The following is a 144,179-nucleotide window of genomic DNA, read 5'->3' as shown; positions in this document are numbered from 1 at the left end:
TGTGGTTGGCCAAACTGAACCAGGATATCCAGGGCAAGAATCTTAACAACATTCATGTTTGTTCTTATTATTTCTGGTCAGTTAGGTGAAATATTAGGCTAATATCTTAAATAATACTGCTCGTACGCATCTTTACCAACTTTGTCAAAAAAATTGTGCCCTTTCCTGCTTCTCTATATGATTTAGCAGCTTCCTCATGTTTTTTTCCATGGTTTAGACAGCATTATTTAGCAGAACAATATATTCAGTAGTGCATTAACCATGCAATCTATGCTGTTGTTTACATCCGAGTATCGTCAATATAGCCGTGCATCCGTGAGGCAAATGCAAACCTGCCATTTTAAACAAAGGGTGACCATAGATTCTCTTTTTCCAGGCATTTCAGGCAACTTCCCATCCAGGACATGTCCAGGAAAAAGAGGATGCATGTTCTTCCTAACGTTCCCTATCTTTGGTATCAAATGCTCTATCAAAGCTTTATGAGCCATGTGAACATCTAAAAGGCTGGATCTCCATTTAAAGTAAATATTATTTTACTGCTGCTGTGACACAGCCAATGTGATAAGCAGATGAAGATGAAGTTTTGACAGTCTTTTCCCCTTAGGTGTGTGCACTAATATCAACAAACCCCTCGGGTGTGACGTCAGTCCAAGAGCGCCAGCTGCCGACGGTATAACACCGTTACAGCCCGGTTAAAACTACATTCAAATGTTCCCCAGACAGCAATTTGGATCACATAATAGCTTTTGAGTAAATGAGAAACTTACCAGGCGTTTGCTATAACGGGAACTCTCCTCTTCCATACTCTGAAAAATTAAGGGATAAATTAGTAGGTTTCTTGCAGATGCTTTTAATAAATTACATCAGGTGCAGCAAGTAAAACTGCATTAATGAATGAATAGATCTTAAATGTGACCCTGGACCACAAAACCAGTCTTAAGTAGCATGGGTATATTTGCAGCAATAGCCAAAAATACACTGTATTGGTTTAACATTACTAATATTCTTTTACTGCCAAAAATCATTAGGATTATGTTCCATGAATATATTTTGTTAATTTCCTACCATAAATATATCAAAATCTAATTTCTGATTAGTAATATGCATTGCTAAGAGCTTCATTTGGACAACTTTAAAGGGGATTTTCTCAATATTCAGATTTTTTTGATCTTAGCCAAATATTGTCCTATCCTAACAAACCATACCTGAATTGAAAGCTTATTTATTCAAATTATTATTTATTCATAAATCTCATAAATGTTCAGATTATGTATAAATCTCAATTTCAAAAAATTGACCCTTACGTGGTCTGGGTCACAATTTAAGCCAGAAATATCACTAAACAAATCACCAACCTTTATGAAACACAACTTAACTTTAAAGTACCAACTAATGACATAGCCTAAATATATCAAAACTTATTTTCTGATTAGTAATATGCATTGCTAAGAGCTTCATTTGGAAACCTTTATAGGCGCTTTTCTCAATATTTGGGTATTTTGCACCCTCAAATAGTTGTAGCTCAGCCTAATATTGCTCTATCCTAACAAACCATACCTGAATTGAAAGCTTATTTCATTATGTATGTATAAATCTCATTAATGTTCAGATTATGTATAAATCTCAATTTCAAAACATTGACCCTTATCACAATTTAAGCCAGAAATATCACTAAACAATTTATGAAACACAACTTAACGTTAAAGTACCAACTAATGACATACTTTACTTATTTTAACTGAAGATATAAATCAGGTGCAACCGGTTCATTCATTAACATGTCTACCTTACAGCGTTTGGGGCATTAACAGGGAGATAAATGCTGTCTAGCTAGTAAGCTCACTAGGCTTTGAAACACAATCATTATATAAACAAGCAATATGACCAGACCAGAGACTTAAATGCTCTTAAATGCCCTTAACTTCCCATTTCACAGACAATGAATCAGAACGAAACTTCACATTTGAAAGGTCAAGCAATCGAATATCATTCATCTGCTACCAATGGAGTAAATAAACAGCGAAGAGCTGTGACAGATAACTGACATTTATTGCAGTTAAAGCCACTCTAGTTCTGGAGCTGCTAGCTTGAGCGAACGCTCCACTACTTTTGACCGAGAAGCGGTAATGGAAATATAATTTTATTTAAAAAATGGGCTTGTTTTTAATCACAAGGCTCAGTTCTAACTGCCCCGTTACTGAAAAGCATACGGTGGGTTTAAAGTAGCAAAGTCAAGCCCCTGGCAGTGAAGGCTAACCTGCTAATCCACTAGCATTGCCATTGACAATCCGCGCTAGCCCGTTAGCCTGCTAGAAACAAAACAAAAAAGACCTTTAAACAATACCTAGCGTCCAACTTACGCTTTTCGCCGATAGTGTTCAGTCGCTCCGTGGAAATAGGACTAAAAATTCCCGCTGGACTGCAAATTCATCCTGTGTAACAGTGTCGTTCTTCACTTGATATTCTTATTTTTGTACGATAAAGTTAAATCAATCCGCTTTCATCCGCCATTTTCAGATTGTCATGATACACACACACACCACTACTATCTACTCATGCGACACGCCTCCTAACCAAACAGCCAATGAGAGAGCGGGAATGCAAATTAGACGAAAGATGATTGGGTCAGACTCACGTCAATCATAAGGGAGCTTTTGATTGTCAACGCCTCTTGTTCGTTCATTATATTTCGGGAGCCAATAAATGTTGGGATTGTTACTCATAACGGGCAGTTTATTGGCTGCGGAGTGAAAATCGGGTCATTATGGCAGCCTATTACTGGCAAGAATATTTTTGTTGAAATATAAACCTATCAACGGACGTGTATAATCTTCGAAAACCCCATTGGTTGAATTTTGGTCAAGAAGAGGATTAAAAACGAAGGCATTATAATAGTTATTGTCTTGTAAAACAGCCAAGTCAAAAGCCACCTGCCATCATTCAAAAACACCAAAGGGTGTCTATTCTCTGATTGGTCGCTGTTAGAGATTAAATCCACATCAAACAAAAGGTTTTAAAAAGCTTTCAAAAAATAAAACTTGACTATGACAACAAAAACAAGTTTTTTAAGTCTCTTTTTAACAGAACACATGAAATACAACCATCCTTTATTGAAATATTTATATTTAGGCATGTCGTTTACTACAGTTAAAAACAATCCTTATAAACAGCAACACCAAAACACACAATCAAACAATATATTGGAACATAAGACGAAATCGTATGTGACCCCGGGCCACAAAACCAGTCATAAGTGACAATATTTAGTCAAGATACGATCATTAGAATCTGAGGGTGCAAAAAATTCTAAATATTGAGAAAATCGCCTTTAAAGTTGTCCAAATGAAGCTCTTACCAATGCATATTACTAATAAGAAATTAAGTTTTGATATATTTATGGTAGGAGATTTACAAAATATATTCATGGAACATGATAATTAATATCCTAATGATTTTTGGCATTAAAGAAAAATTAAAATTTTGACCGATATCGAGACCGAATGTATTTTTGTCTATTGCTACAAATATAATCATGTTACTTAAGACTGGTTTTGTGGTCGTGGGTCACATATTAGACATATGACTGCGAGGAAAAAAAAGAAAAACGAGCCAGAGGAAACACCAAGAAATAAGAAAAGAAATCTTGGAGAAACCACAACACACTTGTGTCGGTGTGCAGCTGCTGTTGTGCGGCAGGGGGCGCTGGGCTTCAGTCACTCGTGTGCTCTCTCTGTGTGAAGGGTTTGTCTACACGACGAAGCACACTACACAGAACATGCATCTCCGAAACATGAATCTAACCGAGCAGAAACAAGGGGTGGGGATACAAGGGGAGCAGGCTAAGTTGTGGTCTTGAGGTCACTTCAGCCTGAAAGAGAGTAGTAAAAGTGAACACTGGCGTCAGTTTTTTAAAAATAAATTAATGAATGCTTCTATTCAGCAAATACAGGTGCTGGTCATATAATTAAAATATCTTCAAAAAGTTGATTTATTTCACTAATTCCATTTAAGAAGTGAAACTTGTATAATGTATACATTCATTCCACACAGACTGATACATTACAAGTGTTTATTTCTTTTAATTTTGATGATTATAACTAATGAAAACCCCAATTCAGTATCTCAGAAAATTAGAATATTGTGAAAAGGTTCAGTATTGAAGACACCTGGTGCCACACTCTAATCAGCTAGTTAACTCAAAACACCTGCAAAGGCCGTTAAATGGTTTCGCAGTCTAGTTCTGTAGGTTACACAATCATAGGGAAGACTGCTGATTTGACAGTTGTCCAAAAGACGACCATTGACACCTTGCACAAGGAGGGCAAGACACAAAAGATCATTGCAAAAGAGGCTGGCTGTTCACAGAGCTCCGTGTCCAAGCACATTAATAGAGAGGCGAAGGGAAGGAAAAGATGTGGTAGAAAAAAGTGTACAAGCAATAGGGATAACCGCACCCTGGAGAGAACTGAAACAAAACCCATTCAAAAATGTGGGGGAGATTCACAAAGAGTGGACTGCAGCTGGAGTCAGTGCTTCAAGAACCACTACGCACAGACGTATGCAAGACATGGGTTTCAGCTGTCGCATTCCTTGTGTCAAACCACTCTTGAACAACAGACAGCGTCAGAAGCGTCTCACCTGGGCTAAAGACGAAAAGGACTGGACTGCTGCTGAGTGGTCCAAAGTTATGTTCTCTGATGAAAGTAAATTTTGCATTTCCTTTGGAAATCAGGGACCCAGAGTCTGGAGGAAGAGAGGAGAGGCACAGAATCCATGTTGCTTGAGGTCCAGTGTAAAGTTTCCACGGTCAGTGATGGTTTGGGGTGACATGTCATCTGCTGGTGTTGATCCACTGTGTTTTCTGAGGTCCAAGGTCAACGCAGCTGTATACCAGGAGATTTTAGAGCACTTCATGCTTCCTGCTGCTGACCAACTTTATGGAGATGCAGATTTAATTTTCCAACAGGATTTGGCACCTGAACACTGTGCCAAAGCTACCAGTACCTGGTTTAAGGACCATGGTATCCCTGTACTTAATTGGCCAGCAAACTTGCCTGACTTTAACCCCATTGAAAATCTATGGGTGTTTATGGGTATTGTGAAGAGGAAGATGCGATATGCCAGACCCAACAATGCAGAAGAGCTGAAGGCCACTATCAGAGCAACCTGGTCTCTCATAACACCTGAGCAGTGCCACAGACTGATCGACTCCATGCCACGCCGCATTGCTGCAGTAATTCAGGCAAAAGGAGCCCCAACTAAGTATTGAGTGCTGTACATGCTCATACTTTTCATGTTCATACGTTTCAGTTGGCCAAGATTTCTAAAAATCCTTTTTTTTTGTATTTGTCTTAAGTAATATTCAAATTTTCTGAGATACTGAATTGGGGTTTTCATTAGTTATAATCATCAAAATTAACTTGAAAAATATCAGTCTGTGTGGAATGAATGTATACATTATACAAGTTTCACTTCTTGAATGGAATTAGTGAAATAAATCAACTTTTTGAAGATATTATATGACCAGCAGCTGTACACATTAAAATGATCCAAAGTGACAAAACTGCATTTTCACAGTTTCCATAAACATATTAAGCATCACAGCTGTTTTCAACATTGATAATAATCAGAAATCTTTCTTGAGCAACAAATATCAGAATGATTTCTGAAGGATCACGTGACACTGAAGACTTAAGTAATGATGCTGAAAATTCAGCTTTGCATCACAGAAGTAAATTACATTTTAAAATATATTAAAACACAAAATGGTTATTTGAAATTACAAAGGGAGCTTTCACAGTGATGCCAAAGAGGAACCATTTGGGTTCCCTAGTGAACAGTTCTTAAAAGAACCACTTTGTTCTTAGTTTGACAAACTTTTTTTTTATCCACTATAAAGAGCCTTTTGTGGAATGGAAAGTTTCTATGGACAAGAACAATTTTAAAAGTATTGATGAACACAAAAAATTTCTTGGTAGTAGATGAAGACAGCTTGCCCAAATGTGAAGCACACAATACTCTTATCTAGTGAACACAATTCACTTTTGTTATATAGTTGTGAATGCATGTCAGCGTGATTGTGTTTGTTTATCTAAAGGATTATGATTATAGTCTCATTCCATAGACTTTTAGATTTGAAGACAGAAATCAAATACACAATATTGCTGAAGATAAACACAGTTATATATAGTCAAGCCCAAAATTATTCATACCCCTGGCAAATTCTGACTTAAAGTTACTTTTATTCAACCAGCCAGGTTTTTTTTATTAGAAATGACACCGACGTCTCCCAGAAGAAAAGACGATGTACAAGAGGAATCATTGTGGAAAAAATTATTACTCATCTTTTATTTATATTTGAACAAAAAGTGGCATGTCCAAAATTATTCATACCCTTCTCAATAATCAATAGAAAAGCCTTTATTGGCTATTACAACAATCAAACACTTCCTATAATTGCTGATCAGGTTTTTGCATGTCTCCACTGGTATTTTTGCCCATTCATCTTTAGTGATGAGCTCTGACTCTTTCAGGTTGGAGGGTCTCCTTGCCATCACCCTGATCTTTAGCTCCCTCCACAGATTCTCAATGGATTTAAGTCAGGACTCTGGCTGGGCCACTGCAAAACGTTAATGTTTTTGTCTGCTAACCATTTCTTCACCACTTTTGCTGTGTGTTTTGGGTCGTTGTCGTGCTGAAATGTCCACTGGTGCCCAAGGCCAAGTCTCTGCAGACTGCCTGATGTTGTTGTTGAGAATTTTGACGTATTGCTTATTTTTCATGGTGCTGTTTAAAGGATTTAAGCAATTAAAGGAGTAGTTCACTTTCAGAACAAAAATTTACAGATAATGTACTCACCCCCTTGTCATCCAAGATGTTCATGTCTTTCTTTCTTCAGTCGTAAAGAAATAATGTTTTTGAGGAAAACATTTCAGGATTTCTCTTCATATAATGGACTTCTATGGTGCCCCTGAGTTTGAACTTCTAAAATGCAGCTTCAAAGGGCTCTGAACCATTACAGTCAAGGAAAAAAGGGTCTTATCTAGCAAAATGATGGGTTATTTTCTTTTTAAAAAATCCAATTTATATACTTTTTAACCTCAAATGCTCGTCTTGTCTAGCTCGGCAAGATGAGCGTTTGAGTTTAAAAAGTATTTAAGTTGTAAATGATTTTAGAAAATAACCGATTGTTTTGCTAAATAAGACCGTTCTTCCTCGGCTGTAATGGTTTAGAGCCCTTTGAAGCTGCATTTTGGAAGTTCAAACTCAGGGGCACCATAGAAGTCAATTAAATGAAGAGAAATCCTGAAATGTTTTCCTAAAAAACACCATTTCTTTACGACTGAAGAAAGAAAGACATGAACATCTTGGTTGACAAGGGGGTGAGTACATTATCAGTAAATTCTTGTTCTGAAAGTGAAGATATTAAAAAAAAATCTTTTACATTTTTTAAAAAAGTGAACTTCAAAAAATCTAAAAGATATTATTAAAAATAACAATTGAATAAAATGCAAAACTTATTTTAAAATCATTTTCATAAGTTGAAATATAGGGGTTAGGGATCAGGACAGACACCTTCTAATTGCAAGTACCCACTAATTGATGATTTAATATATATATTAAGCTTACTGATATTTTAAATAATATTGTGGGTTTCAATAGACAATACAAGGATTCAGTAAACATCTTATATTTGAATACTTAAAGGTTGTATCAGCGATTTCTAGCCTAAAACATAAAGTGTCAATTTCAGCTGACCTTTCTTCACTATCCGCTCGCTGCCTGCCCCATAAATTGTCTGTGAAAAAAACGCGTCTCTCTGGTCAGCCTAGGGTCCGAGATATGCCAAAAAAACAATCGGCACTACCAACCTTTCCACACATAAACAAACATTGTTCCAACCAATCAGCGTCAGGGGTTTGGTGTTGTGGACTTTCGCTCCGCCTCCCTCACATCCCTGCACCAGTAGGAAAGTCCACAACACCAAACCCCTGACGCTGATTGGTTGGAACACTGTTTGTTTTTCTGTGGAAAGGTTGGTAGCACCGATTGTTTTTTTGGCATATCTCGGACCCTAGGCTGACCAGAGAGACGCGGTTTTTTCACAGACAATTTATGGGGCAGGCAGCGAGCGGATCGTGAAGAAAGGTCAGCTGAAATTGACACTTTGTTTTTCAGCCTAGAAATCGCTGATACAACCATTAAATGCTTTTTAAAAGTGTTTTTTGGTTGTGGGACAGCAGTATACAGCAATTCTGTAGAATGGCCTACAGTAAATCGATACTATACTGCTATACAAGCTGCACATTGACTACTCTAAAATATATCTAAGTTTCATTTCTATAGTATTGTCCCTTGAGAAGATATACTAGAATTGTTAAAAAAAACAGACTGTAATGATCCTTATATTTACCATGAATGCTTACCATTAAGAAAAGAAGCTGTAAAGGTAAGAAAAGACAACAATCCCCAGAATCACACAGCAAAGCATGATCATCATTTTCTTCTGCAGAGAGAAAGATAAATATGTATGAGAAGCAAAAACACAAATAGAGAACAGAAGAAAGTTAGAAAAAGCACAAGGGAAAGAAATCATAGACAATTCTTTTACATTGACAAAAGGGAGAATAAAACACAGGAAAGGTTCAGGTTTAAAGTCTGTGTGTTTGTAGGCCTGTGTTTATGTGTTAGAAAGCGAGCACTCACTTACCATCAGGTGTAGAGCGCATTCATAATACAAACCAAACAAGAAGTTCTTCTGTGCTTCCTAATAACATGATTCTGCTTTTTGTGTGAAGAAAATACGTACAGATCACAAACCTGCTGAAATCAGCTCACTGTTTCATTTAAGCCTAAACCTGCCCAGCCAGCATGAGACAGGTGACTGAGGCCTTTTAACTTCCTGTGTCCGTCAGTATAGGAGAGTTCAAGGCCAAACAAAGTATGAATGCTTATACTGTCAACAATATAACAAGCTTACTGTCATTAAAAGACACCAAACAGCTTCCGTGTGTGAAATATTGCTGAGTACGGATACTAATATATCACATGACATCAATATAGCATATTAAATTATTGAGAATACATTACAGAAGAAAATGAGTATACAAACTGTCTCAATTCATCCTAGGTGTCCTTCGAATGCTACCTCAAAATGCAATCCTTGTTTTCCAGTCAATGAAGGATACAAATAATGATATTTGTAATATGGCCCAGACTATCCCATGATTCATTGTGCACTGACGATGACAAGATTTACTTTTTCGTTTTTTTGAAAGAGAAAATGCCAGATTACACTTTAAACTTAATCCAATATCTGATGTTAAATGGTGGAAAAAACCTTGGTTTAAATATTGACATATCTTTCTAAGATGCGATTTTATAAATAGTTTATACTTTTTATTATGTACATAAATGGACCAAGGTAAACACACTCAGACAAATTGGGAAGCATGCAATTTTCTAGGCAAGACCATCTCATTTAACAACTTCTGGTTCAACGTTTGTGGCCTTTGAAAGCATGGCCATGCAACCCATATTCTTTCACAATGTACTTTTGTTAGAAAATGCTGAATGTCCCTGCATTGCACTATTTCAACACTGTTAAACTAACATTCCCCCTCTTTTAAACATTCAAAATACATTTGTATAAAACAATCCTAAATTAAAAGATCTAGAGAACTCTTTCTGAAAATCTAACAAGGAAATGTAATGAGAACTGAGTTCATAAATCTTCTTCATAATTCATGGTTAAAAATCATAGTGATCCATTCTTTGACAGAAAAAAATCCCTTCTTGGCACAAAAATCGTTATTGGCGCATGAAGCACCAGTATACTCAGAAAGTGCTGTGGTGCAATGATATTTGCTAGATAAAGCCGCTGTTAAATATTTTTTGCACAGATCTTCAACCCTGTAACATTCAATCATAAAACAGGATTTACAAAATCATATATTTGTTTCATTTCTAATAATTTGTTACAAGGCACAATGAAGCTAAGTGATACAGTAAGCACATAAATTCTAAAATTACTGTGATGAGTTTAATATAATTTAGCACTTTAGGTTTGGTTTTTACGTTTTTAAAAGTAAATTAGTTTTTTGCAGGTCTATAACCACATGAATTGGAATAATAGTTTGCGTAATAGTATTACTATTGAACCCCTACTCACATACAGTTGAGGTCAAAAGTTAACATACACCTTGCAAAATCTTCAAAATGTTAATTATTTTAACAAAATAAGAGGGATCATACAAAATGCATGCTATTTTTTATTTAGTACTGACCTGAATAAGATATTTCACATAAAAGACATTTACATACAGTTTACAAGAGAAAATAATTGTTGAATTTATAAAAAATTACCCTGTTTTTTTGTTTAGTGATAGTTTTTGATGACAGTGAGCCCCTTGTTTGTCCTGAACAGTTAAACTGTCTGCTGTTCTTCAGAAAAATCCTACAGGTCCCACAAAATCTTTGGTTTTTCAGCATTTGTGTGTATTTGAACACTTTTCAACAATGACTGTATGGTTTTGGGATCCATCTTTTCACACTGAGGACAACTGAGGCACTCATATGCAACTATTACAGAAGGTTCAAACACTCACTGATGCTCCAGAAGGAAAACCTATAAGATAGGGGGTGAAAACTTTTGAATGTTATGAGGACATGTACAGTTTTTCTTATTTTGGCTTAATATCATATTTTTATTATGTAGTACAGAACCTACAGAAGATATCCAGAAGACAAAATAAGTTACACTTACCCTGATAATCAAATTCAAAAGTTTTCAACCCCAGAGCTTTATAAAGCATCTTTTTTCCTTCCTAAGCATCAGTGAGCGTTTTAACCTTCTGTAATAGTTGCATATGAGTCCCTCAGTTGTGCTCAGTGTGAAAAGATGGATCTCAAAATCATACAGTCATTGTTGGAAAGAGTTCAAATCCAAGAAAATGCTGAAAAACCAAAGAAGTTGTGGGACCTGGAGGATTTTTCTGAAGAACAGCAGGCGGTTTAACTTTTCAGGACAAACAAAGGGACTCATGAACAGCTATCAAAACACACAGACAGCTGTGGATAAGGTAAGACCACAGTATTAAAGGATAACTATTGCCAAAATGCAACCTGGGCTGTTTTTTTTACTGTAAACGAGACAAACTTATATCTAAAAGCATAATTACGACAAACGAGCCGTTTTTGAGATTGACCGTGATTTCGTTTTGTTGTCAATGGCAGTCAAGAAGTGTCGATCTCCGAATGTGAAAGAATGGACTCCATTGGACGAAATATTAGGCTTATATGAGGCTCTTTTTAACAACTAGAAGGTTAATATTGTTTTTCATTTGCGACAAAACAACGAATTAGCCGTGCATTTATATGGAAACATGCTTTAGGAGCTATCCATCCTCGCATTCGGAGATGGACACTTCTTGACTGGCAAGACGGCTGTGAGCGGAAACTCAAACAGTGAAAGTGAGTTGTTCAAAACCTTTCTTTTTAGTAAACTCTGTGTACACAAACAATGTTCTCAATGCTGGAGTTCATGTGTAGAGACCCAGGCGATACTTCGAGCAAAGATTCATGGTGTGTCGAGCCTTCTTAGTGTTGTAAAAATATAGATTTGATGCGCTCAAAGTTATGCCCCTAGTACTCCCATTCACCGGCCACTGACCACAAAACTAAATCACGATCAATCTCAAAAACGGCTCGTTTGTCGTAATTATGCTTTTAGATATAAGTTTGTCTCGTTTACAGTAAAAAAAACTGCCCAGGTTGCATTTTGGCAATAGTTGTCCTTTAAGTAAACTTTTGAATGGGGTAATTTTTATAAATTCAACGACTATATATAAATGTATTTTATGTGAAATATCTTATTTTGGTAAAGTAATTAACATTTTGTAGATTCTACAAGGTGTAAGTAAACTTTTGACCTCAACTGTATAAATTTGAAACCCATATTTGTTAAATGCTAAATATTAATTTATATATTATTTATAAACATATGACAGTTTTCTGACAATGATCTCTACGAATCCATCCATTCGTTTCTCAAATATTAACAAAATACTTAGAAAACATATAATGTAATTTATTCCTTGGGTTAATTCCCATACAGACGTTCATCACATTAAAAGTTTACACATGTGGGTTTCTTCCGTTTAGGTCGACCCATCAATGCTTAGCTTATTGTGTTCATTTCACAGGGATCCAAAATAGACGGTGAAATCATATGTGAGTCTCTGAGCCCTTTTGATCATGGATTTTTCAGTAGCTCATCCAGGAGACATAGCCATTGATGTGTCTTATGAACACACAATACAATAAAAAAATTAAGGCATGAAATAGAAATTTCCTTCCCTTGTCATAAGTCATAAAAATCCCTTATTTTGTGCTCATGGATTTAAAATGTGCTTCCTTCAAAAGGCCATTCCTGGCATGTAGTCGAAGTTCCTTAAACATTTCCCATCAAGTCCTTATAAAAAAAAAAAACAATCTGTTTCCTTGACCATCACTCGGGTTCCAGCAAAGCAGATTCCCTTTGGTTTGTGCTGAAGAAGGGAGGGGCCACAGGTGCAGGGGGCGGAGCATTTGTCTTCCAAGGAAAAACAGGGAGGAGGAAAAGGAGTGGAGGAAATGATCATCTAATAATGGAGAGTTCGTGAGCAGCCACAGAGGTTATCCTAGAACCTTTGTGAGGATGCTGATGAGGATGATGATGATGAGCACCACAACAACAATCACACCCACAATGATCATCTTCTACAAGAGACAAAACAAAACATGATCTATTAATCCAACAGTAAACATCTAATGTCATCAACCCTTCACCAGCATAACAGAACATGCAAATGAACTCCACAACCAAACAACTAAACCAAAGGATGCCCAGGAGATCCCAAAGCCCCAATAAAGCATGCTTATTAACAGTACATCCACAAGGAAGACTAGAGAAGATCAACTAAAACTCCAGTCAACAGCTCCACAAACACCCAACCCATTCCCAGTTCCCAAAGCATACACACGTTCCTCTGAAATTTACTCACCGTATAGACTTTATCTCAGACCTACAGATAAACCCACTATCAAAGCAATAATTGCCAAAACCACCAAAACCACAGACACTATAATGATTGTTTTCTGTGGAGAAACACACATATAAACACAAATGTTAGCAACTGTTTTAACATTTCAGCAACAAGTAAATATCTCAATTGTATAGAAAGATGCAACATCTAATCTGGTCCAATACATGATCTTTGATATGTCTAATTCAGCCTCAGAATGAATTGTACAAAAGCGGTGACTGAGTACTTTATATGAAAACTGCAAATATACCATTAAGGTACAATTTTGTCAAAAGTTTTTGAACAGTAAGTTTTTTAAGAGGTCTGTTCTGCTCACCAAGCCTGCATTTATTTGATCCAGAGTACAGCAAAAACAGTCAAATTTACAAATATTTGTACTATTTAAAATAACGGCTTTCTATTTGAATAGATTTTGAAATGTAATTTATTCCTGTGATTTCAAAGCTGAATTTTTAGCATCATTACTCCAGTCTTCAGCAGTGTTGGGGGTAACACATTACAAGTAATGCAAGTTATGTAATAATATTACTTTTTCCAAGTAACTAGTAAAGTAACGCATTACTTTTTAATTGACAAGAAAATACCTGAGTTACTTTTCCCCCCAATTTATTGATTAAAAGCTCTCCTGTCCCCATGTTGAGAGAAATTGTGAGTAAGATGTAACTTTAGTTCTATAATAGATGTGAACCTGCAAAAACAAATCTCACTCACTAAAACAGGTTCAGTATTCCTCAAAATGAATAATAACTAAAATTCAACGCAAACCTGCAATAATTAAATATGTTAATTAATACAAATATCCTTTATATTTTTAATCACATTTTATTAACCGATGTCTTTGCTGCCGACCGTCGATGATCCAATTCATTCATACTAATAAGCAAAAATTACTCAAGATAATCTAACATTTGCTTTGCTTTTTTTTATTGCTGAAGAGTTGACTTTTTTTTCTGTGGTCTACTATACAGACGTGAATTTACTTTTCTCTAAGCCTGAGACTTTTGATGTAAAAAGGCTTTTACATTTGCCAAAAATAGAACTTTTTATATCAAAAACAAACAAGCAAGCCCTGCCCAGATTTAGACTAACTCAATATTGTAATGCATTACTTTTAAAAATAACCCTTTCCCCAACACTGGTCTTCAGTGTCACATGATCCTTCAGAATTCATTGTAAAATGATGATTTGCTGCTCGAAAAGTAGATTTTTTTTTCAGGTTTCTTTGATGAATAGAAAGTTCAGAAGAACAGCATTTAGCTGAAATAGAAACCTTTTGTAACCAAAAGGCAAAGCTTTTTATTTGAGATAAATACTGATCTTTGGATATTTCTATTCATCAAAAAATCTTGAAAATGTGTTTAAAATATTGATAATAATAATAATAATAAATATTTCTTTGACAGCAAACCAGCATATCAGAATGATTTCTGAAGGATCATGTGACACTGAAGACTGGAGTAATGATGCTGAAAATGTAGCTTTAATCACAGGAATTAAACTACATTTTTAAATATATTTAAATAGATAGTGGTTATTTCAAATGGTACAACTATTTCAAAATTTTACTGTTTTGCTGTACGTTGGCTCAAATAAATGCAGGCCTGGTGAGCAGAAGAGACTTCTTTAAAAAAAAAAAAAAAAAACATTACTGTTTTTAAAAACATTTCTGATATAAAAATCTTACTGTTCAAAAACTTTTGACTGCTAGTATATATGCTAGGACTGCACGTTTATGACAAAAATCATCATTGTCGATTATTACCCTAAAATTGTAATTGCAACTATTAATTATGATCATCACAATCATGCTGAATGTTTTGAATAGCTTTATAATACAGTTTGAAGCAACTGCATGCCATCTTTTTACATGAAAACACTGAAAAACACTCTTCCTTAAAAACTTGTATTGCTTTTCTATAGCATCAAGCCTCATATTTTAACTATACATTGGTTTAGTTTCTTCTTTAAATAAAAAAAGTCAAAATATGCATGGTATTATAATGTTATACTAAAACGTTTAACATTACAGAAGAAAGAAAAAACACACAAACATCTTAAGCATGCACAATAATGGACGTGGATTATTTTTTTTAACAATGATGTAATTGTGGCATCCATAATTGTAATCACAAACAGAAATTTGATTAATTGTGCAGTCCTACTATTATGTACCTTTAAAGTACTTATAAGTATCTTTAGGGGTAAATAAGGTACAAAGGTAGCTTTTTCTGAGTGTTGAATAGTCCAAAAAATATTTAATAATAAACATTTACAGTCAAAAAGAGCCACAGAGAAAGAAAGAAAGAAAGAAAGAAAGAAAGAAAGAAAGAAAAAAAGAAAGAAAGAAAGAAAGAAAGAAAGAAAGAAAGAAAGAAAGAAAGAAAGAAAGAAAGAAAGCTTGTTCTTCACCATGGCATGCTCATCATTTACATCATTTGCAACCCAAATTACTTTCTTAATGTGACACAGGTCACCAAAAAAAATGGATTTTCTGTCATCATTAACTTTCTTTGTTTATCCTTCTTAAAAGATTTTTTTAATAGAATTGTAATTTTGCCCATACAATGGAAGTCAAAGGGATCCAGTTCTGTTCGCTTCCCAACATTCCTCAAAACATATTATACTGTGTTCCCCAGAAGAAAGGAAGTCCTACAGGTTTGTAACGACAAAAGGATGAGTGAATGATGACAGTTTCCATTTTTGGGTGGAGTGTTCCTTCCATTTTAATATGAAAATCTTGTACCTGAACAATGCCAATAAAGAGAAGTAGTTTCAGAGGTGGCGTTTTAGATACACATGCGCACACTGTGCTTTCACTGTGATTTTATCTATATAAATAAAAGTGGCAAAATAAATGGTAGTGACAGATAAAGCAACGAATGTTCTAGCTCACACCAAAAGAGTCTGGCTTGGTTAAAATGTGTCCTTCTCAGCTATGTTTGTAATGTGTCATAAGTTTTGTTGCTAATTTTGAAATGTGAACACGTCTGGCCTAACATTGTTTTTTCATTACCTGAAATACACTGAAATCCTATAATAGGAAGTTTCAGGGCGTATCAGGATTAGTAATAATCACTGGGTTTGTGTGTGCGTGTGACTGTGTGACGTCAGCGGGTTCAAACACAGTAAGGTGAGGCAGGGTGGGATTGAAAGGGTGGGGCTTGATATTCAACATGAACTCACACGTCGAGCCTCCTGCTGATATTTAGCGGCTTTTTTAGTGTCAGCAACCGCCCGCTCCACAAAACCCACTGACTGGTCCATGTTGCTCTCGATTCTGTCAATCATACCACCCTATAGTGGTATTTTGGGTGAAGAAGAAAGCAGGAAAAAGAAAGGAGCGAGAGAGAGAGAGGTAGGGGGAAAAAAACAGAAAAGAAAAGAAACGGCAGAAGCCATATTGACAGTTATAGTGAGGGTCGTACCTTCCGGGCTTTACTCTGATACCTGACTGCTTTCTTGGTTTCAACTTTTGCCGCTTCAACGTGATCGACTGCTTTACCTACATTCACCTCAATGTTATCAACCATGTTGCCCTGAAATATTAGAAAAACAAACAAACAATGAAAACACATACACAGTGTCTTTATCTCTATAAAAATACATATGTATCCAGGTGCATGCAGATTCATGCACACACAGATGGAGAGGCCAGGGCTAGTTGTCACACATGGAAGTTATTCTAAAATTGAAGTTCATGTGATAGGCCATCCCAGAATGAAAAAAAAATTTGTCATCATTTGTTCAACTTCAAGTGGTTTAAAACCTTTGTTTTTTTTAATAAGAATGTTTGTAGCCAAACTGTTAATGGTCCCCATTGTATGGCGACGTTTTAGTGCCACATTAATTTAAAGATTAAAAGATTAAAGTTGAAACATAAAGTCGAGAATAAAGTTGAAATTTCAAGAATAAAGTCGAAATTACGAGAATAAATTGAAATTATGAGAATAAAGTCGCAATACTGTGAGAATAAAGTAGAAATATTGCAAGAATAAAGTCAAAATTTCAAAAATAAAGTCAAAATATTATGAGAATAAAAGCGAAACATCTCAAAATTTTGAGAATAAAGTATTTCGAGAATAAAAATATTGCAAAAATAAAGCTGAAATATTTCTAGAATAAAGTTAAAAAATTTTACGAGAACAAAGTCGAAATACTGCAAGAACAAAGTAAAAATATTTTGAGAATAAAGTTAAAATTTTGAAAAACATTGAAATAATACAGGAATTAAGTCGGAATGTTTCGTGAATAAAGTCGGAATGTTTCAAGAATAAAGTCAGAATTTTTCGAGAATAAAGTCAAAATGTTTCGAGAATAAAGTTGGAATGTTTCGAGAATAAAGTTGGAATGTTTCGAGAATAATGTAATGTTTCGAGAATAAAGTCAAAATGTTTCGAGAATAAAGTAAAAATGTTCCGAGAATAAAGTCGGAATGTTTCGAGAATAAAGTCGGAATGTTTCGAGAATAAAGTCGGAATGTTTCGAGAATAAAATCTAAATGTTTCGAGAATAAAGTCGGAATGTTTTTGAGAATAAACTCGGAATGTTTTCGAGAATAAAGTCGGAATATTTCGAGAATAAATTTGGAATGTTTTGAGAATAAAGATGGAATGTTTCGAGAATAAAGTCGAAATGTTTTCGAGAATAAAGTCGGAATGTTTTTGAGAATAAACTCGGAATGTTTTCGAGAATAACGTCAGAATGTTTCGAGAATAAATTTGGAATGTTTTGAGAATAAAGATGGAATGTTTTGAGAATAAAGTTGAAATTTTGAAAAACGTCAAAATATTACGGGAATTAAAGTCGAAATATTTCAAGAATAAAGTCAGAATGTTTTGAGAATAAGTTGAAATGTTTTGAGAATAAAGATAAAATTTTTTGTAAATAAAGTCAGAATGTTTCGAGAATAAAGTTGGAATTTTTCGAGAATAAAGTCGGAATGTTTTGAGAATAAAGTTGAAATGTTTTGTAAATAAAGTCGGAATGTTTCGAGAATAAAGTTGGAATTTTTCGAGAATAAAGTCGGAATGTTTTGAGAATAAAGTTAAAATGTTTTGTAAATAAAGTCGGAATGTTTCGAGAATAAAGTTGGAATGTTTCGAGAATAAAGTTGGAATGTTTTCAAGAATAAAGTCGAAATGTTTTAAGAATAATGTTGAAATGTTTCAAGAATAAAGTGGGAATGTTTCGAGAATAAAGTCGGAATGTTTTTGAGAATAAACTCGGAATGTTTTCGAGAATAACGTCGGAATATTTCGAGAATAAATTTGGAATGTTTTGAGAATAAAGATGGAATGTTTTGAGAATAAAGTTTAAATTTTGAAAAACGCCAAAATATTACGGGAATTAAAGTCGAAATATTTCGAGAATAAAGTCAGAATGTTTTGAGAATAAGTTGAAATGTTTCGAGAATAAAGTTGGAATGTTTCAAGAATAAAGTCGGGATGTTTTGAGAATAAAGTTGGAATGTTTTGAGAATAAAGTTGAAATTTTTTGAGAATAAAGTTGGAATGTTTCGAGAATAAAGTCAGAATGTTTTGAGAATAAAGACATTCCGAATTTATTTTAGAAAAAATTTGGACTTTAATCTTAATTTTTAAACATAGCACTAAAACGCCGACGTACCATTGGCATCCATAGTAAGAAAAAAAATACCATGGAAGTGAATGAAGAAACTTCTTTCATGTTCAGCAGAAAAAAGTTATACAGGTTTGGAACAACTTGAGAGTGAGTAAATGACAAAATGTTTATTTTCGGATGAACTCTCATTTTAAGCAGTCATTGAAGAACTTTTTTTTCTCTAAAGAAATTGGCTTTTAAATCCAAACCCACCCTGATTCACTGGAATAAAATGTGTGAGAACTAGCCCTGGTCTGCCTTATTTAGTGTTGATGCTCAGTAGAACAGGCACTTGAATAAAATTAATTTATTAGAGAAATACCAAAACTTACCTTTCAGTTTTTCTCCATAGCAAGCAGTTAACAAGCAAAAATATTGGTGCATTGGTCAATAATTTATTACAGCTCTTTAGTGTTGAATTTCCTCTGATCCAACACCTAGTGAACTGCCTCACTGCTTAAAGCAACACTGAGTAACTTTTCCCTCATTGTCCATTACCGCTGTCGTAAATAATTTAGCCTACCGTCGCGTCACATGCACGTTATTTGCTTGGAGGCTATCCAGGACCGGCTTTGGAAATAACGATGTCCAGTGACAAGGTAGAGTAAGTTGTATGACTTTATGAAAGTCTGAAAACCTTTTGTGAAGCATGCGTAAAGCAAGTCGCATTTGTAGTCTCATTTGAACTACAAAAACCGCGACTCGACGACCCAAACTTACATAGTGCTGTTATGGCCGATAGAGGGTCGCAAAGCAATACGAAAGTGCCGTTTCACCTTGTTATGAGTTGATGAACCATTGACACGAGTTCGGAAACATTTTTTTAAGGTAAAAAAAGTTACTTAGTGTTGCTTTAAAGTCAACACAGACAGAAACCAAGCTGAAATTGAACTAATAAGTTATTGATCTGAAAAATAATAAATGTATACTTGTATTCACTTTATATTTATCAAAGATCATAATGCAGCACAACTGTTTTCAACATTGATAATAATGTTTCTTAAACAGGAAATCAGCATATTAGACTGATTTCTGAAGGTACACGTGACACTGAAGACTGGATTAATGATGCTATTTCAATCTTCATTTTTTTAATCTTCATTTTTTATTCAATCTTCAAAAGTCATTTTAAATAGTAATAATATTTTATACTACTGTTATACTACTACTGTTTTTGGTCAAATCGAGGTATCTTAAAAAGAAGCATATTTTTACTAAATTGTGTTCATTTTAAATTCCATTTATGTGGGCAGGTCACTAGGTTTTTGGAAAAGAGCAACTAACTTATTTCTATAGGGCTGTCAAACCGATTTATTTGCAATTAATCGCATCCAAAATAAGTTTGTGTGTAAATATGTGTGTACATTCATTTATATGTACAGTCGAGCCCGAAATTATTCATATCCCTGGCAAATTCTGACCCTTTAAGGCAAGTTATGTCACTCAGCGGCCATCTTTTAAACCGCTCTCGGGCATGCAAGTGCAGCTCCTATCTCTTTAAATGGGGAAACATCAAATTCTCCAAAACTGTTTACAAAGCTTACGATTAAATTTCATATTTTAAATCACCAAATAAATCAGACAAGAACTGACCCATAAATATGGTTCCTTGTGCTCCAATAGCGTTAAAAAAAACGCTTATTTTTCAGGCTAGATCAGCCAATGCGCATGCGCAGTACTGAGCTCACATCTTAGCGTGGCGATTGTTTCTATAGCAACCGGGACTTCTAACGGCAGCTGTAGTGACTTTACTAATTAACGATTCTATAGTCTTTGCTTAAAGTTACTTTTAAGTTTAAGTTTTTTTTTTTTTTTTATATTAGAAATGACAGAGATGTCTCCCAGAAGATAATAAGACAACGTACAAGAAAAATTATTAATCATCTTTTATCTACATTTGAACAAAAAGTGTCATGTCCAAAATTATTCACACCCTTCTCAATAATCAATAGAAAAGCCTTTATTGACTATTACAGCAATCAAACACTTCCTATAATTGCTGACCAGCTTTTAGCATGTCTCCACTGGTATTTTTGCCCATTCATCTTTAGCGATGAGCTCCAACTCTTTCAAGTTGGAGGGTCTCCCTGCCATCACCCTGATCTTTAACTCCCTCCAATGATTTCTTCACCACTTTTGCTGTGTGTTTTGGGTCGTTGTCATGCTGAAATGTCCACTGGTGCCCAAGGCCAAGTTTCTCTGCAGACTGCCTGATGTTGTTGTTGAGAATTTTGATGTATTGCTCCTTTTTCATGGTGCCATTTACTGTGATTAGGTTCCCTGGTCCACCGGCTGAAAACACCCCCAAAACATTAGGTTCCCACCACCATGTTTGACAGTGGGGATGGTGTTCTTAGGGTTGAAGGCTTCTCCTTTTTTATGCCTAATGAAAGCTACATCATTGTGGCCAAACACTTAAAATTGTGTTTCTTCTGACCATAAAACAGAAGACCAGAAATCTTCTTCTTTGTCCAAATGAGCATTTGCAAAGGCCAAGCAGGCTTTTGTGTGCCTTATCTGGAGAAGTGGTGTCCTCCTTGCTCTGCTTCAGTGGAATTATCGTCCTGGCCAGCACAGGTGTCACCTTTGGCTTCCGACCACGTCCTCTGAGATTTTTCACAGTGTGGAACATCTTGTATTTTTTAATATTACTATGCACTGTAGCCACTGGAACTTCAAAACATTTAGATATGGTCTTATAGCCCTTTCCTGACCAGTGAAAAGCCACAATGCGCAGCCGCAGGTCCTCAGTGAGCTCCTTTGTCTTAGCCATGACTGTCCACAAACCAACAGCAGAGCGCTTCTGTTTTTCACCTGTTGAGTTGATTAAAACAGCTGCTCCCAATGAATCAGGGTAATTAGGATGCTTTAGAACAGCTTGGACTATTTGGAATGGTATAGAACTTTGGATTTTCCCATAGACTGTGACAGTTTGCAAAGCATTTGAATAATTTTGGACATGCCACTTCTTGTTCAAATGTAAATAAAAGCTTTTTCCACAATGATGCCTCTTGTACATCGTCTTATTATCTATTGAGAGAGGCCAGTGTCATTTCCGGTAAAAAAAAAAAAAAAAACTCGCTGGTTGAATAAAAGTAACTTTAAGTGAGAATTTGCCAGGGGTATGAATAATTTCGGCTTGACTGTATGTAACAAAAATCTTTATTTTGGATGCGATTAATCACAATTTAATCGATCTGACAGCCCTAATTTCTTCTAAACAAGGCACAGATGTAATGGGTGTATAAAGTGATCACATAATGTAAATGAATGAAAGGAAAACAGACAGTAAGGGAAATAAAAAGGTCATGCGAACAAAGAGGACAGTTAGAGAGCACTCACATGTGAGAGAAGGGGCTGATGGGAAATCAGTCCGACCAGCTGCATACGGCTTAGCAACCAACAGAACGAGTTTGAACAAAGAGGTAGAGAGACAAAGATGCTACAGACAACAGTCAGAGAGAGAGACAGAAAGAGAGAAATAGAAGGAAGTGCATGACAATGAGGGGGAAGTCAGAAAACAGTGTGGAAAGATGAAGAAAATGATGGACAATCAGATGCGTGATGAAGAAAGGAGTGTACCTGGCTCTCCACTAGCATGGCGATGTCCACAAACATGTCATGCAGCTCCTTTATGCTGCTCTCCAGACGCACAATGTCTTTGTGACGTGCTTCAATCTCGCTCAGCGCTTGTTTGGAGATCCCTGAATCCACAATCTACAACACAAACGGCAGGTTTATCAGGGTGAGATTTTTTAAAAGTATGGGGAGTTTTGCTCAGTTCAGCACACTATAGCAATGTCCTGGTCTGAGTTTCAATATTGTTTAAAACAAAGGTCCACTAGCCAAGTGTCTGTCGTCGGTTAAAAAGTAACAACAAATACCTCAGAGGGAACATTATGTTAAAAGCAACATGTTACATTGTTACTTCTAATGACAATTTCTAATTATAAGTAACTATTTGCATTGCATTTGACCTCATATGAAAAGTAATGTGTTATTTGCATTATATTTGCATTATAAAGTGTGTAGGTGGGCTTCTTCTCGACTGTTGTGAAGTTGCCACAGAAGCTGCTTTGAAGTAGCATTTATGCTATGAGATAAGAGTGTGTTTACACAGCAACCACAATTACAGGAAACAATGAATCACTCAAATGTTGCATTCAATACAAAATATTGCTTGCTGTGCTGATTCATATGCCAGCCAGAGTCAATATATGTTCATACAGCTTATGTGTTCCATTCGAAATGGGAAATGTGACCAAAATCCTAACTTTGTGCCACTTTAAACCTGTAAATCAAGGTCAACAAGTTACTTCTAACTATAATTTGTGACTTTAATTATAAATATTATTACATTTAAAATATTACAATTTCAAGATTTCAGAAATTTTAAAAGCTGAATGTTTTCAGGCATCCCATTCTTGTACACAATAAATTTCAGGGATTTACTGGATATTTTTTACTCCCAATAAAATATTTTAAATTTTGGCATAATTTAAAACATGTATATTGGTTATAGGATTCTAAAATTCTGTTAATTTCCAACGTTAATCATAAATATGATTAAAATTAAAACTAAAAAATTAAAATGTCAGGATTCCAGACATTTTAAAAGCTGAATGTTATTCAGTAAAAAATATAAGAATGGGCCTTGTAAGCAATATTTTCAGCAACTTTTCAGTCATTTGTAATTTACTTGATATTTTTTACTAACAGTTTCTAACCAATGAAATGTTTTAAATTTTGCCAATATTAAAAAATGTATGTGTTATTTAAAAAAAAAATGATTCTGTCCTAAGATTCTAAGATTCTGTTTTAAAATCCTATTCATTTTTTACTTTAACTATAAATATTATTAAACTTAAAACAATAAAATTTCAGGATTCCAGAAATGTTAAAAGATGAAGATGAATGTTAAAAAAAATACATTTGTTATTTAAAAAATATCTCTGTTTTAAGATTTGATTGATTTTTTTTTCTCTTTAATTATAAATATTATTAAAATTAAATCTTAATTCTTAAAACTTAATAAAAAAAATTCAGAATGCCAGAAATTTTAAAAGCTGAATATTATTCAGAAATCCCAATTTCAGTAAATCTTTTAATCATTTGTGATGTACTGGATATTTTTACTACTTTTAAATCTTGGCATTACAAAAAATGTATATTTGTTATTTAAAACAATGATTCTATTGTAAGATTATATTAAATTTTTAACTGTAATTGTAATTATTATTAAAATTCATACTAAAACATTTCAAGATTTCTAGAAATTTTAAGAGGCAAATGTCATACGGGCATCCCTTTCTTGTACACAATACATTTATTGACTTTTCAGTCATTTGTGATTTACTAGATCTTTTTTACTAACAGTTTCCATACAATCAAATATTTTAAACTTGGCATAATTAAAAAAAAATACAATTGGTTTTTAAAAGATTATTCTGTTTTAAGATTGTATTCATGTTTTACTTTAATTATAAACATTATTAAATTAAAACAAAACAATTCATGATTCCAGAAAAAAGCTGAATGTTAGGTATACCAAAACATTTCCACAACTTTTCAGTCATTTGTGATTTACTGGATAGTTTTTACTAACAGTTTCTAACCAATAAAATGTTTTCAATTTTGCACATTTTGTTTTTTTTAAAGTATATTTGTTATTTTAAAAAAATCTGTTTTAAGATTCTATCAGTTTTTAACTTTAATTATAAAAAATATTAAAATTAAAACTTAAAAAAAGTATGTTTGTTACTTAAAAAAATGTTTAAAGATTATATTGGTATTGGTAAGACTCTATTTTTTTTTTTTTTTACTTTTAGAAATATTATTAAAATTTAAACAATAACATTTCACCATTCCAGAAATTTTAAAAGCTGAAATGTTATTCAGGCATCCCATTCTTGCAAACAAGAAATTTCAGCGACTTTTCAGTCATTTTATGATTTACTGCATATTTTTACTTACAGTTTCTACCCAATAAATATTTTTAATCTGGCCATAATTTTAAAAAAATGTATATTTGTCATTTTAAAAAACATTAATTCTGTTTTAGAAGTTCAAGAATCTCTTTTAAGACTTTCTTCAGGTCTAGAAATCCCACTTTCAAAATTAAGCTATAGCACATAATATATCTACGTTTTCCAAGACCTTGGGAACCCTGGTTCTTTAAAGAAAACAAACAGTTGCTGAGATGGTTAAATCAAATAAGAAATCTGTTCATTTGTAGTTGTTTTATCCAATTTTAAACCATTTTAAGTCATATTAAGGCTCCCTAGTTGAGAACCAATATCTAAGGTACAAAAGCTAAAATTAGTACCTTAGAGATACATATTACTTTTGAAGTACTTCAAAAGTGCATATTAGCACTTCTTGAAAGGCTGCCGCCACAGTATCATCTTTCTACCTTTTTCAGAGAGCATGGCTTTAGACTATGCATCTCGCACACTGCCTGTGTGAGCACATTATTAGGAAAGAAAAAGGTTTTGAAATGGTCTTGACTCCAGCTCCGCCACACACACGCATGCATTACCCCCGCTGTGAAAACGGCTGCGTTTCCTCCCTCCAGCATCTCCTCCAGCTCCTCATCAGTTGTGGCTTTACCAGCTAGAGCGATAAGCAGAACAAAAGCAGAGATAGAAAAGGGGAATAGCACAATGTCAGTTTGACACGCTTTAACCACAAGCTTGAGAAAGAAATGTGTTGTACATTGCACGCCGTCTAATAAGAGCTGCTGCTGTTTAGTGAGGAGTGAGTGACTTACTGATCTCTAATTGTCTCTGAATGCGACCTTTGCTTTTCTCTCTGAAGTCCACCTGAGCTTCATTGTATTTGGTCATCACATCAACAAACTTCCTGGAAAGTACGGCATGCTGGCGGGGCAACATAATGGCAGAGTTAATAGAGCGTGTGTGTGTGTGTTTGTGTGTGTGTTACGTGAGCGGGATGTTGACTCACCTGTGATTTGCGTATTCTTATGTCGGCCGATACTCTTTCTACTTCTTCCGCTTCGAGATTCCTTTCAATGGCTGTATGGACACACACAGTTAATTCAACTAAAATAACATATTTTATTTAACTGATGTACTAAAATGAATTAAAAGTGCATAAAAATCTATAAATAAGTAATAAATAAAATAAAGATGGCAAAAGTTAACATTATACAGTTTAAATAAATATAAAAATATTCTACACGAATAAATAAAACTATCTCAGTGAAACTAAAATAACATGGACAGAGGGTAAACACTGGTTTTCTAAAGGTGGATAAATGCCTCAGTTATTCTGGGTCAGAACTGTTTGCAAAGCCAAACCTAGTTCTTTGTGGCCTATTTCTTTTAGCTAATGAGAACAGCACAAGGCTTGCCTGTATTTGCGTAAAGACACTTACTCTTGAGTTTGTTACGGGCGTTGTTGGCCATTTTCTTGATATCATTAGTAAGCGCCTCCAAATCATCCTGCGTTTCTGTTCACAGAGAAGAAAACACGAGGTAAACTGATATATAAGAATAGAGAGGTGGAAAGAAGACTGATTGCGTGTTTCGCCATTGTTAAACACTTTCAGAGGAATATTTTATTTCTCGGAGGTAGGTCTTTCAAAGCTTAGGAGACTAAATGGAGTTAGGTTTCATGTACACAACCGTTCAAAAGTTTGGGCGCAGGAATTCGTCTAAAAGAAGTCTCTTATTAAAGAAACAGTACAGCTTACTCTAATGTTTCATAATGTTGTAATCAACATTAATAAAAACTGTTTTAAACAATATGTTCTATAACGTTTACCTCAGGAAAGTCAATCAACGTCCATAACTTGTTAGTCAACTAGAAAAAAAAACTCCGCTAAATATATGCACTATATTACATATTTATTATAGTTTACCTTTTTAACCTTTTAGCAACGTCTTATTTTATGTTTGAATAATTCTGCCATGAGTTTCATGTAAAATAGGTTTCATTAATTATCTTGAACCAACTAAAAAAATGTATTTAATTGTGCAATGCTAAAAAAAATCTAAAAATAACTGCTCATAATTTAACTCATGTTAACTCATACAGCTTGATGTTAAAAATGTATTAGCACATGTACAGTGTAAAAACATGATAACTCGGGGTATCAAGACAAGTAATGATGTCTCTTACTGAAATATGTGTCAGAAAACCCACACATTTATGTCATTTTATAAATTCACATTGTTTTATACATATTTTTGGACTATGATGGGAAGCCATTATTTTGATTAGGTAAAACGGTTGCACTCGATGAGCTACTGGCACTATCTGTTGTTATTTTTAACTAACACAACCCGGAAAATAAAAGAGTGATATGATGACCACAGCTACTCATAGGTGCTTATAGGTTGCGATGGATACAAGCGTAGGCTTAAACCAAATGCTGTACCATCGATTTTTCCCCAGGAGGAGTCTAAATGCCCCTGGATATCGTGTGAAATCCGTAAGAAACTCCTTTAGTGGCTGCGGATGACATCTAGTGTTTCTTTTCTCTGCCGTTTGTAAGCTTTCAGTAGCTGTGGTCTGCTAAAAGCCTCAAAGGCATCAGGGCTGAAGTGAAGAGAACAAAGACACTGGTCTTTAGGAAGTTTTATTCGTCCACAGGCATCTTCCCTTTCTTTTCTCCTCTTCTTTTTACTATGAAAGCAGTGAAGACTTACATTGCTTTTCCTGTTGCCCTTCAGCTGAAAATTATAACTAAATGCCGCACAATGTGGCAAAAAAAAAATGTTTTACGTAATCAAATTCATGGTGCCCCCATAGTCCAAAATATGTATGAAATGGTGTGGATTTTTTTAAATAACGTAAATCGTTCATGGCTTTTCTACTTTATGTTTCAATATAAGACATGATTTAAGTTCTTAAAAATGTACTTAAGAAAATGGTGACAGTGTTTCAGGTATTACTTGATGGCATAGTGGTGCCTGTGTATTTTACAATTAACATTAAGTCAAAAACAAAAAAAATAATCATTTATGATTATAATATGATTATTATGATATTTAAACAGCTTAAAACGCATCTTTATTTGACCCTCTAACATTGTCTATTTTAATTCCATTCTTTAAAAAAAACATGACCCTTTAAGACTTGCACTTCTATTACTATTTGTTTATATTTGTAAAAATGTCTTTTCCTATTCTATGTATTTATTTTCTTTTGATTAGTTATATATTTAACAAAAAGCAAAAATTCTCTATTCTTTTTCTATTCGGTCTTTTTTTAATTTTTGATTATATAATTAAAAAAAACCTGGCTACGTGTACTGCATCATTACTCTTTTGTTGTTTTTGATTGTTTTTATTGTATGTTTTATTTTATTGTTTTTATTGTGGTAACTTCTAGGTATGCCCTTTAGTAATTCATAGTTTTCTTTAAATTTGACAAAATCTGACATTTTGACCTTTAATTGTGTAAAATTGCATATATTTTTAATTTAATTTATTTGCATATATGTTAAACCAATTAGATTTTTTTTTTTTTTTTTTTTACCATATATGTGACCCTGGACCACAAAACCAGTCTTAAGTCGCTGGGGTATATTTGTAGCAATAGCCAAAAATACAAGGTATGGGTCAAAATTATAGATTTTTCTTTTATGCCAAAAATCATTAAGAAATTAAGTAAAGATCATGTTCCATGAAGATTTTTTGTAAAATTCCTACTATAAATATATCAAAATGTAAATTTTGATTAGTAATATGCATTGTTAAGAACCTAATTTGGACAACTTTAAAGGTGATTTTCTCAGTATTTTGATTTTTTTGCACCCTCAGATTCCAGATTTTCAAATAGATGTATCTCGGCCAAATATTGTCCTATCCTAACAAACCATATATCAATAAAAAGCTTATTTATTGAGCTTTCATATGATGTATACATCTCAGTTTTGTAAAATTTAACCTTATGACTGGTTTTGTGGTCCAGGGTCACATATGTTTAGGTAACTTACTGTTAAACTATTTAACAGTTTTTATTGTAACAGCTTTACAGTTGTTGTTGTTATTTTTTGATCAGAGATCAAATTAACATTATGAAAATTTTTACATTCATTTTAACAAATTAACATTTAACAAATGCAACCGCCATGTCATGAACTGCCTTTTTTATTATTCTGCACTGTTGTCTGAGGTCCTCTCATAATGCTATCAAGATATTTCTATCAAAAAACATCATAATTGTGATCCTGGACCACAAAACCAGTCATAAGGGTCAACTTGAGATTTACACATGATCTGAAAGCTGCAAATAAATAAGCTTTCCATTGATGTATAGTTTGTTAGTATAGAACAATATCTGACAGAGATACAACTATTTGAAAATTTGGAATCTGAGGGTGCAAAAAAATCGAAATATTGAGAAAAATCACCTTTAAAGTTTTCCAAATGAAGTTCTTAACAATGCATATTACTAATCAAAAATGAAGTTTTGATATATTTACGATAGGAAGCTTACAAAATATCTTAATGTAACATGATCTTTACTTAATATCCTAATGATTTTTGGCATGAAAGAAAAATCGATAATTTTGACCCATACAATGTATTTTTGGCTATTGCTACAAATATACCTGTGCTACTTAAGACTGGTTTTGTGGTCCAGGGTCACAATTTAGAAGTAATAAGCTATAACGCATAAATACTACATATCAAAGCACTGCATAGTACATATCAAAGCAATAGTGACCACGTAATAAAAACAGTTACTCACACTTGTTAGGTGTGACATTATGATCAATGTAATATAACTGACACAGCATTGTCTTATAGTTGTCTTATATGGTTTGGTTTGATCTTTGTTGATCATTCCACCAGTCGTTTCGGCAGACTGGCTTTAATATACGTTTTTTTAGACCAACAAGAAATTCTTGAGTTCTGAAACGTACAGGATGTTTTTATAGCACAATGACGTCTTCTATGTCAAAAGATCAAGGGGATTTTGGTTTCTCAGTTCATGACTTCTTTAATGAATAGAAGTTTATTGTAAAGTGACTCAGAGTCTATTTCACCTGTTACTACCAGCCAGTGGAAAACAATGCTGAACTGGGTCAAAATGCCCACAATGAGCGCACATATGAATGTGTCTTACTCTGGTCTGATGTGGGTGCAGAAAGAATAACGGAGTAAAGCTTCTTCACTTCGGCCACATTCTCATCGATCTTATCAATGCTGTTCCTGATGTCTTCAATCTGAAACAAGCAATAAAGTTCATCATGGAACACATTCACAAAGCACATCAACAGTATTTTCACAAAAACACACAGAAGAGAACATGCCTGGGAGAAGAACTCATCCATAAAGGCAGCGTTGTCCACAGCAATCTCAACATCTTCATCATCGTTATCGCATGTCTGAAACACAACAGAAGAAGTGCTTTACATTTCATGTATATTTTTATTAGTATCCTAAGTGCACACTGAAAGTTAGCCTAAGTAGGACGGCAACAGGTCGTAAACACTGGCTGTGATGTGACGTCATATGTTGACAATACTTGTGAGGAGATAAGAAAATATAATGAAAAGAAATAAGGAAATATATTTATCTCATGCTGTTGTTTTATACAGCCTTATATTGTTGTGACTGGTAAGGGATTCACTGTCACTGTCTATGCACAATGCATACTAAATTACTATTAACTAGACATTTAAATAGACAGTTTACTAAAAAACGAAAATTCTGTCATCATTTACACACCTTCAAGTTGTTCCAAATCCAAACCTGAATGAATTTTATTCTTCTGTTGAGCACAAAAGTAGATCATTTGAAGAATGTGTGTAACCAAACAGTTGCTGGTAGCCATTGACTTCCATAGTTTTTTGTTTTTTTTTACCATAAAAGTCAATGCAGACCAGTTGCACACATTTTTCAAAATATTTTCTATTTTTAAATGATGACAAACTGATGATGGGTGAACTATCCTTTTAAACTACTTTAATTACATATCTACCGCTAATATTGAGTAACTTTAAAATTATAGGTAATTTCCAGAATGGGGTATTTCTAAACCATTAACAATAATTGACAATCAATAACTAACCACTAATTTTTCATCTTGCAGTTTAACCCTTTCAGCTCGTTAATAAATTAATTTATTCAAAACCACAGATAGCCAATAATCAACTCTTGTAATCTGCTATCAAATCAGAAGTGAACCATTTCATATTTATAAAATACGATCATATTAACCATAACATAATATAGAGTAATTTATGTGTCATATTGTTGAGAAGGGCCCAGCTACAAGAATACAAGAAGCATATTTATTTCATGTAGGGGTCGAACGATTATCGGCTAGTGGCGCGTTTCCCAAAAGCAACTATTCCAACGTTATCAATAAAGTTCAATGGAACTAGCAACCATAGCTAACTGATGATGTTTTTGGAAAATGCACCCCTTGGCTGATTATCGACCTTGATATTAAGCATTTTTATGGTTATCCATATCGGTCATTTTCAAAATCAATTTGCCAATAAAGCAATTTAAAAGCATTTAAAGAATTTTGTCCTTGTTATTCTTAGTTTTGACTTTCATTTTCATTGTTACACCAGTCATACAGTGCCTATTGAAAATTATCATACCCCTTTAAAATAGTTACTTTAACCTTTCCAAATAACTTTTCTAGCTTTATGACATGCCAATGAGATTGCGGCTTGCAGCTATTTAAATGGCTGGTAGCATTCACTTGGGCATTTCGCAGCACACTTTCAGAGTTCCTCTGAAACCCTCCACCTTCCCCAGCTCCACCTGTATAGATCTGCTATGGGTTATTTTATGCAATTTGTGCAGCAGCAGTATGTCTTAAATACTTACAACACCGTATCACCATTTGCTTTGGCAGTAGCAAGTTCCTGTACTTGCTTGCAACAGCAGCAGCAATAACCTACAAGTACAGCACTAACCAACAGCAGCAGTTATTCAGCAGCAGCCAAGTCAAGTTTTAAATACAACAAATATGGAAACTCGTTGGTCATTTTTGAACGTGATGCTATTGGTCTAATAGGATTCAATGATCTATGCTAAGCTATGCTAAAAGTGATATCGGCAGAACAGGAGAACGGTTGAATGGATTTCAAAACGGTAAAAATCAACTTATTAACTCGGGGGGAGTTGGAGAATGAGCCTATTTCCAAAAAAAGTGGAGTGTTCCTTTAAAGCTGCATTTAAACTGCATTTTGGATGTTCAAACTCAGGGGCACCATAGAAGTCCACCATATGGATAAAAATCCTGAAATGTTTTCCTCAAAAAACATAATTTCTTTACGACTGAAGAAGGAAAGACGTGAACATCTTGGATGACAAGGGGGTGAGTATACATTATCTGTACATTTTTGTTCTGGAAGTGAACTTCTCCTTTAAAACGTAGCCAATAGACAAACCTTTACAAAAAAGAACTGATTAAATGCAAAAATAATGAGCCAGTTTTTCTTATTATTTACTAAAACTTGAACAGAATATGGCATAAACGGCCATATGTTACTTACAGCAGATGATCTGATTAAAACAACCCAAAGCACATCACAACATGGTACACAGAACCTAAATAAATCCTCGCAAAATGAAAAGACAAGCCAACATGGCTAAAACACGGGATGTTTGTAGGTCACACTTACACACTGTGCATATGGAACTCGTATTAATAACTTAATAACTCAGTGAAAGACATAACAGTCATTAATATATAGTTAATCTTTTGTAAAGTCATGAGTTTATAGTCTAGTTCTCTTTAGATTTGGGTTAGTTTAATTTTAGTTAATGTGTTTTTTTATTAAACTGAACATGGTTCTTACATTTAACATGTCACATGAACATCCGGTGTCAGATGCCTCTGCTGACAAGACACATTGTAAGCTCCCCTGAAACAGCAGAAGGACTGCTGTATTAGCAAACTGTCAAATGTACTTTTTTATTGCATGTAAAGCCTGCTTAAACATAAACAGGGCTGAAGAATAAAGTACACGCATGAAGTAGGTTAAATTGTGATTTCATCATGTGGACATATTAAATGGTACACCTGCCAAAGTGTCTTGCTCTGCACTTTTATATGCCAAGCACATAAAGGTGTCTTGTGACGTTTATGAGAAGCATGTGGAGACCAGTACTGTGTTCCACTTAATAATAGCTGTACTGTTAAATGACACAACAGCAGTTGAATGTGCTGACGCCGTCACAGAACAGAGATTGTTGTGTGATAACATTATAACTCAAATGCAGTCAGGAGACACGAGGGTTGAAGTCCGAGTGAAATCACACCTTCTTTATGACACCACTCAAGGATTTCTCTACAGTCATCAAACTTGCGGCTCCATCACTCACCACAGAGAAGACAAACACACACACACACACACACACACACACACACACACACATGTTGGGTTTACATGTTTTATGGGGACATTCCATAGGCGTAATGGTTTTTATACTGTACAAACCGTACTTTCTATCGCCCTACACCTACCCTACACCTAAACCTAGCCCTCACAGGAGATTGTGCATACTTTTACTTCATCAAAAAAACTCATTGTGCATAATTTATAAGCCTGTTTCCTCATGGGGACCTGAGAAATGTCCCCACAAGGTCAAAATCTACTGGTATTCCTATCCTTGTGGGGACATTTGGTCCCCACAACGTGATGAATACCAGGTACACACACACACACACACACACACACACACACACACACACACACACACACACACACACACACACACAGTGAAACCCTATATGAACACCAAGCAGTCTTATTTATTCAGCATTTCTGATGGTTCAAATGACACTTTCACTTTCCAAAATTATTCATACCCCTGGCAAATTCTGACTTAAAGTTACTTTTACTCAACAAGCAAGTTTTTTTCTTTTTTATTAGAAATGACACAGACATCTCCCAGAAGATAATAAGACGACGTACAAGAAGCATCATTGTGGAAAAAGTTATTACTCATCTTTTATTTACATTTGAACAAAAAGTGGCATGTCCAAAATTATTCATACCTTTCTCAATAATCAATAGAAAAGCTTTTATTGGTTATTACAGCAATCAAACGCTTCCTATAATTGCTGACCAGCTTTTTGCATGTCTCCACTGGTATTTTTGCCCATTCATCTTTAGCGATGAGCTCCAGCTCTTTCAGGTTGGAGGGTCTCCTTGCCATCACCCTGATCTTTAGCTCCCTCCACAGATTCTCAATTGGATTTAAGTCAGGACTCTGGCTGGGCCACTGCAAAACATTAATGTTTTTGTCTGCTAACCATTTCTTCACCACTTTTGCTGTGTGTTTTGGGTCGTTGTCGTGCTGAAATGTCCACTGGTGCCCAAGACCAAGTTTCTCTGCAGACTGCCTGATGTTGTTGTTGAGAATTTTAATGTATTGCTCATTTTTCATGATGCCGTTTACTGTTCCCTGGTCCACCAAAACATTAGGTTCCCACCACCATGTTTGACAGTGGGGATGGTGTTTTTAGAGTTGAAGGCTTCTCCTTTTTTACGCCAAATGAAGGCTACATCATTGTAGCCAAACAATTAAATTTTTGTTTCATCTGACCATAAAACAAAAGACCAGAAGTCGTCTTCTTTGTCCAAAGGCCAAGCGGGCTTTGTGTGTCTTATCTGGAGAAGTGGTGTCTTCCTTTAGTCTGCGTCTGTGGAACCCAGCGGTGTGCCTTGAGATGTTGCCACCAGCAGAGCCCAGATTCATCAGGACGGCCTTGGTGGTGATCCTTGGATTCTTTGTTACCTCTCTCACTGTCCTCCTGGCCAGCACAGGTGTCACTTTTGGCTTCCGACCACGTCCTCTGAGATTTTTCACAGTGCGGAACGTCTTGTATTTTTTAATAATACTTTGCACTGTAGCCACTGGAACTTCAAAACATTTAGATATGGTCTTATAGCCCTTTCTTGACTTGTGAGCAGCCACAATGCGCAGCCGCAGGTCCTCAGTGAGCTCCTTTGTCTTAGCCATGACTGTCCACAAACCAACAGCAGAGCGCTTCTGTTTTTCACCTGTTGAGTTGATTAAAACAGCTGTTCCTAATGAATCAGGGTAATTAGGAAGCTTTAGAACAGCTTGGACTATTTGGAATTTACAGAACTTTGGATTTTCCCATAGACTGTGACAGTTTGAAAAGGGTATGAATAATTTTGGACATGCCATTTTTTGTTCAAATGTAAATAAAAGCTGATAATGATTTTTTTTTCCACAATGATGCCTCTTGTACATCGTCTTATTATCTTTTGGGAGAAGCCTGTGTCATTTCCGGTCCAAAAAAAACTTGCTGGTTGAATAAAAGTAACTTTAAGTCAGAATTTACCAGGGGTATGAATAATTTCGGGCTTGACTGTATATGTAATAATTATGAAATATCTTGTTAAATCTGTCATTTAATTTCATTTTTTGAAGGCATACTTTACAATTTAAAAGCTTGGCAACTAAACGTTCAACTTCACACTTTTTCTGTCACTAGCGTGAAAACCATCTGTTTTCTACATTGTGATTATTTTATATACTTGAAGCTATCTTTATAATTGCTGAAGCAGTCAATTCAATAACAGAGCAAGTCTATCAGTGATTTGATTTCTGCATTTTCGCCACAAACTCTTGAATGATCAATGACACAGTTTACACTGCTCAACCAATCGCTTATACCTCACGTTTTGATGGTTAGATATGATGAAAGTATTCATGATATTGCAGAAATCATGTTGCAATAAGATCTTTGTGATGTGAGGGCGTTAGGCTACATTGCCAGTTATTCTTGGCTACTGTTACAGTAAAAGTGGAGTAAAAGTTTTCTAAAGAGCTCCACATGTAATGTTCATTTCCTATGCAAAGATGTTAGCCAATCACTGCAGTGGCGATTTAGACTCACAGCCGACACACCCTTTCCTATTAGAAGACTGATATCAAGGTAGAAAATTACCATTTATATCTAAACTGATGAAAAAAACAAATAAGATACTAAGATTATAAACAGACTTTATTACTACGTTTATAAACAGAATAATTTTTCCCTTGTTTACTAAACCGTACAATTTACTAATTCAATACCTCATTTTAAGGTATCATTTCAATACAATTGACTTAAATCACACAATTTAGTGCACAAATTATTATAAATATAATTATTAGCTTCCTCTTTTTACTAAATTGTGTGCACAATTTACTAATTCGTTACCTCGTTTTCAGCAAATCATGCTTACGATTTAGTACAACGAGGGAACGAATAATTATTTTGAGCACATAATTTACTTAAAACGAGGGCACAAATTATTTGTGCACACTATTTACCTAAAATGAGGCAACAAATTACTAAATTGTGCGAATAAGTAAATCATGCATACTATTTAGTAAAATGAGGGAAGTAATTATTTAGTGTGCATGATTTACTTAAAACGAGGTAACATAAATAATTCATGCTGCATGCATACTATTTAGTAAAGCAAGGGAACTAATTATTTAGTGCACACTATTTACTTAAAATTAGGTAATGAATTACTAAATTGTGTGCACTATTTAGTAAAATGAGGGAACAAATTATTTAGTGCACACTATTTACTTAGAATGAGGTAATGAATTAGTAAATCATGCAGACTGTTTAGTAAAATGAGGGAACAAATTAATTAGTGCACACTTTTTAATTAGAATGAGGTAATGAATTACTAAATTGTGTGCACTATTTAGTAAAACGAAGGAACAAATTATTTAGTGTGCACTATTTACTTAAAATGAGGTAACGAATTAGTAAACTGTGCGCACTATTTAGTAAAACGAGGGAACAAATTATTTAGTGCACACTTTTTACTTAGAATGAGGTAATGAATTAGTAAATCATGCACACTGTTTAGTAAAACAAGGGAGCTAATTATTTAGTGTGTGTGATTTACTTAATGCGCATGATTTACTTATTTGTTACCTCGTTTTAAGGGTAATTAGGATGCTTTAGAACAGCTTGGACTATTTGGAATGGTATAGAACTTTGGATTTTCCCATAGACTGTGACAGTTTGCAAAGGGTATGAATAATTTTGGACATGCCACTTTTTGTTCAAATGTAAATAAAAGCTGATAATTATTTTTTTTTCCACAATGATGCCTCTTGTACATCGTCTTATTATCTTTTGGGAGAAGCCTGTGTCATTTCCGGTCCAAAAAAAAACTTGCTGGTTGAATAAAAGTAACTTTAAGTCAGAATTTACCAGGGGTAATAATAATTTCGGGCTTGACTGTATATGTAATAATTATGAAATATCTTGTTAAATCTGTCATTTAATTTCATTTTTTGAAGGCATACTTTACAATTTAAAAGCTTGGCAACTAAACGTTCAACTTCACACTTTTTCTGTCACTAGCGTGAAAACCATCTGGAACTAATTATTTAGTGTGCACTATTACTTAAAACGAGGTAATACAAATTAGTAAATTATGCACACTATTTAGTAAAACGAGGGAACTAATTATTTAGTGCACAATATTTACTTAAAACGAGGAAACGAATATGTAAATCATGCATACTATTTAGTACAACAAGGGAGCTAATTATTTAGTGTGCACTATTACTTAAAACGAGGAAACGAATATGTAAATCATGCATACTATTTAGTACAACAAGGGAGCTAATTATTTAGTGTGCACTATTTACTTAAAACGAGGTAACAAATTAGTAAATCATGTGTACTATTTAGTAAAACAAGGGAACTAATTATTTAGTGCACACTATTTACTTAAAGTGAGGTAACGAATTACTAAATCCTGTGTACTATTTAGTAAAACAAGGGAACTAATTATTTAGTGCACACTATTTACTTAAATTGAGGTAACGAATTACTAAATCATGTGTACTATTTGATAAAACAAGGGAACTAATTATTTAGTGCACACTATTTACTTAAAACGAGGTAATACAAATTAGTAAATTATGCACACTATTTAGTAAACGGAGGGAACTAATTATTTAGTGCACACTATTTTCTTAAATTGAGGTAACGAATTACTAAATCATGTGTACTATTTAGTAAAACAAGGGAACTAATTATTTAGTGTGCACTATTACTTAAAACGAGGTAATACAAATTAGTAAATTATGCACACTATTTAGTAAAACGAGGGAACTAATTATTTAGTGCACACTATTTACTTAGAACGAGTTAATGAATTGGTAAATCATACATACTATTTAGTACAAAAAGGGAGCTAATTATTTAGTGTGCACGATTTACTTAAAACGAGGAAACGAATATGTAAATCATGCATACTATTTAGTAAAAAAAAGGAGCTAATTAATTAGTGCACACTATTTACTTAAAATGAGGTAACGAATTAATCATGTGTACTATTTAGTAAAACAAGGGAACTAATTATTTAGTATGCACTATTTACTTAAAACGAGGTAATGAATTAGTAAATTGTGCGCACAAATTAGTAAAATGTGACCCTGGACCATAAAACCAAGTCTTAAGTCGCTGGGGTATATTTGTAGCAATAGCCAAAAATACATTGTATGGGTCAAAATTAATGATTTTTCTTTTACGTCAAAAATCATTTGGAAATTAAGTAAAGATCATGTTACATTAAGATTTTTTGTAAAATTCCTACTGTAAACCTATCAAAATGTAATTTTTGATTAGTAATATGCATTGGTAAGAACTTAATTTGGACAACTTTAAAGGTGATTTTCTCAGTATTTAGATTTTTTTGCACCCTTAGATTCCAGATTTTCAAATAGTTGTATCTCGGCCAAATATTGTCCTATCCTACCAAACCATACATCAATAGAAAGCTTATTTATTAAGCTTTCATATGATGTATATATCTCAGTTTTGTAAAATTTAACCTTATGACTGGTTTTGTGGTCCAGGGTCACAAATGAGCAAAATAATTAATATTGTGGCCACAAATTTCTTCATTTAATGAATTTGTTCTCTTATTTTAGTTAAATCGCAACCACAAACTAAGAGTTCATTCCCTTGTTTAATAAATTAGTTTAATTAAGGCCACAAATTACTTAACTCAATCCCTTGTTTTGTTTTGATTTAATTAAATATATTTTTAAATGCATTTTTGTGCATGTCATTTGTAGAGCTCTGTAAAAGTCCTGTACTTATGATTATAATTGACTGGAAATTGGTTACTTACCACAATACATTTTTGTAAAACGTCATAAACTAGGGTCTAATATCAAGGCAATACTATGAAAACAAGCACTTACTGAGATTGTAAAGAATTTCAGCTGAACTGTTCCCGTGATAAAATGTAATTTTACCCATCCTGCTGACAAAGACTTCAGCTCTTATTTCAAGTTTATTTGTAGTATTAACAATGTGTTGCCAACCCAACATGTTTTGTGAAGGTCAGAGACACTCACTAACACACACACACACACACACACACACACACACACACACACACACACACACACAAATGCAGTGTGCTGGAAAAGCTGTGAACTGAGGTAAAGAGATAAGACCGCAAGAGACTTCCTGCAGAGGGAAAATAAGAAAAAGAGAGTGAGAGTGTCTTACTATGTTAAAGTACAGTGAGTTCAAGTTAATGTGCTGTGAGACTAAAGTCTATAATATTAGTCCAATACAGTGTGTGTGTTTTTTTTCACTCTTCATCCTCTTAACACAGAAGAAGGCTGACTGGAGTTCCCGGAAGGATACAAAAACAAATTGTCACCCTCACACAGTGTTCCCGCTCAGCTGTTTAATGTCCCACAGTTCCTTTAGTGCTCCAAGAAGAGCACCAGTGTGTGTTTGTGTGTGTATACTTAGCCTATAAAACTCTTAGATACACACAAAGAAGCAGAGAACAGTGCGGCCACACCAAGTTAAACATTACAGACAAACACAGACAGAAAAACTCATGTATTGGAAGGTTAGAACGGAAGATCTCTTTCTCTCCACAGGATTTCCTATAGCATAGAGGGTCACACGCAGACATGCCCCAAGCAACTGATTTTAGTGCTGTTTGCTGAGACAATCATTAATAGTATTGCTCATACTTACTTAGGGTTAAAGATTTGAACAAATACGTAAGCAAAAACATAATATTTTTTTATTTTTTTTTAATATGTGGGCATTTTTATTTTAGCTAGTTTTGGAATTTGGAATTTTAGTCTAAATTTCTCATTTTTTATTTTCGTGCCTCTTTTGACTTGAAACATTAAGTAACCCAGCCAGAACACCCTAGCAACCACCCGGAGCACACTATAAACAGCATGGCAGCATGTTAAAACACCTAGAACACTGTAGCAACTGTATAGCAACACCCCGGCAGCCACCCACCTCGGCATTGTGTTGACGAGTTTTGCACAGGCAAACCAGAAATTGTAAAATTCTTATTTTTGTTATTATTGCAGCTGAACAAAGAAAGGTTTAAAGTTGAAACCACCGACAGGAGCATACAAAAAACTGAGCTAGTGAGATTTTCTGTATGCAAAACAGCACGGAAACACAACTATGACTAATGTAAATAAGGTTCGGCCATAAACACACACGCACACAAGTTCCTCTTGAATGCTAGGCAGCTTCAGGGAACAAAGTCAACAAAGGAAATATTTGACTGAGGCAGAGTCACCTAAGAAGCAAATCCTCACCTCTGACCCTGCCCTTAAGATCTAACACCCTGTTCAAAACATCCGAATAAACTCAGCCCTAGCAACCCCTGATAACAATACTATTATATAATATCACATACTGTACAGCAATGTCATCAGATGGTAATGCCATAGTACTGTGATATACCATATTCTTGTATCACAATATCAACCCAAACAATTTGTCTGAAAACAAGATATATGTCCAATAAATCATGGCAGTCCCATGGTACGTGTCTGAAAATATGATACTTGCAAAATAACATGATAGGATTCAATGTGAAGGTTATAAAATATGTAAGTACCATTGTAACTATGATATATACCCAAATGACAAGGTAGTATCAATTGAATTACATGTCTAAAAACACAGTGAAAAACCATAGTGGTAACATGATACGTGTCCAAAAAACAAGGTAGTATTGAAAAACAAAAAACATGGTAGTATAGTGTTATACTTGTCTGAAAAACTTGGTACATAATCAAAAAACATGGCAGTACCCTGATACATGCCCAAAAATCAAGGTAGTATGGGTTTATATGTCTGGAAACATGGTACATAATCAGAAAATACATGGTAGTACCATGATACATGCCCAAAGATGTGGGTTTTATTGGGTTATATGTCTGAAAAACATGGTACATATCAAAAACCATGGTAGCACCATGGTACGCGCCCACAAATGTGCTAGTATTGGGTTTTATGTCTAAAAAACATGGTACATGTCAAAAACCATGGTAGAAACATGATACAAGGCCAAAAATGTGGTTGTATTGGGTTATATGTCTGAAAAACATTGTACATAACAAAAATACATTGTAGTACCAAGATACATGCCTGGAAACATGTTTTATTGGGGTATATGTCTAAAAAACGTGGTAAATAATCAATGGTAGTACCATGACATCTGCCTACAAATGTGGTAGTATTGGGTTTTATGTGTGAAAAACATGGTATATATCAAAAACCATGGTAGTACTATAATACATGCTCATAAACTATGGTAGTTTTGCCTAGTACCATAGTACATGTATGGTAGCATTAGGGTATATATCTGAAAAACACTGTACATACCAAAAACATAGTACCATAGCAGTACCCTGGTACATTATACAGTACATAATACATTGGTAGTACTAGATTATTAGTCTGAAAAACATTGTACAAAAAACAAACAAACATAAGACATGGAATTTATGCAAAAACAAAAAACAAAAAAATATGCCCAGACATCTTGGTAACATCATTGTGTGGCTACAGACTGGATTGTAAACTCTGTTTATTGTTTTATTTTTCAATAAGCATTTTAAGATCATCCTCATATCTCACCCCCATCCCCCACCTCTCCAGAGGCCCGTGACCCCCTCCATGAGTCAGGTGACCACATCAGCTGTCTAGTCTCCTCTATTCACTCCTTACACCATCTCTAATATGACTTATGCTGCCTTTAGTGAGCACTTGTTGGATATTCATCCAAACAGGCTCCATTGTAAACGCTTTTTAACTTTTGTATTATTTCTCTTTAGTGCAAATGTACCAAAAGTACAAAAGTTACAAAATGTTCCTTATTCACACTATAACCATTGTCTAATAACAGTATTCGCAAGGAGGTTTTAAACAAACTCCATTACGTAATGACATTTCCATACACTTGTAGAGCAGTGTTTACTAAACAAGAAATCTAAACAGCCGCTTACCGCTTTTAGTTGTTCCAGTCGGTCCTTCATCTTTCAATCTGTTGGATAACACTATTTTTAAAATAAAATAAACAAATAATAAATAGGAGAAAGTCAAATCCAACGGGAAAGTGTGGTGTAAAAGTAGCGTCAGCCGGGCTGCTGAGCGGACCGTGAAGTCGGGATGTTTGCTCCTGAACTCCGCGTATTCCTGCTCTCAGTATTGTTATTCCACCAAAGGTCCATGCAATATGGCTGCTCTTCTCCAAACCAGTAGTTTTTTTTCCTCTAAATCTATCCGCTCAGAGGATTAAAACAACAGTTGTGTTCAGTCTGCTTAATCTGTCTTCCTCCCTCTCCCTCTCTTTTCTCGTTATAATCGGTCTGAAAGAGCTGTTCTCTCACGCATGCTCTCTCTCTCTCTCTCTCTCTCTCTCTCTCTCTCTCTCTCTCTCTCTCTCACCTACTCTCTCTGCACTGCCCACGGTCACGCCCTGCGCGGACACCTGTGTGTGCGACTCAGTCCACATTTATTCCTCGAAACTATTTTATCATGCCAATTTTATATTTTCTAGTAAATATGCTATTTCCTGCTACCAATACATTTCATGTTAAAGATAAATTCAGTTTAGTTTCAGATTGACTCGTAGTGGTCAAGTTTTACTGGTAAATATAGATATTCTGATATTATCTAGAATTTGTTTCAGTTTTACTGAATCTACTGAAAGGGACATTTCATGCATACACTATGACATGAACTTTTTGGACATCAAAGGACACGATTACATGTATTAGATGTTTAAAAATAAGGTCAAATCAACCTAGCTGTCACGACCACACACAAAGGGAGAAGGTGAGTATCTTTCAAGGTATTTATTAACAAACGTGCACAGTTCAACACACGTGCAATCAGGTGAGTAAAGGTCTCTGTGGTCAAATCTTCAAACAAACACAACAGGTGAGTTCAAGTTCATAAGGATCATAGCGTTAGCAATAGTCACTTCCCTCTAACACGATTCACGTGTTTCACAGGAGAACATCAGAGCAATCCACGAGGAGCACAGGAGAACATCGGAAGAATCCACGAGGAGCACAGGAGAGATAACAGGAGGGGGAGAAGATCCACAGAGAAGCATCCATGCAACTTCGATACCAGCCGGTGAGTGAGTGGCAGAGGTAGGTATATAAAGGGTGTGGTGATTGCTGGTGCAGGTGACGGTGATTAGTATTCTGGTGATGGTTCACGGGTGTGCTGTGGTGGTGATTGGCTGGTTGGTGGAGGATCGTGGTGATTGGGGCTGAGGGATCGTGCAGAGGGTGTGACATCACCCCCTCCTCCACGGGTGACTCCAGGCACCCAAGAACGGCGACGGGGACGACCACGACCTCTGGGAGCTGGGCGTTCGGGATGTTGGCGGTGGAATTCCTCGAGGAGAGTCGGGTCCAGGATGTCGTCACGGGGTATCCACGATCTCTCCTCGGGTCCGAACCCCTCCCAGTCCACTAGGTACTGGAGCTGGCCGTTCCGCCGCCGGGAGTCTAGGATTTCTTGGACTTGGTAGATGTTATCTCCAAGGATCTCTGGCGGGTCGGGAGGAGGAGGTGACTCCGATTCTGTGGAGGAAGGGAACAGGGGTTCAGTGTGGCGTTTGAGTAGGGAAACGTGAAACGAGGGGGCGATTCTGTAATGTGGAGGTAGGTTTAGACGGTAGGTGACAGGGTTGATCTGTGAGTGCACGGTGAAGGGCCCTATGTAGCGGGGACTCAGCTTCCTACTGGGCAGCCGGAGGCGTATGTCTCGAGTGGACAACCATACCTGGTCCCCGGGGAGGTAAACTGGGTTGGGTAACCTACGGCGGTTGGCATGTTCCGTATGCCTCCGTACTGCCCGCTGGAGATGGACGTGCGCTGAGTCCCACACCCTCTCGCTCTCTCGGAACCAGTGATCTACCGCGGGCACCTCGGAGGACTCTCCAGTCCATGGAAACAGAGCTGGTTGATAACCTAGAATACATTGGAATGGGGTTAGACCAGTAGAGGTTTGACGGAGGGAATTTTGCGCATACTCAGCCCACGGTAGATACTGGCTCCAGGTGTTTTGATGTTGGGAACAGTACGTCCGAAGGTAGCGGGAGATTTCCTGAATTTTCCGTTCGGTCTGCCCGTTCGTTTGAGGGTGATATCCGGATGACAGGCTGACTGTGGTACCCAGAAGTTGGAAGAAGGCCCGCCAGACCCTGGAAATGAATTGGGGTCCCCGATCGGACACGATGTCTTCTGGGAGTCCGAAGTTCCGGAATACATTGTGGAACAGTGCCTCTGCGGTTTCTAGTGCTGTGGGGAGACCTTTGAGAGGTATTAATTTGCAAGCTTTCGAGAATCGATCGACTACCACTAAAATTGTGGTGTAACCCTGAGAGGGGGGCAGGTCTGTGGCGAAGTCAATGCCCAAGTGTGTCCAGGGTCGGCGGGGAATAGGTAACGGTTGTAATTTACCTTCGGGTAAGCGGCGTGGGGTTGTGTTGACGGCGCAGACCGAACATCCTTGGACGTACCGTTCCACTTCCCTGCTCATGTTGGGCCACCAATATTTCTGCTGGAGGAGCGAGAGGGTTCGCCTGCTGCCAGGATGTCCTGAGCCGGGGGACGTGTGCGTACTATCCAACAGAAGGGGTCTGAGACGGCTTGGGACATAGACACGACCCGGGGGAAGCTCCGGTGGTGCAGGTTCCTCGAAGGTGGCGGCCCGTATATCTTCATCCAGCTGCCATAGTATGGGTGCGAGAAAGACAGATGGGGGTAGAATTGGATCAGGATCGTCAGAAGTAGGTTCAGGTGAGTGCATACGTGATAGGGCGTCTGCTTTGGTGTTTTTATGGCCGGGTTGGTAAGTAATGTTGAAATTGAATCGGGCAAAGAATAATGACCAGCGAGCTTGGCGGGCATTTAGTCTCTTGGCGTGCTGAATGTACTGGAGGTTCTTGTGGTCGGTTATTACGGTGAAGGGGAACTGGGCTCCTTCCAACCAGTGCCGCCACTCTTCGAGGGCGAGCTTTATGGCCAGCAGTTCGCGGTCTCCAATTCCATAATTCTGCTCAGCTGGGGTGAGTTTTTTGGAATAGTACGCACACGGATGGAGGGATCGGGGTTCATCAGACCACTGGGACAGCACAGCTCCTACGCCCACGTCCGCCGCATCTACCTCCACCACGAAGGGCCTTGAAGGGTCGGGGTGCTTGAGGATGGGAGCGGTGGTGAACATTTGCTTTAGACGGTCGAAGGCTTGCTGAGCCTCTGGAGTCCACTGTAGTACCCGGCGTCCTCCCTTTAAGAGGGAAGTGAGTGGAGCCGATAGGAGGCTATAGTTCTTTATAAAGCGTCGGTAGAAGTTAGCGAAGCCTAAGAAACGCTGAAGCTCCTTCACCGTCTTGGGCTCCGCCCACTTGGCCACTGCGTCCACCTTGCCGGCTTCCATGCGAACTCCCTCCGCAGTGATCACGTATCCGAGAAAGGAGATGGAGGGCTGATGGAATTCACATTTTTCTAATTTTAGATAGAGTTGGTACTCACGGAGGCGTTGGAGAACCTGACGGACGTGGTCTTGATGTTCTTTGAGGTTACGTGAGTAAATGAGGATATCGTCAATGTAGATGATTACGAATCGATGGAGGTAGTCGCGGAAGATTTCGTTCATGAAATTCTGAAATATGGAAGGACTGTTAGCCAGGCCATAGGGCATCACCTGATATTCATAGTGACCGGTGGGGGTGATGAAGGCGGTCTTCCACTCATCTCCTTCTCGGATACGGATCAGGTTATATGCACTGCGGAGGTCGAGTTTGGTGAAGACGCGGGCTTCCCGTAGTTCCTCCAAGGCAGCTGGCACTAGAGGAAGTGGATAGGCGAATTTCACCGTGGCGTCGTTGAGCACCCGGTAGTCTATGCAAGGTCTGAGCCCACCATCCTTCTTGGGGACGAAGAAGAAACTGGATGCTGCTGGGGACGTGGAAGGTCTGATGAACCCCTGTTGGAGAGCCTCCTGGATGTAATTCTCCATGGCTTCCTGCTCAGGACGTGAGAGGGGGTAGATCTTCCCGTGGGGTAGTTTGGCGCCTGGCAGCAGGTCGATACTACAGTCCCAGGGCCGGTGCGGTGGTAGTTGTGTGGCCCGTTCCTTGCTGAAGACATCGGTGAAAGACTGATAGACGGGGGGAATGGCGGTGGCGGATTGAGTGGCAGGGCTCTCTATGGTGGTGGCGTGCAGAGGGATAGGACGGTATGGAGACTCTGCATCTGACGAGGAAGGACGGTAGCCGTGGCTCTCACACGTCTTGCCCCACTCCAGGACTTCTCCTGTGCTCCAATCTATGCGGGGTTGGTGCTTAATGAGCCATGGTCTGCCCAGGATGACATCCACGTTGGCTCGCGGGAGTACCAGGAGGGTCAGATGTTCACGGTGGTTGTGTTGGGAGACGAGGGTCACTTTTCTGGTCCGGCGAGATATCTTACCATCGCCCAATGGTGAGTTTTGGATTGTGGTAATTTGGTATGTGACCTCATTTTGAACGGTGGGAATTCGATGTTTAGCAATGAAGTGTGATGAAACAAAATTGCCAGCCGCTCCGGAATCCACGAGCACATAGATGGGGAGAGTACGAGAGTTTACTATTAGTTCAGCGGTAATATGGGGTAAGAGAGACATGGCCGGAGTAATAGATACGGTACTCACCATTGGACGAGGCGGGCGGACTGGACAGGCACTGATGAAGTGAGAGGCTTCTCCACAATATAGGCACAGACGATTATTAATTCGTCGTTTCCTCTCCGCAGGATCCAGGCGATAGGAGTCAGTAATCATAGGCTCTTCCGCATCTCGTTGGGGTGACGGTGTTCGGAGTGGAGGGAAGCTGGGTACAGACTTTGTAGAAGGACACGCTGAGAGATGTTGAGAAATGCCTACTGCCTTCTTAATAAAGGTTTCCAGCGGCACGTTGTCATCGTAAATAACCATATGCTTGCGGATCTGGGGTTTAAGCCCCTTACGGTAGGCTGCTAGGAGAGCTACTTGGTTCCAACCACTGGTGGCCGCTAGGGAGCGGAAACGCAGGGTGTATTCATGGATATTGGACGCACCTTGATTCAGAGTGATCAGTTCGTCGTGCACGGAAAGGGGAGTGAGCGCAGCTCCAAACACGTCCTTGAAGTGGGCAACGAAAGCATTATAGGAGATTAAAGCGTCGCTCCGTGAATTCCAGAGTGCGTCTGCCCATTGGAGTGCCTGTCCAGTGAGGAGGGAAATCATAAAAGATATTTTAGAAATTTCGTTAGGAAACTGGTGTGCGTTGGCTTCAATATAGAGGGAACTTTGCAGGAGGAAACCATTGCAACCACCCGGGTCTCCGGAATAACTCATGGGGCGAGAGAGGGGCGTGTTGGAAATCGTCGTTGGAGCAGCAGGTAGAGATTGACGAAGGACGTTTACCATATCCGCAAATGGATCGGGGGTGTCTTCGGTGATAGCGGCGCTCGCCTCCATGAGTGACGCGGTGAGTTAATATTTTAAGGGCTGGTATCCTGTCACGACCACACACAAAGGGAGAAGGTGAGTATCTTTCAAGGTATTTATTAACAAACGTGCACAGTTCAACACACGTGCAATCAGGTGAGTAAAGGTCTCTGTGGTCAAATCTTCAAACAAACACAACAGGTGAGTTCAAGTTCATAAGGATCATAGCGTTAGCAATAGTCACTTCCCTCTAACACGATTCACGTGTTTCACAGGAGAACATCAGAGCAATCCACGAGGAGCACAGGAGAACATCGGAAGAATCCACGAGGAGCACAGGAGAGATAACAGGAGGGGGAGAAGATCCACAGAGAAGCATCCATGCAACTTCGATACCAGCCGGTGAGTGAGTGGCAGAGGTAGGTATATAAAGGGTGTGGTGATTGCTGGTGCAGGTGACGGTGATTAGTATTCTGGTGATGGTTCACGGGTGTGCTGTGGTGGTGATTGGCTGGTTGGTGGAGGATCGTGGTGATTGGGGCTGAGGGATCGTGCAGAGGGTGTGACACTAGCATGAAAAGGAAGTGATTATAAATATATCAAATGTCTGTAATTCCCTCACAATAGGGATTTTTTTTTTTATGTTTAAATTAATTTTGGCCTGTTTCATTTTGCAACCTTGACCACCTTGGCTATACCTACCCATTAAAAAAAAAAAAAAAAAAATGTCATAATTTTTTATATATATTAATTATTAAATAAGTATATATGTGACCCCGGACCACAAATCCAGTCATGAAGGTCAAAAGTTTTGAAATGGAGATTTAGACATTATCTGAAAGCTTGTACAATATGTGACTTGTAACATCTTGTCCAGGGACTATGGATGAAAAATAGCCCTTGGCGGCTAATTTTGATACATTTATTAATTAGTTTTATTAACGTACAATGTCCCTGTCAACTAAACAGAAAAATAAAAATAAAAATAAAAATAAATATTTGACCAAGATACAACTATTTGAGAATCTGGAATCTGACGGTGCAAAAAAAGTTTTGATATATCTACAGTAGGGAAATGTACTAAATATCTTAATGGAACATGATCTTTACTTAATATCCTAATGATTTTTGGCATGAAAGAAAAATCGATAATTTTACCCATACAATGTATTTTTGGCTTTTGCTACAAATATAATCATGCTACTTAAGACTGGTTTTGTGGTCCAGGATCACATATTATAAAGTGCTGTCAATCGATTATATAAAAGTTTGTTTACATCATAATACACACTCATATTATGTAACTACAGACTTTTATTTTGAATATGATTAATCCCGATTAATCGATTTGACAACATAATTAACTAATTTTAATTACATAACATTATCTTTTCACACATTTTGTGCACTGTTGCCTATTTCGTTTTTAATACGTCTTACTGATTTTGAAGGTTAATTTAATATTTATTGCATTTCCAAAAAGCTGACACTGCTTTTTTTTTTACCATTTACCGTAAATGTAAAAAAAGAAAAGAAAAAACATTTTCATAATCCATTCAGTAGCCTATTTGTCCATAATAGCTACTAACTTTTCCAATAACGACTATAGTACTCATTTAATACTCATAATGGTAATATATTTATTTATTATATACTTATTTGTGTTATTTGTGTTTCTTCTAATTATGAAAAAAAAACGATGTAAATTCAACTTTCTGTGTTATACCAGTAACTAATTATTAGACAGGCTATAGCTACTATTTTCATGCCAAGACTGCGGTATGTAAGATTTTTTTTTTCTAAAACACACACTCAGCGGATGGTGGTAAAGATCAATGAGTAATAGCCCACTTCTACTTAGATGAAGCACGAGAGCTGACATTCATTAACTCTATCTGCTCTATCAGCACTAAGCGGATAAGGAAGCGCAATCAGACCCTCATCACAGGTGTCTGTGAGGACTGTCATCCTCCTTATCAGTCTCATCATCTGTGAAGCGGAGGAAATTGAGTTTGAAACGCGACATAAGGTGTGTTTGAATAGCACTGGTGTTTTGGTTCACTAAAACCCTTCCTTCTAAAAGTTTGTAAGCCTAGACTCCACAGACGTTGACTTGAGTGAGATAAATGACTATTTTCTGCCATCTGGTGGCCACATTGTAGTGTCACGCACAATGAATTGCACTACGTCACCACGTAAACGTGCCGTATGCGCAGCCAGGTACTTAATATTTTACTGTTGCCATCAAATTATTTTACTATTGTCATCAAAAACAAAACGACAAACTTCTTACATTGTTTGAAGCTGAATCTCATAATACTTTTCAGTAGTAACTGAATATTGGACGCCTGTATTTTAACAAACCAGGGTCACATTTTGTAAAGCTAGTCAGTAGACAACAGGCAGCTTTTGATATTATACGTTTAGACAGGTAACCACTTAAATTTAACTTCTTTACAATTTTAAGATTAGGCTACTACGTGCAAATATTTAAATAAGGGCTGTCAAATCGATTAATCGCGATAAAACACACACATACACTACCAGTCTTTTTAATGTTTTCTAAGTCTTTTTTGCTCACCAAGCCTGCATTTATTTGATCCAAAATACAGCAAAAACAGGAAAATTTTGAAATATTTTTACTATTAAAAAGAACAGTTTTCTATTTGAATATATTTTAAAATGTCATTTATTCCAGTGATTTCAACGCTGAATTTAAGTATCATTACTGCAGTCTTCAGTGTCACATGATCATTCAGAAATCATTAACATTCTGATTTGCTGCTCAAAAAAAACAAAAAAAAAAAAAACATTTATGTTGAAAACAACTGATTAGAATTGTTCGGGTTTCTTTGATGAATAGAAAGTTCAGAAGAACAGCATTTATCTGAAATAGAATCTTTTGTAACATTATAAAAATCACTTTATCACTTTAAAGCATCCTTGCTAAATAAAATCAGTTCCTATCATTTCTTTTCAAGCTTTTGAATGGTATAATGTATAATTTTACAAAAGCTTTTTATTTCAGATAAATGCTGATCTTTCGATTTTTCTATTCAACAAAGAATCCTAAAAAATCGAATCAACTGTTTAAAATATTGATAATAATAATAATAATAATAATAATTATAAAATGTTTCTTGAAAAATCTTACAAATCAGCATATTAGATTTCTGAAGGATCATGTGACACTGAAGACTGGAGTAATGATGCTAAAAACTCAGCTTTGAAATCTCAGGAATAAACCACATTTTTAAATATATTCAAATAGAAAACATATTTTAAATGTAAAAACATTTCAAAATGTTACTGTTTTTGCTGTACTTTACTTCACATAACTGCAGGCTTGGTGAGCAGAAGAGACTTCTTTAAAAAAAACATATACAGTCAGGTCCATATATATTTGGACACTGACAAAATTTTTATTATTTTAGCTGTTGACCAAAATATATTCAAGTTACAGTTGTGGGCTATTCCTTTATTTTTTCCTACACCAATTAAGCAGGTAAAAGGTCTGGAGTTGATTCCTATGCGCCATTTGTATTTGGAAGCTGCTGCTCTTAAAGTCTACAATCAAGAGAAGACTTCATGAGAGAAAATACAGAGGATTCACCACAAGATGCAAACAAGAACAGATTAGACTTTGCCAAAAAAAAAAAAAAAAAAAAAACATCTAAAAAAGCCAGACCACTTCTGGAGAAGCATTCTTTGTACAGCTGAAATTAAGATCAACCTGTACCAGAAAGACAGGAAGAAAAAAGTATGAAGAAGCAGCCGGATAAATTCCGAAGTGTATAGGGATATACTGTCTGCCCAGATTCATCCAGGACAATAACCCAAAAGCAAGCCAGGAGTTTTTGAAGGTAAAAAAGTTCCACAAACAAAACAATAACTGAAGTCAGCTTCAGTAAAGGCCTGGCAAAGCAGCACAAAGGAGGAAACCCAGTCTCTGGTGATGTCCATGAGTTCCAGACTTAAGGCAGTTATTGCCTGCAAAGAACTCTTAACAAAATATTTAAAAAAGAACATTTTATTTATGATTACATTTGTCCAATTACTTTTGAGCCCCTGAACATGAGGGGTCTGTGTATAAAAATGGTTGGAGTTCTTGGCATTTAATGTTATATTCAGATTCAACCCCTTGAATTAAACTTTAGTGGCATAAAGAGCCAAAATTATGAAAATTGTGTCAGTATCCAAATATATATGGACTTGACTGTATTTCATGAGCGTTCATATAAATGCACACACACACACACACACACTTATGCAAGCACAAACCTATTTTGGATGCGACTAAACGATTTGACAGCCCTAATTTAAATAACTTGTATTAAATTTACAAAGATAATAGTAAACTTTTTCCTCAGTAAGTACTGTTGTATATTCTGGGTTTTTTGTTTTTAATTCTTTAGTCTAATTGTGGTGCCTCATTTATAATTCATAGCATTTTCACACACTGGAATTAGCACTCTATTAAATCAACTTTTTCAAAAAACATGACACATAGTAACTTCCAATACAAAGTAGTGGCCATTTCATATTTAATACATATAGAGTTGGATCTAATACAGAGTCAAAATGTTTGACTCTTCAATACACATTGAGATTTTGCCTTGCACTGAACACTGTCAGATTATGTAACACACCTCGCCCATATTAATATATTTATATAGCTTAAATGAGATACATGCCGTTTTATTTTCATCGACACCATGGATTGTTAGACTCGACAGCAATTTGCATTCCAAAAAAAATAACCACAGCATTTGAACAATGACAATTAACAACTAGCAACTTTGCATTTCAGACCAGAGCGTTACTTTGCTTCCTTGTCTGAACAAATGCAAAAGAAGATTCCAGAAACTTCCTGAATACTTTACATGTAAACAATTGAATTTGTGTCACTTCTAATTATTTTGTTTATATATATAAAAAAAGACGAAGCGAGGATTATTATATTGAGAATGTTTTTATTCCAAGAATTCCTCTAAGTGCTTAGAGCTTTACATAGAGAAGTAAGCACTGGGACACTCAACCTGCTCTCACACCTTTGAGTGAGTGAGTCAATGTGTAGGCATGTCCGCATGTGTTTTTGTCTGGTGGCAACAGTTAGCATGTCTACAATGAAATGAACCACACAATTTTACTCAAATTCAAAACACAAAACAAACCAAAAATTGAAAAATAAAAATATTCTGCGCTGGGGGGAGGGGAAGGTTTACAGTAAAAGGGGCAGGGGGAGGAAACCATCACCAGGAAATCCCAGTGACATTGCCATAAGGAGGTCAGAGGCTAACAGGTTAAAGGTCGTCGTCTTCATCTGGGAGAGCTGTTTCTGATGCCACCTAGAAGAGAAAACAAATACAGATCAGCACGGATGAAACGGGCACACTATTGGAAGCAATAGGAGTAGCAGGATGTGAGATGTACTTACTTTCAAGTCATGCTCATACTGTGCAGCAAGTGATGGATCCATAGCAATTTCAGGTGGTGCAAGGGCAGGCATCTCAACAAACTCCAGATTAGGATCGCCAATCAGCTTCCGTGCAAGCCACAGGAAGGGCTTCTCAAAGTTATAATTACTCTTGGCAGAGATATCATAGTACTGGGAAAGAGAGAGGAGGATATGTCAGTTGAGGCTCACATTTGTAGCCAATAACAGCCTGACATGCAGACTTAATGCACTGAAATGGAAGTAGTGACAGATCACTTCCACATTACGACACATGCAAGTTTAATGGATTGCCAACACAGGGTGGGGAATTGGTTTTATGCGAAAAAACAAAACTGGAAAAAACATTGATTTACTGGAAGTTCAAGTTATGACGTTGATCAAGCATGGGTGAATTGTTCACATTAAGATCAATAACAAGCATTTAGAAAACAGTGAACAGTGAGCTGAAGAGGTGCTGCATACCTGTAGATTCTTCTTACGATGGAACACGATGCTCTTTGCTTTGACCTTCCTGTCTTTGATGTCCACTTTGTTACCGCAGAGCACTATGGGAATGTTCTCGCACACACGCACCAAGTCACGATGCCAGTTGGGCACGTTTTTATAGGTCACTCGAGAAGTTACATCAAACATGATGATTGCACACTGAGCTATAAAGACAAGAGACGCACATGTTAAACCACTGCTGCTGTGATAAGTCTATGAAGTACCTGAGAAAAATTGCTGCTTACCCTGGATGTAATATCCATCTCTCAGGCCTCCGAACTTCTCTTGTCCGGCTGTGTCCCATACGTTATATTTGATGGCTCCTCTGTTGGTGTGGAAGACCAGGGGATGTACCTCAACTCCAAGTGTGGCTAAGAGGAACAAGAAAAGTTAAGAGCCGCCGGTCGCACCACAGCCACACATTCCTCCAGAAGAGTTGAATAAAGAGAGCCTTTCATTAAAAGCAAAAGACTTACCAACATATTTCTTTTCAAACTCCCCAGTCAAGTGTCTCTTCACGAAGGTGGTTTTCCCCGTACCTCCATCTCCTACCAGAACCAGCTGTGGACGGGAAAGACAACATGCATGAGTGACTGGTGCTTTTACAGAAGTTAACATGTCATAAAGCTATAGCAGCAAGGAAATACTTGCTACTTAAAGTTTCCTAATTAAATGCCATTTTGTGAGATTAACTGAAAAACTACACAATACTGGCACTTAAAGAAAAAAATATTAGTTACAGTAAGCTGTCATAAGATGACTAAGCCATATAACCTGAGAACCAGTCATTCATCAGCAGAATTTGGCTGCAAAGGGTCTGCAGGGTTGATGTGCAAAATATTTACCATTTTGATCTCATGTATACTACCAGTCAAATGTTTCTGAACAATTGTTTTTTTAAAGTTTGTTTTTAAAGTCTCTTTTGCTCACAAAGCCTGCATTTATTTGATCCTAATTACAGCAAAAACAGCTAAATTGAGAAATATTTTGCTTTGTTTTCTATTTGAATATATTTTAAAATGTAATTTATTCGTGTGATTTCAAAGCTGATTTTTTAGCATCATTAGTTCAGTCACATGATCCTTCAGAAATCATTCTAATATTCTGATTTGCTGCTCAAAAACATTACTACGTTGAAAACAGTGAAGTAGATTTTGTTTAGATTTCTTTATATGAATAGAAAGTTCAGAGGAACAGCTTTTATCTGAATCTTTTATAACATTATAATTGTCTTTAACATCACTTTTGATCAATTTAAAGCATCCTTGATAAATTAAAGTATTAATTTAGAATATTTATTTTCACACAAAAATACTGACTCCAGGCGTTTAGTGTATAAAGTTACAAAAGCTTTATTTTAGATAAACGCAGATCTTTGGATCTTTCTGTTCATCAAAGAATCCTAAAAAAAATTAGTTTTAAAAATTGATAAATGTTTCTTGAACAACATATGAGCATATTAGAATGATTTCTGAAGGATGCTGAAGTAATGCTGAAAATTTACCTTTGATCACAGGAATTAATTACATTTTAAAATAATTCAAATTTAAAAGTATTCAAATAAATATTTAAATGCTAAAAATGTTTACAAATTTTGAATCAAATACATACAAGCTTAGCAAACAGAAGAGACTTCTTAAATAAACATTATAAACTTATGACTGGTAGTGTAAACATTGTTCACACCAGCCATTTAATAATCACACGACCATACAAAAATTATAAACATAATATTTGACTTAGAGGTGTGATTATATATTATATATATTATAGGCATCTTATACATTGCTTGTTTTAATCTGAATCATCTTCAGTAACATATTTGTTTAAAATGGTTTCACATGTTAAAATAAAGGATAACCCTAAGGTTGAAGCTGTGCATTATCTATAGATCTATATATTATCTGTTGCATACTTAATTTTCACATTAGGTGTCAATGTCATTATGTGAGTGGTTACATTTGTGTAAACTAGTAGACTCATTCTGAACAAGAACCTGATAAATCTGCATTATTTTGGTAACACTTCAGAATAAGGTGTCATTTGTTTATGTTTTAACTATTAATTTTACAGCATTTTTTTTCTTTGTTAATACAAATACAGTTTGTTCATGCAAGTTCACAATACATTAATGTCAACAAACAACTTGTGATTTTAATGATGCATGAGCAAATGCTGAAATTACTATAAGATTAAGGAACGCTGTAGAAGTATTGTCCATTCTTAGTTCATGCTAACCAATGTAGTCAACTAAACTTAACTATTCAACCTTATTGTAAAGTGTTTGCGTTATTTTGTTTATATGCATCTGGCTGGCTTATTTATATGACTCTGCCAGACTTAAACTTCAGTTACAATACTAACACTAAGAGTGTGTTTTAGACAAATTATCTAATTTGTTACATCGGACTGCTTAAATGAATAAAACACATGTGCTCAAATATATGGCGCAGTAAAAGACACATGGGTTAACCGATTACAAGGTAAACATATACTCTTTATAGATCGGTTCGCAGTCGCTTTATCTTAGCGTTATCGAGAACAGATCTGCTAATTCGCTTCCAAACAGTTTAGCAATTCATTTGGCTAATCATTAAATATTTAAACGGTCTCTTTAATTCATTATTCTTGTCTGTCGTCACTTTAAAAGCATAAGTTAGCTTACCTTAAACTGAACTTGTGGCTCGTTTTCTGCCATTGCTGTATGTGTGTGTTGGTCTTTGTGCTGCAGTCACTCTGCGGGAGAGATGGCGGGACGGTTAGTCACATCACACAAAAGGCCGCACCATTTCTAAATTACGACCAGAATTATACAAAACTCCACAAAAAAAACAGTACTTTCCCCACTTATATTATTAGTCAAACATCTTATAACACTCAAAACAAACAACTGCGTACGTAAACTAACAACTGCCGCGTCTAAATAAAAGGATGCGCGCCAACACACGAGGCCGCTGCTTCTGGAGCCTGAACTTCACGGCTATAGACAGTCGTAGCAGCAGCCTGAAGGCCTCAAACAGGCCCATCAATGCGGAAATCAACCAAAAGCATATTTAAGGCTGCGGAAAACTACTGTTAATAAGATAAATTCACAAATGACGAACAAAGCGAGTTGTTCCCGCGGCTCCACCAGCATAGCGGGCTGCCAACAACTCACGATGTTGCTACGACAGAGATGAGCCATGATTAAACACTCCTAACTCCACATCAGCGGCGAATAAACACAATCTAGTCGACTTACGATAACTTCAGCGATATACAAAGTCTTTCAGGTGCGTTTTATCTTCGCTGAAAAACAAAACGACGCTGTAAACGAGTTTGGGATTAGATGAGCTGTGTCGTTCCGCACTCACCGGTGTTGAAGTGATCGAGGAAGAGAGCAAATGGCTGCGCCCGCGCGGGATTCAGCATGGCTCACATAAACGCTTCCGCCCCTACCACGTGACGCAGTAGTGACGCGGGACCATCGCGTCCTCTAGTGGCAAGGAACTCAAATGCTGACTGCAAAGGGGTCATGATGACATGGATTTTTGGGGGCCAAGCACCGAAGGAACCAGGGCCGCTGCTGGCCAAATGGGTGCCCTAAGCAAAATTTTACTTTTGTGCCCCCTCCCCCAAATATTACGGAAGTAAAAATAAAATAAAATAATATAAAAACACCTACTATAGGGGCCAAAATATAACTTTATTCAAATAAAAGTAATTACACAAATAAATTGTTTCATTTATAAATTACAATTGTATCTTTACAGAAAAACAACAACTAAAATTACACTTTAAATAAAACTTTTAAAAATGTGAAATCTTAATAAAATAAACAATAATAAACTGAAATAAAATTAACACTGTCATCTGCTGGAGCTTTCCAAAGTTCAAAATTTACAATAAAGCAGACTTTGACAATAAAGCAGACAAGGGTTATGATGTCCACATTTTTTTGTTGAGGAAATTATAAGAAAGATTATGTGGATATTTTAAACGTTTGGTCAATATTAAACAAGGAATTTGATCATCATGTAAGTGTAACAACTGCATTTGGTGCCCTTTTCAGGCATTTCTATTAAAATTGTAATGTAAACTGTTAATTTTGTATTAGATTATGTATTTTAACACTGTTATTTAATGACACCATATGGTCATTATTAATCAATAATCATAATTGCCTCTGCGTTTTAATATAATGCACTTTAAGTCACTGTTTTTACTTAGATCTGCTTGTATTCATATTAAGAAAGATGCTTTAGTCGTGAAATTATTACCGACATTAAAACACATTATTAAAAAAAAAAAGTTTCACAGGATTATGAACGCACCTGAAAGTGATGCACGGGCTTAATCTTGGGCTTTTTTTTTTTTTTTTTTCGTTTCTCGGCGCCGGACTGTTGATGTCTCTTTCCAGGACCAGGCATATTGTTCATTAATTATTATCATCATTTTTGGCCAAATAGGCAGCCGTAAACAGAGGTGAGGGCGCTTCGCGGCACAGATGCTGCGCTTCATCACGTGTGCTTACTAGCCAACTCTGCGCTCACCGTAAAATGCAATATAAGTTTATATTTTTATATTTTTGTTTATTTGTATATGTATATTATTAATATTAATTTATTATTATAATATATAAAAACGATTTTTTTTTTTTTGAGCAGCTGGGATGGGGCCCCCCTGGGAGTTGGTGCCCTACGCAGACTGCGTACTCTGCGTATAGGGAGCGGCGGTACTGGAAGGAACCTATTGCATAGGGTGACCATACGTCCTCTTTTACCCGGACATGTCCTCCTTTTTGGCTATAAAATTATGTCCGGGGGGATTTTGTAAAATATCATAAAATGTCCGGTTTTTTTTATTTATTTTTTTTACCTCATTTCACTGACCGTCATTAATTCAACACTTTAAATGCAGCCACTGCCCACCGGCATTATTCTGAGGTACCTGCAGGTATGAACTGGCCATAGGGAGCACCGGGACATTCCCAGTGGGCCGATCACCGAAGCGAGGGAGACCTTCCCCATATTAGGCGCTATTTTAAATTATAGCGCATTCAAGACCGCAAATAGCCGAAAAGTGTGAAGCGGTGGGATCAATCACCCGCACAGTGCTGACGAACGCGCGCTGCGCTTCTGCCACGATGTACAGTGATAAACAGTGTAAGTTGCTTGATCCATTCAGATAACACACAGAATTGTGTTATACAGTCATGTGATATGAGAACATTAAAGGTTCTGTAAGTTCTGCTGGGCTGGCTGAAAACAGCCACGACACTGGATACTGTCACTGCATGATGAAGTAAAGTGGAAAATGCCAATAAATAATTACTGTCAAAACAAAATTATTACAAATTTCATAGTTTATAATTACTATTTAATTTTAAAAACCATATAACTAATGTTTTCTTGTGACCACCGTCTTACTACTAATATTCTAATCTATAATTTCTTTTAATTTTTAGTTGTAATTCGTTTTAATTGGAGTAAAATGTTAATTCAATAAGAGCCTGATTAAAGAATTAAATATGGGTCTTATATAAATTAGGTGTTTACTATACATAATAAAGTTCTTAAAGGGACAGTTTACCCAAAAATAAAAATTGTCATCATTTACTCAACATCATGTAATGTCAATAATTTCAATCCTGTATGAACTTTTTTCTTCTGTGTAACAAAGGAAGATACTTTGAGAAATCCCAAACTTTTTTGTCTATAGAGTAGAAATCAAGGGTAACCAAATATGTTTGGTTACATTATACAAAATATCTTTTGTGTTCAACTTCCACAGAAGAAAGTAAAGCCATACAGTTTTGGAATGACATGAGGGTGATGATTTTTATTAATGAATGTTTTTTTATTACATAATTTATTAGCAACAAATTTCCTGCATTCTAGCTCAAAATCAATGCTTTACTGCATGCATTTCTCTGTGACAAAAATGTAATTAAGTTTGTTGCATTTGAATTCAGCAGTATTTATCATTATTTGTTTAAATCCTGTTTTATTCATGCATGTACTCCAATTAAAGACCCTATAACCCTGCTGAAATAAACAACTTAAACCAGCCTTGGTTGGTTGGCCAGTTTAGGCTGGAAGTAGCTGGTTTTAGCTGGTCTTTTAGTTGGTGGTTTCCGAGCCTGACCAGCTAGACCAGCCTGGCCAAGCTGGAAAAGTGGTCAAAACCCTTCTAAAACCAGCCTGCTGACCAGCTAAAACCACCCAACCAGCACAGGCTGGTTTTAGCTGGGTTTTTTTTTACCAGGAAACGCAAGAAAACTTTCATGTGGAACTTGTGGGCCGGATGGGCTGAATTTGTCCAGGGCTGAATTTTAACCCCAGTCCAGCCCTGGGTGAAAGACCCAATTGTCAAAACAATACAAAGAGGAACTGCGCTGCAAGAGCTGTGTGTCACTAACATGCCGAAACGCAAATGTAGTTTCACAGACAAATTGGAAAAAAAAATGTTTTAAAAGGCAATTCTTATTTAAGCATTTTATGTATTATTCATTTATGTTTGTATTAGGCCTGTATAAAGAAAAGACTAAGAGAGATGATATTTTTTACAGGGCAATGCGGTTTTGATATAAGATTTAGTTCAAACAGAAAGAGAATTTAAATAAATGTGTGATTTCTAAAAGCGCCTTGGGGGGTGGGGGCGTTGTTCTTTTTCTCTTTCTTCCCCCTGCTGAAAAAAACAGCTAATACCCGCCTAGGCTGGTTGGCTGGTCTTAGCTGGTTTTAGCTGCTCACCCAGCCAGATCAGGCTGGTTTTAGCTGGGGGTTTCCCAGCCTGACCAGCTAAGACCAGGTTGGGAAAATGGCCAAAACCCCTAGGCTGGTTTTAGCTGTTTTTTTTTTTTTCAGCAAGAAGTCAGCCCATAAAACCGCTTGCTGGAAAGTTAGGAAATTTGGCACACAGATAGAGGATAGCCTCAACATTAAAGGGTTGCTCCCCAGAAAAAAAGCTAAAACCAACCTAGGCTGGTTGGCTGGTCTTAGCTGGTGAGACTAGGTTTAGCTGGTGGTTTCCCAGCCTGACTAGCTAAGACCAGGCTGGAAAAGTGGCCAAAATCTTTTTTTTTTTTTTTCAGCAGGGGAGTAACCCTTTAGTGTTAAGACTATCCTCTATCTGTGTGCCAAATGTCCTAACTTTCCAGCAAGCAGATTTATGGGCTGACTTCTAGCGTCCCTGCTGAAAAAAACAGCTAAACCCAGCCTAGGCTGGTTGGCTGGTTTTAGCTGGTCAGGTTTTTAGAGGGGTTTTGGCCACTTTCCCAGCCTGGTCTTAGCTGGTCAGACTGGGAAACCACCAACTAAAACCAGCCTCACCAGCCAAAACCAGCTACTTCCAGCTAAGACCAGCCAACCAGCCTAGGTTGGTTTTAGCTTTTTTTCAGCTGGGGAGCAACCCTTTAATGTTGAGACTATCCTCTATCTGTGTGCCAAATTTCCTAACTTTCCAGCAAGCAGTTTTATGGGCTGACTTCGGCCCTGCTGAAAAAAACAGCTAAAACCAGCCTGCTGGTCAGCTATGACCGGCTAAAACCAGTAGCTGGTTTTGGCTCGTGAGGCGGGTTTTAGCTGGTGGTCTCCCAGCCTGACCAGCTAAGACCAGGCTGGGAAAGTGGCCAAAGCCCCTCTAAAACCAGCCTACTGACCAGATAAAACCAGACAAGCAGCCTAGGCTGGTTTTAGCTGTGTTTTTTGTTCAGCAGGGAAAGTATAAAAGACGTTTTCAAAATAGTCCATCCGCCATCAGTAGTTCAACCATAATTTTACGAAGTTACGAGAATACTTTTTGTAAACAAAGAAAACAAAAATAACGACTTTAACAATTCAAGTTAAGTCGAGCTTTATTGTCATTCCGCTACATGTGTGGACATACAGTGGAACGAAATGTTGTGTCTCGCAGGACCACAGTGACTGGTTTTGTGGCCCAGGGTCACATATGGTGGACTGTAACACAGAATAGAAATATAAAAATTATAATAAAATATATTTAGAATATTAAATCACATTATTAGTAAATTTTAATATTCATAATATGTGATAGATATTGTGCATTATGTTTTTTTGCTTGATTTGTGTGCTTATATTTTTGTATTACAGTACATAAAACAATATATAATTAACAATTTAATATATGTATATAATGTTTGTACAGCATATGTGAAGTTTATATAATAATGTAAGTTGAATACAATATGTAAACATAGCTGACAATAACATTTGCAATCTAAACAGTTCAATTCTAATCATAATGTTAAGAAAAGAAGTACACCATATTTTATTTCTTGTTTTATTCGTCATTAAATCACTTTTTTAGAGAAGAAAGAAATGTGAATTCGCAGTGAACATTCATATGTCATTCTGTGTAATACCGTGTGTGCCCCTGAGAATAACCTATTATGTTTGAATGCTTTATATAACATTATATTGTGTGTTGTGCTTGCTTTGTGCGTTTAGACAGCAAATATATTAATACTTCTTGTGGTTCTATACAAAGTGCCATTTTTAGTTTCACTCGATGAGAAATTATATTCACAGTTTGTTTTGCTGTCCTGATAATCCGAACATTATAAGGACGTTATCTGAACTTTGGTTCATCTATACAGGTAATCTGCCTGAATGTTAGCAGCAATCTCAGCCTCCCATCGATCTCCATTATTCAACAGTTTCTCCTTATTATACAGCAGCTCTTCATGAGTCTCAGTGGCATATTCAAAATTAGGGCCCTGGCACAGAAAGAGGAGAAAATTAGTACATTATCAATGGAACCATTGTATAACATGAGCTTTTCTGGACCAAATGGCTACTCTGTGATCTATTAAGTATATCTACTGCATCTATATAGATAATGTATGTGTATAGTACTTCTGTATCTTATGTCTCACTATATGTACCTCTACGATTGCATCCACAGGACAGGCCTCCTGACAGAATCCACAGTAAATACACTTAGTCATGTCAATGTCATAACGTGTTGTTCTTCTGCTGCCGTCTGCACGGGTCTCTGCTTCTATAGTGATGGCCTGCAGGAGACAAAAGCACTGCTGACACACATCCTGTAGAGGTATTCACAACGCATGAGGAGATAACTAAAACTGAAACAATGTAAGCTTTTGTTGATTGAAATAAAATAGATTTGAACTGAAATAAATTGAAATATGAACGTAAAAGCTATAGCTGAAATAAAAAAAAATAAAAATTATGTAAAGATGTTACAAGTTACAAAAACAATCATTTCAAAACAATATTCAAAATATTAATAAAAACTATAATAGTATCTCAGTGATACCAAAATAATGCTGTTATTTATTAATTATTATTATTTTATTTATACCTGAGCAGGACAGACAGCCTCACACAGTTTGCACGCAATACAGCGCTCCTCTCCGTTTGGATACCTGCGCAGAGCATGTTCACCACGAAAACGAGGAGAGAGAGGGCCTTTCTCAAATGGATAATTGATAGTAGCTGGTTCTCTGAACAAGTAACTCATGGTCATGGCCAAACCTGCAATACAGACACAGAATATATATAAGGATAAATAAATAACAACAATAATAATATAGTAATAATATATTGTTGTTATTTTTTTGTTAGAACTGTTAGTATAATTATTTTAAAAATAATAATAATAATTATTATTATTGTACATTGCTAAACCTGCAACAGTCACAGAATATAGTAATAATAATTTTACTAATATTACTACTAATAATAATAAAACAAAAACAACAATATTATCATTATTATTAATGCTTAAGCATGCAATAGACATAAAAAATATGTGTTATTATTATTATTAATTAATAGTTATATTATTATTATTATTATTATATACTCTATTTTTGTTTGGATATTAATAATAATAATGCTAATAATGGTGATGATGAAAAATAAAATAAATAATAATAATAATAATAATAATTAATTAATTAATTAATTACTGCTGTTATTTTTGTTAGCATTATTATTATAATTATTCTATTATTATACATAGATAAACCTGCAACAGTCACAGACTATAGCAATAATAATATTACTAATATTACTACTATTAATAATAAAATAAAAATAACAATATTTATTATTATTATTATTATTCTACACGGCCAAACCTGCAAAAGTCACAGAATATAGTAATAATATTACTAATCTTACTGCTACTAATAATTAAACAAAACTAACAATATTTATTATTATTATTATTATTAATATTATTAATGCTTAAGCATGCAATAGACAAAATATAATATTTATTATTATTTGTTTATTTATAATAATAATGATTATATATTCTGTTACTTTATGGCAGGTTTGGACATTTATAATAATAATAATAATAATAATAATAATAAATTATTGTTGTTATTTTTGTTAGCATTATTATTATTAATATATTAATACTAATACATTATTAGTAATACTAATACAATATTAGTACATGGCCAAACCTGCAACATTCACAGAATATACTATAGTAATAATAATATTACTAATATTACTACTACTATTAATAAAACTAAAATAACAATATTTATTATTATTGTTATTATAATTACTATTATTGTTAATGCTTAAACATGCAATAGACATAAAATAAAATATTTCTTTTTCTTCTTATTATTATTAATTAGTAATAATAATAATAAATTATTTTTCTGTATGGCAGGTTTGGACATCAATAATAACTATAACAATAATAATAACAATAATATTAATAACAATAAATTAGATTAAAATAATTGTTAGCATTATGATTATAATTATTTTAATAATAATAATAATAATAATAATAATAATAATAATAAATTACTATTCATGAATCATGACTAAACCTGCAACAGATTAACCTGCACTACTACTAATAATAAAACAAAAATAACAATATTTATTATTATTATTATTATTATTATTATACATGCTAAACCTGCAAAAGTCACAGAATATAGTAATAATAGTATAACTAATATATCTACTATTAATAATTAAACAAAAACAACAATATTTATTATTATTATTAATATTATTAATGCTTAAGCATGCAACAGACAAAATATAATAATAATAATAATAATAATAATAATTATTATTATTATTATTATTAGTTTTAGTAATAATAATATTATATTCTGTTTCTGTATGGTAGGTTTGGACATTAATAATAATAATAATAATAATAAATTTTTGTTAGCCTTTTTATTATATTTTTTTTAAATAATGGTAATAATAATGATAATTATTATTATACATGGCTAAACCTGTCACAGAATATATAGTAATAATAATATTACTAATATTACTCCTACTGACAATAAAACAAAAATAACAATATTTATTATTCTTATTATACATGGCTAAACCTGCAACATTTACAGAATACAGTAATAATAATATTAATAATATTACTACTACTAATAATAATTATAAATGTTTAAGCATGCAATAGGCATAAAATATACAATTTCTTCTTTTTTTTAATTAGCAATAATAATAATAATAATAATAATAATAATAATAATAATAATAATAATAATAATAATATATTCTGTTTCTGTATGGCAGGTTTGGACATTAATTATAATAATAATAATAATAATAATAATAATAATAATAATAATAATAATAAATTATTAATATTACTACTACTACTACTAATAATAATAATAAACAAATATAACAGTATTTTTTTATTATTATTATTATTATTATTATTATTATTATTATTATTATTATTAAACACCTAGCATGCAATAGACATAAATATAATTTAAAAAAAAAGGTAAACAAGCATTATACACACACACCTCTGAATAGTTCGGTCCACAGCAGTGTTTGTGCTGCACGGTCTGTGATGGACTTCATGTCTGTAGGCAACTCCTCAGCATTCACATTTTCTATAGAGAGACAGAAAGAGACACTGTGTGCATGACGGCGGTTTAGGGTGTGAGGATGTACAGGTCCATATGTGTATGATCTTACTGTAGCCGCCTCTGTGGACGGTAAGGCTGAAGGTACGGACAGGTCCAAATCTGACTGCAAAAGTGCCTTAATAATATAAAACAATTTAGTTTCAGTAGGAGCAATAAGCATTATTGACGATAATTGAATAAGCATTAATGCAATAAGCATTATTGATTATCGACTATTCCACTAGCAACTCAGTGTAAGTCTGCACATATAACTCATCTAAACTCACCTGTGCGGCATGAGGAATACAGTATGCGCATTGTCATCATCTCCATCCTAATCAGCTAAAGAGAGATAAATATTTATGTTCATCATTTAGCTTTATGTCAGTGATGCAAATATACCACTTATGCTGAGATTGAAACAATCGGGCTTCGTGCCAAATGAACAGATCTGTGCCATAAGCCTGCTGGTAATCTCCTTTCTCAATCTGTCAGACCTTATGAAACAACTTCTGTCATGCAAATAAATTAATGTTTTACAAATGCTTTCAAAACAACACATTGTTCTGAGGTAGACTAATAATTGCCTGTGTTCTCTATTCTGTTTAATATAATAGAAATACATTTAGGCAGACTGCTAGTTATATATTTGCAAGGATTTATTTATTATGTTTATTTAATTATTTACCATATTTGCACACTAAATGTAACGCGAATGTCACACATACAGTCTCCTGCTGTTCGTGGTCGTCTAGTTAAGCAACGATAAACAGCAGTAAAAACAGTGTAACTTTCCGTTGATTACCTATTCTAATTATTCGAAAGTACACATAATCACAGTGTTTAACTCACCAGGATGCTTCGGGTCTGTTTGTAAGCGATTACAGGATCTTTAAACCACTTGCGCTTTTAAGAGAGCTCGTTGATCACGTGGTGTCCCTCAACCTGCTGCGTGACAAACAAGAGACATATGTAGTGTGTGTGTGTGTGTGTGTGTGTGTGTGTGTGTGTGTGTGTGTGTGTGTGTGTCTTGTTATCCTGCATCTAAATGGGACTAGTAAAATAGTTATTGCAAAAATAAAAAAATATATATAAATAAAAATATCTTATATTATTATTTTATGTTTAATTTTTATTTGAGAGGTGGTATTAAAGGAGTAGTTCACTTTCAGAACAAAAATTTACAGATGATGCACTCACCCCCTTGTCATCCAAGATGTTAATGTCTTTCTTCAGTCGTAAGGAAATTAAGTTTTTTGAGTAAAACATTTCAGGATTTCTCTCCATATAATGGACTTCTACGGTGCCCCTGAGTTTGAACTTCCAAAATGCAGCTTAAATGCAGCTTCAAAGGGCTCTAAACGATCAAAGCCGATGAAAGAATGGTCTTATGCAGCAAAACGATGGGTTATTTTCTTTAAAAATTACAATTTATATACTTTTTAACCTTAAATGCTCATCTTGTCTAGCTCGGCATGACAAGCGTTTGAGATTAAAAAGTATATAAATTGTAAATGTTTTTAGAAAATACCTGATCGTTTTGCTAGATAAGACCCTTCTTCCTCGGCTGGGGTCATTTAGAGCTCTTTGAAGCAGCATTTAAACTGCATTTTGGAAGTTCAAACTCAGGGGCACCACAGAAGTCCATTATATGGAGAGAAATCCTGAAATGTTTTCCTCAAAAAACACTATTTCTTCACAACTGAAGAAAGAAAGACATGAACATCTTGGATGTCAAGGGGGTACATTTACATTATCTGTAAATTTTTGTTCTGAAAGTGAACTACTCCTTTAACAGTGGAATCATTTGTGGGGGAAAAGGGCAATCTTCTCTAAATATTTTTTTTATCAAATGTCAAATAAATGTATTTATAAGTTATGTAAATGATTAATATTTTTTTTTCAAATGCAGTCAGTTTGTGGCATACCTGTTTTTGCGTATTATATGTGCCACTGTATGCTGTGTATATTCAGTTGAAGTCAAAAGAATCTGCTAAATTAATTATTTTACTAAAATAAGGATCATGTTTTTTTTATTCAGTACTGACCTGAATAAGATATTTTGCATAAAAGATGTTTACATATTGTCCACAAAAGAAAATAATAGTTGAATTTATAAAAATGACCCTAGACTCATATGCAACCATTACAGAAGGTTCAAACGCTTATTGATGCTCAAGAAGAAGAAAAAAAACAAAACAATGCATTTTGAAAAGAATGAAGATGTGAACATTTTTCTTATTTTGCCTAAATATATATATTTTTTTCATTTAGCACTGCCCTTCAGAAGCTACATAATACATGTTTCCCAGAAGACAAAATAAGATAAATTTACCCTGATCTTCAAGTTTAAAAAAGTATTCACCCCCTTGCACTTAATGCATTGCGTTTCCTTCTGGAGCATCAGTGAGTGTTTGAACCTTCTGTAATAGTTGCATATGAGTCCCTCAGTTGTCCTCAGTGTGAAAAAATGGATCTCAAAATCATAAAGTCCTTGTTGAAAAAAAAAAAGGGGCTATATGCAACTTTTTCCCCAAAATAAACGTAACAATAGCCTTTTTTTGACCATTTATGACTCAAACATCTCGTGATGAGCATACTGACACCTTGTCAGCTCACAGTGGGTGCATATGTGACGTCAAGCGCGTTCATGTTAAACGTTTCAGATCACTCTGCCACCACCGCTAGTCAGCAATTAGCCTACACTCGCAAGCAGTGCAATGGATTGTACGAATACACAGAAGAGACCAAGGACAACTCTGACACCAACAGTAACTTAACAGAAGACTAAAAAATGCTTATTTATTCAGCTTTCAGATGTGTACAAATCTCAATTAAGTTTTTTTTTAAACGTACGCTCATGACTGGTTTGTGGTGCAAGGTTACATACATTTACAAGCAAGACATCTTTCCGCTGTTTAGTTATCCCATTTCTGGCAATCTGTGACTATAAATCAACATGTTAACCAGTGGTGTTTATTTACAGCTTTTTTGATTATTGTCTTAATTGTTAATAAGATACATAAATGTGGAAAATTCTCAGCAAGAGTATCCACTATCCTTATGTTCTTAAATTAATAAATAGAAAAGGGTTGTTAAACATCAGAGTTGTTTATAAATACAAACATTTATGACACATGAATGAATTATGACGACACATGAATGAATTTCACTGTTATTTATTTAAGATAATAATGTTCAAAGTTATTTCTGATTCTCCCTCCCGATCTAATAGTGACACGCGAAACAGCAGTCTGGGTCCTCTGTGCCATCATAAAATCTGGTAAGGCAACCACGTTTCCCATTTCCATAATAACCGAAGCGTGTCTTGAATAACGTTTTACATATCTTGCATTCCTTGATTTTTAAAAGGCACCCGTAATTCAGTCCTTGACGTTTCAAGCCATTTTTTGGAGTAGCTCATCTCCAAGCCTTTCCTCAGTAAAAGGCACATCGATGTCACTCCCTCCATCTGGAGAATGTACCTTTGCACTCTCCGTGTTTAATACCATGGCCGATTGCCTTGTTTTTGGACCTAGCCATGGGGACCAGTTGTGACAACTTGGTGAAACTGTAAATGGGTTTTCTTTACCACCTTCAGAAAGAAAAATATAGCAATTTAATGCAACAAGCATAACCATACAAAAATAAACAATTCAATATTTAGATTTTCTATAATAAGAAGAAGCATAAATTGATTTGAACCGCTACACTGCAAAGTGATAAAATAATAAAAAAATCTTTACTGTCTGTCAGATTTTTCAGCTTAAACATAATTTTTTACATCAAGATAAATCTGCTAGAAAAACATAATGACAGAAAACATTACAGTCTTGTAATATATATACATATACACACACATACACACACATATATATATATATATATATATATATATAGAGTTTTAGAATAATTTTCAGAAGCAATTGAGTTGATTTTGCAGTAAAAACCTTTGTGTTTTTTTAAATAAATAAATAATTATTCGCTCTGGAAATCTAAGATTGCCTATATTTAAAACAACAATGTGGACGCAATACAAAAAAAATAAATGAATAAAATAATTGAGCAATAATTGGAAATGAGAAGAATTAAGGCTTGCAGTGTGAACATAGCCGGACAATGTCCTGTAAGGGAAACATACAAAATTGCAGAGCTGTAGGTCCCTACAGCATATCATCATTTTAGTCATAAAATCAAGGAGCCTTAAGAGACACACAAAATATAATCAAAACTTACTTGGGTAAAACCCCCTGCTTAACATGTCCATTGCCACTGCATCCCAAAATTTTTCTGTGTCAACATGACCATCGTAAGTCGCAGGTGGAGATGGGTTTTCACTCACTGTAATAACAATAATAATTAAACAAACAAACAAACAAAAAAAAACTCAAATGAAAGCTTAATATGTGAATTAATTTACATAGCAACAGAACAGAACCAGCAACAAGAAACCAATGCAACTATAATAACTTTATACTCACCCGGGATGCTGAATGCTCCTTTTTTATGAAGGTCCATAACCACGGTACTTGGATTGTATCCACAGGACACACAGGAGTCCATGTAGTCCACATCACATAAAGTTTCGAAGTGCAGATATGCTTGCATGATAAGGTCCGCTTTGGGCAAGAACTCTCCCTCTGTGGCCTCAATTATCTGCACAACCCTACTTACAGCTGTGTGATTCTGGAAGGACAGAGAGGAGAAAAAAGGTTAAAAATGATTTTAAAAACCTATAAAATAAGAGCACTTCTAGTCATTTAAGACCCAAACCAGTATAAAATTAGCTAAATCTGAGCTGTTAGCAATAAAAACAAAAAAAGTTGTTAATGAACTAGTCATAAGTGCAACAGCAGGTATCATTCTTGAAATTGTACCTGTAGAGAATTTCTCAATACCACACACAAATGCAGTGCGAGGACTACATGATCATTGAAGTTGTGCAAACCATCCCTCCATTCTTGGTACCTGTATGCGAGGTTGCATTTATGGCACAACTTGTAATAAGTAGATACACCTGAGAAAACAATAATTTACTGATAAATAAAATATCTATCAAAACAATAACATTAAAAATATGTATCCAAGTAATATGAATTCAAAAAAATTGACATACCCTGAATCACTCCGTGAAAAGTGACTATCTTCGCCCGGCAAGTTATCATCACTGGCTCACCCAAAACTCCCTTGCATAATCTGCATTCAACTTCCTCAGGCACTAGATGTTTTGGAAATGTGTGTTTTGGCATTTGCAGGATGTCCTGTGGAATTTCCACTGGAATTTTCTTATTTTCAAGCAAATATTCCATCATCTTTTTCACAGTAGAAGAGTTTGGGGGATATGACGCATCCTGGCCGTTGGTCTCATCAGATTTATGGACAGTGTTAAGGACCTCTGAAATCTTTACTCCCTTGAAGAGTTGTTGCATCGTCTGGAAAAGATGCCACTTTGCTGTCGCTTTGTGTATGCATGATTGTCGAGGTCGGGCACAAGGACAATGCCAGTTATTTTTCTTTTTATGATAAGCCACCATCACCCTTCCCATTTTGCTGTAATAGGAAATTGTCGGTTCAAAGACAGAAATGAAATACTTTGTTGATGAACTTCCGCAAGTGACATGGAAAGACAAAGGCGTCTCTGCAGCATTTGCCTTTTGTTGCAACAGTAACAGTTGGGCCTTTCTTGCTTCTCCAAACCACTTTTCCTGCACCAGTTGCGAGAGACTGTTCTCTGTTAGTGTAACTTTGGTTTTGTCAACTTGCTTACAGAAAGATAGTGATTGGAGATGGCAGCACTCGAAAGGTAGGAACCCAGCGTTGTGCGCAAACTCGGAATTTAAGACGCACTGATCATTTTCACAAGCTGAACGATAGTTTGGCCCCCAAGTATTTTTTATTACATGTATGGGTGTTGCTTGCCCATGGAAAGCCTTTTCAACTGCAAAAAGGCCAATTTTTTCATCAATGCACTGAGATCGAAAGTGCCTCTCAGGCGTAATTGCTTTTTCTTTGTCAGTATGACGCCGTCTTATATGAGTTTGGAGATTCTTGGCCAGCAAGGTTACATTACATTGGCTGCAAGTTACAGTCCTTCTTTCTGAGCATTTTGGGAGGATTGCTGGTGACTGAGGCTGAGTCTGCTGGACGGACGACGACTCAGTCTGCTGGACAATCGACGACTCAGTCTGCTGGACAATCGACGACTCAGTCTGCTGGACAATCGACGACTCAGTCTGCTGGACGGACGACGACTCAGTCTGCTGGACAATCGACGACTCAGTCTGCTGGACGGACGACGACTGAGTCTGCTGGACGATCGATGACTGAGTCTGCTGGACGATCGATGACTGAGTCTGCTGGACAATCGACGACTCAGTCTGCTGGACGGACGACGACTCAGTCTGCTGGACGATCGATGACTGAGTCTGCTGGACAATCGACGACTCAGTCTGCTGGACGGACGACGACTCAGTCTGCTGGACGATCGATGACTGAGTCTGCTGGACGATCGATGACTGAGTCTGCTGGACGGACGACGACCGAGGATGGGTTGGTGGGGAAGAATGGCTGGCAATGTGCTTCAGTAAATTTGCCCGACTTGACACAGTCGATGAACAGTAGCAGCAGTGAAAGTGGGATTTTGCCCGACATTTCAAACTGCATTTTATGATGGAGAAATCTGAAATGAAAACAAAACAAAACCAAAAAAATAGTAATTACTATATATTTGTTGACAACTGCATAATACTAAACTTAATTTGTATTTCACCCTGGCCTGTGGACAGTCAAATAACAAGCACATTTATTTGCGATTTAATGAAAGATCTTTGGATCAATGAAGTAGGGATGCACCGATAATCATCTGCCGATATATTGCGCATTTTGTCAGTAAAGCCAGTTCTGTAATCAGTGGTAAATGCCATCAGGTGTGTGATTTCACGTTAAGATGCATGTAGCACATACAGCCATTGTTCACTGTCGAGCTGCGCAAATCCACGCTGATAATGAACATGGTTTTGCACACCTCGTCAGTGAACAACGGCTGTGGGTGGCATATACGGCGCAATGTGAAATCAGCATTTACAGCTGATTACAGAACCGGCTTTATTGACAAATGTGCAATGTATCGGCCAATAAATATCGGTGCATACCTACAATGGAGTATCCTTTTAGATGCTTGCCCACTCAACTGTCAATAAGACAAGGCTGAATGTAGAAAATGAAGTTCACCTGAGCCTTAAAATCAGACAAACACTCCCTTACAAATTCAGACAAACTTAAAAATCATCCACAGCGCATTACTGGCTGGTTTGGCACCATAGTAAGCAAACTAAAGTGACAAGCAAAAATTTTCAACTCACCCTCATGGTGCACTGCCAACTGGAAATGGTTTTTGATATGATAGTACACCAACGGTGGCATACTGGTGTATGAGCAGAAAGGGCAATTGCTGCCGCAGTCTTTTAAATACTGCTCACACTGCCCCTTGCTTAACACCGTTTTGTGCATATTTGAAAAATGGCTCTTAAACGAGCCCTTGGGTTATGCGAACAAAACAAAGAGAGAAATTGAGGGGTGGCGTAAGGGTTAGAGAATAGCAGCTAAACAAAATTGAAAATGTGGTGCACGGGGAATATTAATGGGGATGTCAACGTCAAGGATCTGCAAATAGAAGGAATAGATAATTGGTTTTAGTATCAAATGACTTAAATTGTGCATATATACTAGTTGCATTATAGAAAACAAGCCCTCCTTTTATGCACCTTGTGCTGAATGATTTTATTCACAGAAACAAATCCTAACATATATACATAGTGTGTATTGCTCTTTTAAAATACAAGTTAAAATCACCACATTAAAAATGAAACCATTTAAGTTAATTTACTGAGAAGAAAATACATTTAAACTTGAACTCAGTGGTGTTAGTCCCTTTACAGTCACTGCTGTTATAAAGAACACTTATTTGTAAAAATGTTAAATTATTAATTATTATGTTAGAGTCACATTTAAGGTCCAACAACAAATATTTACATTTTACTTATTTCATATTCTATTGCGTTCTGACGGTTTGCTCGTTTACAGTGAAACACCATTCGCGACAGACGGCAAATTGTATATGCATGAATTACTACAATTTAGAGATGGAAACTATATCCATGACATATCACGCATGCACTGGGGAAGACACATCATCTCAAATGCATAAAAGCACAAATATATTCGCTGTTTGCCATGAGGGATCGATTTGATCCATGATCGACATTAAAGGGCTGCTTAGTGCTAAGCACAGCTACAGAATTAACGCAAGCATTTTAATTAAACAAATTACACACAAAAAAAAACTTACTTAACGTACTCATTATACAACGTAAATTAATAATTTACGCATAAAATGTAGCACGCGCACCCACTCACCATACAGCAAGGAACATTGGAAATAAATGTTTATTAGTTTCAACGTCATTCTTCTTCTTATGGGATTTAATGGCGGTTGGCAAACAACTATTAAGTGCATTTCCGCCACCTACTGGTTTGGAGTGTGGAACAAAATGGCGTTCATTCTTATATCGAAAGAAAAAAATAATACTAATACTAATAATGCAGTAATTTCGAGAATATTGTATCATCTTTGAAATACATTAATTTCTCTAAGAAATTGAAATAACACCTTATAACAATCTGTTGACCCTTCCCGAAGTATATCGACTAAATTGAAACATATTTTCATTTCTTCTAATTCTTTCAGTTTCATATTTCCTGCACTCTAATATGACGTATTCCACTGTGTCCAAACCGAAGCCTTGATATTATTGTCTCTTCTCGCCTATTCCTCCCTGTTCACCTTATTTCTCCCACTCTCCTTTGAATCTTATGAAACCATCGCCTTTCCTATTTTCTTCGCATTGCTGTTGCCATTGTTTCTTTAATTTATTTTTAATAATACTCTTAATTTCTGTTCTACTAATACTAACTGTAAAATCAATTTGATTATTTTTAGTAACTTCCTTTGCTATTTTATCTGCTATTTCATTTCCTTTAACGCCATAATGTTTTCAACGTCATTACTTTGCCACCAATGAGATGAGTTGTGGGAGTTACGTTATCTCGACCATAGACATAATAAATATTTATATATGTCTATGATCTCGACATTATTAATTCACCTACAACCAATGAGAAGGCATGTGGGCGGGGCGACACGTGCAGCCCCGCCCCAGATTCAGCCCCGCCTCGATCTGCAGGCTGCAGACAGGGGCTTCTCGAGCAAGGAGGTGGATGTGTGGACGGGGTCAATCCCTGTTCAACACTGACACATACCGACCACACGGCGGAGCTCCATCCTCGTCCTGACCAGACGCCTGTGGGTATCGGTGAGAGAGGCGGGCAGGAGAGGAAGGAGAAAGGGGGAGACAAGTCTAAGAAGAAGAGGCAGAAAAAGAGGAGGTTTAGGAGGTTTGCCTCTTTCTTCTGTCTGCCTCGCCCCAAATCCACCAAAGCTCAGGGTGAGCAGGTGGAGCAGATTGAGGAGGACCAGGGCAGTACTGATGGTAAATAATGAGCTCTGACCATTTACACACACAACCAACACATTATACAAATGCAAATAAATTAGTTTTTACACTACACGTAATAATTGTTTTAACAAAGTTTGAAAAATATTTCAACTGACAAAAACCATTCCCCTTAATGAAAAAATTATATGAACATGCAGAATTTGATTAAAACAAGCTTTTGGTTGATATTGCTCTCCTTAGATCAGACGTCTATACAGGACATTGTCTGTTCTGTGGACAATGATCATCAGGACACTCCTCCTAGCGCTCCTGAAATCCCCACCACCACCAATGACCAGCAAATGGAGGACGTCCCACCTCTAGATCAGAGCGGTAATCAGTCCGTCAGCAGATGAGGGTCCATCACGTCTGCTGAGACTTCTGGACTGTGACAAGATCACAGGGACGAGGGTGAGTTTACAATCATAACCCAAATAACACACACTTCTTACAATATATTTTTGATCATGTATAAAGGAAAATGTATGCTTAATATAATGCAGTAGGGCTGGTCCGAATACCATTTTTTGAGCTTCGAAGCTTCGGTAGTAATCAACATCAGGGCCGTGCAGAGACCTTTAAAGGGGCAGGTGCTCAATGTATAAAAAGGGCATCTGAAACAAGGCATTAAAGAGCCCCTAGGGTCCATCACCTCATTGTAGGCATCCAGTTACTTATGTAACAAGTAATAATGTCATTAATAAGACAAATTATGCATTATTTGAAGTTTAAATTGCGTTTCAGGACTCAAACAACAGAATCAGTAATATTTTTTTTCACTTTGTATTGTATTTATTGTATTGTATTGTACAATTTGTATTGTATTGTAAGATTGTAGACAACAGGCTTTACTGCAGAGTATAGATATAAAACAAACATATTAAGGAAGGAATTTTATTTCACTATTTAAAATATTTTAAACATCAATTTAAGGCAAATTGTGACCCTTTTTAAGAGCCGCAGAAGTAAAATGAACAGTATGAGTAGGATTTGACAATGTACGGTAGAATATTAAGGCATAAAATGGCATGATTTATAATTCAGATACAGGTTCACACAAAACAAAACAAACTATCTTATTCAATGGAATTTCAGCCTTTATACCATTAAAAGGGATAAATCGAGTTTATCATTTATTATATTTATTTAAAACATAAATATTACTATCTTATTTGTTTAGATTTTTAGAAGGCACATTAACTTCTTTCACATTTACAACTCTGTGTATGCTGCATAACAACGTAGGTCGATAATTGCAATAATTTGACCATAAAGAGCTGAAAAATGTGGAAAAGAATAAGTCATTCTCTGTCACAAGGGGGCGCTTTAAGAGCGCTGAAATATTAGGGTTTCCCTAGTAACGGCTGTATACAAACAAAGAACTTATACTGACAAGAAGTGAAAGTCAATAGAACGTTCCATTGCAACAGCGCCGCCCAGTAGCAGCACTACGCTTCCGCCATTTTGGAGTGAAAGCCACTCGGCAGTCCACTACCTCCATGCTGTCGCCAAAAAACTTATACTGACAAGAAGTGAAAGTCAATAGACCTTTTTCGAGTAGGGTCCGGCTGCGTCCTGCAAGACAGGGGCGTGTCGCGAGCAGGCGTAACTTTAGAAAAAGGCGTGTCTTTACCGTTCTGAAAGTCGATCACACCACAGCCCAGGAGATGGCGGTAGTACACATCGCTTGTGAACTGCCAATGAAAGTCAAAGAAGAAGAAGAAGATTCTGAGGTTTCAGACTGTGGCATCTTTATGCTGATGGTGAGATTTATTTTAGCTTTACGGTTAGTTCATGTCTTAATACCACCGGGAGTTGCTAGACCTAAAGCACTACTGGGGCACAGGCCCCCATTACTCATAAATTCAGTTTTTACATGTAGTTTAATGTCTTTATTTTGGGATTATCAACGAAAATTATAACTCAAATTGGAGATTTTACTGGGGCACCGCATATTTTTACCGGGGCACGTGCCCCAGTAAAAAGGGTCTAGCAACGCCCCATCATTTTATGCTCTTTGTTTTTGTGCTGTCTGCCTTTTACATTGCTCTGGATGCTCCTTTTGACTACACAATTGTAAGGAACTGTTATTTCTATTTGCTTGGGGTAGCTTTTAAAATATATATTTAAAAACATATTTACTAAAATGTTTTTCTATCTTTGTTTTGTTCAGGAGGATATGCCAGTGCTGAGGAAGTGGTGGTGTGTGATGTTGATGGAAAATTTCCCACTGGACAAGTAAGTCACACGTGGGCATTCAGATATTTAACTGTTCATGGCAGGATTCATGTTATAATGTTTGCATTTCTGATGTGGGGAAAATGAAATAACTACCTCCAAAAACCACATTATCTAGCCATGAAGAAGTGTTCGCTCACTGGACAGAGGCGTCAAGGGAATTGCTAAGCGGCCTTCGACACCCAGTATTTCGCCTGAGGAGGTGAAGACATGAGGAGACGGAGGTAAAAGTTTGTAATTTCAAGGCAGTCATAACAGAAACTCATGGCACAACAAATGAAGAACAGACTAGTCATCTGCAATTCATGTAGTGAAATGGGAACATAAAACTGTCTGAAGTAGGCCTGACACATGACAATCGCTGTTTAACTTGGGTTTGTGATTACTTTATTAGGCTGTTGGCGAAGCAAAACGGGGGAAGAATGATCCCTTCATTTTGGATGATGTCATGGTCAGTTTTCAGTCAAGAGCATCACAGTAGCATCACACTAAGATCACAAAGTATTAATGACTTTTTTTTTTTTTTTTGGTCAGATTGTCAACATGGATGTATCCGTGGTAATACCACCCTCTCTCATCTGTCATCTTGCCTTTCCTGCATCATCTATTTCTGTTATGCCAGAGCTCCCTGGATGGCTGGACACACATTACATTCACATTACCGTACATTCTCTAGTAACAAAAACAACGTGGTAGACCAGGGCAGGGGAGGTGTGTATGTGGGCTCTGCAGGTGTTTCACTGCATGCCTCCCCCCTTTCAATGCAAAGAAATCTTAGATGAGGCTTATATCAGTGCTTAGGTTGGGCAAAGGCAGTGTGCGGGTGGAGATATAGGCATGCTTTCACCCCTTCATGATACTTCTTTTAATGTAACACACTTCAGATTAAGCACATATTCTTTAACATCCATTCTAACATAGGACAAGTTTGGGGTATTGAGGGGTTCAAAACATTTCAAACCCCAGCAAAAACCAGCATGTATTTTATTTTATTTATTTATTTTTTTACCCATAGCTAATGACTTGTTTATTTTTTTGGTCAGGTTACTGACATGGAAGAACAGGAAACTTCCATAGTAAGATACTTTGGAGACACAGTTTCCTATTTAAAAGCACCAGATATGGTGGGAGCAGACCATAGTCTTTAATGTAGATGTACAGTATGAAGTATTATTGCAAAATAGACAGAAATGTCATCCATAAAAGCTGGGTGGAGGGCAGGGCAGTGGTTTCCTTTGCATGCACTGCTAATTCCCTGGAATTGCAAATCTAGTTATATTTGATCTCTTCAACAGAACATAGAAAACACGCAAGTAGCAGAACCAGTTGAAAGAAGCCAATGCCTTCAAGGGCGAAGTACAGGCCCCACGCTTCCTCACCATGGGGGCCTACGAATGTGAGGAGGCGCTGGAGGAATTCGTCTTGCATGGGAACACCTTCATTGAAGAAGAATATGCAGTCATGGCTCATGGACCCATTTGTTTTTAATTTAAAAATTGATGATGAATTTAGGTTATTTTTTATGTACATGTATCTATTGCTGGTCATGGGGTGTGTGTGTGTGTGTTTGTGTGTGTTTGTGTGTGTGTGTGTTTGTGTTTGTGTTTGTGTTTGTTTGTGTGTGTGAGCATACGTTTGTGTCCATTTTAGGACAGAAGGGGATAAAAGTTCATACGGATGTCATTAAGGACCAATTTAGGCTATTTTTTATGAACCTGTATCTATTGCTGGTCCTGGCGTGACTGCGTGCCAGTGAATAAGAGAGAGGGAAAAAGCCATATTTGTTTTGTTTGTTTGCCATATTAAAATAAATTCCTTGTTCATCATATAAAGTGTTTGAATTGTTTAAATGTTTTTTCACTGGAGCCAGTTTGAAAATAAACTGCTAATTATTAGATTTGCGCCAATTTGAAAATAAACTGTTAGTTCTTTTTTTCTCTTAAGTGTATTTTGCAACGCTGAAAAAAGAATGTCATCTGTCTGCGTCCTCGTCTAGGGGGCGTGTCTTTAGTGGGCGTGTCACGAGCTTTAGGCATGTTTACATATGGTGACGTCACGGCTATGGGGCGTGTCTTTAGGGGGCGTGTCTTGAGTTGTGGGCGTGTCTTTAGTGCTGCAGGACGCAGCCAGATACTGGCTGTGTCCAAATTCAGGGTCTACATCCTTCGGAGGACTCATTTGAAGGATGTTACGTCACAGCGCCGCGACGAAGGCTGTCCAAATTCATAGGATCCTTCAAATGCGGCCCACAAATACGGTTGTGGCTAGAGGGTATACAGCTCAGACCGGAAACTAACAATGAAATTAATTGTTCTACCTATTAGATTGTGTTTTATTAACGTCTACACCTACCCCAACCCTAAACTTAGCCCTTACTATAATACAAAAAAAGTATTATTGTTGTACAGTGTGACAAAAATAACGTTAGACTGATGTGCGCATGCCCAGTAGCCATAGCTGTATCCCTTCTAGACTTTACCCACAAATACGTCCTCCTTTTCCCCGAATTTGAAGGATGGGTCTGGTGGATCCTTTCCCGTCCTACCTATCCTACAATTCCTTTCGGCAGAGCGCTTCCAGAATTTTCAAATAATGGCGGACGAAGCAAGCGGTAGTAATGATGGAAGTTTTAAAAAAACTGGCGTTTCAAAAAAAATTTTTTTACAGCGGTTGTCTAGTTAGGCCTTTGGTTTTAGCGTTAAGCGCTTTTTTTTTTTACATTTGTATGTATATATGTTAAAAAACATCACTTTCGTAAACTAGATTCTTTCTAACTGCCTGTGTGAATATCCCCTTACACACAGCTAATTTCTTGATAGTGATTGAAGATGTTTTTAACGCTTTTAGGGATGAAAGAGTAGTTATTTTGTTTTGTGCAGTACAGATAACCTTACTTCTTGCTTAGCGCTGTCACGGTTGCTAGGCGACAGGATATAAGCAACGGGGAAGGGAGGGAACTGAAAGAAGTGTAGGCTGTCCAAATTCACTGACACCTACTTCCAGGTTTTGCGGTCTTCGGAGGACCCCTCCTCCTTCAACCTGGTAGGAAGTATCCTAAGGAGGATGCAGACCCTGAATTTGGACACAGCCACTGTTGCCTTTTTCACAGAAACCGGAAATACGCAATCGCAGGGTATGCAGACTTCCTGTGTAATGTCAACACAGCAGAAAGCCGGGTAATTTAAAATTAAAATGGAGAGAGTCTACACAACTTCCCTCGCTGGTTTGTCAAAGATAACTTTTGCAGACCCCATAAGAGTCGTGTAGGAAAATTCCGTCAGAGGAACAAATTGGATAAAGGATATACGTTTTTCCACTAAGAGTTTATCCGCGTTTATACACGCTTAACGTACGTAAAAAATGACCAGAAAACCCCAAATTTCTGTCATACCTTACTTGGAACAAACACTAACTACTATCAAAAGAACGAGCCCTTATTCCACAGACAAAGTGCATAATATCACGTTAAGCGTTTTCTCCCCATATTATAAGGAAACAGCTTGGTTTATTAACTTACTATAACAGCGACCAGGGAAGACCAAACTTCTGTTAAATTTCACTTAAAATAAACACTTGCTGCTCTCAAAAGAACGAGCTCTCATTCAGCATATAAAGTGATCGCGCCCCATAGAAGTCTATTATACAAAAAAAAAAAAAAAAAAAAGCTTAACGTGGCTTAAAATTTTACTTATAATAAACACTTTCTGCTGTCAAAATAATTAGCTCTTATTGAGCATATAAAGTGAATAATATAAAGTGAATAATATCACGCTTTTCTCCCTATAGAACTCCATTAAGGAAAAAGCTTAACATTGTTTGTTATAATGGACTTCTATGGGGCGCGCACTTTATATGCTGAATAAGAGCTCGTTCTTTTGACAGCAGCAAGTATTTATTATAAGTCAAATTTAACATACGTTTGGTTTTCCCTGGTCGCTGTTGAGGTACGTAAACCACGTTAAGCTGTTTCCTTATAATGGGCTTCTATGGGGGAGAAAACGCTTAACGTGATATTATTCACTTTATATGAGGAATAAGGGCTCGTTCTTTTGATAGTAGTTAATGTTTGTTCCACGTAAGGTCTGACAGAAACTTGCGGTTTCCTGGTCGTTTTTTACATACATTAAGCCACGTTAAGCGTTTTTCACGTTGTTTAACTGGTTACCGGCATACCGGGGCGGAAATGGGTTTACACAGCAATTACGTATTTCCGGCGCAAAATACGGAAGTTGTGAGAAAGGTCTATAGAATGTTCCATTGCAACAGCGCCGCCCAGTAGCAGCCCTACACTTCCGCCATTTTGGAGTGAAAGCCACTCGGCAGTCCACTACCTCAATGCTGTCGCTATGGCAAATATCAGCTGCTTAAAGTGGCGGCTGGTCCATAGGCCCCCTATGGGCGCCGCCCCCCCTCAAGTTAGCCAAGGAAGAAGACTATTAACATGTTAAAAATAAGTTTAATACATATTGCAAAATAATTACGAAATTGCATTTTTTTTACATACTATTCGACTGGTAGTTATGTTAGCACCTGTTAAAAATAAAAAAAATCTAAACTGTTTTTCGTTTGTTTGTGTATGCGGGACGCCGGCCAAATTTTGAAACGCATGTGACTTGAGGCTGAGCTCTGATTGGCTTGTTTCAGATTGTCCTCGGGGCGCAGAGTACGGCGCCCCAGACCCTCCCACTTTAGATCTTAGCCAATCAATCTTGTTTTTATATATTTTGTCCTCATGTGATTGGACCGTTCTCGACTGTCAAATATGTGCAATATCTTTTCCGAGATGAAAGTAAATTTGATTTTATCTTTCACAAGCCGTTCAAATGAAGAAAAAAATAAATAAAATAAACTTACGAATCATGGAGCTTGGATAGAGTTTGCTTGCTAGATGCGATGTAAGTCATGCCTTTTATTGTTTTCATTGTTTGTTATTTCAAAGTCCTGTCACCGAAGCGTTGTGGGCAACTACACAGAAAGTAACGTTAACTAAAACAATGCAGTTTAACTCAATCGTCGGGGTACAAGTAAGGGTTTATGTAGATGTCTTTTTTCAAGTAAATTGTGAGTGTTTATGTTAGTATTATTATAAGCACAATATTAAAATAGATATATATAATATAGTGTTCCTTCTTTAATTGGACATACAAATATATTGTCAATAGCATTATAATTACTTATTATATTGGACTATATATAACTATGAAAATTAATTTATATGCAATGTTTTATTACAAATCAATTTATTTTCTCTGTCTTTGAGATTTAACCTGTGGCTCCCTCGTGTGGATAACATTAGTATTATGGCCTTTATCTCTGAATCACATTAATATAAATGGCTTATATTTTTTGGGATGATTACAAATGTTTAATAATTACTTTACTGATAATAAAACCTGTATTAACAGTGTGATTCATTTTGTGTGCGCCCCCCTAAAATTTTTTTGCACCAGCCGCCAGCGTTTAAAAAAAAAAAGTACTTTAAAGCTAAAATACATAACCTGAATCATGACAACATTTTTAAATATATATAATTTTTTTTACTCCTTTCCGTTTATTTCTTAAGAATTTTTGTATTATATTAGGCTAGTTCTGTTAATTATTAAAACATAACTCGTTTGTTATTAAAAGGATTTTTGTATGTTTTGTACGTACCCTAACCTTTGTTATTAATGCAATTAAAAAATATGACAACACAAAATAACGTATATTATGAAAAACAGACTTTGTCTTGCATTTATTTTTCGCAAAATCTTTGCTCTAGCATTATAAACGCTGAACTAATACCAACATATATAATTAAATTAAGGACATGCATCAAAAAATTGGGAATGGTAGACAATAAATATACGACAGGAATATAACAGCTTAACAGTTAACTGTTTTTGCATTATTATATTATATTAATGTCCGTTAAAGCATGACTAAAAACTCCAAAATTATTTAATTATTTAGTTATGAAAGACACAGCAATACATCATGTTCTGTAAGATCATCGATATTTGTAGTGTGATCCATGGGTTTAACACGTACAATATAATGTATAAATACAATATATATTTCAGACCTATAATAGTAAATAATAATAGTAATAGTAAATGCATTAAGTTGCATAAAATAAAAATACAGCAGGCTGCCTCAAATGTAATGGTTGGATTCCACAATTGATATCATAAAACATATATAATAATACAATACAACTTTTACTGTAGTAGTCATAACATTTAGTGATGACTTAAATTGAGAAATTGTCTATTGCATTTCTGAACTGGCTGTGAAAATTTTGGGTGTGTAAGGCTACGTTTACATTAATCCGGATACATTTGAAAATGGAGTTTTCATTTTAAAACGCTCTCCGTCCACACTAGCGTTTTCCAAAAGTTTCTCATCCACACTGAAACGTAGGAAAACATCAAATTCGCCCTACTGCGCATGCGTAAAGCCTCAAATTATACAGATGTAATAAGTTTTCACACAATTCTTCTGGCGGGATAATTTACGGAAATATCTCATCATCCGCTGACACGTCAATATCGCGCTCATTCATATTTTATCTGAAAAGCAGTTGTCGGCATGTTTTGCAGGACAGCAACTGTGAGTCAATTTTCTGTCATCATTTTAGGACTTTAATTTGAAGAGTGTACAAGGTAAATCTCTTTAGCAGCAGTGTGACAGTGAATAGCACAGACGCAATTACTGGTGTAAACATAGACATCTATTGATACAAAATGCGTCACATGACTATAAATATGCGTCATCGTTTTCAAAACTCCGTTTTAAAGGCGTTTTAAAATTTATCCACTTTGACCGGAGTTTTTAGAAATAATCGTTTTCTGTGATAAAAACGGGGTTTTCGTGTAAATGAGAGGCCAAACCGCAGGGAAATATCTGCGTCTTCCCTTCATGTAAACGGGGCCTTAAGATTTGATGAATTCTGATCCGTAAAATAAATCTAACATTGTAGAGTGACTTTTTGCACTTTTTAAGGTCACACACTACCTCCCCGCAGACAGTGTGTTCTTTTATTTCCACTTTGACTTCTATTTCGTTGTCATTCTGTCTGCTTCTGTGCTGTTGTCCAGTTGGAATTTTCACTCCAAAATGGCGGCCGCGCTACCGAGGCGCCACTTAGTGGCTGTTACCAAAACAGCAACAGAGTTTCGCCTCTTGGTATTCTATACTCTTTGATACAAATCAGCATTAACGCTGTTTATCAGGCAATAAATGAAAATGACAACGACATGTTTCTGAGGACAGTCGGTTCTCTTCAGATACATTCATATAAAGACATCAGTGCCGCGTTTTGACTTTGAACCCTACAGCATGCATATTTATTCAATGACATCATTGCCTTTTGAAGTTTAATCCAGCCCTATCGCGATTCTCGTCTTTCCGTCACCAAATGTACGACCTCCTAAATGATAATTAAGTATTTTCTTATACTATTTAGCATATTTCAAACTTTTTATGGCCTTAAATTTGATACAACAAAATTGAAGAGTTTTTAGGACCTGCAGGTGCCCTCTGACAGAAGGGCACTTTGGGCATCTGAGCAAAAGGGGCGTACCTCAGCCTTGTAAGTAGACTGTGCTCTCTCTGTCATCTCTCATTTACTGTTTGCAATTTATAACATTCTAGACTCAGGGAACACTGAGATATTTAAATAGACAAACAGACTGAGCTAAATCTTTATTTGAGAAACCACTTCCATCTGATCATCGTAAAAATCGGTCTTTCTTCTAGCCTGACCATCCCAGTCCAGTTCCTGCAGAGGTGGTTCTGACAGTGATGGTCAACCAAGGCCCCCACTGTCGCCACATCATTGAGTTACTGGACTGGCGGGACAAAGCCGACCAGGCTCCACAGAGGTTCCTCACATGATACTCCTAGGTGACCCATTTCACACCTTCGCTGGTCCCTAAGGTCCCTCACACTGCCGATCTAAAGGTTCTTGCCACAGGCAGCCGGGTCCCAAAGATCCTATCAGGGCCGCTTCAGAAATCAATGTGAATGCCACCCTAAACACTGCTGCTCCAGGACCTGCTGAGGTCAGTGAGGTCAGAGTCTTAGGCACCACAGATGTCACTCGACAGGGTACCTTTTCAGAGCCACCCTGGTCCCAGATCTGAAGGTTCCTGCTGCTGCAACTCCAGAGCTCTGTGTCATGGCAGCTCCAGTTGCAAAATTTCTCAGAGGTTTCTGACACAGTCGGGTCACACAGACGCCCGCCATGTCGACCACAAAGGTTCCCCTATTGATGGGAAAGAACACAAAGAAGTTCCAGTCAAGGCCGCCCTAATATTTGTGGTCGTAGCCTCAGCCAGAGCTGGTGTCCAAGGCTGCTTTAGTCCCAGAGCTCCTCTCTCAACCTCCCTGGTCCCAGAGGTTCCTGCTAAAGCCGCTCTGGTCTGAGAGCATTTTGTCCCAGATGCATCAGAGGATCTTTTCACGACACCAGTTTCCTGTCACTGCTGTGATTTCTCTGTAAAGATATTACACCTGTTAAAAACATTGTGATTGCAAATACACAAAAATGTTGTTTTAACAGAAAAACATGATAATCTGGAAATATTATTGGTTAGGTTAAGCCTATCTTTTTACTAATTTATATTTATCACTTTGAATGTTAGTTTGAATCAGGTATTTATTGTTAACGTTATACATGCTTAATTTTGAAGTGACAGAACGAGTTCACTTTTACTAATTATTTTCTATAGTTTACAGATTTTAAATGTGTTTTACTACAATATTGGTAGTTAAAACCTGTTTGTGTATCCTAAAAAAAAATTAATAAAAATAAAAATAATAATAATTACACAGTGGTGATTTGGAGCAACTTTGTGTCTTAGTAGGCCCATATGCCTGGCAAACTCCAACACCTTATAATGTTTAGTAGTATGTTTCTGATTGGTCAATACATTTTCCAGCTGTGCTAAATTGCAGATCATAATGTTTGAACATATCATTGACTTAATTTAAAGAGGTCAAAAGTTTACATACACCTTGCAGAAACGGCAAAGGTTAATTATTTTACCAAAATAAGAGGGATCATACAAACGCATGTTATTTTCTATTTAGTACTGACCTGAATAAGATATTTCACATAAAATATGTTTACATATAGGCCACAAGAAAAAATAATAGTTGAATTGATAAAAAATGACCCTGTTCTTAATACTGTGTTGTTACCTGAATGATCCACAGCTGTGTGTGTTTGTTTAGTGATAGTTGTTCATGAGTGCCTTGTTTGTCCTGAACAGTTAAACTGCCTGCTGTTCTTCAGAAAAGTCTCTCAGGTCCCACAAATTCTTTGGTTTTTCAGCATTTTTGTGTATTTGAACCCTTTCCAACAATGACTGTATGATTTTGAGATCCATCGTTTCACACTGAGGACAACTGAGGAACTCATATGCAACTATTACAGAAGGTTCAAACACTCACTGATGCTCCAGAAGGAAAAATTATGCATTAAGATCCGGGGGTGAAAACTTTTGAATGAACTTGTACATTTTTCTTATTTTGCCTTAATATCATATTTTTCTCATTTAGTGCTGCCTTTTAGAAGCTACAAAAGGTACTTACATGTTTCCCAGAAGATAAATAAGTTTAATTGATCTTCAAATCTTAATGCATAATTTTTCTTCTGGAGCATCAGTGAGTGTTTGAACCTTCTGTAATAGTTGCATATGAGTCGCTCAGTTGTCCTCAGTGTGAAAATATGGATCTCAAAATCATACAGTCATTGTTGGAAAGAGCTCAAATACACAAAAATGCTGAAAATCCAAAGAATTTGTGGGACCTGAAAGATTTTTCTGAAGAACAGCCGTCAGTTTAACTGTTTAAACAAGGGACTCATAAACAACTATCACTAAACAACAACAACAACAACAACAACAACAAATAACAGCTGTGAATAATTCAGGTAAAAACACAGTATTAAGAATCAAGTTTATGTAAAGTAAATTTTTAATCAGGGTCATTTTCATAAATTCAACTAATATTTTCTCTTGTGCACATGTTGCCATTTTCATAATGTAACATTTTGTATGATCCCTCTTATTTTGGTAAAATAATTAACATTTTGCAGATTCTGCAAAGTGTATGAAAACATTTGACCTCAACTTTTTTAAAAGGTGTGTCCATATTTACCACCATTCAGGGCAAAATTCACACATTTTAATGAGGAAGTTTTATATGAAACACTTCCTTTTTGAGTTGTATGGTGCAACTCAGGTATTTTTGAAATAATAGTATAATATGAACCATTTGGAATATATTTCAAAACAAAGCCAATGACAAATTCTCACATCCCTCACATTTACTCCAGTCCTGCAGAGTGACAAATAAAGTACAAATTTCAATCTGGTCTCTCAATTAATAATAAATGACGTTACCTGATACATGTCATCTTCGCAGGGCACTAGTGTAACTGCACTTTCAGTTCCTTATAATGGTTAAAGAAATCACTGGGCTATTTGATTTTCATAGTAAAGGAAGATGGCAAAACACGCACACACACACACACACACACACATGCACAACCACACACTAGCTGACTTTACAGCGGAAGTCTTTGTCTCAGTTGTCTTCCCTCCCAGTAGAGGACAACGGCACCTTTGAGTTGGGCAGAAGCGTGAAGGTAACTTACTCTATTGACCTTTATCAAAAAATAGTGTTTTAGTAAATAGTGTTTACTTCCAAATCAATACATATTACAGGTTAAACATCAGTACATACTACAGTGCCATGTATATTGTGTTATGCAACTGAATTTGCTTTTAAAATGGCGATTGACATAGAAATACATTCGATATTAAACATGACATCCTGTTAATGAATGCATTTCTCTCTCATACACACGTAGATGTCTGTTAATCCAGACCATAGCAAGGATGAGGAGGAGACTCATGGGCCGGAGGTTACAGTTGTGGAGACGAACCGCTTTGGCTTCATTCTAGGCAATGGAGAAACTGACAGGTCAGTGTTGATGTCAGTGTCTATTCATAACATCTCAGAGTTTGGGTGGCACCTGATTTAAGTGTTTGTAACTAGTTGAGCACAGTGCGTGTGATTAAATATATAAATATCTGTGCTCAAATCATTTTTGTAAAACACTTCTTATCCATTATTAACAGTTTTGATCATTCGATTATAAGTTACCGTTACCTTCCGCACCTCTTACTCTCATTTTCTCCTTCTCAACATCCTGTCATGTTGCCATGGTGATTTCTAGCCTGTCAGAGTGTGGTTTCCTGTTTTCTGTGTGTTTGCCTTCTTATGACACTCATGCTTTGCTCTGGTACGGGGACGCGCTTTAGCGAGAGCGAGTTAGGAAGCAGGGTAAAGGTGTGTTATTTTCTGCTTCAGTGGAAAGTATGGCTCAAAGTGACTGTACAGTGAATGAACAGTGAAAAATGCCACTGTATTGTGAGTGTAGTTACTGATTTTGTGTTGTTGACAGTGATGGCCCATGTCCTGAGTTAGTGAGACATCGAGAGTCCAAGTGGCTCAGCCTCATGTCTCAGTGGGAGCAGGTGATGGAGAAAAAGAGCAACAAGGTGTGTCTGTCTTGCTGTTGTATACTTGTGTGCAAATCTACATCTGGCACATCGTGGGCCACATTGTTGCACTATATTGTCAAAAGTATTGGAACACCCCCTTCTAATGAACAGGTTTGACTACTTTAGTAATTTCTATGAGTACAAAGCATATAATGATATTCTAGGGAACTGTGTGCTTCTAATTTTATAGCAACAGTTTGGACAGGACCCTTTTCTATTCTAACATGGCAATGCCTCTGTGTATAAGGCAAGGTTAAAAAAGAAATGATTGATTCAGTCAGTGAGGAACAACTTGACTGGTCTGCAGAAAGCAAAGTCATAATCTCATCTGAACACCTCTGGTGTGACTTTAAATGCAGACCTTGAGCCAAAAACTCATCACCAAACACCAATGATTTGTACATGCGCTATGGACACGAGTACTGGGACACCCCCTTCTTTAGAACAGAAAAAGGCACTTCCAAAACTGTGGAACAAAGATGAAAACATGATTCATGTATTTAAAAATTGTATTTCCATCTCTGTTGCAACCGTTTTGGAAGTGTCTGAAATGACTGTACTCATATGTACAAACCTTTGGTGTTTGGTGATGAGTTTTTGGCTCAAGGTCTGCATTTAAAGTCACACCAGAGGTGTTTAGCTGAGATTAGGACTTAGCTTTATCAAGACCAGTCAAGTTCTTCCACACTGACTGAATTAATCATTTCCTTATTTAACTCTGGCTTATACACAGATGCATTGTCAGAATAGAAAAGTGTCCTGTCCAAACTGTTGCTATAAAATTAAAAGTGCACAATTCCCTAGAATTTCATTATATGCTTAAACATTAAGATTTGTACTCCTAGAAATGACTAAAGTAGTCAAACCTGTTCATTAGAGGGGGGTGTCCCAATACTTTTGGCAATATAGTGTATCAATGGACCAGAATATAATTCAGACATTTGTTGTTATTTTTTTTATTCAGACATGGCAATGTCTAAGAACTATGATAGAAAATATCATAAAAACATACGAAATGCACATTTATCTGATGGGAGAGATGTATAGTTCACAATGGAAAACATGGATATCTATCTTAGGCCAATTCTAAAATTGTTGTGGCAACCTTTCTTCAAAAATTTTCAAATTAAGAACACTTTTTTTAGTCGTGCAAAAATAAAATTAGAAATTTTGTGCCAACCCCTTGTTGAAAAACAAGTACACTTTCGCATAATAAAAAAAGAGTACTTACTTACTTACTCATTACTCCAGTCACACGATCCTTCAGAAATCATTCTAATATTTAAATTGCTGCTCAAAAACATTTATTTTTATTATTATGTTGAAAACTGCTGAGTAGAATTTTTTCAGGCTTCTTTGATGAAAAGAAAGTTCAGAAGAACAGCATTTACCTGAAATAGAAATCTTTTGTAACATTATAAATGACTTTATCATCACTTTTGATCAATTTAAAGCATCCTTGCTAAATAAAAGTATTCATTTTTTATTACCCCCCCCCACCCTCCAAAAAAAAGTTTTTTATATAAAAATAAAAATATATATATTTTGACTCCAAGATTTTGAATGGAATAGTGTATAATGTTACAAAAGCTTTTTATTTCAGATAAATGCTGATCTTTGCATATTTCTATTCATCAAAGAATCCTGAAAAAATGTACTCAACTGTTTTAAATATTGATAATAATAAAAAATGTTTCTTGAGCAGCAATTCAGCATATTAGAATGATTTCTGAAGGATCATGTGACTCTGAAGACAAGTAATGATGCTGAAAATATTGATCACAGGAATAACAGGAATAAATTACATTTTAAAATATATTCAAATAGAAAACAGTTATTTTAAATAGTAAAAATATTTCAAAAAATGTTACTGTTTTTGCTGTACTTTAGATCAAATAAGTGCATGCTTGGTGAGCAGAAGAGACTTATTTTTGATACTTAGTTATAAGATTTAAAGTAAGCTGCAAGTGCACATTCAGTACAGTTAAGCACACTTCATTTCATAAGGGACAGAGAAAGGAAAGAATAATAACTTTTAAACAAATTTCAAATTGATAAATCAGTAATTAGTTAATGAACTAGCAATGTGCACATTGCCCAGATGTTTCACCAGCTGTCATTCTCTCAAGCTGACCATAAATAAGAAGTCTCCTGTTTGAATTAGATATGATGACATACCAAACAAAACATATCAAACTAGTTTTCAAAATAAATGCATTTAGCTAAATATGATCTTGATTGATTCTTTATGCCTTGATTTGTCTGTTGATTGTTGTGTGAGACCTCAAATATCACTGTCAGTTGGCCTACATATGATACAGGATGTTGAATGTCAAATATTGCAAACATTGCAAATTCCTCTGTATGTACCTTGACCAATCATTTCAAAAAGATTTGGGATCATTATTATATTTAATGCTATTATATGTGATTACTAAAAGTGTTTTTTTTAAACCTTTTTTGGAAGTGCTTACATTTCCAAAAATCTGAATGAATTCTGGAGTCAATGTCAGTCAAAACAGCTTTCACAGCATGAGTCTTACAATGGCTGACTGCATGGCTCAGCTCTCTTCCTTTGTCTCAGGTCAAAGGTCAGTGTCAGAAGGGCATCCCAGCATCCCTTAGGGCAAAGGGCTGGCCGTTACTCTGTGGAGCTAAGAATAGAAAAGAAAAAAATAGCGAACTCTACAAAGTAAGTGATTGGTCATATTTCTCTCATGTTTTTTTATACTGTTACAGATGAAGTCAAAAGTTTATGCACACCTTGTAGAATCTGCAAAATGTTTGATTATTTTACCAAAACAAGAGGGCATTTTTGTTTATTTGAGCCCTTTGCAAATTATTTTGAGATCCATCTTTTATGACTCTGAGCGACTCATATGCAACTATTACAAAATGTTCAAATGCTCACTGATGCTCCAGAAGGAAAAATGGTGCATTAAACTTTTTGAATTCCTTCTGGGAAACATTTAATATCTTCTGTAGCTTCTGAAGGGCAGTACTAAATAAAATATATATATATATATATATATATATATATATTTAAGCAATAAGCTACGAGAGGCCGTGCTGTATCATGAATAAATCACGGCTGAAGGGCGTTAAGGCACGACGCGAAGCGGAGTGCCTGCAACCCCTTCAGCCGTGATTTATTCATGATACAGCACGGCCTCAAGTACCTTATTGCTTTTATAAAACGGTTACCACACAATAAAAATATTAAAATCAAAAATATATATTAATTTATATATATTAAGTTGTACGTTTTCATAAAGTAAAATCATTAACTGCCTTCCGCTGTAAAAAGTAGTCCCTAACTGCTGCAGCTGTGTTTATGTTGCTAAGGGTGGTTGCTAAGGGGGTTCAATGATACACAAAACCGTTGAGTGAAGCGGTCATAGCAGTGCCGTATCATGAATACGACACAGCTGCTGACCAATCAGAATTGAGGAATGGAACTAACCGTTTTATAAATATATATATATTTGGGCAAAATGAGAAAAATGTACACATCTTCATTCTGTTCAAAAGTTTTCACCCCCCGCTCTTAATTCATTGTGTTTCCTACTGGAGCATCAGTAAGTGTTTGAACCTTCTGTAATAGTTTCATATGAGTCCCTCAGTTGTCCTCAGTGTGAAAAGATGGATCCCAAAATCATACAGTCATTGTTGGAAAAGTTTCAAATACACAAAAATGCTAAAACACCAAAGAATTTGTTGGACTTGAAGGACTTTTCTGAAGAACAGCAGGCAGTTTAACTGTTCAGGACAAACTAGAGACACATGAACACCTTTCACAAAAAAACAAAGAAAAAAACAGCTGTGGATCATTCAGGTAATAAAGTATTACGAATCAAGGGTGTGTAAACTTTTGAACAGGGTCAATTTAATAAATTCAGCTATTGTGGACTGTATGTAAATGTCTTTTATGTGAAATATCTTATTCAGGTCAGTACTAAATGATCAATGACATGTATTTTGTATGATCCCTCTTATTTTAGTAAAATAATTAACATTTTGCAGATTCTGCAAGGTGTATGTAAACTTTTGACCTCAACTGTATATAAGGCCTGTGTTTCCTCTGTGACTCGTTTAGCGTCTAGCTGAAGCTCCAGATCATCAGGGATGGACGGATATCATCAAAAGAGACACAGACAGACAATTTCCCTTCCATGAGATGTTCCAGTCCAAAGACGGTCATGGGTACTGTACTGCCTTTTCCTGCTCTCCCCTAATGCAATGTGATCTGTAGCATTATAATTCACAACATTAGTCCTAATGTCTCTTGTCTCATTCGGGGTCTGCTTGTGTCTGGTCTCTGTATGAGCAGTCAGAAGGACTTGCTGGAGGTCCTGAAGGCGTACACACAGCATCGTCCAGACGAGGGCTACTGTCAAGCGCAAGGTCCAGTTGCTGCTGTCCTTCTGATGAACATGCCTGCTGAGGTACAGTAAATAACACAGAGCTATAACACAATAATATGTGAAACTTGACACATTCATAATGTGGATTACTGTTTAACTAAGTTTAAAAAAAACCTCTACTCTAACTTTTACTGACAAAGGCTGCATTTATCTGATCAAATGTACAGTAATATTGTAATATATTATGATTATTTTTTTTAAAACCATGTTTTTTTTCTTTGAATATATTGTAAAATGCAATTTATTCCTGTGAATTTTCAGCATCATTACTCCAGTCTTCAGTGTTATGTGATATCATTCTAATATGCTGATTTGCTGCTCAAGAAACAGTTATTATTATCAATGTTGAACACAGTTTTGCTGTTTAATATTTTTGTGGAAGCTTGTGGATTCTTTGATGAATAGAATGTTAAAAAGAACAGATTTTATTTGAAATAGGAACCTTCTTCATAGGCTACTGCAGAAAGTTGCATGCTTGATGCTTAACAGGCCTAATTGTTTGCTTTGTTTTAGGAGGCGTTCTGGTGTCTGGTGCAGATTAGTGAGCTCTACCTCCCTGGATACTACAGCCCTCTGCTGGTAGGGCATCTTTACAGTAACCATTAAATTTCACTTCCAGAACAAAAATTTACAGATCATGTACTCACCCCCTTGTCATCCAAGATGTTCATGTCTTTCTTTCTTCAGTCGTAAAGAAATTATGTTTTTTGAGGAAAACATTTCAGGATTTTTCTCCATATAGTGGACTTCCATGGTGCCCTGAGTTTGAACTTCCAAAATGCAGTTTAAATGCGGCTTCAAACGATCCCAAATGCGGTTGTAAACGATCCCAGCTGAGGAAGAAGGGGCTTATCTAGCAAAACGATCAGTTTTTTTTTTTTTTTTTTTACAATTTATATACTTTTAACCTTAAATGCTCATCTTTTCTTGCTCCGCTTGAACACTGGAGTAAGAGTAAGACAAGATGAGCATTTGATGTTAAAAGTATATAAATTTTCATTAAAAAAAATATATTGTTTTGCTAGAGAAGATGCTTCTTCCTTGGCTGGGATCGTTTAGAGCCCTATGAAGCTGCATTTAAACTACATTTTGGAAGTTCAAACTCGTGGGCACCATAGAAGTCCACTATATGGACAGAAATCCTGAAATGTTTTCCTCAAAAAACACAATTTTTGTATGACTGAAGAAAGAAAAACATCTTGGATGACAAGGGGGTGAGTACATCTGTAAATCTTGTTCTGGAAGTGAACTTCATCTTTAAAACAGCTGTTAAACGTGTAAGAAATTATAAATAGGTTTTTATTTTTCTTTCTCTTCAGGAAGGTGTTTTATTCGATGCTGCTGTTCTCTCAAGCATTTTGAAAAAACTGTGTCCAGCCGCACACAAACACCTACAGAATCAGGGGGTGGAGCCTCTCATGTTTGCCACTGATTGGCTGATGTGTCTGTACAGCCGTCACCTGCCCTTCGACACTTTGCTCAGAGTCTGGGATCTCTTCTTCTGCTATGGTGTGTTTTCAACTACAGTGGGGAAAATAGTTATTTGATCCCCTGCTGATTTTTTATGTTTGCCCAATGACAAAGAAATGATCAGTATATAATTTTAATAGTAGGTTTATTTGAACAGTGAGAGACAGAATAACAACAAAAAATCCAGAAAAAAAGCATTTCCAAAAAGTTATAAATTGATTTACATTTTAATGAGTGAAAGAAGTATTTGATCCCCTATCATTCAGCAAAATTTCTGGCTCTTAAAGGGAGTGCTCCTAATCTCAACTTGTTACCTGTACAAAATACAAGCAATCAATCAATCAGTCAGATTCCAAACTCTCCACCATGGCCAACACCAAAGAGCTGTCCAAGGATGTCAGGGACAAGACTGTAGACCTACAAAAGGCTGGAATGGGCTACATCAGCAAGCAGCTTGGTGAGAAGGTGACAACAGTTGGTGCGATTACTCGCAAATAGAAAAAACACAAAATAACTGTCAATCTCCCTCGGTCTGGGGCGCAATGCAAGATCTCACCTCGTAGAGTTTCAATGATCATGAGAACGATGAGGAATCAGCCCTGAACTACACGGGAGGATCTTGTCAATGATCTCAAGGCAGCTGGGACCATAGTCACCAAGAAAACTATTGGTAACACACTACGCCGTGAAGAACTGAAATCCTGCAGCACCCGCAAGGTCCTCATGCTCAAGAAAGCACATGTACAGGCCCGTCTGAAGTTTGCCAATGAACAAAATGATTCAGAGGAGAACTGGGTTAAAGTGTTGTGGTCAGATGAGACCAAAATCAAGCTCTTTGGCATCAACTCAACTCGTCGTATTTGGAGGAGGAGGAATGCTGCCTATGACCCCAAGAACACCATCCACACGTCAGGGAAACATTATGCTTTGGGAGTGTTTTTCTGCTAAGGGGACAGGACAACTGCACCGCATCAATGGGACAATGAGCCATCAAATCTTGGGTGAGAACCTCCTTCCCTCAGCCAGGGCATTGAAAATGGGTCATGGATGGGTAATTCATGACAATGACCCAAAACACACGGCCAAGGCAACAAAGGAGTGGCTCAAGAAGAATTACATGAAGGTCCTGGAGTGGCCTAGCCAGTCTTCAGACCTTAATCCCATAGGAAATCTGTGGAGGAAGCTGAAGGTTCGAATTGCCAAACATCAGCTTTGAAACCTTAATGACTTGGAGAGGATCTGCAAAGATGAATGGGCAAAATCCCTCCTGAGATGTGTGCAAACCTGGTGGCCAACTACAAGAAACGTCTGACCTCTGTGATTGCCAACAGGGGTTTTGCCACCACGTACTAAGCCATGTTTTGTGATTTCAAATACTTATTTCACTCATTGAAATACAAATCAATTTATAACTTTTGAAATGCGTTCACACTGGTTTGTAGTGCTAAGAGTTTTACCGTTTACTGCACGTTGTTATTCTTCTCGTTACTTCCCCATAGCGAATAATGAACCAGAATTCTCACCTATAGGCTTAATTCTGCACTGAAGAAAAAGGTGGATATATAAAATCAAAGCAGGGTGTCAGCACAGCACAACCTGCACTATACAGAATAAAAAGTTTTCTAGGCCAGTAGTTATACTGGATTTCATAATTTAAAACACATTTGTCAAAAGCATCATCCATTTTTTTTTTGTATTTTGTTTTTTGGAAAAATACTTAGTGCACCTTTAATACACTTATTGCCATGTTGAGCTGTTGTTGAAGTCCACGCATTGACCACAGCTTGTTTGTGTTGCAGGTGTGCGCGTTTTGTTTCAGGTCGCAGTGGTGCTGGTCCGCCGATGTCTGGGAGAAGGACGGCTGCGAAAGGAGTGTGATGGACAGATGGAAACGCTGGAGAGACTGCGAGGTGTTAAACAGTGTGTCCAACATGAGCAGACAGATGCCTTTATCCATGAGGTAATATTAATGATTTTTTAACTCAACTGAATTTGGGCCTGTTTACATCATATTTAATCCTGTGAACTGGGGTTACTCACAATTTGCTGCTTTTACACATCAATGCGCGGTCACACTTACTCAATAGGAATTCTCATGTTTGGGGAATTTGTGTGACGGTGATAAATTCTGAAATAGGTTGTAGTTCAAACATATTTGCCACATTGAACAACATAAAGCCGCTTAGAAGTGACTTCTGTGTGAGCTGTGCTTCATACTACCATTAACACTAGACCTTTTTCCCCCACATTTAATTTTGCTGATGTGACTATGCAAAAATGTTCACTTTGAACATTTGCGTTGCTGTGAACATACCTAAGGAATAGTTAACCTAAAAATTAAAGTTACCCCATGATTTACTCCCCCTCAAGCCATCCTAGATGTATATGACTTTGTTCTTTCATATGAATACAATCTGGAGTTATATAAAAAAAAACTGTCCTGGCTCTTCCAAGCTTTATAATGGCAGAGAATGGCTGTTGAGATTCAGTAGTCCAATAGAAGTCCAATAAAATGCATCCATCTATCATAAAAAGTACTTCACATGACTCAGGGTTTAGTAAAGGCCTCTTAAAGTGAACTGATGCGTTTGTGTAAGAAAAGAGTAGCATTTCAGCAGATGACGTAGGCATAGCATAAGCTTCAGTGAGAAGTGACAAACACGGAAGCGCAGAGGAAAGAGCAAAACAAAACACCGGTCACGAATTAGAAGTACAAAACAAGAAAAATGTTAGGGCATTTTGATATAAGCCAAGAGGAGACTGGTTTTCCTTTGCTGTAAACAAAACTTGGTTGGGGATGTTGGGGTCCATAACCTGACGTTATATACTTTATTGGACTTCTATTGGACTATTGAAACTCTACAGTGATTCACTGCCCTTATAAAGCTTTGAAGAGGCAGGACATTTTTGAATATAACTTAGATTGTATTCCTCTGAAAGAAGAAAGTCATACACACCCTAGGATGGCTAAATCATGGGGTAATTTAAATTTTTGGGTGAACCATTCCTTTAAGTCCTAATAGATTTTCTTACTCAAAACCACTGTTACACCCTCAGGTATGTTCGGTGTCCCTGTCCCTGGCGGACCTGCAAAAACAAACCGAGAAAGAGCTGGAGAAATGGAAAAAAGACAAACCAAACTCAACCTTTGACCCACGAGAGCGCTGTCACGGACACCGGATGGTTTGGGAGAGAGCGCAAGATAAACCAAAAGAACAAGAAAAGAAAGAGCGTCCGAAGGGGAGCCTGACTCTTCCTCTCATGCGCTCACATTCTTCTCTTTCTCCTTCGGTTCTGCGCAAGAAATGGAGGAAGAGGAGCAGTAAGACTGACACAGAGGAGTGGGATGGAGGGGGAAGAAAATTCTCAAGAAGTTTGATGGAGGAGAGTGACGATGAGGAGGTGAGGAGGAGAAGTGTGTGCGGTATCGTTGGGGAGCAAAGGGCCAAACGGGACAGGCTAGCAGACGAGTTCTGCGCACACAAAGATCACAACGCACATCCAAACATCTCAGTGGTGGTGTCCTCCAGTATGGAATGTGATGTTTTTGAGAAAGAACCTACAGAAACATCTTTGAACCAACGGAAGGATAATTCTGAAACAACACGACGTGATGAGGAAGAAAGAACCGCTGGTGTGGTTGTGTGTGTGGTTGAGGAGAGCATACAGACACATCATCATATACAGCAGCACACAAATCAAGATGCACAGAGTACAGAAATGCAAGGACTGAACCAGGTTGAACAAAACAAAGAAAAAGACAGAGAAAAAGATGAACGGAGTACAGATGCACCAATAAAACCAAATGAACAGAATACAGACAAACAGACGTGTCGAGATGAACAGACAGTGGAGACTGAGAGAACGTTAGAGTCGTGTGAAGGAAGCACACTTGCTGAAACATCACAGGAAGATGACATACAGACTGACTCCAGTAAACAGGAAGAGGAAATAAAACCAGATAACAACATCCAGGAAGAAGCAGAAACAGAAGAAGATAGGTTGCCAAACACCATAAGAACTGGAGAAAATGAGAAAAATATTCCAGAGATACAGATAAATGTTGTCCAAGAGGAAGAGAGGTCTCAAACATCTCATAATCAACATGAAAAACATGAACATTCAGAAAGTCAGACAGATTTGTTTGTAAGCATAGCTGTAGAGAAAAATGAGGAGAAAGGAATTCAGCAAAAGTTTGATGTTCTCCCTGAGGAGACCACAGACCCACAGATATCAGACTCTTTAAAAAGACTGGAGGATGACAAACAAGATAAAAGCTTAGACGAGAATGATAGTTACTCTCATAGAGGTGGTAAAGAGACATTACAACCACCTGAAATAGTGCTAACATTACCCTCTTTAAAAACTGAACAAGAAAGTGAAACTGAGCATCTGCATGGACCAGCAAATCCCGATGAGGAATTCCAATCAGGCAACCAAAAGCACAAAGACATGGATGCTACTGTTACTTCTAGAGAGTTGGAGCACTGTCCAATAGATTCCACTGCAGTAGGATCTGGCAACCCAGAGCAGTGTAAAGTGGATTCTGCTGATGACACCATCATCCTTGAACCTCAGGAGGTAGTACTGACACAGTCTGTTGAGACATGTATCAAAGAAATCAGCCAGATCACTCCCAAAAATAGTGAAGTAGATCAATCATCTGAATCTGAAAATACAGTATGTTGTGAGGTCAGTGCTACTGATGAATCAAACAATCTCACAGAAAGTTTTAAGGATGATGCTTGTAGATCTGTCCATCTAGAAAGCAATGAAATGCATGCTGCTCCTGGATCAGAAAACCTTGAATGCAACACAATAGATATTACTGCTGAATCAGGCAAATTAGAAAGCAGTGGTGTTGATATTGCTCCTGAATCTGGCAACCCAGAGAGCAGCAAAATGCCTGTTACAAGTGAATCTGGCAACCCTGAATGCAGCATCACAGATGTTACCTCTGAAACTGAAAAACCAGTAAGCAGTGGCATGTATATTGCTGTTGACAACCCAGAATGTAATGATTTGCAAGTTACAACTGGATCTGGCAACGAAGAAAGCGACACAGTGGATATTACTGTCGGATCTGGAAATTCGGAGAGCAATACAGTTGGTAACCCAAAATGTAATGACATGCAAGTTACAACTGTATCTGGCAACGCAGAGAACAATATAGTGGATTCTACTGATGGATCTTGCAACCCAGATCACAAAGAAGTGCATGTCACAACTGCATCAGATAATTCAGAGACCACCAGCGAGCATGTGATCAGTGGATCTGGCAACCCAGAATGCAACAATGTGCCTTCTACAAGTGAATCTGGCAAGCCTGAGAACAATATAGCGGATTCTGCGGTTGGATCTGGCAACCCGGCTCACAAAGAAGTGCATGTCACAACTGAATTAGACAACTTAGAGACCAACAGAGAGAATGTGACCACTGGATCTGGCAACCCAGAATGCAACGAAGTGCCTTCTACAAGTGAACCTGGCAAGCCTGAAAACAATATAGCAGATTCTGCTGTTGGATCTGGCAACCCGGATCACAAAGAAGTGCATGTCACAACTGTTTCAGACAACTCAGAGAACACCAGAGAACATGTGGCCAGTGGATCTGGCAACCCAGAATGCAACAAAGTGCCTTCTACAAGTGAACCTGGCAAGCCTGAGAACAATATAACGGATTATGCTGCTGGATCTGGCAACCCAGATTACAAAGGTAATGTCACAACCGGATCTGACAACTCAGAGAACGTAAGAGAGCTTGTGACTGCTGGATCAGGTAACCCAGAGTGTAAAAAAGAGGATTGTGCTGCTGGATCTGGCAACCCTCATAACAGTGAATGTGCAATACCAGGAAACAGTCAGGAGTTAGAATCTTCAAAATCGTCAAAATCCTCAAACCCAAACGTCCCACCAGCTCACCTCCGCGTGCGCCGGAGTTCCAGCGCACGGGTTTCGTATCCCACAATCCTCTCTGAGGACACTTTCAAAGAGCCACAGCAGCAAGAAAACACACATTCAGAACAGACATCCACACTGACACAAGATACACAAGCTCAACCCAACTCGCCGACAAAGTCGGGCGCTCCAAAACGTCTGGGTCTGTTTCGGCGTCTCCGTGGGGAAACCAATAAAACCCCCGTCCCCAAAATCCTCATCCAAGACTTTAGCGAGAAAGAAGACAGGCTGACTTCGAAAGAGAGGAGGAGGAGGAAGAGAGAGAAAGAGCGAAAAGAAAAAGAAGAGAAAGACAGAAAGAAACGAGAGAAGGAATTAGAAAAGGACAAAGAAAAAGAAAGGAAAAAGCCTCAGACAAGAGGAAAGAGCTTTCAGGTGCTCAACAGGAAGGGTGTTGACAATGCCATGCCCCCCGAGAATAGTGACTCTCAGAAAACTCACACCAGGAGAAACTCTGCTCCTTTTTCTGATGGTTATTTTTAAAAAAAATCAGAGACTCAATCAAGTATTTGTATTCCACAGTGGGAGTGAGATGTTTTAATGTGACTTGTGCAATGATTTGATGTGGCTTATGTTCACTGCTTCATCTCTTGGTTTAAAACCATAATTATTTTCATAGAAAAATAAAATCAGGAGGAGACACTTGTGTGTGAATGTATTCAGCAGTCTTTGTGAGGTTGGATGTGGGAGTTTCTTTCCACACTGATGGGCGGTTATGACGTTTCTGTCTGATTTTCATCTTCACTGTCACTTGCGAGCACTTCCTGGCTCTGCATCGTCTGATTGGGCAACTGAGAGGGAGTGGGCAGAACTGAACCGAAGAAAAGTGAACAAAACTGAAAAACAAAAAAAGCAGGGACTAAATGTTAATGAGATCTGTAAAACAAATGACGCATTTAAATGATTATTGTACCTTTTTGTTGGGAGGTCCTTCTGTGAGTGCTTCTTCCTCTGGCTCCTCTTCACTGAATGAGTGCTTTCTGTTATTGCTGGGTCGTGGTGGGGATGTAGGTACATGCGACGGTCCAGGCAGCTCGCTGGTCTCCATTGCAATGAGAAACGAGTCCATGTCGTCGCTCATGAAGTCGTCTGGTGGTTGTTCTGTGTCAGGGCTGAGGGGAAAAAGTATTAAAGCACCAAATATAAATCAATATGACATCAAATTGCTTGAGGTTTACATTTAATGATTTTACTTACTGTTTTGTGTTGGAGTTGACGTGGTTCTTTGGATGCGAATCCTCTGACAGTGTAGCAAGGACAAAATTACCTTCCAGAACACTGTCTGTTACACTCAGGATAACGGGACTTAAACACAAACACACACAGATGAGAGTAAGTAAGATTTGTTTTAAAATAAATACATACTATTTTAGCAAGGATGCATTAGACTGATCAAAAGCGACAGTAGAGACATTTAGAATGTTACAATATTTCAAATAAATGCTGTTCTTTTGAACTTTCTATTCATCAAAGAATCCTAAAGTAGCATAACTGTTTTCAACATTGATAACAATCATTAATATTTGTTTTATCATATTAGAATGATTTCTGAAGGATCATGTGACACTAAAGACTAGAGTTATAATGCTGAAATTTTAGTTTTGCATCACATGAATAAATTGCATTTTAAAATATATTCAAATAAAATATTAGTTATTTTAAATTGTAATAATATTTAATGATATTACTGTTTTTACTGTGTTTTTGGGGCAATAAATGCATTATTGGTGTGAAGCATCTTTTAAAAACATTAAAAAAAAGCACATATCCAAACTTTTCAAAGGTAGCATTTCAATTTTTAATGTTTTAAAATACAGGGAACAAAAAAGTAAACTTGGGGTTGTTTATAAGCAAACAGAAACTAACCTGCCTGGCTCATCAAAATACATAGAGATTGGAAGAGCAGATGACTCAGCAAATGCAAGCAAACCCTGATGGAAAAACCAGAGAGACAAAAAGTTTTAATGTTATAGCAATAAAATAAAAATTCAAGGTTAAATATATTCAGAAATAAAATGGCTAAAACCTATATAATGTGTTTAAGAATCATTTTTATCCATTCTTGATTTTAGATTTACTTTGGGAGAAACAAAAAAAATACAAAGTCAAACATTAAATTAAATTGACTATAACAATGTACTTCTTGTGCACGATTAATCATGCTATTTAAAAACAATACAATTCTATTGGCTAAAAGAATTTATTTTTTCTGGCTTATGCAAAGGCCATACGGGTGGGGAAATTATCTTTATACATATTGTACATAAAGATTCAATCAGCTGAGGTCAAAAGTTTACCTTGCAGAATCTGCAAAATGTTAATTATTTTACTAAAATAAGAGGGATCATACAAAATGCATGTTATTTTTTATTTAGTACTGACCTGAATAAGATATTTCACATAAAAGACGTTTACATATAGTCCATAAGAGAAAATTATACTTGTAAACATAAAATTATTGTAAAAACTTTATTTGTAACACAATTAGACCACAGCGTCTGACTTAAAGAGGTAGATCAAATGTGCAAAACAAAAAATTATACAACTTCTAGTTAGTGAACACAATTTGTAAAACTTTCACATTATTATCTTTATTTATTAATTTTTTGCCAGGAAGACTAGTCTGTCAACAGTGTCTGGCTTTAAGAGGTATCATTAGTGACAAAATGTGCAAAATGTAAACAAAAATATACAACTTTTTCAAATATGGCTCGGATGTGCGGCAGGACCATAGGTCGGTGGTAGTGGCAAAGTATCTGACGTTCCTTAGATTATTTTCCAGCTTTTCGCAGCAGTCTTCATACAGCTGAGGCAGTGCAGTTTTGGAAAATGAACTTTGTACTTTGACGTACACGCGCATGCTGCACGCTGATTGGCTGTTATCACATATTTCTGCTGTGTGATTGGCTCTTAGATTAATCCATATCGAGCAAAAAATGTCTAGAGTTTATCATCGTTATCAACATAAATTTTATCGCCATTCGATATGATATCATATGATATCAATGACTGTATGATTTTGAGATCCATCTTTTCACACTGAAGACAACTGAAGGACTCATATGCAACTATTACAGAAGGTTCAAACACTCACTGATGCTCCAGAAAGAAACATGATGCATTAAGAGCTGGAGGTGAAAACTTTTGAACAGAATGAAGATGTGTACATTTTTCTTATTTTGCCCAAATATCATATTGCTTTCATTTAGTTCTGCCCTTCAGAAGCTACAGAGGATACTTACATGTTTGCCAGAAGACAAAATAAGTTAAAAGTTTTCACCCCATTCAGGTAAGCTTATTCCGGTCAGTACTAAATAAAAAAATAACATTTAGCAGAATCTGAAAGGTATGTAAACCTTTGACCGTAACTGTATTTGCAGTGTGTTTTTACATCAGCAAACTGTTTTGTACAGATAAAAGTAACTGGAAGCGGATGAAACCTCTCTCAGCATTAACACATTCAAGTTACAAATAGCTCTTACATTAAAGGGATAGTTCACCCAAAAATGAAAATTCTGTCATCAATTACTCACCCTCATGCTGTTCCAAACCCGTAAGACTTTGTTTATCTTCAGAACACAAATTAAGATATTTTTGATGAAAATATCTTATGTTTCTAAGGCGAACAAACGTCTTACAGGTTTGGAACGACATGAAGGTGAGAAATTAAGGACAGAATTGTCATTTTTGGATGAACTTTGCCTGTAAAAAAAAATATATGGATACTGGGGCCTTAAATATGGTTTCACTCAGAAATGTGTCACATTGTGCTACGTATCGTCTACAATCTATCGTTGGGTTTGAATATGTCAATGTGTGTGTGAGAACCCACTCACCCTGAGCTCTTTGAGACAGAAGGTGATGCTGGTCTGAGTGCCGACGGCAAAATGATCAAACTCCTCCGCGCTCAAACACAGTTCAGTCATCATTGCTTTTGAAGAGTCTGAAAGAGGAAAAACATTTAGTTTGATTTGATTTGATTCATTTCATGCATATCAAAAGAATATAGACTGATGTGACTAATACCTGCATCACCCTCCACGTGGTTCCTGAGCCACACGCGATCACTGCTCACAGACAGATTGACCTCCTCCAGAGACGGAGGGAAATGCAGAACTGTGTCCACCATCAACCTACAGTGGACATCAAAGTAAAACAGAAAATGATTAAACACAGACTCTAAATGGAAATGCAAATTAAGGTATTAAATTAATGCAAACCTGGGTTGAGCCTGTAGCACGTTTGCACAGCTCTCTTTATCAAACACGGCCTGCAAACTCTCACAGTCCTGAAAGGACAAATTGTGTGTTTTCAAGAGCCCTGTAACAAACACACACAGTTTAAATGATCATACTGTACAATATGCTATTTCTTTGCATGATTTGACTCAAGTTTATTTAGAAAAAAAAATTATATGACTCAGTGCACTTTTCACAGTACTGATTTCAAAGCAGCTTTAAAAAAAATACTATAATAATATTCATAGTAGCTTAATATCATCATGACTTATAGCTGGGCAATAATATGTGACCCTGGACCACAAAACCAGTCTTAAGTAGCACTGGTATGTTTGTAGCAATAGCCAAAAATACAGTGATCATATATTGTATTATATGTTTTTCTTTTATGCCACAAATCATTAGGATATTAAGTAAAGATACTTTGTAAATGTCCTACTATAAATATATCCAAACTTAATTTATGATTAGTAAAACGCATAGCTAAGAACTTATTTTGGACAACTTTAAAGGTGATTTTCTCAATAGTGATTTTTTTGCACCTTCAGATTCCTGATTTTCAAATAGCTGTATCTCGGCCGAATATTGTCCTAACAAACCATACATCAATGGAAAGCTTAATTATTCAGCTTTCAGATGACGTATAACTCTCAATTAAAAAAAATTAACCCTTACGACTGGTTTTGTGTTCCAGGGTTACAAATACTTGCATTTAGTGACAATATAAACAATCAAGCAACTGAGATTTGCTATACAGTATATATCGCTTAAGATGCAGGTAAAGTTGAATGCTTACATATTCAACTTTATATACAACGCTGTGTGATTATATATTATCTTACTAACGTATCTTCAGCAGAATCATTTTTACCGTGTTTACAGTGCATAGTTATGGTCAACCGACTCTTTTCACTGTTCAACTGAATACGGCATTTTTCTACAGAGCGATCCAGAGACGCCAGAGACTTGAACACGGCCTGAACACTCTGAAAAAAACATAAAATAAGACAAACTTTCATGAAAACATTCACTTGAAGATTTTGAAAAATGTGTACATGCAAATAAGATTAAATTATTAATATATAGACACACTTTAGTGTGTAAGTAATGAATTGACAGGTATTTAGCTCACAAAACCCTAAAGAGTGAACTGCAGAAATAAACAGGAAGAGTAAATGTTACCTTGATGGGCATTTTGCAGCGAAAGCTTTGGTCTGATGGAGCCTGAAATCTCTGGAAGAACAGAGGAGACAGCAAGAAGCAGGCGAAGGCTGACCGGGATGAGTTGACTGACCGCAGGGCCAACTAAAATAGATTAGAAAGCAGTGTTATACATTACTTCAACACCTCATATCTGGCTAAACAAACATAAACTGTCATAAACACTGGAAACAAACACATACCCCATCCTCCACAGGCTCCAAATACAGCTCCTCTCCAATTCTTGACAGGGAATGTATGGCTTTTGCTAAAACTAGAACAAGTGTGGATCAGTCTACTTATAATGTAAATTTAAGCAAGTGTTTACACAAAAAGCGTTTTAAATGTATAAGGCAACTTTGAAAAACGCGTCTGAACGACTCCTACGAGTTATTTAAGTTAGTTTACTTACCTTTTACGTTTCCCCCGGTTGCAACACAATCCATTATATTTAGCTTGTCAATAATATTCCTTATAAACAAAGTTTACATAAAGTATCCACCGGCTCGAGCACAATTTTAATAACGAATCTCACGGAACCGGCCACATGACGCCAGTGGTCATTCTAACGCAAGAAATTGATCGTAAAGAAACTTATAAGGTGTTATCTATTATCGCACAAGATAAGGTACACCATTCAAAAAACACAAAACTTCTTATAAAGAGATAATTCAAGATTTTGGCAGATGTGCGACACTGTTTACTTCGAATCCGACATGTGGCGCGTATTTTCTGCTGTAGCCAATCAGCGTGAGGGATCAGATAGACAGCGCTTGCGTCATAACAAAGCGCCCACATACGAAATGTATTTAAAATCTAGTTCAACAGCATAAAATGGAAAGAGGTTAAATGTGGCCCTGGACCACAAAACCAGTTTTAAGAAGCACGGGTATATTTGCAGCAATAGCCAAAAATACATTGTATGGATCAAAATGATCGATCTTTCTTTTATGCCAAAAACCATTAGGATATTACGTTAAGATCATGTTCCATGAAGATATTTTGTGAATTTCCTACCGTAAATATATCAAAACTTAATTTTTGATTAGTAATATGCATTGCTAAGAACAAATTTAGACAAATTTAAAGGCGATTTTCTCAGTGTTTTATTTTTCTGCACCCTCAGATTACAGATTTTCAAAAAGTTGTATCTCGGCCAAATATTGTCCTATCCTAACAAACCATACATCAATGGAAAGCTTATTTATTCAGATTTATTCAAAACATTTACCCTTATGACTGGTTTCGTGGTCCAGCTTCTGCGGGATCCGCTTAAAGTAAATGACATAGCAAAAATATTAATCATAATAGTTTAAATACAAAATACAAACAGAAATAAACAGCTGTTTGATAGACTAAAAATTCCTGTGACAGCAGCACCACCTCACAATCTATGGTAAACCATAAAACAGAGACACATTCCCACTTTGACACTAACAACAGTTTAAATAAAATAAAAGCTTAAGACCTTACATATTCCCCCGGTTTCACAGACAAGGCTTAAACCTAATCCTAGACTAAAATGTAAATCTGAGCTGTTTCAAATGAAAGAAACTTGCACTGACTGATCTTAAAATATATCAATGCCTTTGTTTTGTCTCAAGATGCACATTGGTAATGTTTTTATCTAAGCAAGTTTATAAAACTTTTCTTAAATGTCCTAATTGAACTATGGTCTAATCCTGGTTTAGTCTAAGCCCTGTCTGTGAAACCAGGCCCAAGGGTCTTAGGTTAAGCCAGGATTAGGCCATAGTTCACTTAGGACATTTAAGTAGTGTTTTTAAAACGTGCTTTAGATAAAAACACTACTAGTGTGCATCTTGAGACAAAACAATGGCACATATTTTAAGCTCTGTCAGTCCAAGTTCCTTTCAGTTAAAACAGCCTAGGTATGCATTTTAGTCTGGGACTAGACTTAAGCCTTGTCTGTGAAACCTAGGGAAAGTTGACAATTGCATTTCTAGGCAATAATGTGTCATTTAGTGGACGTTAAACAATTGTTGGACCACTGTTATGTCATTAAACTAAAATTATTTAACTCAAATGGCTTATACAATGGCTTATACTATTTTACATCAATAATGTGATGTTTTATATATATATATATATATATATATATATATATATATATATATATATATATAGATGTCTGATTTCACAATGCATTCTAACCATTTTATTTAATATTTATATAAATATTAATATAAATCTAGAGCAATCCGCCCAAATGCCACAACTGCAAGTGATTTTGTGTTAGATAATTACAGTTTGTAGGCTGCTTAAAAGAAAATGGGCAAACAATTAAATGTAATTACTCCACTTTCCGAAGCAGTGACTTCATAATAAGGTTAAAATGTTCTTAAAATTTTTGGAGACACCGTCTCAGCCATTCAGCGGCCTGTCAGAGGGAGTGACAAAAAATGTTTCAAAGAAGACACACTTGTCTTTCCTGTCCATCTGGGTGTTGGACACACCTCTTTCTGGCTTTTGCACTATTCTTTATGACACTCCTTCCTTCTGCAACATTCAGAAATCGGGAAAAGATCAAACAGTTCTGAGAGCTCAAATGAGGAATGGAAACGAGGATCTGAATGACTGATGGAAACATATAGGCCTATTTGTGTGGACTAACATCTATGGAACTGTACAGCTCTATGGGTAACTATCATGGATGAAAGTTGAGCCGCTAGAGTGTGTCTGCTTGTATGCGTACACATACCCAATATTTTAGTTGTTTCTACTCATGTGTGCACATGTGGTACCGTAGAGTTCAATGGCGGAGATGAACCCTGTCTCAGACACTCATGCCCTACTGGAATCCATGCTTCAGAGATTACGACTGAACGCTCAGACCAACAATAGCTCACCCGCTCATATGCAAACATGCAGTCCATCTGGAGAAAGTAATGCTGGACCAGTGGAAAGCTCAACAGTTTATCAGTTTGGGATTTCTTCCAACAGTAAGCAGCAGGATGGACAGGCCTCAGTCTGGAATCCCTGGACTCAACAATCTTCTCATTCTGAGAGTGCATTGACTCCTGTCGTGAAACAACCTGTTAGACGAATCAGTAAAAACAGCTCGGGATTCTATGTTAAACCTAAACGTCCTCCATTAATTTGGGGGGAACAAAAGCACTTTGCGTTAGAAAAAAACGATGATGCCACTTCCTGGGTCGGAGACAATCAGATGTCCGGGCCGGCGAAGAAGCAACAGTTATCTGTGGAAGGGGAGACTAGTTTAAATGCGGTCTCTCCGTCTTTATACAAAACAGAATCCTACCAAAACCCTCCGGATCTTTTAGCTCCAACGTTAACCACATCACCTGCAGTGTTGGAACAACCAGAGGTCAAGGGTCAAAGTGGCACATGGAGTTGGGGTGCTAGGACTAAGATAAATGAAAGCACCAGATTTCATGAGCCATCAGGAAGAACGCCAAAGACAAGCAGAAGGACGTGGGGGGCTAAAAGGTGGGCTCAGAATGTGAAAGAGAGATGGAGAGAGAGACACAAAGGCACACTGCCCGGACAAATAGATGATGGAGAAAGACCAGCGCAAAATGAAGTGCAAGTGAGTACTTGTGTCAGTTTAATACTGTCAGAGCCAGTTTTTACTGGTTTTACTAAGTTTACTAGTGTTGCTTACTTACATCAGTATTACTACAATATTAACACAGTGAGCCAAGCACTGCAAAAATATATAATTAGCAATGCCTTCGCAAATGCTCCCTATTCCCTGAGCATGCGATATTCATGTGAATAATGTGTTCATACTGAATACACTGCAACATCATCGCACATAGATGACACTTGAGTCATGCATATTAAAGGAGTTCATGGTTTGATGTAATAATATACTTATGTAAATGAATAAAAATTAAATTAGTTTATTTTTGTGTAATTGACTTGTTTATATAATACATCCATGAGTATTTTGTAAAAATACATTCATTATTAATTTAATTAAAATAAATAATATATTTAAAAGCTTTAAATGGCTGATAAATGACAGTTGCAGAGTTTAAATAAGCATATTGTGTGTTTTATTAGATGTTCTAACTGTAATCATGATATTAGCATTTAATGCACTTTATAGACTGTATAGACTCTATAAGCTTACAAATCGCACCGGAGACTAAATAAAGTCAATAATGATTCAAAGCCCCAGTGCCTTTGTTTTAAACATCAAACAACTTTATGTAATGGACTGATCCGCAGTGACTGGTGTGTGTTACAAGTGGTGCATGTGCTGGACGGAACGAGACGAGACAAACAATCAACACTATTTAATATAATCTTTGAATAAACACTTAGGAACAATCAGGAGAATCCACACACGTATTACATTCAACATTAACGTCAAAGACCGACATCTAACTGAACACAAAGACAGACTCTTAAAGACAAACTAATCAAGATACACAGGTGACATAGATGACTGATAATAAAACACAGGTGTTACAGATGACGGTGACGAGGGCTAAACCAAATGACAACAGAATGGCAGGGGAAGACAATGGGTGAAACCAAAGACAAAACAGACATAACTCTGACATTACGCCCCCCTCCGGAAAGGCGCGTCCTCGCGCCGTGGAAAAAAAAACGAAAAAACGAGAGGGGCGGAAAAACCAGGAAACCAGAGTCAATGAGGGAGGGGGTTCCGGCGGAGGACGCAACCCCCGGAGGAGGACCAGAACAAAAGTCCAGGTGGTACTAAAGACAGTCCAAGGGGGCGACGACGGTGGGAGGAGCCAGGGAGAACACAGGAGGGACCTGAAGCAGGAGAACAGGACCCAGATCGCAGCCAGGATGACAGCCCATGGTGGAGCCGACGGAGGGAGGAGCCATGGTGGAGGGAGGGCCGCCGACTCCAGGGGTCCGACCGACAGAGGCAGAGCAGCTGGCAGAGGAACCCGAGGCGGAGATGGAAAGCCGACGGACCAGGGCGACACCGCGGAACCGGAGGGCCAAGGTGGAACAGGAGGCTCTGGCGGCGGAGCCGGAGATCCGGAGGTCCGCGGCGGAGCCGGAGCGACAGAGGACGAAGGAGACGCTGACGGGAAGGAGGAGCCTGACAGAGCCGGAGGGACAGAGGGACGATGCGAAGCCAGAGGAGTGGAGTCCCGAGGCGGCGGATGGTCGACGACTGACCAAGGCGGAGCCGGAAGGACGATGGAGCCCGGTGGAGCTGGTGGGCCGACGGGCGACGGTGGAGCTGAGGGCGTAGAGAGCCGTGGTGGACCGAGGTGGAGATCTGGGCTCAGAGGCCGGAGGCGGAGCTGAGGGAACCTCCAGCCATGACACCGATGTGAGTTGGCATCCCTGCGGTGAGCCCACTGCATAGATGGTGGGCTGAGGGTGAGCAAGGGGACTGGCAGATGAACTCCGGGACTCTGGACAGCTGGACGGAACCAGCGGGGACTCAGGACGGCTGGGCGGAACCAGCGGGGACTCAGGACGGCTGGGCGGAACCAGCGGGGACCAGGCAGATTCAGATAGAACAGGGCGGGTGGGAGGGAAGTTCATGCCAGCCAGTGGCTCAGAGACAAAGTCTATTAAGTCAAATGATTTATAATCCATAGCTTCGGAAAAGTCAATAAGGTCCCCAGAGTTGTCCAGCTCACCCCCAGCGGTGTTGCAGTGGCCAGGGCTCTCCATTTCCCTCACTTGCTCCACGTCGCAATCTACCGTCGCAGATGTAGAATCCGGCTCACGCACCTGATCAGCCGGAGAGGGCTCTGGCTCTGTCGCTCGCAGCTCTAATCCCTCATCCGCGGTGCGCTCGGGTTCCCGCTCTGCATGTCGGGGCGATGATTGGCTGCTCTCTGGGTCATGAGCGGGGCTGACGTCCTCCGTGACAACGCCGACAGTCCAGGAAGATCCACTGGACGCCAGCACCCACTCGATAAATCCGGCAAGGCTCTCTCGAGGACCCTCCCCGGACAGCTGCGTCTTGATGTTATCATTTAATCCGTTGCGGAAGAACGTGCACAAGCAGCTGTCCGGGTAGTGCGTAGCTGGAGCGAGGACCATGAAGTCTCTGGTGTGGTCCTCGAGAGAGGGTTTCCCCTGCTTCAGGAGGATGAAGAAGACGTTGGGGTCATCCATAAGGGAAAAAAAATAAAACACTGATACAAAAAACGGAAAAGAAACGCAGGGAGAGGTGCCGGGTAAACTGTTGTAGGTCGGTCTTTCTGTTACAAATGGTGCACGTGCTAGACGGAACGAGACGAGACGAGATAAACAATCAACACTATTTAATATAATCTTTGAATAAACACTTAGGAACAATCAGAAGAATCCACACACGTATTACATTCAACATTAACGTCAAAGACCGACATCTAACTGAACACAAAGACAGACTCTTAAAGACAAACTAATCAAGATACACAGGTGACATAGATGACTGATAATAAAACACAGGTGTTACAGATGACGGTGACGAGGGCTAAACCAAATGACAACAGAATGGCAGGGGAAGACAATGGGTGAAACCAAAGACAAAACAGACATAACTCTGACAGTGTGTAAATTTCCTTGTCCACTTTTTGTAAAGTCATGAATTGATGTACTCTCATTTGCAATGCTGTTCGCAGTGCCCTTCATCAATTGAACATGCGTGCTTCCGTTTGAACTGGAATTTCACTTAAGATAAAAAAGTTTGTAGACAAACTTTAGGTTGACTTGAAAAAGCCCACCCAGAGAGTTTGAAGCAGTTTTAAAAGCTTAAATGAACACTCCACTTTTTTTGGAATAGGCTCATTCTCCAACTCCCCCCGAGTTAATAAGTAGATTTTTACCAATTTTGAAATCCATTCAGCTGTTCTCCTGTTCTGCCGATATCACTTTTAGCATAGCTTAGCATAGATCATTGAATCCTATTAGACCAGTAGCATCGCGTTCAAAAATGACCAACGAGTTTTGGTATTTGTCTTATTTAAAACTTGACTCTTCTGTAGTTATATCGTGTACTAATACTAGTGGAAAATGTAAAGATGCGATTTTCTAGGCCGATTAGACTAGGAACTACACTTCCATTCCAGCGTAATAGTCAAGGAAGTTTGCTGCCGTAAACATGGCCGAAGCAGGCGCAGTAATATCACGCAGCACATCGCAGCACATCGTGACCAATTGATTGCACAGGGAGCGTTCCTCGTTGGAAGTTACCTGGGAACTAATTTCAGGTGCTGCGTGATATTACTGCGCCTGCTGCATCCCTATTACGGCAGCAAACTTCCTTGACTATTACGCCGGAATGGGAGTGTAGTTCCTAATCTTATCAGCCTAGAAAACCGCAGGTTTACATTTTCCGCTGATCTTAGTACACGGTATAACTACAGAAGAGTCAAGTTTTAAATAGGACAAATATCGAAACTCGTTGGTCATTTTTGAACGCGATGCTATGGTCTAATAGGATTCAATGATCTATGCTAAGCTATGCTAAAAGTGATATCGGCAGAACAGGAGAACGGTTGAATGGATTTCAAAACGGTAAAACTCAACCTATTAACTCGGGGAGAGTTGGAGAATGAGCCTATTTCCAAAAAAGTGGAGTGTTCCTTTACAGTTTGAAGGTTTTCAATTTGAAATAGATAAGTTTTAATTTAGTAGTTTTAAAAGCTAAAAAAAAAAAAATGCTTTTAACAGCTAAAACAGGCTGATTTAGCAAATAAAAACAGCCAAGACCAGTTGATTTAGAAAAAAAAAACAGCTGGAAAACAAGTTAAAACCATCAGATTTAGCAAAAAAAAAAAAAAAAAAAAGTTAAAAACCAGTTTAAAAAAAAACAGCTAAAACTATTTCATTTAGTGACAAATACCCAAAAACTAAAAAAACAAACAAACAATTAAAACCAGCTGATTTAGAAAAAAAGCTGAAAGCAGTATATTAAGTAAAAAAACAGCTAAAACTAAAACAGCTAAAACTAAATGTTTCATTTAGTGAAAAATAGCTAAAAACCAAAACCTGCTGTTTCAACAAAAAAAGCTAAAAACCAGCTGATTTAGCAAAAACAGCTAAAAAAACAGCTGAAACCAGTTCATTTAATGGAAACCAGTTGATTTAACAAAGAAGAGCTAAAAACCAGCTAAAAACTGTTGATTTAAAAAAACAAACAGATGATGTAGTAAATACATCCAGCTAAAAGTCGTTAAAACCAAAACAGCTGATTTAAAAAAGAGCTAAAAGCAGCTAAATCCAGTTTATTAAGGGGAAAAAAGGTGAAATCAGTTGATTTAGACCCCCCCCCCCCACAGCTAAAACCAGATGATATAGCAATGAAAAAGCTAGAAACCAGCTAAAACATTTGTTTTAGCAAGAAATTATAAATATAAAAAAGCGAAAACCGGTTGAAAACATCTGATTTAATAAAAAAATAACAAAAAACCAGCTAAATCCAGTCGATATAGAAAAAGCTAAAAAAAAACAGCTAAAACCAGCTCATTTGCTGTAGCAACTAAGAACTGCTAAAAACCATTTAAAAAAACAGCTAAAACTATTTCATTTAGTGAAAAACAGCTGAAAACTTGTTAAAACCAGTTGATTTAGCAAAAAGAGCTAAAACTGGCAAAAAACAGTTGAAACCAAACAAACCACCCAGCTAAAAACAGTTAAAAACAGTTAAAACCAGCTAAAAACAGCTGTTTAAAAAAGAGTTAAAAATGAGCTAAATCCAGTTGAATTAAAAAAAGGCTGAAACAAGCTGATTTTGTAAAAAAAAAGTTAAAGAAACCACTAAATATTAGGTAGACTAGAAGCTTAAATGAGTTTGAATGGCTTAGAAATAGAAATAGTCATAAAATGACATAATGGAGTCTAATAGGCTTCAGTATGTTTAAATTTGAATGTCTGTCATTTGGAGCTTGAAGAGTCTTGGCTCACTGGAACATTCTGTCATTGTAATTCTATGATTTTTTCCAATTTTAATTGTCATTTTTAGGAAAAACCTGAGTCAGGCCATGCTAAAGGTCTGGGCCGGTTGTAGTTTGAACACCTTAGGAGTTTGCAGTCTATATTTTGGCTCATAAAAAGAAGATTAATAAGTTTATATAGTAGATCAGTAAGTTGGAATCATGGATTCAACATGATGGCTGAGACATTGAGACTTGAAACATAAGTCAAATCTAGAATTATTTTAAAACCAAATGTCCTTCATGTTATATTCAGAGTAATCGCTCTTCATTATCGGTGCCCATCGAAGTGAACGACACACCTACAGAACTCACTGAGACTACAGATATCCGTCATGAAGAGATCTGCACAGCGCAGGATGAAGATAGCCCTGGTTCACTCAGCTACATGAGGTAAACAGCCAGTGACATTAGAAATATGCATCAGACATAGTTATCATTCCACATGCGTGATCCATTAATCACTTTCTATTTCATGTGAAACTGTCTCATCGAGAAAGAATGCGTGACCCCTTAGGGCTAAAACAGTCAAATCGACTATTGTAACTAATAAAGCCACATCCTGGTTGAAGCTGTTTTTATTGGCTGTGTTTGGCTTTATGTTTACGCGACCTTTTTATCCTTCTTGTCAGTGACAGTCTGCTCTCATTTGGAAGTACTTCTAATTTAATGGAGGAGATCTTCAGCGGGACGCAGTGGGCTCAGTTTCTCTCAGTTAACAGCACCAAACCGGACCAATCAAATGAGCCACCAAATACTTTTAACCAATCACGTGAGGAAGAACTGCACAGTAAATGGACTCATAAAGACACAACCAATTCACATTTAGCTTCGACTGAGCCATCACTTCCAAAGAGCTTTGAACAAGACATGGCCTCAGATAAACAAACCGAGGCGTCCCAAATGAGTGATACTGATCTCTCCACACACCCATTAGAAACTTCTGACCCGTTCACAAACCATTCACAATATCCAAACCCCTATGAATCTTACAATAGTGAGGAATCAAATGAACAGCCACAGTTTTCCCAACCTGATCCAAACGAAGCAAAGGCGACTGAGCATATCGATCAACATGGGATGTCTAGACAAGTGTCTGACCCCAGCCATAACCACCCACAAGGTGGGACGGAGGATTTTATACCCCTCTTGGACCTTTCATATGCTAGGGTGAGAGCTTTAGCATTATAAGCAGAAGCGATACTGATTTATTGTGTTATTAGTAATTTAAAAGTTCTTATTTTTTCTTCTCTCAGCAAATAAAAAGGCAATCCATAACATCCCATGGATCTCTGAGCCGAAAAAGAGAGCACTGGACGAAAAGGAGGGAATTGTTTGAACCCACAACACAAGATATGGAGGACGAGGAGCATGGTGGGTCTTTTATGCCCACAGAGCCTGTCAGCAGTCCCTCACCCACATCTTCCCTCAACTCACTCGTGGACTCTGTCTCTGAGAACTCAGAGTCTGAAGACCTGGAGACTGCGGTCAAAAAGGTAGGATATGCTACAGTTGAGGTTGAAAGTTTACATCTTCCTTGCAAAATCTGTAAGAATGTTCATTATTTGACCAAAATAAGAGGGATCATACAAAATAAATGTAATTTTTTTATTTAGTACTGAACTGAATAAGGTATTTCACATAGAAGATGTTTATATACAGTTGTTGAATTTACAAAAATGACCCTGTTCAAAAGTTTACATACACTTGATTCTCAATACTGTTGTTACTTGAATGATCCACAGCTGTTTTTGTTTGTTTGTTTTGTTTAGTGATAGTTGTTCATGAGTCCCTTGTTTGTCCTGAACAGTTAAACTGTCTGCTGTTCTTCAGAAAAATCCTTCAGGTCCCACAAATTCTTTGGTTTTTCAGCATTTTTGTGTATTTGAGCTCTTTCCAACAGTGACTGTATGATTTTGGGATCCATCTTTTCACTCTGAGGACAACTGAGGGACTCATATGCAACTATTACAGAAGGTTCAAACACTCACTGATGCTCCAGAAGGAAACACGATGCTTTAAAATCATGAAGATCAGGGTAAATGTAACTTATTTTGTCTTTTGGGAAACATGTACGTATCATCTGTAGCTTCTGAAGGGCAGTGCTAATTGAAAAAATATGATATTTAAGCAAAACATTCGTTCTGTTCAAAAGTTTTCAAATCAAATCAAATCAAATCAAATCAAATTTTATTTATATAGCGCCTTACAACAGCCAGAAAGGTGCCCAGGGCGCTTTCTAGAATAAGATCAAGAAACAACAGACAACAATAAATACAAGCACAAAAAGGAACATAAAGCAGCAATCGAGTCAGTGTTTACGTGTCAAAAGCTTGTCTGTAAAGATGTGTCTTCAATTGTGATTTAAAAACACACAACTCAGTGTTACTGCGAAGCTGTGCCGGAAGTGCGTTCCACAGCTTTGGGCCCTGGACTCACCCCTGGATCTTAATGCATTGTTTTTTACTTCTGGAGTGTTTGAACCTTCTGTAATAGTTGTATATGAGTCCCTCAGTGTAAGAAGATGAATCTCAAAATCATACAGTCATTGTTGGAAAGGGTTCAAATACACTAAAATGTTGAAAAACCAAAGAATTTGTGGGACTTGAAAGACTTTTCTGAAGAACAGCAGGCAGTTTAACTGTTCAGGACAAACAAGGGACTCATGAACAACTATCACTAAACAAAAAAACACAGCTGTGGATCATTCAGGTAACAACACAGTATTAAGAATCAAGTGTATGTAAACTTTTGAAAGGAGTCATTTTTATAAATTCAACTTTTATTTTCTCTTGTGGACTATATGTAAACATCTTTTATGTGAAATATGTTTTTTAGTACTACATAAAAAAATAACATGCATTTTGTATGATCCCTGTTACTTTGGTAAAATAATTAACATTTTTGCAGATTCTGCAAGGTGTATATAAACTTTTGACCTTAACCGTGTACTTCAGAAGCTAATGTGTGTTTTAACTGATATGTGACCCTGGACCATTGATTTATGGGACAATATTTGGTCAAGATGCAACTATTTTGAAAAGCTAAAATCTGAGGGTGAAAATCGCCTTTATAGCTGTCCAAATGAAGTTCTTAGCCATGTATATTACTAATCAAAATTAGTTTTTTTTATATTTATAGTAGGAAACTTACAAAAATGTCTTCATAGAACATGATCTTTTCTTAATATCCTAATGACTTTTGGCACAAAAGAAAAATCGATAATTTTGACCCATACAACGTTTCTTAGGCTATTGCTACCAATATACCCTTTCTACTTAAGACTAGTTTTGTGGTCCAGGGTCACATATATCAATTGACCTTTATACACTTTAAGATCAGGCGTGTGGTGTAACTTTAATTCACACCAGAGAAGAATGCTTTAAGTATTGGGTTTGAACATAAAGGGTGTGTTACTATTGACTATATAGGTGCATGTGTTACTATGTCGGGATAGTTGTGGTTTTTAGTGCCTTTGTTGAATTAATTGTTGGGTGGTGCTAAATTTTTAGCTTGTCATGTGAACTACTATGACATGCGTCACTGCAAAAATTCTTCTTTGGACAGATATGGTAGGTTATACTGTGATGGATGTGTGACATAAGAAACCAAACACTGATATGAGAACAATCCTTATAACTTTCGGTAAGCATGAACACTCTGTTCAAAGGTTTAGGGATTTGATAATTAAAAAAAAAAGAAAGAAATTAATACTTTTATTAGCCAAGGATGCAATTAATTGATTAAAATCGACAGTAGATATTTATATTAAAAAAGATTCTATTCAGATTTCTATTCTATTCATTTAAGAGTCCTATAAAAATGTAGTACAGTTTCCACAGCTGTTTTCAACATTGATGATCATAAGAAACATTAATGATATTAGAATGGTTTCTGAAGGATCATGTGACACTGAAGACTGGAGTATTGATGCTAGGAATTCAGCTTTGTATCACAGGAATAAATGACATTTTACATTTTAAATTGTAATAACATTTCACAATTTTACTGTCAAATAAATGCAACCTTGAAGTAAGTCATAAAAAATCTTAACAGCCCCAAACTTTAGAAAAGTAGTGTACATAAAACTCTTGTTTTGTTGTGTTTTGGGCCATTATGCTTTGGGACAATACCTGTCAAACAAACTAAAACCAAAAGCACAATAGAGTGTTTTCACAATGCGTCATCAATCAGCCATATTGAACGTTAACAATGTCACTGAACCAAATTAAACTTATCTTTATGTATATTTTGGGGATTATTACTGTTGAAAATTGTCAATAATTGTTATATTTTAGGCCGTACTAATCTGTACCAATAGACTGCCAAAAGTTAAAACAGTGTTTGTTCTTAATATTTACGGTCAGGTAGGTGAAATATTAGGCCAATATCTTAATTAATACTGCTTGTATGTATCTCCACCACATATTAATGTAGTTTGTCCAAATATCGCGCTCTTTCCTGCTTATACCAATATATTCTTGAGAAATTCATCGAAGAATGTCATACAGGTTTGGAACGATATGAAGGATTTAGTTGATGTATCTGTTATAAACACATTTTATTTTTGTAAATCAATTAATAATATTTGTTAAATCAATTATAGTCATATTAAAGTCCACAGTTACAATCCCTCATCTCATTGTTTCTCTTCTTCTTCCAGAGGAGGATGGAAGACACTCGACGTGTTCGCTTCTCTGAGGTGGTTACCATCTTACCACCCAGCTACTTGCCAGAGTCTGATGGAGATAATGATGATGAAGAAACTGAAAACGTCTTGCAAGAGGAACCTTCTCCCCGTCAATCTTTTCCTAAGTGGATTGTGTCTTTAAAACCCAAAAGTACAGGAAAGTACAAATTTTAGTTCTCTTCACATCTAACTCCACACCTAAATTCTCCAGCTCACATAAACAGAGACTGTGCTTTCTGAAGCAAGAGCAGTAGTTAACATTTTTACATTCTAAAAAAAAAAAAGATTTTATGAGACTGTGATATGCCAGTGTCATATTGATATGTAATTACATTCAATTAATTTTTAAGAATGTAATAAGGATAACAGATTAATGTGGAAAGATGTGGTGTTTCTAAGATAACATTACTTAATAAAGTCAACAGTATGAAAATCAAGCTGATTTAGACAAATATTTCACATCAAACACACAAAACATCAATGAAAACTTCAGTGAAAGAAATAGAGTATGTACTCACATATAATCATTTTCTTTCTTTGTTCAATTTACATGCTTTTATGTGTTTTTGTCATTTAATTTACTGCTGCTTAATTACCGTTTGTACTGTATATCAGTTAAAGGTTTGACTAAAATGCTCACGTTTTTATCTAAAGAAGCTTAAATTAAACTTTTTGTACACAAATATACAATAAGTTGTGATCATTTGTGAATTTCTTGAGACAGTGTCGGGCATCCTTTTATACTGTTTAAAGCTCAAATATGAGATAGGAAATAAGATGTTTTGACAGGTTAACAGGTCAGTACGTATTTACATTTGTGTTATTTCAGTTTTAATGACTTATTCTTTTAAAATAATAAAGAATGAACAGGTGTGTGCAGAGTTTTGACTGGTAGTGCATGTATAGATTTGTATTTTCTCAGGGTTTGGGGTTGACTAAAAAAAACTTAAAAAATTTAAATTTGTTAGCTAACTAAGTGCTTTGAGGTTCACAGACTTAAAACAAACTTTGATTTGTGTACTATTACTTGAAGAAGGTGCAAAGAATCACAAATCTAGAAGTAGGAATGTTACAGTTGAGGTCAAAAGTTTACATCCCCCTTTCAGAATCTGCCAAATGTTAATTATTTTACTAAAATAAGAGGGATCATACAAAATGCATGTTATTGTTGATTAAGTACTGACCTGAATAAGATATTTCACATAAAATATGTTTACATATAGTCTACAAGAAAAAAATATTTATAAAAATGACCCTTTTCAAGAGTTTACATACGCTTGATTTTTAATACTGTGTTGTTACCTGAATGATCCACAGCTGGTTTTTTTTTTTTTTTTTTTTTTTTTTTTTTTGTTCAGTGATAGTTGTTCATGAGTCCCTTGTTTGTCCTGAACAGTTGAACTGCCTGCTGTTCTTCAGAAAAATCCTTCAGGTCCCACAAATTTGGTTTTCCAGCATTTTAGTGTATTTGAACCCTTTCCAACAATGACTGTATGATTTTGAGATCCATCTTTTCACACTGAGGACAACTGAGGGACTCATATGCAACTATTACAGAAGGTTCAAACACTCACTGATGCTCCAGTTTTTACCCCTGGCTCTTAATGCATGGTGTTTCCTTCTGGAGCACCAGGAAGTGTTTGGACCTTCTGTAATAGTTGCATACGAGTCTATATATGTATATGCCAATCATGTTTGTTTTTAAATAAACAATACGCCTCACATTTCTGCTTAAAAACTGGCCGCATTCACTTCCACTCAAAGTGCAACCTTGATCTTTTCTTTATGAAAAAGAGAGGTGAGTTTACATTTTTGTTTTCTTTGTTAGTGTTACAACACAAATGCAAATGTTGTGGACAGATTTGAACTTTGATTAAAGCGGTAATATTTTGCGACCATTTTGTCTTCTTTAAATAGCTCTCTCTTGACTTCATCTCTCGCTTATGGCCATGCCACCCTGAGCACGCCCGATCTCCGAAGCTAGAGCCCTGCATTTGAGCCCGAGCCCGTCGGGGCCCGACTTTTTTATGCCCCTAGGGCCTGGCTTCGGGACAGTTTTCACATCAGAGCTTGCACGTATATCGGGCTTCGGGCTTGCTTTAATGAGATCTAATGCGTGCGGTCCGGAAGCGCCAGTGATGCCGGTGTCATGAGAAATCCAGTCCCCACCCGGAATCGGGTCTCCATTAGGACCCAGAGTGATCTTATTGGTTCAATTGACTACTAAGGGGTATTATTTTTAGCGCCTGATTACAATTCCTGCAAAATCACGTTATATTTTATATAGCTAGAAATGCGTTATAATGACCATGAATGTGTTTTAAATTGCATAGTAGAATTATTTTTAAAAAACATAATAGAACAGCGTTTTACACTAATAGAATTATTCTCGTTTTCTGAATATACATTAACAATTAAAACCACTTAAAAATTTATTTACTCCTGCATTATTTATCAGTCGTTATAGTGCTGTATAGCATTTAAATACTTGTGGTTAATTGTGGTTAATTACAAATTTATCCATTATTAAGTCACATTTTTATAGTATAATTACATTGTAATAGATGTATTATATCTATGTTGGTTTTTATAAAAAAATATAAAACATTTTTGATCAGGCATTACCGCCGGGATCCTAAAGGAGAACCGATTCCGGGGTGGACTCGATTTCTCACCACACCGGTCACACTAGACTTTGAGCATGCGAAATGCCTTCGGATGCTGCTGCAAAGGTCGTGATATGACGTCATGCTATGCAGCTTCTTTTTAAAAAGTTAAATCCAGCACATGACACTAATGATACATTTAAATGTAAAAACATACAATTTATTACACTTTATCGCAGTGCTGCAGTTTTAAATGTTTAAATTAAAGGTTCTTTCATTCAGCTAGAGGTCATGCTGTGACGTATCGATCTCCTGTTGGTCACACAGAAGCTGTGTCTCATTTAGAAGGATGCTCCCTCCGGAGGTCGCATTCGAAGGCTGCATACGTCATCGAGGCTGTCTCATTTCAGAAAAGCAAGTAGGACACTTCAAATGCGATCTTCGAATGCGACCTTCTTTCACAGAAATTTGAAGGATGCATGAGATGTATCCTTTGCTACTACAGATAACCCACAATTCTTTGCGTCGCTGTAAACAACTGTCGTTAATTTGAAAAATGCCGGTGTTGTGCCGAATTCTGACCCCAGCCAGATTACTACCCCCCCCCCTAGTATTGGTAGGTTTAGGGTTAGGTTTAGGCAATCAGGTAGCGATTTCAAGGAGAGGGGGTAATAATTTGGCAGGGGTCGAAAATGGGCACAACACCGGCACCGGCAGATGTACACACAAGCTAAGATGTGGTGTTTATCATTTAAACCGGTAAAATGGATAAGGTGGTTCTTAATATCCTCCTATTTTTGTTCTCTAACAGATATGCTGCAGCTCTTGAAACATTGAATAAAATAAAACAAGTAAAAGCATTTTTTTTTCAAATTACTTTACAAATTTTAAAATAATTTTCCTTCATTTAAGTAGTGTGAGAGTGCAACGATGCTCTAAATTTGTTTGCATAGTAACGTGATAAATCCTGTTTCATTTTCCATCTGTCCTTTTTTTCTTTCCTCCCGTCCTTCGAAGGCCGTCTCGTTTTTGTTCTAAGTTAAGGACACTTCGTATAAACATCCTAAAGAGGATGCAAACTCCGGAGGATTCGACCTCAGGAGGGCGCAGCCTTCGAAATGAGACACAGCTAGAGTCATGTGATGCGAATTCGTTGGTCAGAGTTCACCAAGCTTGAACTTTCAGACGCAGCGAAATGCGGAAATATTTCGCACAGGCTTGCGTTTCCGGTCTAACGCATTCGCATGCGTATGAATGGAAGTCAATGGAACGAAAAGTGCAGTGTGACCAACTCGCACATAGCAGAGTATGTGAGCAGAGCGCGGAGTGGAGAGGTGAGATTTTTGAATGGAGGGAGGAGCGGATTTTTGAAAAGTCGGAGCGTCATGGTTTTCACTTGCTCCAAGAGCGCTCCACCACCTCTCCATCATGAGTACAATTCATGCCAACGGTCCGTAATATATCTGCATATTAAGCAGGAATTCATATGTTAAACATGTATAGCTAGCTGGATGAGCGGTAAATTATAGTTCACAAGGAATTGGTTTTTGTTCCTTCTAGATACTGAATATTTTCAGGTGAAAGCATGATTTAAATAGGTACAACCAGTGTTGGGGAGGTTACTTTGGAAATGTAATAGATTACAGATTACAAATTACCCTATTTAAAATGTAATAAGTAGTGTACCTTTTAAATTACTTTATAAAAGTAAAGTGATTACATTACATTACTTTATGATTACTTTTAAGTTTCTAATGGATATTTTCAACTAAATCATTTCAATTTTATACCAAGCAGGTGGGACCTTACAGTAGCACTCTGTTTACTGTTAGAATTTCAAAATCTTTCATCACTTGAATTAAGATTATATTAATTTAATTTTAAAGTACAGCCACCACAAAACCAGACCTTATAACAAAAAAAATTGTTTACTGTTGTTACAAAATCAAATTTTTGCATAGCTTTGACAGGACACACTGGCAAGTAACAAAGTACAAATGCATGCTGTGGACTAAAATTAGCTTGATTAAAGCGGGAATATTTTGTAAAAAAAGAAAAAAAAAAAGTCCGGGACGTGTGTCATTCCTGGTCGATCCGTGTAGGGCTGCTGTCGGTGTGTCTTATTTAAATAGCTCTCTCTTGACTTCAGCTCTCGCTTACGGCCATACCACCCTGAACACGCCCGATCTCGTCCGATCTCGGAAGCTAAGCAGGGTCGGGCCTGGTTAGTACTTGGATGGGAGACCGCCTGGGAATACCAGGTGCTGTAAGCTTTTGCTTTTCCTACATTCATCAGTTAATACACTTACACGTGTCTCAGAATTATTGCTTGTTCCCTTTATTATTTAACGTATCGCTTCTTTTTTCTGTGATTTCTTTCTGTGTACAGAGTTGCAATTAAGGACGTCTTCTTCCTTTCTCCTTCAGGGGGCGATCGAGAGTCCTTTCTCTACAGTAAATCTATAAGCACTTTATACACTACCAGTCAAAAGTTTTTGTACAGTAAGATTTTTATGTTTTTTTTTATTTATTTTTTTAAGTCCTTCTGCTCGCCAAGCCTGCATTTATTTGATCCAAAATGCAGCAAAAGCAGTAATATTGTGAAATATTTTTACTATTTAAAATAACTGCTTTCTATATGAATATATTTTAAAATGTAATTTATTCCTGTGATTTTAAAGCTAAATTTCAGCATCATTACTCCAGTTTTTCAGTGTCACATGATTCTTCAGAAATCATTCTCAAATGCTGATTTGTCTTCAAGAAACATTTATTATTATTATTATTAACAATATTTAAAACAGTTGAGTACATATATTTTCAGGATTCTTTGATGAATAAAAAGATCTAAAAATCAGCATGATAAATATTTGTATCATCACTTTTGATTAATTTAAAGCATCCTTGCTAAGTAAAAGTAGAGACTTCATTAAAAGTCTCTCGATCGCCCCCTGGAGGAGAAACGAAGAAGTTGTCCTTTGCAACTCTGTACACAGAAAGAAATCACAGAAAAAAGAAGAGATACGTTAAATAATAAAGGGAACAAGCAATAATTCTGAGTCACGTGTAAGTGTATTAGTTAACGAGTGTAGGAAAAGCAAAAGCTTACAGCACCTGGTATTCCCAGGCGGTCTCCCATCCAAGTACTAACCAGGCCCGACCCTGCTTAGCTTCCGAGATCAGACGAGATCGGGCGTGCTCAGGGTGGTATGGCCGTAAGCGAGAGCTGAAGTCAAGAGAGAGCTATTTAAATAAGGCACACAGACAGGAGCCCTACACGGATCAACCAGGAATGACACACGTCCCGGACTTCAGCTGCATATTGCATAACAAACAGCACCCTTTATTTATTTATTTTTTTTACTAAATATTCCCGCTTCAATCAAAGCTCAGTTCAGTCCACAGCATGCATTTTTTGTGCCATAATACTAACAAAGAAAACGAGGAAACCAAAACGTGTCCTTCAGGGGGCGATCGAGAGTCTTTTTTCTCTCTACAGCAGGTTAAATTTCTAAGCAACTTCTAGTTGTTTTTTTTTTGGTAACTAATGATCCTCTCCTCAACTTTAACCTCAAACAGCTTTTTTTGCCGTCGGCCAAACCCCTGAAATTTTAAGTCAGTGTTTCAGTAATTTAATGACAAGTTGTATTATGCTTCTTTGGTGGCAGTTAATGGTCACATGACATAATGCAAGTTTAAGGGGGAAAAAAAGTTTTTAATTTGATTTAATTAATTACATTATTATTATTTATTATTATTTTGATTATTTTGTCATATAGGACTATTGCAATTCAAACTGCAAAATGACATTTTATTCAAACGTTAAAATCTTTTTAATATGTTAAATCCTGTATTTGGTGGTAAATTGTTGAAATGCTGTAAACTTCTGTCCACAAAATGTTGAAAATTGTGCAACTGTGTATATAAACAAAGGAGTTTGCAGAGTTTAGCTTTAACCCTAATTAAACACCTCCCAAATTTCTCTGTAATTTGTGGGCCATCATACAGGCCTATATGTAGCCTATCAGTTTTATCCTTGAAGACATATCTGTGCATTTAAAGGGAGGTTTTATCAGATTTATATCACTTTTGGGGACAATTTAATCCCAGAAGTAACACCTTCCCATATACAACATCACTGTCTGTATCTCTGCAGAAAGTGTTTATGAAACACTGTAGAACCCAACAGGAGCTTGAAAAAGGTGTGCACTTGGACTTCACAAGCCAAAATCTCTGGTTTCACTGGCTACACGACAATACTGCAACTGGAGTTACTGAACATGTTCACTCTGGCAGGAGTTTACTAGTATACTGCGTTTGCGTATACGGCCAAATCACATAGAAAAGGCTGCGGTTTTGAGAATACCCGTGTTTGTGTGGACAGGGCCTAAACCAGTATAACAGTAATAATCACAGTTTTATCTTTCCACCTATAGTCGCAAATGACCCACAAACTCTCTGTTTAGTCTGTTTTTTGGAGGGTACAACTTTAGTGTTCAACATATTGTTTCAGAAATGAAAACAATTAAACATTGAAATTTTCATTTGGTTGGTTTTATTTTGGTAAAGTTAACTTTATGAAGATAAATATGACTGTTTGTAAAAGTAAATTATTCAATTAGTTTTTAAATAATGATGTATTTCACATGGGTTTGAAACTTACAATAACAATTGAGTTGTTAGACATTTAATTAAATATTTTACAGCATAAATCTATATTATAGACTAATGAACATTTAGAACGTTTATATAATTTTTTTTAACTATTTATAGGCCTACTATTTTTTTTAAATAAAATATTAATTATATGATTTGTATTATATTACTAGTATCATGACAAATGATTATAATGGGAAATACACCTAATTACAATAAATAAAATGAAAACTGCTAAATATTCTATGATTTATTTGTTGCAATTTTGAACTGCCTTGATCTTTCTCTCTTTGTCTCTGTCTGCTTTTTTGTGAGGGATTTGTCTAAAAGTGTGTCAACAACAGCACATTTTGTGTTATTTATATTAGATCTAATCAGGTATAATAATTTGATTAGACATTCAAAGACTTGGCTTCTCATGGGGGAGAGCCCTGAGGAGGTGACAGCATTCTGTGCAGGAAGACGGGAAGGACATTTGATAACCTTACACTTCGCATCTGCTCTATTTGACTGTTATCGTAAGCTGTAAGATGTTTTGTATGTTTCTAAATTAGTCCCATCTTTCGACTTCAGACAGGCAGCGCTTGTAATGCAGCAGGAACAGGTCGTAGTCAGAGGGGAAACGTCCATACAACAATGCGAACATCACAACCCCTAGTGACCAGACCGTCGCTGGCCCGCCGTAGTACCTCCCCATGCGGTGGTACTCTGGAGGGGAGTACGCTGCTGTGCCTTGAGGAGAGCGGAGATTGTATAATGTGTAAGTTTGTATAATGCATTTTCCTTTGGAAGGGGGTTTGGATGATCGGACTAGAGGAATAGAGTTTTTATGATGGTGGTTTCCCAAATAGGGACTTGTGTTAATGTTAGTATATTGATAATATAGTGCAATGTACTTACAATAACAATACATTGTGTGTTCTTTGTCTTTGTGACGTATCTCACAGCCACCTGATGAACAAAACAAAAACCTTAATTTAAGAAATCCAAAGAGGGCTAAGAGTATAGGATGAAGATAAGACAGAACAAACATTTGCTGGCTTGTTAATGTGTTATTTATATTTACTTACTTTAAGATCATCACACAAACGTCTCCCTTCGTACACCACGCCGAATCCACCTTTCCCCAGCTGATCACCCACAGTGTAGCGGCTGAAGATGTAGTCTATTAAAAAACAAAATAACATGAAATTGTGATGTGTCAGGCAGTATTCACAATAAAAGTAACTTTCATGTAATTATACATTTTAATGACTGGATGAATGAACACACTAGTACATATAGACATAAAACAGTAATGTTTTACCATGTCACAGAATACAGATCTAATCATGGCCTTGAAGTGGATTTTGGCTTCAACGTGAGCTGAAGTACATTTTGATATTGTGTTTGATCATATTAGTTTTTAGTAGAGTAGTTAGTTTTAGTAGTAAGTAGAGTTGTTTAGAAACAAAACACATTCTCATAACATGGTTGTGATTTACCATCACTACTTCTTCCAGCCCCTGCCACCTTCCTCTTCTCTTTCTCCTCCTGCTGCTGCTCCACCTCTCCCTGAACTGAGCTGCTCTCTGGAGGCTGTTTTTTGGCAGCTCGAAAGAAAGAGTGAAGCTTCTGCCACAACTCTCCCTGCCTCTTTCCTCTCCTTCTCCTCCTCCTTCCTTTTTTTCTCCTCCTCCATCTCCTCTTACTCCTCCTTCCTCCTCCTCGCCTACTCCTCCTTCCTCTTCTCCTCCTCCTCCAGCACCAACAGGGGTCTCATTGCGGGAATGAGGTTGTTGAACCGCCATGTTGGTGCTGGGTTTTGGGGGTGTACTATGTTGTTCGCACACCTCGCCAGCTGTCAGCGGACTGACTTTAGTACCTCGCTGTCCCATCGCTGTGCAAACTCACTGATGTCTACAAATCTCTACAAACCCACAAAGAATGTCAGAATGTCATAACGTAACAACATCTGTATGGCAAACTATATCGTTTACGTACCGTTATTGTTGTTTTTACTGTTAGCATAACAACGCAACAGCATTGCCATAGAAACCAGCGCACATTCCGTAAAAGGAAAGACCACTTATGGACAAATCGGATATGAACCAAGGTTATTATAGTTTTGCTTTTTTAATAAATTTTCAAATTTGCAATACAATTTAGTTTAGTTATTATTAATCTCATTAACAATTTTGTTAGTTTTAGTTTCGTTTCTATTTTTGTGAACACATTTCTATTTAGTTTTTATATATTTTAGTTTCAGATTTAGTCCGAGTTTTTTAGAGATCCAATCGAGATCACGATTTCCCCGCAATTCGAAACTAAGCAAAATATCAATTGCTGCAGTCTATTTAAAATTGTTTATTTCGTTTAAATGAATTATTAAATATTTAATACATAATATATGTATTTAAAATATAATATATTTAATACAGCAATTTTATATAACAAATATACGAAAAAGTGGTTTGAATTAATAAATGTTCTTATAAGCATAATCATGAATCAGCGTTTTTGAATCAGTCTCTATTCAATGACAAATACATTTTTTAACAGTTACTTGTTTCCCTCTAGTGGCGACACAAACGTACAAGTGCCAATTACTTTCAAAAGATGACGTGCTTTATTTTATCTCTACCATAGACATCAACGTTAATATCCAAACTAGGAACTTTAATCCTAGTATTGCTGTGATAATATTTATATAATAATTTGTCTAAAATTCAGTAAATATATTTGGTATAAAAGAACAATGAATGCATATAATTTTTAGTTTGGTAACTTATCTAATGCAGTGATATTTCTGTGGTATATATCCAAATACGTTTTGGGCTATATGACGCCACAAAATCTCTATTCAACATGTCTTTATTTATTTAGCTGTCAGTATTTGTCATGTTGTTAGTCTCTCCAGTAGAGTGTCTTTTCAGCGTGTATCAAAGACTATAGCGTCACTCTTATAGTTTTGAATGGAGAAAACTGCAACGCTCATTATGGCCGCGAAGCCCCGCCTTCTCAATCAAACAGCCATTCGTTGATTAGTAAAGGCCAGAGCCATAGAGAAAGAGAGTTGCGACACGCTTTGATCTCGCCGCCGCGCGGTCACGTGGTTGATGGAGCTCTCAATTGTTCCAAACAACTCCGCGCTGTCAATGTGTTTGAATGGGTTTTAGTAGGATAGACAGCAGTTTTACTATATTTGCAGCAATTTCGAGTAATTATTAACACATAATGTGCATTAATTGTTTATTGATAACTTCTCTGAATACGGTTTACAATTTCATTTTATACTGGGGAATGAAAAGAGACATAATATGTTCTCATACTCTTTGGCATCAAATGTGACCAAACACCTTAAGTGTAACTTTTATTCAATTAAATAAATGTAATATATAGTTAAGTTCTATTTAGTTAATATTTTGAGGAATTTACTAAATAATATGTGCTATAATGTTCCTGACCATTTATAAGATAACATTTTCCTGTATAGTATTTATATTACAATTAGTGTAATATTTCAGGTTAAATACATTTGAATGTGTATTTGGACATGATTAAACGCTTTTTTGTTTTGTTTTGATAAACATAAATTATTTTATATGTTTCGAAATAACGATTTAATGTTAAATAAAAAAGTAATTTACTTGTGTTATTTTATGATATTCAAATATACAACATAAGTGAATATCATAAAAGGCAAGCAAATATGGCATTTATCATAATAGAAAAGATGAAAATAGCAAACAATTGCATTCAGCATACATTTTTATCGTATTTCTTTACTGAAACTCATTCAACCTCCTACAGGGAGAGAAAGATTGCAGAAAGACTAAAAACTTACAAATATGACAACTAGTGTCTGGTTATGGTCGCTATTACGGTGTTTCTCATGTTATCTAACTACATTTACAGTATAACTGTTCATTTTTTAACGATAAACATTAACTATAACACACTTCATAAAATACCACTACTGGCCAGTTTTTCGAGAGGTCAACTGATGCGTTAAAATGCAAAAAAATGTAGTAATTTCTTCAATATACGAGCAACTGTGCTTGAGAAGCGCTGAAATGAATGGGCTTCTATGGAGGAACTATTACACGCTTTACTTCCGCATTCCTCAGTTCCTATGGAAGCCTATGGGAGTGTCGTTTCTCTATGGCTCTGGTAAAGGCAGCGCGTCGCTGCAGTTAGAAGTCCTGGTTGCTATAGAGCTTGGCCAACTACGTCACTGCGCGTAGAATTATGGGTAGTTGCCGCCATGTTTTATGTAACGTCGTCAGCCGTCAGTATTACAAGATAGTAGGCTACTATTAAAAAGAAGAAAAAAAACAATGCACAGATCCGAGGAAAAGCTAAATCTTCCATACCGAGAAAAGCTTAATGAAGTGTCAAAGCTGAGGTATTTAGAAAAACTAAAAATAATCAATGGCTCGATCCTTACGAGCATAAAGAGTGGTGGACGATCTAAATGAGTTACCGCCTTAACGCACGTAACATTCCCAGATGGGGTTTTCCTACTTTGTTTGTAGTGTTATTTGCCGTTTTACCTACTGCATTGTTACCTGTGTTCTTGAGACTTCAAGTTTACAGCACTGTTACATCTTACATCTGTTGTGTTTGCACTATAGTAGTAGTGGAACTGAACTTTTCAATTTAGTTGATTCTTATGTTACTGTGAACTGTGCACATTTACATCAGTGTGTTATCCACAAATAAAGGGATATAGAAATGTTCGTGTTTTTTCAATTTATTGCTGCAACGTGGTATGCAATATGCAAAACAGATAATGCATGTTTAATGCTGCGTTCCAGGCAGATTTTAAAGCCCATAAATCACGACTTCAAACCACCAGTCACGCGTTCCAGGCAAGTCGTGCCAAACTGTCTGAGCGCATTTATTATTATTAATTTGAATGCAACGTTATATTGTCCTAAAGTCTATTTTTCCACCATGTACCACTTGCATAAACAACGCACCGTATATCAGAGCTCGGAGCTGGGAGTACGTTGATCTAACGTTACGAGTTCACAGATGGGAAATCACAGGTTTGACAGTGCACTTTCACCGGTAGAAGGCTGGAAAAACACGGGTAACGGGTTGCCTGAAACGCGGCATAACTGAAGGCTGTAAAACATTGTTTGTCTATGTATAAGTACACATACATGTGTATATTTTATACCTGTTATATCTATATATATTAGTAGTCAACATTCGAAGTGGATCAAAAAAGTTAAAGTCCTAAGACATGATTTTATTATGACAACTTTGATGAAAGCTTTCGATCCACTTCAAATGTTAACTAGTGTATATATAAATAATTTAAATTTTATATATGTACATGTGTATATACATATAAATACACGCAATACATGAACATATTTACACAGAAAAGTTTATGTTGGATGACATTCCTTGAGAGCAACTGATTTGACAGCATTAATTTCTTAATTCATGGTTTCATAACAACGCTGGGGCACATATTAGTCAACTAATGCTTTTCCGTCTAACTGCTTGTACCCACGCCATGCAACGCCGTTTTGTTAACTCGGACACTTGGGATCCAAGGTGATTGTCCAGGCTGCAAAAACGGAAAATCAAACATTTGACAGTCGGCGTACATGCTGGTAATCGGTGAGACTGTGGCAATTAACAACACAACAATAGTTCACCAAAAATTATTATTTATGCAGAATAAAGTAGACTAAAACTTCACGATCACAATCAAACACAGTGTTCACCGCAGCTCTGTTACCTAAACTCCCAACATGCATTGCGTTGCTGACGTCACGTTCCCGGACTCTATAGAAACAGTCAGCGTTCTGAGACGTGCACTTAGTACTGCGCATGCGCACTTGCTGATCTAGCCTGAAAAATAAGCTTTTTTCACGCTATTGGAGCACAAGGAAAAATATTTATGAAGCATTTCTCGTCAGATTTCATTGGTGAGTTAAATATGCAATTTAATCGTAAGCATGTTGAACCGTTTTGAAGAATTTGATGTTTCCCCATTCAAAAGATAGGAGCTGCGTTTCAAAGATGGCCGTCGAGTGACATGACTTGCCTTAAAGCAAAAGGTACTTAGGTAATATGTTCAGAGCCAAGTGTGCTGTACCAGTCCTGAAAAGTGAAGCCAAAACATTTCGATCGCCCCCCGGTGGCTAGCTGCAGTACAGGTCATAAACCCCGCCCTCTCCATGTAATTACACTTCAAATATTTTTTTTTTCAAAGATGGTTTCCATCATGTGAGGTAGTTCTTATAATGCTGATTCATGTTCAGCTGTTCGTTTTTCTAATAAGTTCGCTTTTAGGTAGTTATTTAATGCTGTGTGGTGTCACGATTGTGATCGTGCGATTGGGTCTGCAGGAGTTTGGGCGGGACTTTGATACCGTGGCTCCGCCTCACGACACTACTGCGCAGACTCTGGCTCCAAACAAGTCTCTACTGCGCAGAATCTGGCTCTAAATTATGTAATTTTCCCCAAAATGGCAGCGGCCATATTGAGATGTAATTGGCTTCATTTTTCTATAGTAGTCCTTTGTCGAAAAGTTTAATTTAAAATGCTCTTATAGAGAATTTAACCAAATCAGTAGAGCTATTCCACTTCCCTTAAAATTCATGATTAAAAATATCCCTTGGTGAATTTAAATTTGGAGAAAGAAAATGTAACAACAAAATACTTGGAAGTGTGTTTAAAGAAAAGCTATTCTATGATATCAAAAAGCCAATGAAAATAAAGATAACAGATAACCAAGTTACATTAACAAAGACTTATTGTAGCTATCTTAAATGGCCAATTTCACCCAAGGTAAAAGAAATTCAGTTCAAATTAATACATAATATTTATCCTGCTGCTGAAACCCTAAGGAAAAGGTTCAAATTTGAAGTTAATCCGTGTGTTTTTGTATGACAGAACACGAAACACATTATGGGGAAATATCATATACACAAGAATAAGTGGAATAATAGCAATCCCAACATAAACTGTTTTAAGAATGAAATTAAAAATTATATAGCATCTCTAAAGGTGTTATCGGAAGATAACAAGTCCATAAATGAGTTATATGAAACAATGTCAGAGTCCATTGCTCCTTGAGTTTACAGTCCTATGTTCTTAAACAGGCTTGAAGCACTATGTTGTTTTGTCAGCCCCTGTAATTAGTTTTTTATTTTATTTTATTTTATTTTAATTTATCTTACTTTGTTGATATGGTGTGAATTTGCACTGTTTAAAATGCGAGCACATGTTTTTTCCTCAAACGAGTTCATGATGTAAATTTCAGTTCAAGTTTATCTGACATATTGTAAATTGAAAATAAAGCTTTTTTTGAGAAAATTCTATAGTAGAATGAAGCGGAGACGCATTGTCCATCTTTTTTTAAAGTTTTGGATTAAGATTTTAATGTTGTTGTTTTTTTTAACGACTCTTCCGCTCACCAAGCCTGCATTTATTTGATCCAAAATGCAGCAAAATCAGTAATATTGTGAAATATTTTTACTATTTAAAATAACTGCATTCTATTTGAATATATTTTTAAATGTAAGTTATTCCTGATTTTAAAGCTAAATTTCAGCATCATTACTCCAGTCTTCAGTGTCACGTGATCCTTTAGAAGTCATTCTCATATGCTGATTTGTGTTCAAGAAACATTTATTATTATTATTATCAATATTTAAAACAGTTGAAAACATATAATTTCAAGATTCTTTGATGAATAGAAAGATCCAAAGATCAGCATGATAAATGTCTTTATCATCACTTTTGATTCATTTAAAGCATCCTTGCTAAATAAAAGTAGTCTTCATACAAATAAAAAAAAATCTTACTTTCAAAAAACTTTACTGTAGAGAGAAAAGGTCTCTCGATCGCCCCCTGGAGGAGAAAGGAAGATGTTCGTTGTAACTCTGTAGTGTATCCTACACAGAACGAAATCACAGAGAAACAGAGAAACAAAATGAAACAAAATCAATGAAACAATACGTTTAAAATAATAAAAGGAACAAGCAATAATTCTGAGTCATGTGTATTTAACTGATGAATGTAGGCAAAGCAAAAACTTACAGCACCTGGTATTCCCAGGCGCACTCTCCTCTAAGTCCCTATACTGAGCAATTATTGACCAATCATTGAGCGCCGTTGAGCAAGTTGAGCGTCTTTATCAACCAATCACTGAGCTCTGTTGAGCAGGCTGCTTCCTCAACCCACCAATCAGATGGCCGGACCGGATCAAGTGCATCATGTGAGTGACAAGCGTAAACAATACTACTATCATCAATGGACTGAGATCGGTAACAGTGAGATCGGTAACAACAAACAAGAAGTCCAGTATATTCTCCAGCTCCAGAAATGCTTTCTAACAGTTTTTTTCCTGCATGGATTTACGTGCAGTAATTACAAAGCTATTAACTTTAAAGTTTTAAAAGCATTAATAGCGAAAATATAATCGCCCATCTAACTACTAACATGAATCGTAAACTGCAGTAATATTTGATAGTCTTTGTAATGTTTTACTAAAAAGTAAATACTTTGGAAATACCCAAACACAATCAGGGCTGGACATTAGGACTAACTTACTATCCAAATACAGGTAGATTTTACCTGTGGCTAGTAACACTAACGTTACTGTCACTTGCCAGTTTGTCCTGTTGGAATTGACTACTTACTGTACATTTAAATAGTTTAGGCCTGTTTTGTCCGGCTATCTCCACTAATCTAAACTATTTTGTCTCATAGTAACTGATAAGTCATTAACAGTCAGTAACATGTTAAAACACTGAAAACACAAGGCAAGCAAACATATAGTCTAAAATGATAAAACCATTACCTTTTGAACTTTTAGCTAATCATATGAAATATCACATTAAAAGGTAAATCAGATAACATCCATAAAGATTACTCAGTACTTGTGTAGTATTTTTTTTTATTACTATTATTTTACAAAATACCTTTTTACTTCTACTTTAAGTAATAGTAATAGCAGTACTGTTACTTGTGTACATGTTTTGCATCTCCTGGTCTTCCAGTGTTTAATCCCCTGTACAGTTTGAAAAGAAGAAACTAATCTGAATCTGTTTCTGTTTTATTACAACAGATAAAAAAGCATGGATTTGGAGGGACACAAGTGCAGTGTATGTGGCAGTAGTTTCTCTGTGAAGTCCAACCTGACTCGGCACATGCAGCTTCATGGTCCAAAGGGATATGTGTGTGAAGGCGGTCTCCCATCCAAGTACTAACCAGGCCCGACCCTGCTTAGCTTCCGAGATCGGACGAGATCGGGCGTGTTCAGGGTGGTATGGCCGTAAGCGAGAGCTGAAGTCCAGAGAGAGCTATTTAAAGAAGACACACATGCAGCAGCCCTACACGGATCAACCTGTAATCACCCGCTCCCCTCTCAAATCATAAAAAAAAATTTCTCCCCCTCGGGAGAATTTGTAGCTATGCATTCGCGATCGCGTTCCCGTCAGAGGAAATTGCAATAGCGGGAGAAATCGGTTCCCCTTGGGAAAAATCGCGGGGGCCCACGCAATTGCGTGGTGGGTAAACACTCTACTGAACTCGCCACATTGTCGCACTTTGTTTTTTTTTTATTATTATTTTTTTATATATGCTTTAAACAACAGATACAAAAAAATACTAAAGATATTATAAAGTCAGGGAAACAAAGGGTAAATTAAAACAAATAGAATAAATAAAATAAAATAAAATAAAAAGTTACAATCAAAGAGATGCATGACCTTTACATTACGATTACTCAAAGATTTTGAAGACAGAACACAAACGGACAGTTTTGATTGCTTTTCTATTAGAACTGTGACATTGTCGCACTTTGTGTGCAAGTGAGGCCATGAGAAGAAATGCGAGGCATATTGTTAAGGCATAACAAACAAACATATATGTGTTCTTTGGGGTCTGCTCTGTAGAAAACAATTTAAATATTAATAATAATTATAAACAAGATGAGCTGAGCTTTGATTGAATCAGGGATATTTAGGCCTAGGAAAAAAAGTTTAAAAAGACATGAAGACTTGAGGGTGTAAAGGAGGATGTTCGTTATGCAGCTGCAGTCCGGGACGTGTGCCACTCCGGGTCGATCCGTGAAGGTGTAACGGTCTGGGTGTCTGTCCCTTTAAGGCTCGGGGGTTTTCGGGGAATTTCCCTTGCACGGCGCTCAAGTGTATATGCGTGAGGAATCCTCCTCCTAATCGCTCTTTTTGTTGTTTCTTCCTTTTTAATAATAACCCTTATTGTTAATGGTAACCGGCTTGGTGTGGTTTTTAATGCACCGTAGGTTACAAAGGGCTGCTGCCGGTCTGTCTTCTTTAAATAGCTCTCTCTTGGCTTCAGTTCATTTTTCAAGACGCCTTGCTTTTCGATTTATTATAAAATTACTAGTATAATAAATTGTAGTACTTTTACCGTCCTTAATATAGTATAGCAAGTGCAGAAAAGCATTAAGCTCACACACAAACAGCCTATAAGGGTGAATTATTTAAATACTAATATATAGTTCACTACAAATACATTAAATAATTATTGTATAATAATTTAATAATGCACTCAATATGAATCGATAGGAATATGAAATATTTTATAAAATTTAATAACTACATCTTTTAAGTTTTATCTTGAACTGTAAAATCTATTGAATAGCATATATTTAACCAATACTTTATATATATATATATATATATATATATATATATATATATATATATAAAACCATACTTGTTACTGCTGTAGTTTTGTTACTGTAAATTTAGTCTGAATCATTTAAGCTCTTTTTTTGACATCAGCTTGTCAGATGTTTGTCCGGGTATTACTGTCAATCATAGCAATGACTGCACATATTTAGCCGATTTACTCGCCTATTTTTTTTCACTGGCATTTGTCATTCTTGAAACAGTATACATGGACGTTTGGTCCTCTTAGACAAACAACACTTTTCTTCGATTGTGAATGGATTATGTAGATAAAAACGAACAAAGTACGCTCATATTACGGCACAGTACAGTTGACCAGAAATAAATTAGCTGGCTTGACTAAACAAGGAAGTAATCCGTGCATATGGTCAATTAATAGCGAAATTAGAAGAAATGAAAATATGTTTCAATTAGGGTGACCATACGTCCTCTTTTACCCGGACATGTCCTCCTTTTTGGCTATAAAATTATGTCCTGGGGGATTTTGTAAAATATCATAAAATGTCCAGTTTTTTTTTTTTTTTTTTTTACCTCTTTTCACTGACCGTCATTAATTTAACTCTTTAAATGCAGCCACTGCCCACCGGCATTATTCTGAGGTACCTGTCTGATGACATGAAAGACCCAATTGTCAAAACAAAACAAAGGAGGAGCTGCGCAGCAGAGTCAAGGCAACCAATTGTATTCAGCATACATTTACAAGTCTAGCCCATCCTGGGGAGGGTGTCCTCTTTTTGGATTCTCAGAATATGGTCACCCTATTTCAATTTAGTAGGCTAGATATACTTCAGGAAGGGTCAACAGATGGTTATAGGGTGTTATTTCAATTTCTTAGAGAAATTGGTAACGCTTTAGATTACAGCCCGCAAAGAACTACGTAAGTAAACTGAATTTACGGTGTAAGTTTCTGTAATTATAGTGTACCTATATATAACGAACATGTAGGTATAAGGGAAGAATATGTTAAATTTGGGTAATTAGGGGGTAACAAACCAGATATGCAAACTGCAAAGAACTACATAACTATACTGAAATTACGGTGTACGTTTCTGTAATTATAGTGTACCTATTAAAGAACGTACATGTAGGTATAAGGGAAGAATATGTTAAATTTGGGTAATTAGGGGGTAACAACTCAGATATGCAACCTGCAAAGAACTACATAAGTATACTGAACTTACGGTGTACGTTTCTGTAATTATAATGTACCTACAGTATTAAAGCACGTACGTGTAGGGAGAACATGTACATTTTGATAATTGGAATAACAACCAGATATGCGACCTGCAAAAAACTGTAAGCAAACCTAAGTTACGGTGTTAACAGGTATCTCTATTACTGTGCCAGGCATAAATCGTAGGCTTGGTGTATCTACACGTAAGCTTTTTTAAATTACTGGTAAAATACACTCTTGTTCCATGTAATTACAGGGTAAGTGCGCCATCTGCGGGCTGTAAATTAAAGCGGCGATTTTTCCGCTCTTGTTCAAAGAAGTTACAGGGTAGTTACATCTGCCCGCAGATGGCGCACTTACCCTGTAATTACATGGAACAAGAGTGTATTTTACCAGTAATTTAAAAAAGCTTATGTGTAAATACACCAAACATATGATTTATGCCTGGCACAGTAATAGAGATACCTCACTGTTAGACATTTCAAAGGGTTTTTACAGTAACTTACTGGCAACACTGTTGCCAGTAAGTTACTGTAATTAGAATTTACAGTACCCAACTGTATTTCAGTTTACAGTAAGGTACTGTAGTAATGTACTGCCATATATTATTGTAATTCATTGTTTTGTATATAGATTTAATTAAATTTTATATAGAATTAATTTTATAGTTACTACTGATATTCAATTCAAACAGACACAATTATTCCAAAATATCACATTCTTTATTTAAACATTGCATATATATAACACTGAAACACAGAAAAAAAAATATTCCAATGCTGGAACACTGCATCTTCACTCTTTCTCCCATCAAATGGCATTCCAGGTGCTGCTCCAAAACATAGGTCACCTTTGCTTACGGTCCACTTTGTTACACAGAGAAATTTGTTCCCTGAAAAAAAAAAGAAAAAAAGAAATTACACATTTGTAAAAGACAAACCCCCATATGGAATACACAAACCTCTCAAAATCATAGTGAAGTTATTCTCTTACCATGAATTATTAGTCCCAGCGTGGGTAACCTGCTCTTGTCCTCTGTGATGCTTCATTTGAGTTGCCTTTAAACACACACAAAATGCAGTAAATATTAAATTTAAAAAATGGCAGCTAGTCATAAAACTTTTGTTTAACCTAACGTTAGTTAACATACGATTTTGTATTCTCAACTATAGGCTACTGCTGAACATTAAATAACACCTGAACAAAATTTCACATTAGCTAACTTACTGTTAATATAAGATTATGCTTTGCGCGTTAAAATAATTTAATTTGGTAATTTAATAAGCTGACAGCGTCGTTTGTTAATTGAAAGTACAGCGCAGTTTACCGTGGTAAAGTTTATGTACCATAATGTTGACGAGTAAATGTTACTAGGTTAAACTGTTGGGCAAAAATCTGATAAACCACACACAAACAGACATACAAATAACAAATATATATATATATTTTACCTTGCTTGCTTGTAAGGTGCGTCAATACACAGCGCAGATGCTCTTCGGAACTCTCCCGCTCGCGGGTTCCATCCCCGGGGGAAACCCCCGGCTCTGCCTCGCTGGTTCCGTGTCCTCAGACGCGAGCGGCGCGACGCGACAAAAGACCGTATAGACGCCATTATAATCCGTGAAACTATCCACAATAGATGCAGGACAGTAAACTGATGCCCCAGTATATTTTTGAGGTTCAGTAGTACTCTAAATACGCTGTTCCACTTGCACTGTTTCTGAAACGAAGGATAAACTCCTGTGGCGAAAAATCCTGTCAGTCAAAATGTAAAAGAAATGAGGAAAAGAATTATCTCAATGGAGTGGCGCCAAAGAGGTCGTTACCACAAATACATACATAGTATACCTCAATTTTTAAAAATACAGTTAGTCTCTGTATGTGGTGTTTGACGTCACAGAAAATTCCCATGATGCAAAGGGAATTACAGTTATTTACTTTAAAGGGAATTTGCTGTTTTATACTGGGTGATATACAGTAAAAAACTGTAGAAATTACAGAAATGTCTAACACCGTAACGTAGGTTTGCTTACAGTTTTTTGCAGGTCGCATATCTGGTTGTTATTCCAATTATCAAAATGTAACATATGTTCTCCCTACACGTACGTGCTTTAATACTGTAGGTACATTATAATTACAGAAACGTACACCGTAATTTCAGTATACTTATGTAGTTCTTTGCATGTTGCATATCTGGTTTGTTACCCCCTAATTACCCAAATTTAACATATTCTTCCCTTATACCTACATGTTCGTTATATATAGGTACACTATAAATACACTGTACACTGTAAATTCAGTTTACTTACGTAGTTCTTTGCGGGCTGTAATCTAAAGCGTTACAGAGAAATTAATGTAACATTTTGATTCATAGTCACGGATTGCCAGAAATGGGATAACTAAACAGCGGAAAGATGTCTTGCTTGTAAATGTATGTAGGCTAACCTTGGACCACAAACCAAGCGCACGTTTTTTTAAAAAAAAACTTAATTGAGATTTGTACACATCTGAAAGCTGAATAAATAAGCAAAGGATTATGGTTTATGGTTTATGTAAAACGTATAATTCATAAGTATAGTTTCCAACTGCATATCCTGTTGATCGTGGCAGCGACGTCAATCCATTTCACTAACCAATGAGATGAGTTGTGGGAGGGATGTTGCGTCGACGTTGTTAATTTACCTACAACCAATGAGAAGGCATGTGGGCGGGACGACACGTGCAGCCCCGCCCCAGATTCAGCCCCGCCTCGATCTGCAGGCTGCAGAAAGGTGCACTTAGCTACAGCAGGCTAAATCTATCATCACGATTTGAACTGGAATAAATGACGTTTCGATTTTTAACCCATTTAATCCCACTCGTCACAATTGTGATCTTAAAAAAGGTTTTCATTTTAAAAGCTCTAAACACTTATGACTTATGTTTCAGTTCACTTCCTGCAAATATGAAAAAAAAAAACAGTCTCAATTAAATATGTGCAGTTACACATGGTTAGTGCAAATTGTCACATGACCAGAGCAGTTTATTTCCTGTTTGCACCACCAGACGATGATGGCTGCATCAAAGCTCCAAAAATAAGGCTAGTAACGTATGTTAACATAAAGATATGATAAAGATTTTTGTTACACATTCTCTCTAAGGTGTCTAATATTATATGTATGTATATATATATATATATATATATATATAGTTTTGTTGACGGTCACAACTGTGACTGGTGAGATAACAGTGAACGTAGCTTTTTTTATTAATGTTGCAATACTGGTAGCACTAATATAACAATTTGATGATATATGTTACAATAAAGTAACAATTTTGAAATACGTTGATTATATTTTTTTGTCTTTTATCTCAGTATTCCTTTCAATGTTGTATATTAATATATTATATTATATATTATATTATATATTAATAGTATATTATCTGAAATGGATGCAGTCACCACATAAATAATGTCTGAATTGTCAAAAATACTACCCGTTCTTCTTCTTCTTTGTTGTTTTAATGGCACCTACTATACTGGAGTGTGGGCCTGAGTCAAAGATAACACGCACACACACACACACACACACACACACACACACACACACACACACACACACACACACACACACACACACACACACACACACACAAACACTGTGAACACACACCAGAACAGTGGGCAGCCATTGCTCCAGCGCCCAGGGAGCAATTTGGGGTTCGGTGCCTTGCTTAAGGGCACCTCAGTCATGGTATTGAAGGTGGAAAGAGCACTGTTCATTCACAATCCCCACCTTTAATTCCTGCCGGTGCGGGAATCGAACCGGCGACCTTCGGGTTACAAGCCCAACTCTTTTACCATATAATAACACTTATCTTTACACCCTTACCATTCATTGTGATCACAGCAACATTCTTCCCTGGGCTGACCCTCAATGACTCTGGTGAACAACTGCAAATATTGTCAGAAATCTCCACAGGTACAAGCCGTACTGGAAAAGATCAAACATGTGAATTAAGATCATTTGTATTGACTGAGTAATACATTGTAATGCTTCAATTGTAATGAAGAACATTGCTGAAAAAGTATGCAAGAGTTGCTCAAAAAGCTGACTGACACGGAATGTCCTCATAAATTCAATATCAAACAATACGAAACAAAAAGGCATTATTTAAATAGTTAAGCTTATGAAGCCTAACGATTCTCAGAATGATATTTATGTTGTACAGTCATAAACCAGGACTTACCACAATGGGAAAGAGCCTTATCTACAACAAAAGTTGTTGGAGGCAATGGCTGGTAGAATCCAGCAGTCATGGCATCTCGGTTATGGAGAACATGCCTGGTGTGCATGCTGACATCACAATCAGCACAGAAGAAGGGGTGTGGTCGACAGTCACAACAACGGACAGCAGCTGGATTGCTCCCACAATGTTGGCAGATGTGTGTTGCCACATTTTCTTGTGCCACAGCTGTGTTCACCAGACGGGGTCTCTCTGCCCTCCACCTCTCTGCAAAGAGACTTTGTCGTATGCTCCAGTTTGAGGAAGCTAGGAGAGGATCTCTTGAGTTTCCATGAGGTGATGCCTCATCATCTGAGGTATCGCTCAGTGAGTGCTGGAGATCTTGCAGAAAACACTCTGTTAAAATAGTATGGAATATTTAAAAACAACACTTATATATTAAAGTGTACTGCTTGGAGTGCCTTTGGATTTTGAAAATGTAATTTACACAAAAAAAGTACACACCAACAGTCTCTGGAGCAAAGGTCACCTCACAGTTAGTGTCAGGAGCATTGATGGGACGATCAGTTTTCCGAACGTGATCAGCTGTACCAGATAAAAACAACAAAAAACAACCTTTATAACATTTTCAACTTGTCCCAAGGTTAGTAGCACAAATTTACCTCCCTTATTATGAAATGGCATAAGCTCACTGTTTAACGTTTAGCTAGAGAAAAGGACTAGCAGACATTTATTTCCCAAACCCACATGTGGACAGTCCAATTACTTGCAGTTATCTGTCTATAAGTTGTCATATAGATGATAAAAGCAAATAAGACTGCTTGCTGTAAAAGCAGATCATTTAAAAAGAAACAAGCTGGTTGGCCACTGACAAGACACTCAGAACAAACTGCTTCAAACAAAGACCAATAATTTAGTGTAGTTTATACTGCTTTACACAAACACTGTATGTAATCAATTTATTTTAATGTCAAAAATCAAGTGAGCAGTTCTGGTTTGATTGTTTCTCTGACATATTCCATGTTTGATACATTCATAAGTGCCTAAACAATGTAGATATTTAATATATTTAATATATTGAATCTACAATTATACTGACCTTTATTTGACTGATTCCTGCTTGACCTTGGTCTTGCATAGACAATGGTTCCATCAATGTCTCTTTTTCTCCAATGCACCCTTGGTTCAGGTGTCTTTACTGGTGCTGCTTCCTCCTGTTTCTGCAGCTCACCAAGCAAGTCATCAAGACTCTGGAGC

General features: G+C 36.6%; 8 protein-coding genes and 2 non-coding genes across 16 annotated transcripts in view; 3 read left to right on the top strand and 7 right to left on the bottom strand.

Annotated features, from left to right (window-relative positions):
* kdm2ab (lysine (K)-specific demethylase 2Ab) overlaps positions 1-2,503 on the bottom strand; it is a 29,845-nt gene extending 27,342 nt beyond the window's left edge. For both annotated transcript variants that reach the window (XM_073820446.1, XM_073820447.1), the window contains exons 1-2: positions 2,361-2,503; positions 768-806 (exon numbers count right to left, since the gene is read on the bottom strand). In XM_073820446.1, coding sequence (XP_073676547.1) covers positions 768-803 — 36 coding nt within the window. In that variant the 5' untranslated portion in view covers positions 804-806; positions 2,361-2,503. The remainder of the gene's footprint in view (positions 1-767; positions 807-2,360) is intronic.
* A 592-nt stretch (positions 2,504-3,095) lies between these two features.
* On the bottom strand, positions 3,096-42,367 carry stx3b (syntaxin 3b). Of its 5 annotated transcripts, XM_073820127.1 has the most exons (12): positions 42,002-42,367; positions 29,992-30,066; positions 29,805-29,904; positions 26,101-26,175; positions 25,668-25,738; positions 25,474-25,582; positions 25,243-25,316; positions 22,287-22,421; positions 16,511-16,621; positions 16,269-16,379; positions 8,427-8,506; positions 3,096-3,868 (listed from the first exon to the last, which is right to left on the bottom strand). In XM_073820127.1, exons 1-11 carry the CDS (start codon positions 42,029-42,031, stop codon positions 8,429-8,431), a joined length of 969 nt encoding a protein of 322 aa, XP_073676228.1. In that variant the 5' UTR covers positions 42,032-42,367; the 3' UTR covers positions 3,096-3,868; positions 8,427-8,428. The 5 variants fall into 5 exon arrangements, 4 of the variants coding, with proteins under 4 accessions (XP_073676228.1, XP_073676227.1, XP_073676225.1 ...); XM_073820126.1 differs by lacking the exon at positions 16,511-16,621; XR_012339602.1 differs by lacking the exons at positions 3,096-3,868; positions 16,511-16,621 and adding an exon at positions 22,047-22,146 and having other exon boundaries at positions 8,469-8,506.
* A 10,072-nt stretch (positions 42,368-52,439) lies between these two features.
* On the bottom strand, positions 52,440-56,863 carry ran (RAN, member RAS oncogene family). Of its 2 annotated transcripts, none has more exons than XM_073820609.1 (7): positions 56,784-56,863; positions 56,096-56,166; positions 53,907-53,991; positions 53,676-53,801; positions 53,407-53,594; positions 52,924-53,094; positions 52,440-52,834 (listed from the first exon to the last, which is right to left on the bottom strand). In XM_073820609.1, exons 2-7 carry the CDS (start codon positions 56,126-56,128, stop codon positions 52,790-52,792), a joined length of 648 nt encoding a protein of 215 aa, XP_073676710.1. In that variant the 5' UTR covers positions 56,129-56,166; positions 56,784-56,863; the 3' UTR covers positions 52,440-52,789. The 2 variants fall into 2 exon arrangements, with proteins under 2 accessions (XP_073676710.1, XP_073676711.1); XM_073820610.1 differs by lacking the exon at positions 56,784-56,863 and adding an exon at positions 56,672-56,751.
* A 4,968-nt stretch (positions 56,864-61,831) lies between these two features.
* Positions 61,832-66,274, bottom strand: ndufs8b (NADH:ubiquinone oxidoreductase core subunit S8b). Its single transcript, XM_073820943.1, has 7 exons — positions 66,185-66,274; positions 65,620-65,674; positions 65,403-65,468; positions 65,228-65,317; positions 62,758-62,930; positions 62,318-62,446; positions 61,832-62,149 (listed from the first exon to the last, which is right to left on the bottom strand). The coding sequence occupies exons 2-7, from the start codon at positions 65,663-65,665 to the stop codon at positions 62,018-62,020; spliced, it is 636 nt and encodes a 211-aa protein (XP_073677044.1). The 5' UTR covers positions 65,666-65,674; positions 66,185-66,274; the 3' UTR covers positions 61,832-62,017.
* A 2,221-nt stretch (positions 66,275-68,495) lies between these two features.
* Positions 68,496-73,866, bottom strand: LOC141288539 (uncharacterized). The gene is made up of 7 exons (XM_073820697.1): positions 73,748-73,866; positions 72,694-72,994; positions 70,449-72,011; positions 70,210-70,349; positions 69,814-70,018; positions 69,569-69,673; positions 68,496-68,927 (listed from the first exon to the last, which is right to left on the bottom strand). The coding sequence occupies exons 2-7, from the start codon at positions 72,839-72,841 to the stop codon at positions 68,731-68,733; spliced, it is 2,358 nt and encodes a 785-aa protein (XP_073676798.1). The 5' UTR covers positions 72,842-72,994; positions 73,748-73,866; the 3' UTR covers positions 68,496-68,730.
* A 547-nt stretch (positions 73,867-74,413) lies between these two features.
* Positions 74,414-101,017, top strand: tbc1d10c (TBC1 domain family, member 10C). Its single transcript, XM_073821207.1, has 16 exons — positions 74,414-74,420; positions 74,575-74,880; positions 75,088-75,219; positions 77,060-77,124; positions 84,865-84,989; positions 85,082-85,215; positions 85,343-85,527; positions 87,986-88,098; positions 88,583-88,679; positions 91,267-91,374; positions 92,779-92,885; positions 93,013-93,127; positions 93,620-93,685; positions 94,426-94,615; positions 96,376-96,536; positions 97,634-101,017. Exons 1-16 carry the CDS (start codon positions 74,414-74,416, stop codon positions 101,015-101,017), a joined length of 5,295 nt encoding a protein of 1,764 aa, XP_073677308.1.
* Positions 101,018-101,021: 4 nt separating this feature from the next.
* On the bottom strand, positions 101,022-106,682 carry rad9a (RAD9 checkpoint clamp component A). The gene is made up of 11 exons (XM_073820488.1): positions 106,385-106,682; positions 106,176-106,246; positions 105,955-106,077; positions 105,644-105,758; positions 104,755-104,854; positions 104,561-104,667; positions 104,371-104,477; positions 102,401-102,465; positions 101,732-101,839; positions 101,448-101,646; positions 101,022-101,370 (listed from the first exon to the last, which is right to left on the bottom strand). The coding sequence occupies exons 1-11, from the start codon at positions 106,416-106,418 to the stop codon at positions 101,248-101,250; spliced, it is 1,152 nt and encodes a 383-aa protein (XP_073676589.1). The 5' UTR covers positions 106,419-106,682; the 3' UTR covers positions 101,022-101,247.
* Positions 106,683-108,523: 1,841 nt separating this feature from the next.
* Positions 108,524-120,255, top strand: LOC141288935 (uncharacterized). Its single transcript, XM_073821140.1, has 5 exons — positions 108,524-109,540; positions 115,138-115,274; positions 115,514-116,051; positions 116,138-116,377; positions 119,545-120,255. Exons 1-5 carry the CDS (start codon positions 108,746-108,748, stop codon positions 119,743-119,745), a joined length of 1,911 nt encoding a protein of 636 aa, XP_073677241.1. The 5' UTR covers positions 108,524-108,745; the 3' UTR covers positions 119,746-120,255.
* A 4,076-nt stretch (positions 120,256-124,331) lies between these two features.
* Positions 124,332-124,450, top strand: LOC141289050 (5S ribosomal RNA). Its single transcript, XR_012339796.1, has one exon. It is a non-coding gene; the product is annotated as a 5S ribosomal RNA (ribosomal RNA).
* Positions 124,451-125,279: 829 nt separating this feature from the next.
* On the bottom strand, positions 125,280-125,398 carry LOC141289075 (5S ribosomal RNA). The gene has a single exon (XR_012339820.1). It is a non-coding gene; the product is annotated as a 5S ribosomal RNA (ribosomal RNA).
* Between the last annotated feature and the right edge of the window lie 18,781 nt (positions 125,399-144,179).

This window comes from Garra rufa, chromosome 16 (genome assembly GCF_049309525.1).
Source record: "Garra rufa chromosome 16, GarRuf1.0, whole genome shotgun sequence".
NCBI classification, from domain to species: Eukaryota; Metazoa; Chordata; class Actinopteri; order Cypriniformes; family Cyprinidae; genus Garra; species Garra rufa.
The sequence above is the reverse complement of the archived record's forward strand: the minus strand, read 5'-3'. Positions and strand labels throughout refer to the sequence as shown.

What these genes read in the sequence shown, in the direction of transcription:
- stx3b (XM_073820127.1), bottom strand. Translation starts at nt 42,031, where the DNA reads ATGAAGGACCGACTGGAACAACTAAAAGCG. An exon ending in TGCACCCACATCAGACCAGA is followed by an intron (nt 26,176 to 29,804) that starts GTAAGACACATT and finishes CTCTGTGAACAG; the next exon opens with AAACGCAGGATGATTTGGAG. An exon ending in CGCCCGTAACAAACTCAAGA is followed by an intron (nt 25,739 to 26,100) that starts GTAAGTGTCTTT and finishes GTGTCCATACAG; the next exon opens with CCATTGAAAGGAATCTCGAA.
- ran (XM_073820609.1), bottom strand. Translation starts at nt 56,128, where the DNA reads ATGGCAGAAAACGAGCCACAAGTTCAGTTTAAG. An exon ending in AGATGGATATTACATCCAGG is followed by an intron (nt 53,595 to 53,675) that starts GTAAGCAGCAAT and finishes TTGTCTTTATAG; the next exon opens with CTCAGTGTGCAATCATCATG. An exon ending in ATCGTAAGAAGAATCTACAG is followed by an intron (nt 53,095 to 53,406) that starts GTATGCAGCACC and finishes TCTCTTTCCCAG; the next exon opens with TACTATGATATCTCTGCCAA.
- ndufs8b (XM_073820943.1), bottom strand. Translation starts at nt 65,665, where the DNA reads ATGGAGATGATGACAATGCGCATACTGTATTCCTCATGCCGCACAG. An exon ending in GTATTCCTCATGCCGCACAG is followed by an intron (nt 65,469 to 65,619) that starts GTGAGTTTAGAT and finishes TATATTATTAAG; the next exon opens with GCACTTTTGCAGTCAGATTT. An exon ending in CTGTGGATGCAATCGTAGAG is followed by an intron (nt 62,150 to 62,317) that starts GTACATATAGTG and finishes TTTCTGTGCCAG; the next exon opens with GGCCCTAATTTTGAATATGC.
- LOC141288539 (XM_073820697.1), bottom strand. Translation starts at nt 72,841, where the DNA reads ATGCACAAAACGGTGTTAAGCAAGGGGCAGTGTGAGCAGTATTTAAAA. An exon ending in TTTTCACGGAGTGATTCAGG is followed by an intron (nt 70,350 to 70,448) that starts GTATGTCAATTT and finishes TTGTTTTCTCAG; the next exon opens with GTGTATCTACTTATTACAAG. An exon ending in AAGCAGGGGGTTTTACCCAA is followed by an intron (nt 68,928 to 69,568) that starts GTAAGTTTTGAT and finishes TTCTTTCTGAAG; the next exon opens with GTGGTAAAGAAAACCCATTT.
- tbc1d10c (XM_073821207.1), top strand. An exon ending in GCCGACCAGGCTCCACAGAG is followed by an intron (nt 84,990 to 85,081) that starts GTTCCTCACATG and finishes TTCTTGCCACAG; the next exon opens with GCAGCCGGGTCCCAAAGATC. An exon ending in TTCCTGCTAAAGCCGCTCTG is followed by an intron (nt 85,528 to 87,985) that starts GTCTGAGAGCAT and finishes ATACACACGTAG; the next exon opens with ATGTCTGTTAATCCAGACCA.
- rad9a (XM_073820488.1), bottom strand. Translation starts at nt 106,418, where the DNA reads ATGGATTGTGTTGCAACCGGGGGAAACGTAAAAG. An exon ending in AACTATGCACTGTAAACACG is followed by an intron (nt 104,855 to 105,643) that starts GTAAAAATGATT and finishes TGTTTGTTACAG; the next exon opens with GGCTCTTGAAAACACACAAT. An exon ending in CCACGTGGAGGGTGATGCAG is followed by an intron (nt 104,478 to 104,560) that starts GTATTAGTCACA and finishes TTCCTCTTTCAG; the next exon opens with ACTCTTCAAAAGCAATGATG.
- LOC141288935 (XM_073821140.1), top strand. Translation starts at nt 108,746, where the DNA reads ATGGCGGAGATGAACCCTGTCTCAGACACTCATGCCCTACTGGAATCC. An exon ending in TGGACCTTTCATATGCTAGG is followed by an intron (nt 116,052 to 116,137) that starts GTGAGAGCTTTA and finishes TTCTTCTCTCAG; the next exon opens with CAAATAAAAAGGCAATCCAT. An exon ending in TGGAGACTGCGGTCAAAAAG is followed by an intron (nt 116,378 to 119,544) that starts GTAGGATATGCT and finishes TTCTTCTTCCAG; the next exon opens with AGGAGGATGGAAGACACTCG.